At 41.0% G+C, this 144,179-nt stretch overlaps 4 protein-coding genes, 1 long non-coding RNA gene and 1 pseudogene across 11 annotated transcripts; 4 read left to right on the forward strand and 2 right to left on the reverse strand.

The window, feature by feature from the left end:
- Positions 1-9,830: 9,830 nt before the first annotated feature.
- On the reverse strand, positions 9,831-14,366 carry LOC114699565 (kelch repeat and BTB domain-containing protein 7-like). The gene is given in 2 exon segments (XM_028878659.2): positions 9,831-12,980; positions 12,983-14,366. Coding segments are annotated over 2 exon segments (2,097 nt in total). The 5' UTR covers positions 14,067-14,366; the 3' UTR covers positions 9,831-11,967.
- Positions 14,367-19,867: 5,501 nt separating this feature from the next.
- Mtrf1 (mitochondrial translation release factor 1) lies at positions 19,868-47,908 on the reverse strand. 4 transcript variants are annotated; one of them, XM_037208368.1, is made up of 11 exons: positions 47,632-47,908; positions 46,334-46,445; positions 43,407-43,835; positions 41,804-41,895; positions 40,089-40,170; positions 39,799-39,906; positions 36,372-36,544; positions 35,134-35,251; positions 31,828-31,964; positions 28,940-29,038; positions 19,906-20,019 (listed from the first exon to the last, which is right to left on the reverse strand). In XM_037208368.1, the coding sequence occupies exons 3-11, from the start codon at positions 43,825-43,827 to the stop codon at positions 19,906-19,908; spliced, it is 1,344 nt and encodes a 447-aa protein (XP_037064263.1). In that variant the 5' UTR covers positions 43,828-43,835; positions 46,334-46,445; positions 47,632-47,908. The 4 variants fall into 4 exon arrangements, with proteins under 4 accessions (XP_028734505.1, XP_037064263.1, XP_028734514.1 ...); XM_028878681.2 differs by having other exon boundaries at positions 47,594-47,908; XM_028878672.2 differs by lacking the exon at positions 46,334-46,445 and having other exon boundaries at positions 19,868-20,019; positions 47,594-47,907.
- LOC114699586 (40S ribosomal protein S27-like) lies at positions 24,156-24,489 on the forward strand. The gene has a single exon (XM_028878705.2). It carries the CDS (start codon positions 24,263-24,265, stop codon positions 24,422-24,424), a length of 162 nt encoding a protein of 53 aa, XP_028734538.1. The 5' UTR covers positions 24,156-24,262; the 3' UTR covers positions 24,425-24,489.
- A 1,545-nt stretch (positions 47,909-49,453) lies between the features above and the next one.
- On the forward strand, positions 49,454-49,764 carry LOC114699862 (annotated as a pseudogene).
- Positions 49,765-59,107: 9,343 nt separating this feature from the next.
- On the forward strand, positions 59,108-117,165 carry Naa16 (N-alpha-acetyltransferase 16, NatA auxiliary subunit). Of its 4 annotated transcripts, XM_028878631.2 has the most exons (20): positions 59,108-59,321; positions 62,965-63,049; positions 65,676-65,780; positions 67,127-67,284; positions 70,611-70,745; positions 75,166-75,319; positions 77,825-77,944; positions 81,562-81,657; positions 84,820-84,926; positions 94,031-94,103; positions 96,774-96,943; positions 97,259-97,411; positions 99,276-99,404; positions 105,758-105,971; positions 108,106-108,299; positions 109,943-110,051; positions 111,128-111,226; positions 111,563-111,706; positions 114,751-114,848; positions 115,740-117,165. In XM_028878631.2, the coding sequence occupies exons 1-20, from the start codon at positions 59,268-59,270 to the stop codon at positions 115,920-115,922; spliced, it is 2,580 nt and encodes an 859-aa protein (XP_028734464.1). In that variant the 5' UTR covers positions 59,108-59,267; the 3' UTR covers positions 115,923-117,165. The 4 variants fall into 4 exon arrangements, 3 of the variants coding, with proteins under 3 accessions (XP_028734464.1, XP_028734473.1, XP_028734476.1); XM_028878640.2 differs by lacking the exons at positions 108,106-108,299; positions 109,943-110,051; positions 111,128-111,226; ... (1 more) ...; positions 114,751-114,848; positions 115,740-117,165 and adding an exon at positions 99,961-100,078 and having other exon boundaries at positions 105,758-105,844; XM_028878643.2 differs by lacking the exons at positions 105,758-105,971; positions 108,106-108,299; positions 109,943-110,051; ... (2 more) ...; positions 114,751-114,848; positions 115,740-117,165 and adding an exon at positions 99,936-100,072.
- Positions 101,798-103,739, forward strand: LOC114699557. The gene is made up of 2 exons (XR_003735550.2): positions 101,798-102,504; positions 102,547-103,739. It is a non-coding gene; the product is annotated as an uncharacterized LOC114699557 (long non-coding RNA).
- Positions 117,166-144,179: the final 27,014 nt, after the last annotated feature.

The raw sequence follows: 144,179 nt of genomic DNA on the forward strand, positions 1-144,179 counted from the left end.
TAGAGTCCCCCAGGTAGGCACACAGTTACTCATCTAATGACAAAAGTTCCCAGTTACTAGCTTGCCTCCAAAAGACAATTCCTGATTAAGGTATGGAAGTTCCAAAGAGCTAAAACTCCATTGGAGAGACGTTACCTTGGAGTCAGAGGAAGTGTGTCTCAGATGTGGAGGTGTGAAGCATACAACATGCCCTGTAACAAACATGGTGATATGATTAAGTTTTCCACTGGGATGCATCCCAAGCTGGTCTTGAACTCACTATGTAGCTAAGGACGACCTTACACTTCTGATCCTCTTACCTCTACCTCCTGAGTGCTGGGATTCCAGGCATGCACTACCATGCTTTGTTTAAGGTAGTGGATCAAACCCAGGGTTTCCTGTATAACTGCAAATGGGTTATATCTTCAGCATCACAACAGTCCTTTTAAACGGGTAAAAAATTTGCACTTCCTCCTCTCTCTTTTCTCTAGACTGAAACAGAGATACGATTCCAGAGAAGGTGCTTTGCCAATGAAAATGCAAAACCTGGGCTCACGAACAATCTCGTGGGGATGAACAATCTGGCAGGGACAACCATTCTGCTAATCCCTTACGGTTCGTTCTGGCCTGAATGCAGAGAGAAGGGTTTCTTTCCTATTTTAAGGGTTCTTTGGTACAGGATGTTGCCTATGTCTTAATAACAACATTCATGCAAAGAAATTTGGTCCTTCCTTTCTCATAATACCTCATTTCAAAATACACAATTAGAGTTCCAGGTTAATTTCAGCTCACAGATCTGCTCCTGTCTCATTAAACCCACAACTGCTGCCACTACTGAGGGGGACATCATGTCACTGTCTGGGCAATAACAGAATTTTAGTTACTCTTCTGGTGCTGTGATACAATATCATGACCAGAAGCAACTTATAGGAGGAAGAGTTTATTTTTGGGCTGATGGCTCCAGAGGGATAAGGGTCCATCATGGCTGGGAAGTATGGCAGCAGGCAGGCATGGTGGCTAGAGCATCAGGCTGACTTCACGTCTTCAGTGGCAAGTATGAAGCAGAGAGAGAAAACTGTGAGCAGGATGAGGTTATGAACTCTCAAAGCCCACCCCTCCAACCCGCAATGACATACTTCCTCCAGCAAGGCCACACCTTCTAAACCTACCCAAACAGCACCACCAACTAGGGACCAAGTATTCAAATACCTGAGATTATCTCAAATAGATATTTATCAAATTCAAAGTCTGCTGTGGGATGCTCTGAATGCTGCGAATCTGTTGCTCTGATTGGTTAATAAATAAAACGCTGATTGGACAGTAGCCAGGCATGAAGTATAGGCAGAATAAGCAGACAAGGAGAATTCTGGGAAGGAAAAACAGAACTTAGGAGGAGATGACAGCCTGTCGTCCAGGGAGCAGTATGTAATGGCACACAGGTAAAGCCACAGGAAACATGGTGACATATAGATTAACCAAAATGGGCTGAGTTTAAGTGTAAGAGCTAGTCAGTAGTTAGCCTGAGCTAATGGCTGAGCAGTTTTAACTAATATTTAGCCTCTGTGTGTTCATTTGGGTCTGAACGGCTGTGGGACTGAGGGACCATGGGAGCTGGGTGGGACCAGGAAAAACTTCAGCTACAACAGTCAACATCCCTTTAACCCAAACTATTAATTTATACACTGTCAATACATTCAGGAGAGGGATGGCTAATAAAATCAAACAGTGTCAAATCCATACTTAAAATTTTCAAGGAGGGGCTGGAGAGATGGCTCAATGATTAAGAGTCTTTGCTGCTCTTGCAGAGGACCTGGGTTTGGTTCCCAGCACCCACATGGCAGCTCACAAACACCTGTAGCTCTAGTTCCAGAAGACCCAACACCCCCTTCTGGCCTGCAAGGGCATCAAACGCAAACATGGTGCACATGTATGTATACATACAGGCACAATATTCACATACAAAATAAAAGTTTAATACATTTTTAATTAAAATTTAATTATATCCCTTTTCCTCCCTCCAATTCCTTCCATACTGCCTACTCTCAAACTGAAGAAACTTCTTCTTCCTTAATTATTATTTATTGTAACACACACACACATGCACAATTATATAAATAAAACCTGCTAAATCTTTCTGTTGGTGTGTATGTGGTTTCAGGACTGACCACTTCCTATTGGACAACAAATTGGGGGGTTAATTCCTGGGAAAGGCTAACTCTCCCTCTCAGCAGTCATCAGCTGCCTGTAGTTCCTTATCCAAGAGTGTGACCCCATGAGATTTCACCTCTTTCTATGTTGCATATCCACTGATACTGCCATTGTTCAGATCTTGTTTGTGCAGCCACTTCTAGGAGAGACTGTTTCCCAGCTGAACCTCTCATTATTCTGGCTCTTAAATCTTTCTGCTTCCAATCCCAGCACTCAGGAGGCAGAGGCAGGCAGATCTCTGTGAGTTCGAGGCCAACCTGGGCTACAGAGTGAGTTCCAGGGCACTACACAGGCTATCTACAACGACGCTGGTGCCACGCAAATCACACTGAGAAAGACTTGCGAGGCCTACTCTGTGGCTCTCAGTGGTTCCAGGAAAGGCACAAGCTACACAGAGAAACCTTGTCTCGAAAACAAAACAAAACAAAGAAAAATCTTTCTGCTTCCTCTTCTGTGATATTCTCTGAGCCATAGATGCAGGAGCTGTGTGATGTAGGTGTACTTATCCACTGGGGCTGGCTTCCCCATGATCTATTAATCTCTGCAGTGTTCAGTTGTGGTTTTTTATGACAGTCTCCATTTACTTTATATTTACCTAAAATCATACACAATAGATATAGTGTGTGTGCACAGATGTACATATGCCATGAAGGCTGACAATGCTCCCCACAAGAACTAGAGACTAACAAAAAGCCCAGTGCCAGGCACCATGGCTGTTGTCCTTGGCTGCCTCTTGGAGGTTGATGGTAAGTCCCTATTGCTGAAGATACCACACAGGGGATACAGGGCTAGGATTGTTGGAGCTAGGTCTACCCTGAAAGCCTCATTCTTGTGGTCTAGCTTCCATGATGCCAGAGGTACTGTGCAAGCTGCCCAGGGAAGGGGGTCATTAACAGTCCTACCCACCCGTGAAGCACCGACACAAGCATGGCAAGCTACCCACAAAGGTGGAGTCAGTGCCACTCACATGTCGGCAGTAGTAACCAACAGCTTGCCTAATTGAACTGAAAGCCCTCCCAATGGGAGGGAAACCTAGCCAACCTCCCAGCGCTTGTGAGGTAATGCATCTGAGAAGAGAATCTATAAGCACCATGTTGCTAGACCAGCAAATTACTAACCTCATTCTAAATCTTATCCTTACCCCCACAGATAAGTGTGCCTACCACCCTTTATCAGAATCAATTTTTAAAAAATTTTCTAATGAGTGGGGGAATATAGCTCAGAGGTAGAACACTTGTTTGGCATGTGCAAGACCCTGGGTTCAAGTCCCAGTGCACTCCCCATATACACAAAGTCTCGATGAGAATTAAGCGTGGTGACACACACATCTGCAATCTTAGCATTTGGGGACAAAGGCAGGAAGGTCAGAGTTCAAAGCCAGACTGGGCCACAGGACAAGACCCTGTCTCAAAAATCCAAATAAACAAACAAAAACAAACAAGAAACCCTCAATGAATTCGCATTGTATGAAAAAAAATTTCAGACTCCTTAGCAGTATATAAGCTTTCAAGATCTGATGCCAGTCAACTTTTCTTGCTTAGTCTCAAGCAAGATATCCCAAGATATCCATCTCTTCCTTTCCAAGATCAAGCTACATCAAAATATATGCTATCTGAGCTGGCTTTTTGGAGCCCATTACCTGTGATGGGACACCTCTCACAGCATGTGGGACAGGGGGAGGGGCTTGGACCTGCCTCTACTGAATGTACCAGGATCTGCTGACTCCCCATGGGAGGCCTTATCTTCTTGTAGGAGGGAATTGGGGGGAAGACTTGAGGGGGAATCTGTGATTGGTATGTAAAGTAAGTAAAAAATTTCTTAAAAAAACTTAAAAGACTAATATATACATATATATATATAAAATCTCCTTGTTGTATGACACTTCTCCTGGGGAGACATGTACCAACATCTACTCAACCCAGAAAGGAAACTGGTGACAGACCAAAGCAATGACCAACCTCCAACGTAATGAACTTGAGTTTATTGGGGTGACTTACAGAATCATGGATGACTCAAAGGCAGCTGCGACCCCTGTACGGTTGACAACTCCCAAAAGCTGAAGTCCTGGAGTCTGGCATTCTTTGCACAGTTTGCAGGCAGCCCGGCAGGTCAGTCTCCTCAACGGTCTTTACGGCTCATATAGTCTTGGGAAGTGAGGGGCCCTGTGAATCTGGTTAAGTTTCTGTGTCTTGAGACTTGTATATTATTTTCCAAGTCTCAAGGAGCCTCCCTTTAGACCCCTCGTTCTCAGCCTTCCTAAGGCTGACCCCCTAATACACTTCCTCGTGTTGTGGTGTCCCCCCCCACCTTAAAATTATTTGCTACTTCATAACTGTCGTTTTGCTAAGCATCGTAATGCAAATATCTGGGTTTTCTGATGGTTTTAGTCGAATGGGCTGTTGGACTCCACAAGGAGTCATGACCCATAGGTTGAGAACCACTGGTTTAGAACTTCCCAGTCTTAAAAGTTATCTATGCGTATGGGTGTTTGGCCTCCAAGTATGTTTGTGCACTTTTTTGCCTGCATGTATATCTCTGTGTAGTGTACATGGCCTCAGAGGTCAGCAGGGGCCAGTGGATCTCCTGGAACTGGTGTTAGGGACAGTTGCGAGCCGCTATGTGGGTGCTGGGAACTGAATCGAAGTCCTCCGCAAGAGCAGCCAACATTCTTAACCACTGAGCCATCTGGGAACTTTCTGAGTTTTTCATTTTTTATGGATGAGTTATGTGTATCTGTGCACCGCGTGCACACCTGGTGACTGAGGAAGGACATCAGATAACCTGGAACTGGAGTTACAAATGGCTGTGCACTGGGAACTGAACCCACGTCCTTTGCAAGAGCAGCAAGGGTTTAGGCACTGAGTTATCTTTCAAGCCTCCAGATTCCCAAATCCTTTTTTGTTTGTTTTGTTTGGGTTTGGGTTTGGGTTTTTTTGAGACAGGGTTTCTCTGTGTAGCTTTGGAGCCTTTCCTGGCACTTGCTCTGTAGACCAGACTGGCCTCGAACTCACAGAAATCTGCCAGCCTCTACCTCGCCAGTGCGGGGATTAAAGGCATGTGCCACCACCACCCAGCCAAATTCAGCTTCTCTGACGTGTAGCACAAATATTAAGAGGTCCTAATAAAAACAAACCCGGAGCCAGGTATTGGGGTGAACACTGAAAGATCAGAGAAACAGAACAAGCCACAGCCAACCTCACCTCACCAAATTCCTCAGCTGATCTTGTTTCCTCAATCTGGAAGCCTCTGTGTCCTCATCTGAATGGATCTCAGCTGAACTTCTGCTAAAAGCTAAAAGCTTAAAAAGGCTCTAGTTCCTGGTCCTCACACCTTATATACCTGTTTCCTGCCATCACTTCCTGGGATTAAAGGCATGTGTCACCATGTCTGGCTGTTTCCAGTGTGGCTTTGAACTCACAGAGATCTAGACAGATCCCTGCCTCCTGAATGCTAGGATTAAAGGTGTGTGCTATCACCACCTAAACCTATGTTTAATATAGTGGCTGTTCTGTTCTCTGACCCCTAGATAAATTTATTGGGGTGCACAATATATCAACCACACTGATGGAATATTTCAATTAGTAGGAAGTTGCTACACAGAACTTCTGAACCTACCTCTGGAACTTTCTGCACAACCTTCTAGGGCAAGGAATGATGGAACTTCATTGTTATCTCTCATCTATCATCTCCCTTATCATTTCTTATTTTCATCCATTATGAGTGATCAGAATTAGCTATTAAAAATACTAGGCAGCGGCTGGGCGGTGGTGGCACACACCTTTAATCCCAGCACTCAGGAGGCAGAGGCAGGTGGATCTCTGAGTTTGAGGCCATCCTGGTCTACAAAGTGAGTTCCAGGAAAGGAGCAAAGCTACAACAGAGAAACCGTCTGGAAAAAACCAAAAAAAAAAAAAAAAAAAAAAAAAAAAAAAAAAAAAAAAGAAAGAAAGAAAGAAAGAAAAAGAAAAAAAGAAAAGTACTAGGCAGCCAGGATGCTTCTTATTGCTAGAGAGAGAACAATCTGCCTCTCTCCTCTGAAGTCTGAGAGATGGTGGAATGTGGGTCTTAGGAGTCTTAGAATTGTCTGAAATGCTCTTCTGATAAGTCTATTCTGACTGATGATTTGCTACACTGTTACTTATATTTCTTTCTTTCCTTCCTTCCTTCCTTTCTTTTCTTTCTTTCACTTTCTTCTTTCTTTCTTTCTTTCCTCCCTCCCTCCCTCCCTTCCTCTCTTTTTTTCAAGACAGGATTTCTCTGTGTAACAGCTCTGGCTACCCAAGAACTCACTTTGTAGACCAGGCTGGCCTTGAACTCACAGAAGTCCACCTGCCTCTGCCTTCCAAGTGCTAGGATTAAAGGCATGCACCACCACTGCACAGCTTGTTACTTAACTGTAGCCAAAAGTTTTCCTGGTCCCACCTGGCTCGCAGTCTCTCAGACCCAAATAAACATACAGATGCTTATGTGAATTAAAACTGTTTGGCCTAATGGCTCAGGCTTCTTGCTAGCTAGATCTGACACTTAAATTAACTCATAATTCTTATTTATGTTTAGCCACATGACGTGGTACCTTTTCCCAGTTCTGCCTTCACATCTTCCTTCTCATGGTGGCAGCATCTGGCAGAGTCTCCTGACTCAGCCTTCCACTTCCCAGAATTCTCCTCTCTGCTTATCCCACCTACACTATACTTCCTGCCTGGCTACTGACCAATCAGTGTTTTATTTATCAATCAATCAGAGCAACACATTCACAGCATACCGAAAGGCATTCCCAGTACTTATCTTTCAATACTAGTCCTCAGAATTTTACCTCTGAGTTTGAACTAAGTACAAATTGACTCAGAGAATAAAGACTACCTCTCCCAGGCTTCCTTACAGCTATGGATAACCATGCTGTAAGGCCATTTAGATATAGCCAATGTTATTTGACCAAAAGTAATATGTGCATGTCTTATAGGAACAATATATGCATTCCTATTCCATTCCTTTACTTTCTGATGGCCAGGATATGAACATTCTTGAGCCACGTAGAACCACTTACCAACCTAAGGATTGAGGAGGAAAACTGAAAATCTTTTGGGTGACTTTGTAGATTAGTATCCAAATAACAATCGACTTTTATATGAGAAGTCTCTTTCCTTTTTTTAGAGACAGGTTATCTCTATGTAGCCTCAGCTGCCCTGGAACTTGTTATATGGACCAGTTTGGCTTCAAATTCACAGACATCTGACTGAATCTGCCTTCTGAGTGCTGAGATTCAATGCCACTATACCTGGTAAGAAATTTCTTAAACAACTACAGAATTCCTGCATATACAAGCACACCTGGACCCTAATTCTTTTCCAATAGGAGAGACAGATTGGCTCTGCCTTGTTTTTCAAAGCAACTGAAACCCTAAATCAGGCTGTGATAGCCATCCTATTTGTTGTTTTCTCCAGAATTAACACACAGTTGTGTCCAAAAGAACATCCTTGATTAAGGTATGGTGTTTCCATCTAAAATTACCTTGGAGAGTGGTTACTGCAGAGTAGGAGAAAATACATCCCAGACATGGAGAGAATGAGCACAATAGTGCCTTTCCTACCTGACACAATAGGTGTGCAGCGTGTCCTAACAGTCATTTAAAATCAGTTGCAGTGGGCTGGACACATGGCTTAAGGTTAAAGCATTTGCTACCAAGCCTGATGGCTGTTTGATCCTCCAGACCCCCATGGTAGAAGGAGAAAACCAACTCCCCAAAGCTGCATTCTGACCCCCATGTGCTTACCACAAAACACGCACGCACCCTATACACAACACAAATAAGTGCAATAAAAAATTTTTAAGTTGCAAAGGTAAAGAGAGACTGAATTTTTTAACAGACATAGGAAGTAGATTTTTAAATTTTTCTTTGTTCTTTCTTTTCTTGGTGGTGTTGAGGATCCAACCCTGAGCCTTGAGTATGCAAGTTCACGTTATCACCGGAAAAGAAATGTGATTCGAGGACAAAGATAAAATACCATCACTTTGCAAGAAATCCTAGGAATTCAAATTCAAATCAGAGGTCTGTTTGTTATCAGACTTCAGAATTTGAAAAAATTAGTCAATTTTCTTTAACCTTTTTAGGGATGAGAAAAACTAGACATTAAAAATTTAAAAACTAATTTAAACAATTTTAGTTTTACAAATCATTGTTTTCTTCATTCATCTCAACACAAACTAGTAGTAGAGCTGGGTGTGGTGGTACACGCCTTTATATATCCCAGTACTCTGGAGAGGAGGGCAGAGCTCTGGGGTTCCAGAGCAGCTGGTTGTTACACAGTGAGTTTCAGACAGCCAGGGCTACATGGAGAGAACCAGTCTCAAATAAGAATGACAGTATGCAAACAGCTGGCCCCTGGTTTAGTGAGCAATAAATAGCAAATTATAGTTTTTTACTGTTATCTTAAACAGATAAATTTTGGTTAAGTGTCCCTTTCCAAACAACTTGTTTTCCTGATTATTATGGAAACTTTTACTATTTAAGTAACACAAAGTGACAATATACAGTCACAGCCTCAGCAATATGAAACACCTGAATCATGTATTCTGCTTTAAGATCTAATACATACATGGCCTTCTTGGACAATAATCCTATCTCTTACATTTATAAAGTACTTACATGTCAAAGCCTTCATATATATATATATATATATATATATATATATATATATATATATGCTCATTTGAGTTCTTCAAGTCATTTATATTTGATAACTAAATCAGAATTTCAGATGGCAAGTTTGTCTTTGTTCTGAGGTTGCGTATCATTTTTTCATTTGTCAGAAATTAAAGGTTTTATTCCTTTATGTTTTATAACATCATGATGGATTTTACTCAAATATTTGAGCTGTGTGTCCTGTAAAAAATGCTAACTCTTTTTTGTAGAGGTGTGCTAGCATTGTTACAACTACTCTTACCCAGAAGTAGGTGTCATTACACTCTTGAAATTGTGAAAAGATAAACATATGCAATTCCCCAGTGAATGACCCAAAAGCTCTTATCATACAGTCTCAAACACAACTTAAGTCCAAAATAGAAAAAAAAGCTGTCCAACCAGTTGAGATAGAGGGTAACTAAATAGAGCAGAGCAGCCAGACACCAGAAACTTCTTACCTTTATGAATCCTCAGACCAAATGAGTGCTAAGATCCTGTCCCCACCTGCCTTATACTCCTGTCTCTACCTCCCTAGTGCTGGGATTAAAAGCATGAGCCTCCCAAATGCTGGGATCAAAGGTGTGAGCCACCAGCTGTTTCTCCTTTAGACTGGTTCAACCTTGTGTAGCCCAGGATGGCCTTGAACTCCTGATTTTCCTGCTTCCTCCGCCCAAGCGCTGGGATTAAAGGAGTTTTATTTGTCAGAACACAAAATATCACACAACATTCAGCCTTCTATTATTTTGAAAACACCAATAACTTTTTATTTTGTCCCATTTTTGGTTGAAACAGGGTCTTACCGTGATGGGAAACTTGCAATCCTCCTGCCTTAGCCTTCCTGGTGCTGGGGTAAGACCTGCTCTACCACCATCCCTGGCTTCCACTTAAGCCAGCTGTGCCATTGAACAAGCAATGACTTTATACACTTAACAGACAACTAAATAAAGCATAAAGCCAGGAAGCCTGCGGTTTAAAACCAGCTTTATTTGTAACCAGCAACATACAAATCATTATCTATAAAATAAGAGCATCTATTCCCTAATTCACAAATGTTTCACAAAATCAAAATCCTCCCAAGAAAATGTGACTGTAAGCCAAGATATTACTAATGTTTAGCCTAAGCTTTAACTCAAGAGTTGAGAATGACGAATTTGAGAATGTGCCTCTTATACATCAATTGCAGAACTTAACTGTGCAGATGAATTATCTGGTTGAGATAAGTATTACCAAGTTTCCACCTTACAAATCAAAAGCTATCAACAGAAGTTCCCGGGGAAGAAAAAGTTGGCCCCACACAGGGAAACACAGCTTTCTAAGTAAAGAGTAGTTCTTAGAACATTCCCGATACAGATGGAGCAGAATGTAGACTTAGGCCACTTACACCTAACTACACTTTGAAGAGTCAGGATGCTCACTTGCACAGAAATACTGTTGAGCTGAGTGGTTTACACTCTTCACACAATCAAAATGATGAATAGAACATTATCTGTGGCCTTTTGTTTTGTTTTGCTTTTGTCATTTTATTTTTCATTCAAAAAAAAAAAAAAAATCACTTCCCCATCCTGGACCAGATTCTTCTTATCCTCTACCCAGAGTGTAAGAACCATTTGCATTTTGTCACTAGTGAACAAAGCAAAATTTGTATGTTACTGAATATTCAGGAATATAATTCTAAAAGAGTATAGAAAACTTTATATAGCATAAAACATTTGTACACGTACACCATTTGTCATGTATATGTATTATGACAACCATATGTATTAATAAGCCTTCAAAAGGTAAGCACCTATAATGTAACAATGCCAGTTTCATGTGGTTTACTATTTCTGGACTTTCCTTTACATATGGTGACTGAAACAGAAACTGCAGTACAGCTCACAGAGAAATACAAACTAGATACAGACACCATAATAAAATGGCCATGTATACCACTGTTAGGGAAAAAATTGAAGAAACACACTTTAACTACTGGCCCCAAATGCCACCCACCATTCACTTAAGTTCTTAAACTCTCAACTTTTAATACAAAAATATCTTCAAGCTGAAAATCAAGAACATTTACAGTAACTTAAAAAATGGACAATATTTTAATACTACACAAAACAGTTCTATACACAGCTTGAAGTTTTAAAGTTCTTTGCTGGCACTTAACTTGAGTTGATAAAGTTATAGTGTTTAACTACTGATCTCAATAAAATACTGCCTTTTAGCTTATACATATTTTCAAAACCAATATTACTTCACAAACATTAAAGAATAAATCACTTTCTGCTGATATAACCTCTAAGATGAATACTAAAACTATATAGCCAAAATATTTTAGGGAAGCAAACAAACTTTTTAAGACAGTGCATGACCAATGAAGAAAAATTTACATTATTTAATCATGTCCAGTGAAGAAAAGGGTTGTTCCTCTGAGTCAACAAAGCATTTAACATGTACAGATCAAAACTGTGACTTTATAAAGCAAGTTACCATTTTCATTTTTTGGTTTAGAAGGGTGCTTAAATTGGTGACACTACTAGGTAAGAAATATTTTAAAGTAAAAACTGAAATTCTATGAAAACAGTGGAATCCTGATTTTTAAAATTTTCTGTGACTGTGTAAGCCCACTGAACACATTATCAACATGAAATCACTATTTAGTAACCTTAATATTTCTTTCTTTGCAGAAAGGAGAGCATACTAAATTTTAACAACTATAGCTGAGGATACTAAAAATTTACTTAAACACCTTCAAAATTCAAAAATTCTCAGTCTAGTTTTCCTAGTAATAAATTACAAGTTAAGATCTTGTACCACCAGGCAAAATTTAACTAAATTAGGAAAATCAAAATATGAACATACTAATTAACAGCAACAAAATCCATTAAACAGCTCACTATGCATATTTTAATCATGGACTTTCAGCACAGTAAATTATCGAAATAAGTAGATTTCAGCTCAAAATGTAGAAATGTTGTATATTGTATTCATATTTCAAATTGCTACCCTTTCTAAACCAAATCTCCAGTCCTAATCAACTTTGTCTTTTTCAGGAAAAGGGACGTCACATGAAGATACATTCCATACAGTAGAAACACCTTACTGTCTCAAAATATTTACAAAGAACCCTGCTGATCTGGTGCATTGCGCTGAGGTGCAACCTGAACCCAGACTTCATCGTCAGAAAACGAACTTGAACTTCCTGACTCCGAGTCCAGTTCACTGAATCCATCTAAGTCCCACTCGGTGCTAGACTCACTCCTTGCATCATCTTCCTCAGTGATGAAGCTCTGACCAGGTTCAAGACAGGAAGGATAAACTCGAGCACACAAGCAAATAAAGCCAGAGTCAAACTGCAAAAGGCCTAACATGGTACCAATATTAATCCATTGGTCTTCCCTAGTGTCATATTCATATACTGTCACACGGTTCTTTTTCCACTGTGGGGTGGTAGAAGTGATGAGCAGCAACTTTTGGTCATGATTGACGATCTGGTAGTTGTGGGTTTCGGAGTCCAATGGAATATTACTAATCCGCCTCCATTCTCCTCTAGCTGGGTTGTAGACCTTCATGACAGGGATGTCACAAATACAATAGATTTCATCTTTGAAGACACAGGCTTCCTGAAAGTCACTTCGTTTAAGAGACGCACAATTCAGCCACATATTATGGCTAGGGTCATAGCAGAGCATGCGCTTACTGTTGACAGCGTAAAGATAGTTCTGAACCACTATCAGTTCAAAGGAATAAAAGGAATGGGGTACTGGCGCCACCAACGCCCACTGGTTCCTCTGAACACTGTAGCATTCCACTTCCTTCAGTTTAACTCCAGTAATCGGGTCTCGCCCACCCAAAATGTAAATGTAGCCATTCAGGTATGCCACATCCATGCCCTCCCGGCACAGCAAGCGGTCTGCCAGCTGATGCCAACTATTTTGGGCTGGTTTATACACCCATAGGTCTTTCCTGGGCTGGGCAGCGAGATAGATGTCATGGTCTGGAGAGACACAAACAGCTGAGGAGGTAATGGTCTTAGTGTGCGCCAAGCTGGTCAACGGAGACGGCATTGTGTAAATATCCCCTGAGTATGGGTCATAGCAGAGAAAAGGATCTCTGGGGTGTCCAAAAAGATGACCATCTCTTTGGCACACATGCCCAACCTTTGGGGTGGATTTTCTGCTACAGATACAACAGAGTTACTGCTATTATTGCAGCTGCTGCTGCTGCTGTCGCTGCTGCTGCCGCTGCCGCCGCCGTGGCTGTTATTTGGCTTGGATGCCACTGACTTGTACAACCGATCACCAAAACGCAGCTGCAGGAGGGCCCCTTCAATAACGTCCAGGCAGTACTTCTTCACAATAGGCTTGGTCAGTAGCCCTCCCAGGTAGTCCTGATCTTCGGCGGGGAAGTGGGCCCAACGGACACACTTGAAGACTTCCGCAGCGCTGGGGCCCCGCTCTTTGGGGGCGGCCTCGAGCCACTGTACGGCCACGTGGCACACGGTCTTCTCACTCTCCACGTCCAGGCTATCCAGGCGCAGGACGGCCAGCAGCTGCGCCAGGGTCAGATCGGCCAGCGTCTCCTCCCGAATGGACCCCATCCGGCTGAGCTGCTTGAAGTTGTGGGCGATGAAGGCCTGGGCCTGGGCGCGCAGCTTGTGATGGTCAAAGGCGTCGGCGAACTTGAGGATGGCGGTGCAGTTGGCCAGGTCCAGGCGCCGCGCCAGGAAGGACGCGCACGCTTCGCGCACGTACTCCAGCTGGAGCATGTCCGAGGCCGCGTACAGGCGCTGCACGTTGGCCTCGCTGAGGGCCACGCGGCCGGTGTAGCAGTAGTCGACCAAGACCTCGAAGGACTCGGCGTCCACGTCGTGGATGGTCACGCTGGCCTGCTGGCTCTCGTACATGCCGCCCGTGAACATGCTCTTGAAGTAGGGGCACGCCGCCGCCAGCACGTTGCGGTTGCAGGAGAAGAGGCGCCCCGTGCCGGGCCCGCTGCCCGGCGTCACCACCTCGATGGTCACATCGCACAGCAGCCGCGCGTCGTAGAAAGACTTGAGCTGGGCCAGGAGGGCGGCCGAATGGGCCGCGTCCTTTAACTCCTCCGGCCCCGTGAAGAAGGCCGACACCGAGGGCTTGGAGACCCTCTTGGGCCGCCTCCCGCCGCGGGGGCTGGCCAGGCGGCGAGAGCGCGGGGCGTCTTCCCGGGACTGCATGGTGGGTGGGTGGAGAGATGGCGGCCGGGGCGCCAGAGGGCGAGAACGGCTGCAAGACGCCCGGCTCCTTCCTCTTCACGCCGGCCTCGCCGACGCCGGCGCAGAGGCGTCCCAGAACAGACTTAACGCTCGCGGCCCGCAAGGACTCCACCCGGCCCTCGCCGCGGTGCCGCCTCCCTTTATCGCGTAGCCCGCGCCTGACTCACCGTTTCCCCTCCGCGCCCTTCCTCCTCTCCGCTCACCCTGACGCGACCCCGGGCTCCAGCCGCGAGAACCGCTGCTGCCGCGCTGGCGATACCGGTAGGTGCCCGGACGAACTACTCTTCCCAGCTTGCCTTTCGCGCGCCTCGATGCATGACGGGATCATCGAGGCTGGCGGGCCAAAGCGGACCGGGCCGAAGCGGCTTTGCATGTTGGGAGTTGTAGTTTGGGTGGTTTCTGTTGTTGGATCCCTGTCGCAGGTGGAAAGCAGTTAGTATCCTGAATTTGCTGCTAAGGGTGTTTTAGCCTTGCCTAGGGGTCCACGCTTTTAATCCCTCACTCGGGAGGCTGAGGCAGGCGGATCTCTGTAAATTTGAGGTCAGCATGGTCTACGTTGTCAGTTTCAGGATAGCTAGGGCTGTTACACAGAGAAATCCTGTCTGGGGTGGGGAGACACAACAACCACCAAAAACCTAAATAAGCAAAATAAAAAGGCGTTCAAAATTGCAAAATTGCCCATGCCATCTATCATCTGGTGAATGCAAATCAATTCACACTAAGGGTTCACCACACACTCACTGGAATATCTAAAATGAAAAGATGAACTGCTAAATATTGGTGAGGATATATGCCACTGGAATCTACAATACTTAATAATAAAATGGAAACCGCTATGACTTGAAGCGCGATCTTAATTAGTCTTAATAAAAACCTGGAGTCAGATAGCAGGTGAAAGCTGAAAATTCCAGGAGGCAAAGGAGCAGCCGCAGTCAGTTCTATCCGAATTCTCAGATCAAATGGGTGAGATCCTGTCTCTACGAATCCTCAGACTGAATGGGCAGTGAGAGCCTGTCTCCACCCGCCTTATATTCCTGTCATCATCTCCCTAGAGCTGGGATTAAAGGCATTGATCTTCCCATGTACTGGAATCAAATGCATGAGATCCCAAGTGCTGGGATCAAAGATGTGAGCCACCACCACTGGCTCTGTTTCTCTGTTAGAGTGGTTCATTCTTAGTACTGTAACCCAGGGTGGCCTTAAACTCCTGATCTTCCTGATTCTTCCCCGCAAGTGCTGAAATTAAAGGTGTGTGCCACCACTGCCTGGCCTCCAAGGTTAACTAGTGGCTAGCTCTGCCCTCTGATAGCCAAGCAAGCTTTATTTGTCAGAACACAAACAAAATATCACACAACAGTGATTACACTAGAAAACTCTTTGGTAGTTTCTCTTGAACATCAGGTAATTTCACTGCTAAGCTCCAGGGAAATGGGAACATCTACAAAAAGAGTTGTGTTAGAATTTTTCATAATAAACAGTATATGCAGTCTGCAAACAACCCAACAATCATCAACAGAATAAATAGTATATTTATACAGTGTAACGTGACTCAGAAATAAAAAAAGAAATGTCTTTAATGTTTACAATAATGTAGATAAGCCTCAATTTTTTTAAATTTATTAATTAATTATGTATTTATTTTTGAGACATGGTTTCACTGTGTAGCCCTGGCTGTCCTGGAGCTCACTCTGTAGACCATGCTGGCCTGGAACTCAGAGATCTCCTGCCTCTGACTCCCACATGCTAGGATTAAAGATGTGTATCACCACTGCCTGGCAAATCTCAAAATTTTTACACTGAGTAAAAGAAGGCAGGTAAAGAATTGTCCATCCAGATGGTGGACTCCCAGCCCAGTGAAAATAAACTTCCATGAACAACAATCATGACAGCTGCCAGTCTTGGATGAAGGGTGGAGTGCTGATGGATTGCTAGATTGGAAAGAAATATGAGGAAACTTTGGGAGATGGGGCAAATGTTTTCTTCTGTTTGAGCAGGTGTTTGCACAGGTGTCTGCAACTGGCAAACTCAATGAACTATATCCATACCTGAGCTTTCCATGCACAATAAATTATATCAAATGTAAGGAGTTTCCTCGTAATTGTTGGCACTAAACAAGGTTGTGTGTAACAAGTCTTTTTCTGTTCCACCAGCCAGCTCCCAAATAATGACATGGAGACTTATTAATTATGAAAGCTTGGCCTTAACTGAGGCTTGTTTCTAACTAGTTCTTTCTTTTTCTTTTCTTTTCTATTTTTTTTTTTTCTTCCAAGTCAGGGTTTTTCTGTGTAGTCCTGGCTGTCCTGGAACTCACTCTGTAGGTCAGGCCTGCCTCTGCCTCCCAAGTGCTGGGATTAAAGGCATGCGCCACCACCGCCCAGTTCTGACTAGTTCTTATAACCTAAATTGACCCATAATTTTTTTTTTATTTTATTTTACAATACCATTCAGTTCTACATATCAGCCACGGGTTCCCCTATTCTCCCCCCTCCCACTCCCTCTCCTTACACCCAGCCCACCCCCCAGTCCCCCCTCATCCAGGGCAAATCCTCCCCCAGGACTGCGATCAACCTGGTAGACTCAGTCCAGGCAGGTCCAGTCCCTTCCTCCCAGACTGAGCCAAGTGTCCCTGCATAAGCTCCAGGTTTCAAACAGCCAAATCATGCAATGAGCACAGGACTTGGTCCCACTGCCTAGTTGCCTCCCAAACTGATCAAGCCAATCATCTGTCTCACCTATTCAGAGGGCCTGATCCAGCTGGGGCCCCTCAGCCTTTGGTTCATAGTTCATGTGTTTCCGTTAATTTGGCTATTTTTTTTCAATAATTGAGTAAAACCGAAATTTATTATAAGCCACAGTCGTCCTAGGGACCTCCATGCATATATATATTTTTTTTTATATTATTTTATATTATATAGCCTCCATGGTTCTATGGGTTGTGGTCTGATTGTTCTTTATTTTATATCTAGAATCCACTTATGAGTGAGTACATACCATGACTGTCTTTCTGGGTTTGGGTTACCTCACTCAGGATGATTTTCTCTAGTTCCATCCATTTGCCTGCAAATTTCATGCTTTCATTGTTTTTCTCTGCTGAGTAGTACTCCATTGTGTATATGTACCACATTTTTTCTGTTGACGGGCATCTAGGTTGTTTCCAGGTTCTGGCTATTACAAATAGTGCTGCTATGAACATAGCTGAGCATGTATCTTTATGGTATGAATCAGCATTCCTTGGGTATATGCCCAAGAGTGGGATGGCTGGGTCTTGAGGTAGTTCGATTCCTAATTTTCTGAGAAACCGCCATACTGATTTCCACAGTGGTTGTACAAGTTTACATTCCCACCAACAGTGAAGGAGTGTTCCCTTTGCTCCACATCCTCTCCAACATTGACTGTCATTGGTGTTTTTGATCGTAGCCATTCTAACAGGTGTTAAGGTGGTATCTCAGAGTCCTTTTGACTTGCATTTCTATGATGATTAAGGATGTTGAGCATTTCTTTAAATGTCTTTCAGCCATTTATGATTCTTGTTTTGTGTCTAAATTGACCCATAATTTTTAATCCACGTTTTTCCACATGCTTGTTACCTCATCTCCATACTGTCCATCCTGTTTCTTCTGCCTTTGGTTGGAGACTCTGCCTTTCTTCTTCCCAGAGCTCTCTGTCCCCAGAAGTCACGCATATACCTCCTGCCTAGCTATAGGCCGTTTAGCTTTTTAAATCAATCACAGTGACACATCTTTACACAGTGTAAAAGAATCTTCCACAACAGTTGTGAAACTCTTTTCTAGGAAATCATCAGGAGCATAGTTCAGTCATAAAGCAAGGCTCTCTTCAACTAGAAGTTTACAGGTCAGCATTGTTGTAACTCATACAGATGATCGCTGCAGATGTGGTCCTCTGCATCCCTAGGTGATTCTCAATGATCGGCATACTAGGCTTTTGCAAGACAAAGTAGCAGAATGCCAACACAGCACTTAAGCATCCTTTCATTCCTGCCCCAACTTTATCACTAGCATGTTCCTTACCACCTGTTTCCTCAGAGTTCTGATGATTCTTCAAATTTTCTTGTAATTGACATAATCACCTACAACAGAATCCTTATTCATCTCTGTTCATGAATGTTTTCAACAGCGGGATCAACCCAAGGCCTTCCTGAGAAGGTCCAGTGTCTCTTATTTGTACTCCACCATTTCCATGCTGGTTGACTTCGTTCCTTCTCCCTTTCCTGATGTCTTTCCTGGGATGGACCCTTTTGTCTTCCACTATGATTTTGTTCCTGATTAGCTTCCCTGGGCTCTTTTCCTTCTACACAATGGACTCAGCTTTCTGCAATTCCTTTTCCTAGTTTTTATTCTAAGCACTCTAATGTATAGCATGTCCTACTTGTTTGGCCTTTAAGGCAAGGGACAGGATAGATAAAATATATACTTCATTAAAAGGCTGCATAAAAAGCACAGTACCTGCTCATCTCAGAACTCAGGCTTCTGTGCCGTGTACACATGAGTCACCACACCTCCCTCTCCAACTCCATCTGACACCCACTCCACCCCCGTTCCCGACAACTCAGTGTCAGCGGTACCACTAGGCACTGCGTGTCTACAGCCTGGCTCATCTCGACTGTTTTTAAACTCTGATTTTCAGATCGCCTCCATAGCCTGTTCACTCCATTTTCATATTCAACATGATTCTCCATTGCCTTTTAGTCATGAACTGCCATGAGAGTTTAAATAAGGCCACTCTCCCCTAGTTGAAGAGTGCCTTGTACGTGAACTGCCTGCAAGCATCCCTTCTGTTTCAAGTATGTAGCAGATACTAATTTATCTTGAACCTGTTGTGTAATTTTTAAAAACTGTAATTCTATATAAGCTAGGCCTGGTGACTCACCTATAATCTCCTTACTTGGAAGAAAAATGCTTATGGTTTTTAAAAGGCTTGCGTCACGTGCCGGGCGGCGGTGGTGAGAGGACCAAGCAGACGAGTAAGAGGCTGCTCAGTCTTCTCTCAGAGATCAGGCCTCAATTTCACTCTCCTGAGACGTGAGCAAGCAGTTTCTGGGAGGGCCTTGAACAAAAGACAAAGTCCTCGCAGTAGCTCCCTTTTTGCACGTACTCTGACCGCTCAAGGTTCAGCCAGTTGTTTACTGTCTGGGACCCCTCACCAACTTAGAGCTACGTGCATGGGTCAATGTGAATGTGTGAGGCCAGCCAGCCTCCATGGCAGCTTCAAGGACAAAGCCTGGGACCTGTCCAGGCCTGCCCAAAAATGATAACTGTTAACCCCCAACTAGTAAATTCAAAGGTTACACACCCTCACCCAAATCATCTCATGCAAAGGCTTGTATCGCCCTGCTTGCAGTTTTTCCCTTTAAAAACCCCTCACCCTGAGAGCTCAGGGCCGTCCTCCTCCACCTGCTGTGTCGGAGTGTTGGACACGAACCAACCCCTGTGTGTTTAGCATCAGATATCGGCTCTGAGGTGGTCTTGCTCGGGGGTCTCCTGATGCAGGCACAGCAGTGGCACAGGCCTTTAGTCCCAGCACTTGGAAGGCAGAGGCAAGCAGATCTCTCTGAGTTCAAAGCCAGCCTAGTATACAGAGTGAGTTCCAGGACAGGCTCCAAAGCTACACAGAGAAACCCTGTCTTGAAAAGATAAAAATCAGAAAACAAAACCCAAAAAAGTGACTTTCATTCATTAAAACAACTTCTATAAAAACTCTGTATGTATATCTGTACTTTATGAATATTCATTAAGATTCCCACACCTGTTTGTTTCATTTATTTAATAATAAGAAGCTGCATTTATTTCACTGATTTAAGGCTCTCATCCAAAAATTCAGCTATGGCCTCTTCATCTGCTGATTGAAGCAGTCTCTGAATTAGCTGATCCAGACATTTCTCACCACGTAAAAATTCCTGATTAAAAAAAAAAAAAAAGATGGAGTTATTATGAAATCTGATGATACAGTGTGAATCTCGGTGTGTTTCCCAAAGGCCCAGGTGGTAAATGCTAGGCTCTTAGCCTGTTGCTATTGGAAAGTGGTAAAAAGTTAAAAGAGGCAGGCCTAATGGAAGGTGTGTCCTGAATGGAAATGAAGGATGCCAATCTGTTCTCTCCGTTTTACTTCCGGGACATGAGGCAAATGGCTTCCTCTGCCTCCTGCTCCTGCCTCGATGTACTGTCTGTGCTGTCACAGGCCCAAACAAGGGGCCAGGGAGTCCTGGTGTGGTACTCTTGAGTGAGAACAGCCCCTACAGGCTTGTACATTTGAATGTTTGGTTCCCAGTTGGGGGCTGTTTAAGACTAGGAGGTGTGGCCTTGGTGGGGGGCGTGGCCTTGGTGGAGGAGGCGTGTCACTGGGGGGGGGGCTTTTGCCAGGCCCAGTCTCTCACTCTTTGCTTCCATCTCTCAGGTAAGATGTAAGCTCTTAGCTAATGCCTGCCTGCTGCCATGCTCCCCACCACTGTGGTCATGGGCTTCTCCTTGGGAACTGTAAGGAAGCCCACAACTAAATGCTTTTCTAAAGTTGCCTTCATTATGGTGTCTTCACAGCGATAGAACAGTAACTAAGACACATGAACTGAAACCTCTAAAACTGTGAGCTAAAATCATCTCTTCTATTTTTAAGTTGGTTTTCTCAGGTAACTGTTACATTGGTGGAAAGCTGGCAGACACACCTGATAATCAAAAATAAAGGTATTGTCTATTTCTTTATAGTCTTTACATAGCAACAATGCTGAACACATGCTAAGAGATGGAGAATCCCAGGTTTCAGTGCTTTTTTTGTCTTAAGTAAAAAGTGAATCTAAAAGAACAAATAGAATTCTACTTCCTTTAATTGCTTAAGTTAGCATTTTACTTTGAAATCAATATTCTGTGACTTCAATCTTTCCAATGACTTTAGAGATAAGACAAAGAGAGCTGAATGAGCTTTTGAAATTGACCAACTGCCTCTTTAAAGACCCTTTGCTGAATTTTTATGACACCAGTCTCCGTTAGCACACTATCTTCGAGAGGAAATATTCCCTGTGATCCTTCTATTAGTTAAAAAAGAGCGTGCTCATCTTTAAAAAAAAAAAAAAAAGTCACATTCTTGTCCTGAAAACTAACCCTTTTCGTTCATATTATAGTATTTCCACAATGGCAGGCCTTCCAGACTCTGTGGCCACATCAGTGTGCACTGCTCCCTGCCAAATACTCCCTATGTGGCTCTGAGAAAGCATCTCCCTGTTGTGGAATATTCGTTTACATTGTGAAGCTATGTCTTTGTTAAGGTACCTTCTGACTGGTTTAATAAAGACCTAAATGGCCAATATCCAGGCAGGAAGAAAACAGGTGGGACTTCTGGGCAGAGAGAGAGGAAGTCAGAGGGATCAATCTAGGCTGAGGAAGACACCAGGGGATACGGAACAAGTCGGACATATGGGACAGAGGAAAGGTAACCAAGCCATTTGACAGAACATAGATTAATAGAAACATGTTAACTTAGTTATAAGAACTAGTTAGAAACAAGCCTAAGTTGCTGGGCAGTGGTGGCTTTAATCTCAGCACTCAGGAGGCAGAGACAGGTGGATCTCTGTGAGTTCGAGGCCACCCTGGTCTACACAGCGAGTTCCAGGACAGGCTCCAAAGCTACCCTGTCTCAGAAAAAAAAAAAGAAAAGAAAAAAAAGAAAAGAAAGAAAAAGAAAAGAAAGAAAAAGAAAAAAACCTAAGCTAAGGCTAACCTTTCATAATTAATAATAAGTCTCCATGTTGTGAGTTGGCGACCCAAAGAAAAGTCCGACTGTAAATGGTACCCAATGTCTGGCCACGTATATCCACATAAGGCCTGAGAAAGCTTAAAAAAAATTTTTTTGAACACAGAGGATGCAGCTTCCTGGCAACCACAGGTAGGCTTGGCATACAGAGAAACAGCTCTTTTATGAGGCTCTGCTGTGCAGCTGAGTACCTGAGCAGCCTACTGGGTACAAACACCTGCCACAGGCAGACACAACAAATTCCCAGAGCTAGGGCGGGTAAATGCGGCTCCAGGATTGTAGCCACCGGCATGAGGCGAGGCTCTCAGGGAACAGAAGGGGGTGGAACCAGCCTTCAGAGCCACTGGGCAGTAGCCTTTTTAAAGTTTGGCTCACAAGGAATACTACAGATGAGCAAAAAGCCAAGTGCAGACACAAAAAAAACCTCTAAAAATATACAAATGCTTTAAAATGTGCTTAGATGCTAAGAAAGAAAAGGGTATAGACATTCTTAAAATATAATTTAAAAATAAAGTCTTTAAAGAGAGATTAAAGTAATATTTTAAAAAACACATAAGGATGGGAAATACACATGGCATCTGGATCCTGTATGGTGCCTTTATTGATTCTGAATTTTTTAAATGCTAATAAACAAAAACAATAGCTGCTGAGAGACACTGGATTATGGAAAATGCTAAGTTAAACCAACCTATGTATTTTAAGAATGCCTTAACTTCATAAAGGAAGTCAGAAAATATGTTGCATTGAGGGAAAGATTTTTGGGAAACAAAAAGCTATGGATTATTTTAAAATTAATAGAGACCAGATTTGATAGGAGGAGACCTTCTGAGGATCTTGGCTGCAGACATGAAAGAAAAACCAAAAAAGACTCGAAGACAAGTGCATATGCTGATCTCTCAACATAGGAACATCCCTGAGACTGGATGAGACATGATAAATCTTGTTGGCTACACAGTCCTCATGACTTATTATTAGATGCCATTCTTTCATATGGCCCATGCCATATGAAGTATTGTTATACAGTCCAAACAGACTTATAAAGTTGAAAGATGCCTTTTACCTGCTTAACCATAGAACAGAAAATCATCTTTAGCTTACTTGTGTACACCCCACATTCCCTATTTGTGTTAATGCAGATGTATATGTTATCTCTAAAATTTTGTGTGTTTTCAGAAAATAGGACCCAAAACCAATGAAAACAAGTAGCCCAGGTGATCCAGCCTCTCAAAATGCCTCTGTTGCAGTTTCCTCAAAATTCTGCATCCAGAACAACTTCAAAGCTGCTAGCTGAGATGGTCCAGCCTCAAGCACTATTCTAGCCTGGACTTCAGACAAGTTTTGCATTTTCCCATCACACAGACACTAAATAAAAAATAATATAGCTAGCTCTCCCAGAACTTGACCATTGTCCCAGTTTTCTCAGGGTCCCCTAGAGATGTCATCATTCACAGACAACAGGAAGCAGTCTAGAGAACATGATGCCCACATTCCCAAAAGGTGGTGTTTTCGGTCATTCAATGGATTATGGATGTTTATCATCATTTGGGAAGGGGGTTGATTGCAAGTTGTTGTTGGTCATGGTCAGGGAGAAAACTAAATGAAGGAGATTAGAATCAGAGATCTCTTTCTGAGAAAGGGGAAAAAGCAGGGGATATAGAAAAGAAATGATATGAAAAAGGGTAGAATATTGAATCTACTTTTAAATTTAAAAAGTAATTATTAGTCTCAAATATTTTACATTGGTATATATTTTTATATATTGATACAAATTTAAGGTTATTATCGTTAGAACATACTCTCTATATGTTTCTACTCTTAAGGTATTTTTATATATTGATACAAATTTAAGTTTCTTTTTGTTATACTGCATATATGTTTCTACTCTTTTTTAAGGTATTGCAGCTCATTTAAAAAAGTAATGAATAAGTAAGAAATACAGGTTAGCCTTTCTGGTGGTGACAACCTCCCTATGAGAATATGCCTCTTGCAAAGGATCTCCTTCATCTCTCTTCTGTTGGAGCCCACTAGGTTTCCCAGTGGCTGTACCCAGCAGGACTGCATGGGGGGTTGGGTTGATTGGACCACGAGCCTGGGTACCAGGTATTTGTAAAGGTCTAACTAGCAAAGGGGGAGGTCTTTTGCTCCACCCCTGGCATTGTTATAAATAGCCCTTTGGAATAAAGCTCTGGGTGGGTGGATGAGGATCCAGGCCCACTCGAGTCTATCCTGTGTTTTCTCTGTTTCTCTTCACTCTCTATTTCTAACTAAGTCTCTTATCCCTCAATCCTCAAGAGTTCCTGAGGTAAATAAGTGTGGGGGCTGGTCTCCCATACTCTCCAGAAGACGAAAAGAGGAAACACAAGAAAAAGTATCTGGTACAGAGCCCCAGTTCCTACTTCATGCATGTGAAATGCCCAGGATGCTATAAAATCACCACAGTCTTTAGCCATGCACAATCGGTAGTCTTGTGTGTTGGCTGCTCCACTGTCCTCTGTCAGCCTACGGGTTTTGAAAAAGCACGGCTGACAGAAGGATGCTCCTTCAGGAGGAGGCATCATTGAAAACACCTGATTCAAGATGAGTGGGAACCATCCCAATAAACACATTTTGCATATATTAAAAAATACAGGTTAGTAGTCATCTATAATCAAACTTAAATCTCGTCAGTGAGTATGAGCTTTTTAGAGTCATGTTAGGTATGTTTTTTGTTTTTTTCGAGACAGGGTTTCTCTGTGCAGCTTTGCGACTTTCCTAGATCTCGCTCTGTAGACCAGGCTGGCCTCAAAGTCACAGAGATCCGCCTGCCTCTGCCTCCCGAGTGCTGGGATTAAAGGTGTGCACCACCAACGCACCACCACCACCACACCACCGGCAGGTATGTTTTTAAGGCCAAACAAATATATTTTAAATAGATGGTCTTTAAACACGTCAGAGGCCAACAGAATATGGCATTTAAAATGTTATAATAACATTTATTAATTTATATTTTTATTTTTTAGTATATATTAAATTTAAAATGTTATAATAACATAAGGCTTTTCATGACAGTAAGATACATCTGCTCCTGGCAGCACCAATTTACTTCAAAAAAGGATGATGCGCATCAAAGAACCTCCATTTGGAGTTTGCTCTCAATGTGGCAAAGCTAGCCATTTGGGCAAGAAACTGCCCTTGCCTTGACTGCGGACAGTGTGCTGTCTAAATTGGACAAGAGGACGCAGAAGAAATTGACTGCTGAACTTTGCCAAGACAAGGTAGGACAGTCCTTCAACATTCCTTCTTGACTGTGAAGTCTCTCAGATATTCTAGGCCTGTAGGCTTCCGAAGATGGATGCCCCAACACTGCAGAAGAACCTTGGGTGACTGTCCTGACAGCCAGATGTTTCTGTCATTTCTATAGTTTTGGAAGTTGCTTGCTCTGTACTTCCTGCTTACTCAGGCAATAATATATCCTTCTCTGGTCTTTGATAGGGTTGAAGACTAGATAGTTATAGTTTTCCATATTACCAAATTCAGAAAAGAAAAAAAAAGAGGTGTAAAGTGTATAGAGTTAAAAGACATAAAAATGTAAGTTGTTTATCTAAGAAAATGTTTTGAAGTCTAAAAAGATATTTTTTTAGGATGCTAATACAAGTTATTAGGTTTAGGTATAAAACTTTAGATTCATCAAGATAGAATAGATAATAGAGTATTTTCTCCCAATATGTGAAATACAAATGGACTGGACATTGTAAATGTAATTCTTACCTGATAATTGTTCTTATTGTATATAGTTTTACTATGTTTGAGTTAAAACCTTTCCTTCTAATTTAGACAAAAAGGGGGAAATGTTGTGGAATATTTGAATACTCTGGGAAGATATGTCTTTGCCAAGGTACCTTCTGATTGGTTTAATAAAGAGCTAAATGGCCAATAGCTAGGCAGGAAGAGACTCAAAGGACCTGTTAATTGAATGAACAGGAAGGCATCTGGAAAGGACTGATTAGGAAGGAGATGTTTCAATTATTCTTTAAAAGAAATAGGTCTTCCCCAAGCAGCGGGCATTTCAAATGAGAAATGAAGTACAGCTAGAGCTCAGGGCAAGGGCAATATTCAGACTGACTGGAATACAGAGTAGGAGATAAGATTGGTATTAAAAATCTGCAGAAGTTAAGAAACTAAATATTCCATGTTAGACTGTTACATAAATAAATCAGTTTCCATAAAATTGAGTTGAGTGTGGTGACAAACATAATTCCAACTACTCAGGAGGCAGAGGCAGATCAGGAACCCCAAGCCGAGCCTGGCCTGTAGAGTGGCCTGCAGAAGAGCCACCTACAAAGGAACACTAAGATTACCAGGTGTTCTTACAGAACCCAGGAACTGGAGCACCTGGGCTTGCTGCTGCTTCCCTGGACTGAGACTGGGCCTACAATAAATGAATGTGGGCATTTACGTCACTAGGATACATTCTCATTTGTAGTCTTGCCTCCATCTTTTACTTGCCAAGCTGGGAAATGTGCCTTTTGACCTCTTCTAAGCTTTTCATATTTCAGGTTTAGCCACCAAGAAGAGAGCACAGCTCTCTTTATCCCTAGTTTAGAATTCTTGGGAGGCACTCACTGGTGGCTGGGGCTTGTTTACATGCCTGAGCCAAACAAATCAATTGTTGTCGGGGTCATGATCATGCCCAGGCACAGCTACTCCATCACAAGTTCTGTGGATGGAGTCAGAAGAAGCCTGAGTTCTTGAAAGGGGTGGAAAGCTGGGCAGAAGAGTCCCTAGATGCTCTGTCTCTTCCTTTCTACCCTTTCTACTCGGTCCACCAGCTGCTGCCCTGCAGCCAAGGTCCTTCCGCCTTTTCCAGCCTCTTCTATATCATTTCTAAGTTCCTCATCCCTGTTAGTCTACTTGCTATCTTTCCTTCTGACCTGGCAGCAGTGTGGTTTTCACTTTTTGGTTTTGAGAAAGGCCTTGCTAACAAGCTGGCCTCAAAATTAACTGTGATTCTCTTCTCACAGCCTCCTAAGTACTAAAAAACAACTGAAAAAGTCTGGCATAATCGGAACAATATTGCCAAATATGTTCGCTTTTTATATTATGTCTTTCATCTAAGGAAAGAGAAGTTAGCATTCTCTCCCTCTACCAGGTATGGTGTCTCACTCTTGTAATTCAAGGAATCAGAAGTCTAAGGCAAAAGTTCCAGGCCAGCCTGGGCTACAGAGTGAGACCCTATCTAAAACAAGCAAACAACAGTAAAACCTTTTTCTCATTCTATGGTCATATGCAAGACAGTTGTATGCTACAAGATAACAGAGGAAGAGGCATAAGATACACAAACTCTAAAACTTCAAAAACAGATGTCTCTCTTGTAAAATCAAGACTTTAGTTTTGGGGACTGTGGTAGTTTGAATGTAATTGGCTCCCACAAGACCGTAGGGAATGACACTGTTAGGAGGTACAGCTTTGTTGCAATAGGTATGGCCTTGTTGGAGGAAGTGTGTCACTGTGGGAGTGGGCTTTGAGATCTCATATATGCTCAAGCCACGCCCAGTGTCTCAGACCACTTTCTGTTGCTTGTAAGATGGAGGACTCTCAGCTACCTCTCCAGCACCATGTCCATTTCAGCCTGCATGCCACTATGCCCCACCATGATGAAAATGGACAGAATCTCTGACACTGTAAGCTGCCACCTCAGTTAAATGTTTTCCTTATAACAGTGGCCATGGTCTTGGTGTCTCTTCACAGCAACAGAAACCCTAACTTAGACAGGTACAAAGTGGACAGATCAGGATTAATAAGCCAGGTATCCCATGAACTAGGGAAGAGGGTCTTGGCTTTTTCACATAGTCCTTTATGGAAACTGGTTCATTTTTGCTTCAGTGGCAGCACAGGAAAAGTTTTACTGTACTTCTTTATTAATGTATTAATGTTAGTAGTCCTAGCTAGAAGGAATTTAGCTAATGGCGCTTAAGAAATGTTGACAGGATGTTTTCTCCAACATCTTGGCTATACCTCCTACATCAAAAGAATATGTATTAGTTGGGTGTGACAGTGCATGCCTTTATTCGCAGAGGCAGGTGGATCTTTGTTTGAGGCTTAGCTTGGTCTACATAGTGAGTTCTAGGCCAGCCAGGGCTAGTGAGACTGCTGTCAAAATAAGAGCAAACCAACACAACACACACACACACACACACACACACACACACACGCACGCACGCACGCACGCACGCACGCACGCACGCACGCACATACGCACGCATTGTAGTAGGTCTAACTCTATGAAGCTCCTAGTGTATTCACCATACATAATTCTCTCTTAGAGGTGGAACCTGTGACAATAAAGGAATAGTACCTCTGTGACCAGGTAATTAATAAGTAACCTTGAGATAATAAAAGACAATGTCACCCTAGTGGGTTTCACCTAATCAGATGTACCCATAAAAAGGCCTGCCCATTCCTGTAAGAAAGGATTACAAATGAGCAGAGGGTGTTTGGAGGGAGCCACTTGGGAAGCAACTTACAGCAACATTTAAAGGCTAAGAGCAGCTTGCGCGTGGCTGTGAGCAAGAGCATGCCAGTCCTGCAGCTTGGACAATGGAAGAGGAAGGAGTTCAGAAACGTGAGTAGGTAGCCACACTGCCTTTGTGCCAGCCTTGTGAGACCCAAGCGGAGAACAGCTCAGCTGTGCCTGGACTTCTGACCTACAGAAATCTAAGACAGGGTGGGGGTCTCACCAAGTGGTAGAGCATGTGTGGGACCCTGGGTTCGACTTGTAGCATCACAAAAACTTCATAGCAAAAGGTTTTGTTTTAAGCTGCTAACTTTGTGGCAATTACTAATAATTACATGTAAATGTGTATGTCTGTTATATAATAACACAATGTGATGGCATAACAAAGGATTTAGAATTTATCACGGTTCTTTTTTGTGTATGTGTGTCACGGTGCATGAGTGACCAAAGGATAACTTGCATGAGTTGGCTCTCACCTTCCACGTGAATCCTGCAAACGTGCTCTTAGCCAGTGAGCCTTGCCTCCAGCCTGATTATACTTTCTAACAAAGCAAAGTACATAAAGCACAGTCAGCAATATTACCTTAATGTCCCGAACTTCAAACGCTATCCTGTGGTCAGTGACTCTATCCTGGGTGAAATTGTATGTCCGGATTCTCTCTGACTGTGCTCTTGTTCCCACCTGTCCCATGACAAGAAGAAATTCATAGTTTTAATTTTAGAATTAAAAATTACAGTATTTATTAAATCTTAATAAATTCCTTATACATGACTTTCCTGCTTGAAGGACCTAAGTATCTACTAAAAACCCCTATATTCATAGACCAAGAAAAGAACAGACAGAAGAAAATCTTAAGACTGTGGGTTTGGGCTGGGGAAGCAGCTGAGTGTACGTGTGTGTGGTGTGTGTGTGTGTGTGTGTGTGTGTATGCATATATATTATCTGTATATATGTATCTCTCTCTTTATATCTATGTATGTATGTATGTATGTATGTATGTATATCTGTATGAGGGTATGGGGTACCCTAGAACTGGAGTTACAGACAGTTGTAAGCTGCCATGTGGTTACTGTGAATTGAACCTGGGTCCTCTGGAAGAATAGCCAGTGCTCTTAACCGCTGAGCCATCTCTCCAGCCCCCTGTGGATCCTTCTTGTCTGCTAAGAGCACACACTTGAACTCAGCATTCAAGATACCTCTTAACATGGACAGGCTTCCCAACATTATTTCTGAGAATCACGTGAACCTTTCCAATGCCACTTGTTATATCATGTCGTATTCAGTGTTGTCTAGCTCATCATGTTAAGGGATGCCCTTCCCTACCCGTCCTGTCCTGCCCCACCCAGAACCTGGAATATGTTCCCTGACTCCTTAAACCTACAGCTTGGCATCTCCACAGATCACCCCGGCAATGGTCCCTGGGTGCTCGGTCTGCTCCTGTGCTGCAGCACAGCGCTACCGATTGCTTTCCCTTCTTAAGATGAAAGAAGCACATTTCTGTATCTTTCCTCCATTCTCTCCCACTGCCCCAGCTCTCTTGTCCTTTCTTCAGATGGACTCTCTCTCACTGTACAGCACAGGCTGATCTGGAACTGGCAATCTTCTTGCCTCAGCCTCCCAAATACTGACTCATTTTCTTCAAGCCTGAGGCAAACTATATGAAATGAAACTTCTCATCGGGAGATTTTGAAAAGTTACAGATTTCTACCACTCACTCACAAACATACAGAACCAGGGACTGTGTGTTCTGAAAGAGTCCCTCAGCTGTTCCTTCTGCCAAGCTGGGTTTGGGAAACAAACACTAGGACTCCACTCTAGATCAGTTAGATCAGAATCCTGGGGAGTGGGGGTGGGAGGCTGGGGGTGACGCATCTGCATAACTTCCTGGGTGACAAGGGACCCAGGGTTGAGCACTGGGCACTGCATATGACCACTGTGTGGTTGAAGAAAAAGTTCAAAACAGTAGAAATTGCTACTAAAACAGCTCATGAGTACACAAGGTTGTGGAGAGTTCTTTCTGGCCACTCAAATGAGACCTAATACACTGTCTCTCCTTTCACTTCTGCTACAAGCTAGAACATGGGCAAGAAAGCCAGACAGACAAACAGGGAAAGGGTCATATCATGATATATCACGATGAGCAGAGTGATTATTCATGCAATTCATTTTCCTAAAAGGCCACAGAAGTCTTCCAAGTTTGATTTATTGTAGCATGTCTATATGTAAATAACACATAAAAGCACATTTCTTTCTGCCTGCCTTCTCTCCTTCCTCTCTCTCTCTCTTTTAAATTTCTTCCTGCAGCACTGAGGTCAAAGCTAGGCCCCTGCACATTAGGTGAGTGCTCTTCCACTGATCTACATAACCAATCCTATGCATACTTCTTTCTGAGTTCTACTTTTTCTTCTAGCCTCTCTCAAAGAGGAACTTTACTGTTTTTAATTTATACTTTGTTTACTTAAAACAGTGGAATTTATTGCTTAGAAAATACTGAGTTACATATTTGTAATATATAACTTACATTTATATGTAACACATTTTGTGTGTAACATATTTTTTTGAAATAGGGTGTCACTAAGTAGACTACAGCAATCCTCCTGCCTTGGCCTCCTGAGTGCTGGGATTAAGGCATAAGTCACCATGCCCAGCTTTGCATAGTATATTTAATACTTTAAATATATATTAAACAAAATTCAAGAAGTATCAAAGGGCATGAAAAGTCAGTCTTCCTTTTATTTATCCCCAGACTCCAGCAGTAATCTCCTTCCTTGTTTCTTGAAGTGCCAATATTGTTTGATTCATACAGAATTCTAATAAAAAAAAAAACAAACCCACAGGCCTTTAAGTATCTTAAAATCTTATAATCTTTCCAGAGAATTATTTTGTCTTAAAAATCAATTTCTGCAGGGCAATGGTGGTGCACACCTTTAATTTCAGCACTTGGGAGGCAGAGGCAGGTGGATCTCTTTGATTTTGAGGACAGCCTGGTCTAGAGAGCTAGTTCTAGGACAGCCAAGGCTACATAGAAAAACCCTGTCTCACAAAACAAAACAAACACCAATTTTCTTTTTTTGATTTGTTTGTTTTTATTTCTGTTTTTCAAGACAGAGTTTCTTTGTGTAACAGCCCTGGCTGTCCTGGAACTCAAAGATCCACCTGTCTCTGCCTCCCAAGCACTGAGATTAAAGACCTGTGCCACTACCGCCCAGCACCAATTTCCTTTTAAGACAGTTACAACATAAACACCATAGGAAATACTTCATTCATTTACTCCTTTGGAAAGAAAACTGGCCATGACTAAATGCAATCCCAACTCCTCAGGCCTCATTTAGAGGATTTAAGCTCTTCCTCATTTACAAGCAAGCACACTTCCCCAGTTCTAAGACACGTCCATTCATGTTGGGGCACACTCTGCAATTTTCCCGTGAGATGACTTTGCTACAGTGTTGCAGCTGTCACGCGTGTCTTACCTGCAGTTTTCTAGCACTCTGTTGCTGACACTTGTCTCTCTCGGCTATCCGTTGGTAGAGTCTAGCTCTCAACACACGCAAAGCTATTTCTTTGTTTTTTAGCTGTGATCGTTCTTGCTGGCACTCTACTACCAGTCCTGAAAAACAACAGGAATCAGGTAAAGTATCACTTGTCTTTCCCACAGGTCAAATAAAGCGGAAACGAGGAACATTTTATTGATTGTTATTTGTGACAGGGTCTCATTGAGCAGCCCCGGCTCTGCCTCAGGAGTTCTGGATTAAAGGTGTGCACCACCACACCTGGCTGAGGAACACTGCAAGGGGAAAGGTCAATCAGGAAATACGACGAAAGGTAAACAACAGTTTAGATTTAGCACTCTTTGGAAATTGTTGGTAATAACCGTTTGGGCCTGCTTAGATTCTGATATCTAAATGACATGTTTCACCTTTTTCTTATTTCTTTTCTGTTTTCAAGACAGGTACTCACTATGTATTTGTTTTTTTTTTTTTTTTTTTTTTTTTTTTTTTTTTTTTTTTTTTTTTTTTTTTTGATTTTTTTTTTTTTTTTTTTTTTTTTTTTTTTTTTTTTTTTTTTTTCAAGGATTATTTAATTACTTAGATATACTCACTGTTGCGCAGATGATGTAAATGAAACAAATTGTATTTGAACACATGTTTCAAGTACAGCTGTGTGTTAGCTCAGCTTGCAGATACAGATAGTGCTTATTGTCTTTGTCTTTTTTCTGTAGATCAGTCTTCAGGTTTTGTGGAGTTGCTTTTCATTTCTTTTGGTTGGATTTAGTTACGATTTTTTCAAGATGATGCTAGGCTTTTCATTTCTGTGATTGTTAGAATCGTAGATTGTTTGTGTATTTGTAATTTTTTTTTTTTTTTTTTTAGTGTTTGTTTGTTTTTTAAAGACAGTTTCTCTGTGTATAGCCCTGTCTCTGTAGACCAGGCTGGCCTTGAACTCACAGAGATCCACCTGCCTCTGCCTCCCAACTAAGTGCTGGGAGCAAAGATGAGTCACGGTACCTTTCCTTTTTTTTTTTTTTTTTTTGTTTGTTTGTTGTTTGTTTGTTTTAACAAGGTCTCCCTGCGGTCCAGGCAGCCCTTAAGCTGGTGAGCAGACATCAGCCCCTCAGTGCTGTGTTTACAGAGTACAGGGATCACAGGGTGTGCTAAGAGGTGTAACTGAGATCTGCAGAGAGAGCGCTGAGGCAGCAGGCACCATGTTTACTTTTCTTCTCCGAGCATTTCCTCTCCTTGTTTGCTCTTCCACAAGTAAACTTCTGCCATCCTCCAGGGACCGCTGTCCACCCTGTTCTACTCAGGAAACACTTGACCTTTCCTCGTTCAGTCACAGACACACAGAAAGAGGGCTGATGTGGAAAACACACCTTTATGCAATCTGGGGACGTAGCTCAATGACAGGGCATTTGCCAGGCGCAGGTGAAGCCTGGGGTTCGCTCCTGAGTGTGGCTACCATCACTGCACTCTCTGCCCCCAACAAAAACAGATGTGGCAGATGTGAGACCCCTGATGGAGGTGCTGAGAACTGCACTCCAGGCCTCTGCAAGAACAGTGTGTGCTCTTAACTTCATCGCAGCTCTCTCCAATCCTGGCTGGCATCTAAGAGTGCTTTGTTGATATTTTGTTTGTGTTCTGACAAATAAAGCTTGCCTGGAGATCAGAGGGCAGAGCTAGCCACTAGTTAACCATAGAGGCCAGGCAGTGGCGGCACACACCTTTAATCTCAGCACTTGGGAGGAGGAAGCAGGAAGATCAGGAGTTCAAAGCCACCCTGGGCTATAGGAGATTGAACCAGTCTAAAAGCTAAACAGAGCTGGTGGCTCACGCCTCTGATCCCGGCACTTGGGATCTCATCCCTTTGATCCCAGCACTTGGGATCTCCTGCCTCTGATCCCAGCACTAGGGAGGTGGAGACAGGAATATAAGGAGGATGGAGACAGGATTTGGCGCCCATGCTGTTTGAGGATTCATAGAGACGAGACAGGTTTGCCTGCCCATTCCGTCTGAGATTTCTTAGAGTTAAGGGCTCAGAGCAGGGCTGCTCTGCTTCTCTAATCTTTCAGCTTTCACCCTCACTATCCGACTCCGGGTTTCTTGTCAAGACTAATTAGAATCCTGCTTCAGTGCTTGCTCATCAAGCGTTAGGACCAGAGTTTGGATCCTAGCACCCATATAACGAGCCAGGTGTCCCGCAAACACCTGTAACTCCATCTCTTTAGGATCAGACAGACCACTTCTGGCCTTCATGCGTGCAGAGACATGCATACCTACATACACTCACACAGACACACAGACACAGACACAGACAGACAGACAGACACACACACACACACAAATTATTATTTTTGTTAGTAACTTAAAAAAGAATGAAAATTTAAAAAGAAAAATTGTTTTAGTCTAAAAAAATGATGCTTATATACTACATAACAACTTGGCCAATGACAGTCTGCACATACAATAGTTGTCCTATAAAATCTTATTACCTGCTGAGTTATCTTAGTTTGTGATCATTGATAATTTCACCCAGTGGTAAAACTGTATAATGATGCATTTCTCAGAATGTGTCCCTATTGTGAACCAATGTATTTAAAAATCACCTTAACAAATTAAAAAGAAAGCGTACAATTTATCAAGGTGACCAAGTGGCCAATGCTGAGGGCAGCAGAGCCTCATGGCACTAGCAGTTCATCTACAAGATGAGACAGGGTCCACAGCAATGGCATGTCCATGCTGTATCTGTTCCCTTCAGAACTGAACACGGCTCATGGAGCACTGCTGTCCAGCATATCCAAGCACCTTTCCTGGACAGATATGCTTACACCTGCATCCTGCAAAGGAGGAACTGTTTCCAAACAGAAGGAGAAAACAGAGCCACAATGCCATTGCTATCTTTAAAAGTTTTGTGCAAAGAACTGTAAATCTATTCAAAGATATAATACTTGGTTCTCAGTTGGTGGAACTGTTTGGGAAGGATCAGGAGGTGTGACCTGACTGGGCAGGTGTGTCACTGGGGTGGGTTTTAAGGTTTCAAAGCCCACACCATTCAGTTAGCTCTCTCTGCCTTGTGCTTGTGGATCAAGACATAAACTCCAGCTACTGCTCCAGCACCATGCCTGCTACCTACTGCCATGCTCCCGGCCATGACGGACATGGACTCTGACCCTCTGATGTCATGAGCCTAAATCAAACACTTTCTTTTATCAGGTGCCTTGGTCATGGTGTCCTATCACAGCAATAGGCAGTAACTAAGACAAAAGCAAAGGACTTGCTCACCTGTGGGGATGTGGACAAGCCTCACAGCACTGTCTGTTGTGTTAACATGCTGCCCTCCTGCTCCTTTGGATCGAAATGTGTCTATTCGTAGGTCCCTGGGATCCACTTTCACATCTACCTAGGACAAAATATATAGCATCATTAAATTCCACAGATACTTTACTCTGAGATTTTTCAAGCAAACTAAATATTTATGAAACCATTAATTCAAAACATAAAGAAAAAGAAATGATACCAAAGAAAGAACCATAAATGACCTATTTCTCTCTGTGTCCCCTCCCCTTTGTTTGAGTGTGTTTACTGGTGGGTCACATTTAATCCCTTGAACTTTATTTGAAAAGCAGATCTGAGAAGACATAACTGAGTTCAGAAGAAGAGTACAGGGCTGGTGAGATGCCTCAGCAGATAAAGGCATTTGCTGCTGAGGCCGAAGACTTGAACTCCACTCCTGGGACCCACTTAGTAGGAGAGAATCGACTTCATGAGTTGTCCTCTGACCTCCATATGCAAGCTAATGGACACATGTGCTCACTCACATACAGACACACAAATATGTAAATAAAAACTTTTTTTTTTAAAGGCCATACTAGATTATCCGGATAGACTCTAAATACAATCCTAAGTGTCCTGACAAGACCCAGAGTTCCCTGTGTAGAGAAGACCACATGAATTCAAAATAGAGGCTAGAGCTGTCCATCTTCAAGCCAAAAGAACACCTGGAGCTTCTTGAAGCTGGAAGCACAAAGGATACTATCCCTTCAGCGCAATTAGGACCATGCTGTCACCTTGATACTGGACCATATGCTTCTATGATTGTGAGAGTAAATTGTTGCTGTTTTTATTATAGTTATTTGTGTGTGTGTGTGCACAACAGCATGTGTGTGCCATGGCATACTTGTGGAAGTCAGAGGACAACTTGTGGGAGTTTATTTTCTCCTTCCACCATGTGGATTCCAGGGATTAAACTCGGGTCATCAGGTTTGGCAACAAGTACTTTTAGCTAGTGAGTTATCTCACCAGTCCCTGTGACTTCTTTTTTAAATGAAAGAAAATAAACAAAACATTATAGGGATAATAAGGCTGATTTACCTGGGGAAGAGTTAAAGATTCTCAATAAAGACTATTAAGTTCAATTGTCAACCAAGAAAACAGACTTTCCTAGAAGGAAAATCTTCTAGGGTTTGTCAGCACAATATATATCCCATGGGGCCAGTTTCCCTGGGCCCTGGTGAAGTTACCTCATCGGGCTGAGGAAGGACAATAACTGACATCGTTCCTGTGTGAATACGCTGCATCCTTGACGACAGGCCCACCTCTGGGATTCGCTGAACTCGGTGGATTCCACCTTCATACTTCAAATGCTTATAGACACTGTCGCCAGAAATGCGGGCAGCTGCATGATGCAGTCCACCTAGAGAAAAGATTCATAAATACTAGTGCAGTCTACTTGGAAAGAGACTGGGATTGTAGCTATCCTTAAACTAAGGCCTGACTGTGCATATAGCACCTGAAATAGGAACCTGAAATAGATATCAGCTATACTGTCCAATGTAGAATATATTAATTTGTAAAACAAAACATAAAGATACTACTTATGGTTATCTCTGGGGAGGTGAATAATAAATAGTGCATTTTATATTTTACTGTGTACCTTTTTTTTTTTTTTGAGATAGGGTCTTGTTATGTAGCCCAGGCTGGCCTTAAACTCATAATACTGCTTCAGTCTCTGGAATGCTGGGATTACATCTGGCTTGTACTTTTTGGATTCAAACTTTTCTATAAAGAGCAACTTTTACTTTTATAATAATAAGAAAAATACCATTAAGAAAAATGGACTACTGGGACATTTTCTGCATTGAGTTACCTGGAAATTTTTAGGCAGATATGTGTCATACATTAGAAAACGCTCCATAACATAATTTCATACTCTTGAATATCTTTAGCCCTTCTAAATTTCAAGAGTTAAAAGTTAACACTTACTGTGATGTGGAAATATTCTCACACATACAAAACATATTAGTGCTTTGGCTTTGGCTTCTTATCTAGCAGTTTTTTTTTTTTTTTTTTTTTTTTTTGGTTTTTCGAGACAGGGTTTCTCTGTGTAGCTTTGGAGCCTGTCCTGGAGCTCACTTGGTAGCCCAGGCTGGCCTCGAACTCACAGAGATCCACCTGCCTCTGCCTCCCGAGTGCTGGGATTAAAGGCATGCGCCACCAACGCCCGGCTTATCTAGCAGTTTTTAAAAATATTTTTTATGATATAAGAGGACCTTTTTTTTTTTTCTTTTTTCTTTTTCTTTTTATCTTTTTTTTTTTTCCATTTAGGTCTCGCTACATAGCCATGGTTATCCTGGAACTTGCTATGTAGACCAGGCTGGCCTCAAACTCATAGAAATTCACCTGCTTGTGCCTGCTGAGTGCTGGGATTAAAGGCATGTGCCACCATGCCTAGCAAAGAGAATAATTTTAAGAGAGTGAATTTGAGATAAGAAATTTAAATTTGTCATGGCTTTATTCTGTTTCAGTTCCTGGGTATCTTTTACAGTACAACCTTAACACACTGAATGGGAATGTTCATGTTTTTATATGATATCATCTGTCCACTAGTGAGTATCATCAGCTCCTTTACCTGGTAAATGCAGTTATAGTGAAGAAAGTAGAAAGTGACCATGGGTAACTCACTGTGATGATTAAAGTGTCAACTTAATACAACCTAGAATCACTAGGTAGAGAGTCTCAATGAAGGACCATCCAGATCAGACTGGTCTGTAGGCATATGTGTAGGTGATTATCTTGATTACCTTAACTGATATAGGGAGACATGGCCTGAAGATGGGTAGCACCATTCCCTAGCTACCCTGTACTTTATCCTAAATCAAACACCTGCATTTATGTAAACTGGAGACTCCTACAACTTTCCTGTATAAATGTATAGGGCCAGTATCAGGCTGACTGAGTTTCAATTCAGTTCCTTTCTTCCTAGCCATATGCAGTCAGCTATTACATAACTAGTCCATGCTTTGGTTCCCTTATTTGTAAATCATCACCATCATCATCATCACCACCACCACCATTATCTACATCTATGGTGTTATACAGACAGAGGAACTATTCATACTGATTACCTGACCATTGATGGGTCTTAAGGAATGTGTAGGCATATGACATATTTTTAGTTCAATCTACTTATCAAGAGATTTTTGCAGGGGAAAACAGAAGCATATTTGGAGCATTAAATACAATGCTGACATTTAGCTGTGAAACAGATCATCCTCTGGCTCTCCTGGACTAATATGCCATATTCTGGAAGAAAAGGCTAAAAAGATTCTTGTTACATGAATTTCTTTTTTTTTTTTTTTTTTTTTTTTTGGTTTTCCGAGACAGGGTTTCTCTGTGTAGCTTTGTGCCTTTCCTGGATCTCGCTTTGGAGACCAGGCTGGCCTCGAACTCACAGAGATCCACCTGGTTCTGCCTCCCAAGTGCTGGGATTAAAGGCGTGTGCCACCACCGCCCGGCTCTGTTACATAAATTTCAAAAGGTGGTTGAAAAGTTGATACAGTGGTAGTTCTCAACCTGTGGGTCACAACCCATTTGGGGGTCGAACAACCATTTCACAGGTGTCGCCTAAGACCATCGGAAAACACAGATTTTACAGTTCATAACAGTAGAAAATTACAGTTATGAAGTAGCAATGAAACTAATTTTATGGTTGGGGTCACCACAACATGAGGAACTGTATTAAAGGGTCACAGCATTAGGAAGGTTGAGAACCACTAGTCTAGAGTAAGGTAATGAAGGTACATTGCAGGACTTCCCAATCTGTACCAATCACAGTTTACTAATGCAGCATATTAATTTCCATTTCCCTTTGCTGTTTACCTTAATTAATCCTTTTCTAAAGGTCATCTTCCAATTGTATTTTATTAGTACTGTTATTTTTTAAATGTAAAAATCTTATGTACATGTGTATTTTGTCTTTATGTCTATTATGTGCATTATGTGCATGCCTGGTGCCCTCACAAGCCAGAAGAAGGTGTCGATCCTCTGGTACTGGAGTTATAGATGGTTGTAAGTTGTGAATCTCCATGTGGGTTCTGAGAATTGAACCCCGTCCTCTGAAAGACAGCTAGTGCTCTTAACTACTGAACTATCTCTCCAGCATCACCCACATGTATTTTATAAAGAGTAGTAAGCGCTCTTAACAGCTAAGCCATCTCTCTAGCCCCTCAATTGTATTTTATAAAGGCTTTTTTTTTATAGTTTTAAAGTTTTTATTTATTTATTTATTTATTTTTATCTTTTACTTATTGAGACATGGTCTTACTATGTAGCTCTGCCTCACCTAGAATTTGATATGTAGACCAGGCTAGCCTCAAACTCACAGAGATTTGCCTTTCTCTGTCTCCTGGGTACTGGAATTAAAGATGTGGGCCAGCACGCCTGGTTCTTTGCTTTAGTTTGGGAGAGGTAGATATCTAGTTTCCACAGGAATTTTTTTCTTTAATTCACATATTCCTTCTGAGGAGCATAGCTCCCTTCCTGGTCTCTTCGATTTAGTTAAGAACTTTACTGTAGGCCAGATGTGGTAGTGCACACCTTTAGTCCCAGCATTACAAGTAAAATAAGTTTTAGCACTTCTAATAGACAAAGTCTTCAATTTATGCTTACCATAATCTGCTGGTGTGTAATTCAGCAGCTCAAATTCCCAGTGTTTATAGTATGAATAATTCTGGTACATATCAAATATTTCTCTAGTAAACTGTTGACAGATATCACCTAAAAGAAAATACACAAAATATTCAGTAAGCACAAATATTAAAGGGCGCATCCTTAGATAAAAGCACTCAGGAAACATTTCCAAAACTAAACACATGCAATGGGCTTTTCAAGTACAGTGATGTCAAACCAAGTAAAATTCTGTTTTTAAAACGCATCTACAATAAGCTGATGTTTCTGACCTCCAGTAGTTCTTCCAGACGTCACCTCTAAAATAACGTCACTTCTGTCATGTTTCTCCTTTGGCACTAGATGCTCCAAAAGCTGGAAAAGACGGGAAATGCAATCACTGATGTGTTTATTTTCTTTGGTATATTATCACTTCAAGTTAAATCAAAGCCCTCAAAGTATATTTTAGAAGTCAATAATTAACAAAACCATGTAATATCCCAAGAAGGTAAGTCATAAAACCAGATCTTAAATAACCTAATTAGATAATCAATTCACATAACAATGAAGTTACCTGTCTGAGTATTTTCTGCAATGTTATCAGATTATCCTAATTTTCTAAAATGAAGTTAATTAAGATCAAAGTTCAGAGTGTTCCATTCAACTTTGTTCAGATTTTGCCTCTTAAATTAGTTCTAAACAGTGGCATCTTTCATCTGATGAATGAAGCAAGGCTTTGAAATCTTCATTTACTCCAAATGAAGACTTTTAACAAATAATTACATAGTCTCCCCTGTCATAAATGCTGGTCAGCACCATGCCACACCTTGCATTCTTGGTGGGGTCATTCTGTTTAAAGACTGTTAAGAGGACTCAAGATAAGTTTCTCACATGTAACAAGAAAAAAAGGGTAGGGGTGGGGTGGGGTACTGGGTTCCTAATAAAGAGTTTTCCTCTTAGGAAGAATAGGAAAACAACCTCCTGGTTATTAAAAGGTCTTTCAAATTAAACTAAAAAAGTACCTACACGTTATGACTCTCCTCCCTACTGCCAACTTCTGAGACACTCCATCTCTGCTAGAAATGACAGTCTGTGGGAGAGAATGTTAGACATGTTTTGCCTGTGGTTCACTAGGTGATCTCTCTAGACACCCCTCTAAGTCCCCAGAAACTGGATCCACAGTAAGAAAGTTGGAGGGACAATGATGATGGCTACCACCGAGGGAAACATGGTACATGGCACTATGTCTTCACTGTCTTTAAAAACAAGCCACCTGCTGAACTAGAAGAAAAGAGGCCACTATTGCAGAATTTTCCCTTTTATGAAATCTAGAGTATCAGCTACAGCAGACACAATATCATGAACCCTGAGAGTCCCCAGCATGCCACAGTCCCCACTAAATACCTGTGCTAACCAGCTGGCACTACACTTAGATTCACTCCATCATATTCAACGTGCAAGTTTCCAATCTGACCGTCACCATGAACCTGCCTATTTACTTCTAACACTTAAAACCATCTGACTTCTCCCCGTGGTGACTACATTCCTTTTTAAGATTTTACCCATTTATATGTTTAGCTGTGTGTGTGTCCCCACTGCATACACATTCCATGTGGATGTCAGAAGACAACTCAAGGGAGTTAGTTCCCTCCTGTCGTCTTGTCTGATACATTAGGACTCAGGTGGTCAGGTCAGGTGTATACAGACCATCTGCTGAGCCATCTCATTGCTCTCCTAAATGTCCTTACTACAGTATTACGTTTTCCTGTCTAACAAGTCAATAGATTCTGCTATGAATTTTCTCTCCCTACGGAAGTCCCCATTCACTAACACCTCAATTTCTCTTCCAATTATCCTTCAGCAAACTGTACTAAGTATAGCTTAATTACCCATTGTGTTAAAAGAACACTGTTAGGGGAAGTTATTTTGAGCATCAAAGCATAATCTAGAAAAAATACTACTCCTTCATATTAGCACTATTGAGATTAGTATGCTGCCTGAAACATACCTCACTATACAGTGTGTTGATCTTCTGGTCAATGATTTGCCTTTCTTCTGATACAAGTTCTTGCAACTGCTTTTCTTCTTGTTTATTTAAACCTAAAACCAGCAACAAGGAGAATGGTAAATTCTTTAAAAATTCTTACAGAGAAAGTATTAAATAACTACCTCATCAATGTCTACAAAGTTTTTTGTTTGTCTTGAGATAGAGTCTCACTATGTAGTCCAGGCTGACTTTGACCTCCTTCTCTTCCGGTCTCAGCCTCCTAAAACCCTATGGAGGGTGGGGGGATGATGGGGTATCTCTGCAAATACTACAGCTGATGGAGAAACAAACTGAGAGAAGCAAGAAGGAACCTGGTTCAGCATGACTGAGTTAGCCAGGCTGGTTCAACTTCGGGAGTCTGGTACCAGGCCAGTTTATTTTAGTCATATTTAAGTATAGTACAATGCTGTGGATGGTTGATTGATAAATAAAACCCTGATTGGCCAGTAGCCAGGCAGGACGTATAGGCGGGACTAGCAGAGAGGAGAATTGAAAGAACAGGAAGGCGGAGAAGAGGAGACACCAGCCTGCCTTCCAGGAAGCATCATGTAAAGACAGCAGGTAAAGCCACGGAACACTTGGCAACATATAGATTGACAGAAATGGGCTGAGTATAAGAGTAAGAACTAGACAGTGGTAGGCCTGAGCTAATGGCCAAGCAGTTTAAATAATATAAGCGTCTGTGTGTTTATTTTATAAGTGGGCTACGGGACTGCCAGGGCTTGGCGGAACCCGGAGAGGAAAACGCTAGCTACAGTACAATTCTGGGAAAAAAAATTTCCTGGTAACAATTATCCCAATCCCATGTGCACAATAAAGCTTAAGGCATGACTACATCGATACTATTTTTGCAAAACATGCGTAAATACATCTTACAAAATAAGATGGGTTCTATAGCTTAAGGGTCTTGATCACGCGATCATGCAGATAACCTAGGAGTCAGCAGGCTATAAAGTACATGTGATATCTCCTCTAATCATGGGTTCTATTGACTGAGAAACAAAGTTAAAGGTCTAGGGAGGGAGACTGTGGCATAAACATTCTGGGAGATTTGGGTGAGGCCTAGCCCTAAGTATAGCAAAGGTCACCATGTTATTAACAATATCCAAACAAAACAGAAAGTAGATATCACAACTAAATACAAAGCTTTCTTTGAGGTTCTTACAATGTGTAGTGTCAACAGGCAGCTTCCATCTATCCCTGTGTATTTCTTTAGTAGACTAGGGATCACATCATCAATAACATGTATTCTCTCATATCACACCATACAAGCCCTGGATGAGAGAGGAACTATCATTATGTATTCCTGTATGAAGAACAGTGCTCAGTAAATTAACTTATGATGAGGATACCAAGTCTCGCAGACTCTAAACCTCTTGCTAAGTACCATAGAGAACCTGGACTCTTACCAGATCCTGAGCAACTGAAATATGTCAAACATCGAGTGAGGATACAGTCCTTCTCTTGCCAAGTCTTGAGCTTATTCTCTGTAGGCTTTTTAAAAGACAGAGTTCAAAGTCCAATCAGTTACACCCTTCTACACGCATAGACATCATTTACCTACTTTTACACATCGACTCTAACTCTTCAATGGCTTGTTTGGCCTCCTGAATTTCTTGATAAACAGCTGCCAGTGGTGCCAACTCCGCATGCCTTCTGTGCAAGGCCCTTCGGTCTCCTTCACTCTCAGAGAGCTCCTGCAGACGCTGGTCAAGGGTTTGGTACTCTTTATTCAGGTCTTCCATATACTTCTGCAGGGCTTTGTGTTTCCAAAGCATCTTTGTATCTTGATGACAGAAGCCCCTGGGCCAACTCTTATTTAATAAGAGCTGATGGAGAACGTGACTCTTGTTTTGTCTGAAATTCCACAGCCTTGTATCAAGACTGACCTGTCTAAATGGCTGACAACAGAGGAAGACGTGTCTCGGGGGGCAAACATTGAGAGATGGATGCCGGAAAAGCCACATACACAGGTGACGACTCATCTCAGCAGCTGTAATGTAAGATGTACAATTTGAAAAGAGCAACTCTAAAGATATATGGTATAATAAAACTTGGAGTTTCAGAGAAACCTTTAGTTCATGGCCTCATTTAGCTCCAAAGATAGTCAATAACTCAGAAAGATACACACACACACACACACATGTATAAATGTACATGTGTGTATATATATGTATATAAATATATATAGTTTTAATTTTTTTACTTTTTATTTATTCATTCTGAGAATGAGTCTCACTATGTAGCTCTGGCTGCCCTAGAACTCACTCTGAAGACCAAACTGGCCTTGAACTCAGAGATCTGCCTGCCTCCGCCTCTCAAATGTTGGGATTAAAGGGAAATGCCACCAGGCTGAGCCTACAAAGAAAACTCTTGAAACCTCTAAATAACAGTACGTTAAAACAAAAGAGGGGATGGTAAGATAGCCCAGAGAAGTACCGAGAGCCAATTCTGACAGCCTCCGAGTTCAATCCCTGGGACACACACGACAGAGAGAGGGACCTGACTGCTGCGGGCCGCAGGAAGATATCATAAGAACTCAGCTGGTATGCAAAGTCACCACCTGGAGGGATCAGGGAATTCCTCCAGAGGAAGCCAAATCCCAAGGAGTTTTTGGTGTTACTTGGCTTGTTATATATCAGCTGTCTTCTGTTATGAAAATCATGTGTGCCTTCATAGTTTTCCCAATTGACTTTTCCCTAAGAAGGGCTAACAGTGTGGACTGATCACTCTCTGGACATACACATTCCAGGTATTTGGAGAACAGCCTCAGGAAAGGCTTTCTCTGGAATCAGATTATCTCCCTTAGCCACTTTCAAGGACTACAGGAAACCACCACCCAGGTGGGCGCCCATTGTTAGTCCCAGGTGGACTAACAATGATAACAGCCACATGCAAGTCTCCTGACTTATGGTAAATTCCACAAGGGGACACCGCCTAGGAGAGGTGGACGTTAAGTAATAGCTTTACACAATTTAGCTCGGACCCTCCCTTTATATACTGAGACTTCCAGGGCACGGGGAGAGAAGAGAGAAGAGAATGGAAGAATTATATGGGTAAGAACTTGAGAGGAACAAACTGAGATGGGGAAGAAGTAGATTGAAGGGCTACAGGAGAGTACTAGAGGAACGAGATGGAAGATGAGAAGAGCAGATGGGAAGAACAAGATGAAGTAGAATGAGAAGAGGAGAGAGGAGACGGGAGAGGAGATGATATGGGAAGGAACAAAGTGGATGAGAACCTAGAAGGGGCAGAACTAGATGAAGGAATTAAGACAGAACCTAGAGGGGATCACAGACAAGTGTAGAGAGAAATCAGGCTAAAGATGACCTAAATATGAGAGCAGAATATAAGCTTATAGCTGTCACAGAATAATAAAGTATATGGACTAAGGAGTTTTGTGTACATAGGTTCATTTCATTTCATCAAAGATTAATTATCAGCTGGTTGTAGATTCTTCCCGGACCCTGGGAGGGGACTATCAAGGGGCTGGACTCCCATAGTCCCCGATACCTGACTACTGGAAGTTGCTGACCTGCATACCTGTGCTGTGGCATGCACACCCCATACACGCGCACATGCACACAAAAGGAGTAACCTTACATATGTAATCCACTAGGACAAGCGAGTAGGGGTATAACTAACAAACATATCACCACAATGGGTGAGGGCAGTTTTAACTTTAAATGAGTATATAAGCAAACATTTAAAAGCTATAAAATAGCTGGGCAGTGGCGGCACATGTCTTTAATCCTGGCACTTAGGGGCTGGAGAGATGGCTCAGAGGTTAAGAACATTGATTGTTCTTCCAGAGGTCAATTCCCAGCAACCACATGGTGGCTCTCAACCATCTATAATGAGATCTGGTGCCCTCTTCTGACATGCAGACAGAACACTGTATCCATGATAAATAAAATAAATCTTAAAAAAAAAAAAATCCCAGCACTTGGGAGGCAAGTTCAAGGCCAGCCTGGTCTACAGAGTGAGTTCCAGGACAGCCAAGGTTACACAGAGAAACCCTGTCTCAAAAAACAAAAGCTATAAAATAATGATTCAGTCTTTAGGTGGTTCATAGTCATAGATGTCTCAGGTTTAAGGAATATATTAACATGTCAACTATTATCTAGTTTAATTGTTTATAAAAAGGGTTTTGCTATATAGCTCAGGCTGGCTTCAAACTGGGAGCCTCCTGCTTCAGCTTCCCAAATGCTGGATCACAAAGTCTGGATAAACTTAAATGAGCAATTTTATTGTATCTATTAATTTATTTTTAAATATTATTATTATTATTATTATTATTATTATTATTATTATTATTATATAGAAAGTATGTATGTATGAATGAGGGGGGAGAAGGGAGGAAGAGAGATATTAGTGATTGACCCCAGGGCCTTCCACTTTGCTAGGCAAGCACTTTGTTTTAACTGTTTAATTTTGGGGCATTCAGATGGGAAAGAAAGTCAGGTAACTTAATCACAACTCTTCACTCACTGGATAGAAGCAGAGCCTGTATTATAACATAGGCTGTTTATTCCAAGATCAGGGTTTTTCATTCTCAACCCTGCGATTGCTTCTTGAGGATGCTTCTCTTTTAGCTGAGAACCTAAAGGAAGAGATCCTTAAATATTAAAAGGCCAGGTTGTGGTTTACAGGTACCTTTTAAGTTTTCCTACTTTCCCAAGTCTTTTACACAGTACACAGTATTTTCATAATTTTAAGCGTTACATAAGACTACCAAGCTGGAGAGATTTTTGACAATTAAAAATATTGTCCTCATGCACAGGACCAAGGCCAGCGCCTGCACTGTGGCTCACAACTGCCTCTAACTCCTGTTCCAGGAGACTGATCTGACACCCTCTTCTTGCTTCTGCCTGGGCACCAAGCATGCATGTGGTGCACATACATACATGCTGGTACTCAAACAGAGAAAAATATTTTTTTAAAGAATGACAGGTTAGGTGAGATTGGCTATGTACAATAAATATGTGCTCTTCCCTCAGATAATCAAGAGCTAACAGAAGAATACTAAGACTTTATTGAGCAAGAGAGGGAACACAAAGTTTTCTAAGAAAAATGTTTTGCCTCCTGAAATTAAAACTGGAAATAAGGGCCGAAATTTATCAGAATGGCCTGGGGCTGTAGTTCAGTGGTAGACCACTTGCCTAACATGCACAAAAAAAATTACCATAAGCAGCCTTTACTACAAGTGTTGTTGCTGTGCTGGGCTACCCATTTATTTATAAGCCCCCTTGATCTCACTAAATCCCACATCATTATCATTTAAAAAATTAAATATTCAGAATATTCAGCGTTTGCAGGGTTTTACTAATAAATTTAACGAATTATTAGTTAATCACAGCGGGAACTGGTGAATACATCAGAAGGAGTGTCCATTGGACGGTAGGAAGAATAAAGGGATGGCAGATTTTTGTAATAACAGTTCTGGTTAAAATTTCCACTTTAGGAGCAGCCGTGGAATGAGTAACTCTCAAGGTCAGAAGCCTTAATGTGACTTTCTAAGGTTACCTAAACCTAGAAAGAGCAAGGCTTCGACATCGTCCCCACAACCCAACACAATAATACTCATAGTTTCCGGCATGTTAAAAGTGACACTAGACGGGAGCCAGGAGCAGAATGGGCAAATCATGTTATATGAGTCAGTATTATGGAGCGATTCTATACGGAAGTAGCCCACGTGGACAGTGGGAAAAGAATAAAGTCCTCTTAAGGCTAAGGAAGAGTTGTGAATACCTAAGTAGAAGAAGAAAAACGACGTTCTCGTTTCTTACTGATAACTGAACCTTCTGTGTCCGCAACATTTCAGCTCAAGGTACTGCAAACACGCTCATTGCCATGCTACTGCTTCCGGGTAACGTTTGTACTCGGCTCCTCCTCCATTTTGACGCTTCTTGCAGAACTGTCGTCCTTAGGTGTCCGTATCAGTAAACAAGAATGAAATGATGAAGCGAGAAGGAGATGCTTGTGGAAAGCCCACGCGCCGAACTTCCTTGGAGCTGAAGCCCAGGAGGTGTGACGGCCAGGAGGAGCGAAGGGAGCGGATCACCCTCTCCTGTTCCCTAACCAAGGAATCCTGGGAGTTGTAGTTTATCCTTCCCCAGGGCCCCTTGCTCCCACCCAAGCCCCTTGCTCCATCCTCCACTATAAGCTTAGGTTTTTCAGTTACTTGCAAACCTAGAAGCGAGACTTTTTCCTAATGTAAACATTAAATTCTACAATATATCATAGATGAGATCACAGGAATTTATTTACGTGTTACTATTTTTTAAGAGTGCAGGAGGTTGAAGCTAGCGACTCTTGCATGCTAGACAAGAGCGCTGTCATTGAGCTATATCCACAGACTTGAGGGTTTGTTTTTTAAACGGGACTAAAAATTTTAGGCAAGGAGCTGGAGAGATGCCTCAGAGGTTAAGAATACTGACGGCTCTTCCAGAGGTCCTGAGTTCAATTCTTAGCAACCACATGGTGGCTCACAACCATCAATAATGAAATCTGGACTGGTGGCGGTGGCACAGGCCTTTAATCCCAGCACTAGGGAGGCAAAGCCAGTTGGAACTCTGTGAGTTCGAGGCCAGCCTGGTCTACAGAGCGAGCTCCAGGAAAGGAACCAAAACTACACAGAGAAACTCTGCCTTGAACACCCTCCATCCCCCCCCCCAAAAAAAAAAAAAACAACAAAACCTGGTGCCTTCTGGCATACAGGCACACATGCAAGCAGAACACTGTATATATACACAATAAATAAATAAATCTTAAAAAATTTTAGGCGATTCTGCATTTCAATTGTCACACTTTCAGTCAGTATTGTTTAAAACACTGAGTAAAGAAAACTATAAATTTGTATTTTTAAAATTCTTAATAGGACCCAAAAGATATCTACAAGTTACAGATTTTTTTAGATGAGGTTGCATCCACATGTGTTTTGGGACTCAAGGCTAGCTTGAGCTACATGAGGCCCTGTCTCAAAAGAAAGGAAGGGAGGGAGGGAGGGGAAGAAAGAAGGGAAGAAAGAAAGAAGAAAGAAAGAAAGAAAGAAAGAAGAAGGAAGGAAGGAAGGAGAAAGAAAGAAAAAAAGAAAGAAAGAAAGAGAAAGAAAGAAAGAAAGAAAGAAAGAAAGAAAGAAAGAAAGAAAGAAAGAAAGAAAGAAAGAAAGAAAGAGACAGGAAACCCAAACATATAAAAACAGTAGGATATAGTCCTTAGCTGTCACATTTACAAGTAATAAGATGATCTCTATGATTCCACAGCTATACTAAAATGTGAAGGTAAATATATACCATATCTCTGGCTTTAGTAGATTTTGGGGTGGGGTGTCTAGATAGAATTTCCCTATGTAGCCCTGACTGTCCTGGAATTCACACTGTAGACCAGATTGGCCTCGAACTCCGAGATCTAAAGGCATTTGCCACCCTTGCCTAGCATAGTAGATATTTTCTTAAATTGTGACCACTTACACAAAAAAAGGGAATTAGAAGTAGGTATGATTACACTCATAATCCCAGCACTTAGGAGGCTGAGGGAGGGAAGTCTTTAATTAGCTTGTGGTGGGCTGGGCTAAATACTAGGTTATAAAGGTAGCCAGGGTCCAGGTTCATGATGGGCAGCAAGATGGCTTCCACCAGTAGGGTCTTGTAGGTAATAAAGCCACATGCTCTATTAATAAGATTTTCTGATAGAAGAGACAATCCTAAACTCTGTTGCAGAAGCTTTGGTATCTGGGGGGGTCACTCTCTCACTTATCTATAATTCCACAGAATTCTAAAGGAAGTATATACCCAGATTTGATGATGCATCAGGGGCCACCAGACATGTAGAAATAACAAAAAACAGTACCTCAGAAATACTAAAGGAAACCTATGTCTCAAGAAAAAATGAAATTTATCCAGCATGGAGGTCCAGAATAATCATTGGATTATCTTTACAATAAAGGACTTCCAAAATGGCAAATGAAAAAATTGTATCTCCAAAAAAAAAAAAAAAAAAAAAACCCTTTTAAATATTCTGCAAAAAGAATGATGTATAGACCCTCTGGATGGCCACTTGTATCTCCTCCTTTAAGTATTTTGGTCAGCTTCTCCACAAGCTGACCTGTAGACTTATTAAAGTCTACATCATTTTTAAATGTTTAAAAAAAAAAGGAAAAGAAAAGCTAGCTGGAATTACATAGCAAGACCTTGCACTAAATAAATAGATAAATAAATAAATGAAAGAAAGAAAGGTGGAGGGAAAGGAAAAAATAGAAAACTAACAAGAAAACACTATTTAACATTTACTAGTTTGTACTTCAAAGTAGTTACTTCCACCTGTTCTATACTATTCACTATTTTAAATGGTTTAAACCTATTAATGTATGTATTTCTACAACAACCTTAAAAACCCATTTGCCTGCTGGGCAGTGGTGCCTCATGCCTTTAATCCCAGCACTCGGGAGGCAGAGGCAGGGGGATCTCTGTGAGTTCGAGGCCAGCCTGGTCTACAAAGTGAGTTCCAGGAAAGGCACAAATCTACACAGAGAAACCCTGTCTCGAAAAACAAAAAAAAAAAAAAAAATTTGCTTATTTGCATGAGAGTAAACTAAAGCACAGTGAGTTTAAACAGGCCAGCATGATGACTCACACTTGAAAACCTACCACTCAGGAGTTGAGGGAGGTAGGAAGCTAGAGGCCTTCCTGGGCTACATGGTGTCAGTCCAACCTGGGCAACAGAGAGTCCTTGTCTTAAAAAAAACACAAGCTCAGGAACACACACATAGAATTTAAGAATTTGATATCCACTGGTGGATGGTGGTTTCCAAAGTTTCAGTTCATAGCCACTTTATTTTGGGGCCTGTGGCAAGGCAGAACATTATAGCAGGGAGTATGTTGTTAAGTCTGTTCTCATAATAACTGAGAAGCAAAGGGAAGAGAAGAAGGACCAGCACTCTACAATTTCCTTCTAAAATATACCCCTAGATCTAAATTTCTCCAGAAGTTTCCACCATTACCAAGAATCTCAGGTAGAACGCAATATGCAACCTAGTAAATTGTTGTTTTAATTACTTTTCTATTGCTGTGAAGAGACACCATGGCCGAGGCAAGCTTTAAAAGAAATGTTTAACTGGGGACTTGCTTATACTTTCAGAGGGTGAGTTCATGACCATCATGGTGGGGAGCACGGCAGGAGACAGGCAGGCACGGCGCTGGAGCAGTAGATGAGCGTCTACACGTTGAGACAACCATGAGGCAGAGTGAGAGCTAGCCAGGAATGACATGGGCTTTTGAAACCTCAAACCCCACCCCACCAGCGACAGTGACTCACCTCCTCCAACAAGACCACACCTCCTAATCTTCCCAAACAGTTCCACTGACTGGGGACCAATTATTCAAATACATGAGCCTATAGGAGTAGGAGCATTCTCATTCAAACCCCACCCCAGTTGTCTCCTTTAATAGTGTGGTTAAGCTGGTTGTGGGAAAAGTATCAAACTGCTAGATGTTACCGTGCCAGCTAGTCACATAAAACATGTACATGGCGTAGAGAAAAACATCCTTTTTCAATTATCTTGTCTTCCTTGACTCTGCTAGGCATACCAAAGAGAATCATGGTCCATATGATGTATGTAAAAATAAACTGGGAGCTTTGGAGGCCCTCATCATTGCTATAGCTATTATTTTACTTAATGCAAGATTCTAAAGGAGGTACAGTGTGTCTGAAGCGCCAGGAAAGAACCTTAACTAGAAATCCCAGATGCTCCCAAACAGGATTGGGTTTTCTTTCTGAGAAACACTGAGTTCTGATTTATAGCATTTTTCTTTTAATTTTGGCTTTGAAATGACCAAGCATTAAATCCAAATAAACCTGCTGTAAAACAGATCACAATAATGTTATAACTCCATTTCCTGTTGAAAGGTAGAATTAAGATTCATTCCAGACAAAATGGGAAGCCAGTAATAAAATTACAGCTACTGCTCTGTTTAGGCTTTCTGGTTGTGCCAATGTTGTATCTTTTACGTGTTCTAGGATCTGGGCTTAGAACAGCCAGCAATACAACCAGTGGAGGATTCGTTTTGTTTCTAATTCCTGCCCTTCTGTCTTACCCCACCGTAGCCTAAACAACTAAGGGACACACGGAAGAGGGATGAAGATGACGGTAAACTGGAGTGTTTATAATCACCCTACTTATAGTGTTTGGGATGGTAGTTTCCTTGGTAGGCTGACCTGGGAGAGGCTGAGGTGGGGAAGCCGGAAGTGCTGATTGGTGGCTAAATGCGAATGATGAGCCAGCATGAGTGCCTGGTTGAAAGGTGGGAGAAAGCCATGGTGAATCAAAGAGAAGGTCTGGCAACTACCACAGAAAGCTGAAATAGTTAAAGATCTACAGCGAGTAGGTGGGATGGGGCCAGAGGACACTTTCCATAACAAGAAAATTCTCCAAAAATATTTTGTAGGACTATCTTTTTCATGTAATTTAACTTTTTTCTGTTCATGTGCGTACCTGTGTGTATGCACATGTGGGTGTACCAGTGTGTGCATGTGTGTGGAGGCCAGAGGGCAACATTAGTGTTGCTACTCAGGAGCTGTCCACCTTGGTTTTTGAGTCGAGGTCTTTCACTGGACCAGAGCTCACCAGGTAAGGTAGGCTAGCCTGAAGGGATTTGTTTCCTACTTCCTAGCACTGGGATTACAAATGTGTGCCACCATGCATTTTTTTTTCCTTTTTAAAAGATTTATTTATGTGTGTGTGTGTGTGTGTGTGTGTGTGTGTGTGTGTGTGTGTGTGTGTGTACATGTTCAGGTGCCCGAGGAGGCTAGAAGTGAGTATTGGGTCCTTTGGAGCTGGAGTTAGAGGTGGTTGCTGAGTGCTGGGAATCAAATTCTGGTCCTCTTGAAGAGCTAGTGTTTGACTGCTGAACCATCTCTTCAGTTCTGTCTGGGTTGTTTTTTTTTTTTAACTTGGGTTCTGGAGAGCGAACTTGGATCTCATGTTTACAAGCTGAGCCAGTTCCCATTTCCTGTAGCCTCCTCCCTGTGCCTTTTCTTTTTTTTTTTTTTTAAAAAAAAAAAAAAAAAAAGACAGGGTCTCAAGCCAGGCGGTGGTGGCGCACGCCTTTAATCCCAGCACTCGGGAGACAGAGCCAGGCGGATCTCTGTGAGTTCGAGGCCAGCCTGGGCTACCAAGTGAGCTCCAGAAAAGGCGCAAAGCTACACAGAGAAACCCTGTCTCGAAAAACCAAAAAAAATAAAAAAATAAAAAAAAAAAGACAGGGTCTCACTATAGCCTAGGCTGGCCTTGAACCTGTAATCCTCTTGCCCTTGATTTTCCAGGGCTGTTATTACAGTCATGTGCTGCCAGCCCAGGCTTCTCTTAAAAATGCCATTGTAGTGGGTAGCCATTCCAGTTTTGACCTGGAAGTTCCAGCCCCCATTGAGGCTTAGGTAACTGTCACGCCTACAAGGCGGGGCCAAGAGAGGACCCTGAAGATGCGCGGGCTCTCTTGGTTCCTGGACCCTAGATGCTGAATGTAGACCGAGCAGAGTTCTCCAGAGAACACCGCTGGACTGTGCTACACCTTTCCCAGACCCTATAAACTGTTCCTTCACTTGTAAGTTACCCCACAAAATAAACCTCCCTTTTAACTACATGGAGTGGCCTTAATAATTTCACCAATATGCCATGGCACTTAAAAACCAGGCCTTGAAGAGAGGCCGAATGTCTTGACTCATTCAGCTCTGGTACATTCCAGAAGATTATCCTAGGAGAGTCAAGGGATGGCCCAACTTTTTCACTGCAACTTTGGTCTTCCCAAGATGAACCCTTTACTCTTGAGGGTGCTGGTGAATTGGGAGTTGAGTAATTTTCAGGCATTAGTGATACCTAGTGAACAAACATCGCAGAGACTGTGGAAAGATGTCGGCTGAGAGGGCACTGGGGCGGGCCCTGCACTCAGCCAAAGCATCCGATGTGGTCCTTCTCATCTACCTCCTCTCTAACTGCTGGTTATGCCTATTTTCTGTAGAGAAGACATAAGCCCATCTCTAGCCCCATCCCTCTTCTTTCCAGCTAGACTTGCAACTATTTTCTCCTTCCCCTTTTCCCAGCTGGTCTTGCAATTATTGTAATTAACTTTCTCTAGTAAGAATTAAAAACAATAGCTTTCTTTATGATATTTGCATACATTACTATTATTGTATTTTACTTGTACTAAATCTCCCCATTATCCGCCTTTGCCTACCTCCCTTTCCCCGCTGGCCCTTTTCTCCTCTAAATAGTCACCATTCTGCTTTCATGTATATATATGTATATGAGCATACATATATGTGTATATACACACATACATATATATGTCTGTTTTTAAATCTAGGTTCTGATTATGGGAAAACATATATGATGTGTGTTTTCCTTCTCCATTGCCTTCTCTAGTTCCCTTATTGCTTTCTCTTTTTACCTCTTCCTCTCCTCAAATAACCCTCCTACTTTCATGTCATATATATGTATGTGTGTGAAAGTGTACATATTTAAACCTAGACTCACATGCAAGAATAGTCATATTTGTCTTTTTTGAGTCTAGTTTATTTCACATAACATGATCTCCATTTCTATCCATTTCCTGTAAATGGCATCATTTCATTTTTCCATACAGCTGGGTCAAATTCCATAATGTGTACAATGCTACCCTTTCTTTACCTGTTTACTTGTTGGCTGGTGCTGCTTCTACGTCTTGGCTATTGTAAATAGTGTGACAATGGATAGGCAAGTTATCCCTGTAGTGTGCTTAGACTCCTTCCGGTGCATAGGCAGGAGTTATATAAAGATTAGAGACTTTTTTTTTTATGTTTTTGAGGCACCTCCATATTGATTTCCATAGTGGCTATCCTAGTATTGTAGGTTTTTTTGTGTGTTTGTTTATGTTTTTTGTTTTGTCATTACTGTGATAAAAATATTCTGGCAAAAGCAAGTTAAGGGGGAAAAGGCTTATTTTGGTTTACAGTTCCAGATGACAGTCCATCATATTGGGGAACTCACTGGGGCAGGAGTGAGGGAGTTAGTTCTATCACAGTCTCAATCAAGGACAGAACAGTTCGTACAAGCATGCTTGCTAGTGCTCAGCTTGATCTCTTCATTTTATACATCCAGGGTAGCAGCCCTGGGAATGGTGTCACCCACAGTGACTGGAGCTTCCTGCTTAAGTAACCTTGTCAAGACAATCTCCCACAGACAGGGCCAGAGGTTCATCTTCAATCTCTAGATTCGGTCACGTTGACAGTTAACACTAATAATCATGATCAGGCTACATTCCTACCAGCAGTGTGTGAGCGTTCTCTCCATCAGTGTATGAGGGTTCTAGAGCAGTTTTTGAGGGTTCTCTCCAGCAGTGGTGAGGGTTCTCTCCAGCAGTGTGTGAGGGTTCTCTCCAGCAGTGGTGAGGGTTCTCTCCAGCAGTGTGTGAGGGTTCTCTCCAGCATTTGTTGTCATTTGTTTCCTTCGTGACAGCCATTCTGACTTGGGTAAAATGGAACCTCAGTGTGTTATGGAGTTGTGTATGGGAGGGTCTAAGTCTGGACTTTGCAGGATCTTGACATTTTGTTCAGAGAATTGAAGAAGCCTCTGCACAAGCAAAAACCTTTATTTAGAGCAAAGCAGCAATACACACCAGATTCCCTGCAAGTGAGCAGGTTCGTGGGGTTAGAGTTCTCGAGGACATAAGTTATTATTTGAGGCTACCTTTATGGGGTCTAGGAAGAGGAGCTGATTGCTAAAGGTTGGGTATGAGTTATTCTCTTTTGATTGATAAGCTTGGATTTCATAAGCTTTCCTTTACTATGTATGTCCACTCCCATGATGTCTCTGATTTTACTTATATGCACTCCCAATTACGCACAGGTATAAGATGGTAAATAGAATTTTGCCCCTAGAAATCCACTCAGAGTACACTTTTGTCCCTGAGTACACATTACTATGCATGTACCCCAAACCAGCTGAAGCTGGATCAGCCCCCTTCCGCCTGTTCTGAGACATATTTGAAAAACGGGGCGTTGCCATAGAGTTGTCAAGGAAAAGCACTTCACTTTATTGTTTGATGTGGGGGTGTACTTGCAGTTCAATAGGGTTGCCAAATGCATTCTGGGAAGGGGGTGTATATGTGGAGCTCAAGCCAAGTGGTGTCACAGGTTGTTAAGCTCTCCCTATGCCTGTGTCCCTCAAGTGCAGTTTTAATGACATTTTCCTGAAGGCTATGGAGGTGGGATACTTTTTCATATACTTATTTTCTTCCTTTGAGAACTATCAATTGACTATGCATAATTAACAAAGATTTCTCTCCCATTTTGTAGGTTTTTGCCACCCTATTGATTGTTTTATTTGCTCTGAGGAAGGTTTTTAATTTCATGCAATGCCACGATTACAATTATTTCCTGAACTACTTGTGGACTTCATCTTTAGTAACAGTTCCCCTCCTATTTTATTCATATTATTTATTAATTATTATTATTTTGAGAGAGTGTCTTACTATGTAGTCCTGGCTAGCCTGGAACTAGCTGTATAGGAAACAGTGGCCTCAAATTCAGAGATCAGCCTGCTAAGTTCTGGGATTAAATGTGTGTACTGCCATGTTGGGCTTTATTTTTGAATAGTGTATGTGTATACATGTAAATGCAGGTAACCACAGAGGCCAGAAGAGGCCATGACTCCCTGGCGCTGTAGTTACAGGAGGTTGTGAACTGCCAGACATGGGTCTTAGGAATGCAACTCAAGCCTTTGCAAGAGCAGTTCATGTTCCTAACCACTGAGCCATTTTCCTGACCCTGTATTTCTTTTAAAATATACCTTTATCTATTGAGAATTTCATATATGTATACAATGTATTTTGACCATATCTACTTCTCACTTCCCCCTCCAACATGTTTCCATCCCAGCTTCATGTCATTTTCATCCTTAATATATGTGTATGTATATACAAATAAATGTGTGTGTGTGTATATATATAGAGAGATATAGATATATAGATATAGATATACACACACACACAGAGATATTCCACTGAGTCAAATTAATGCCACCTATATATACCTTCCTTCATATTTTAATTTTTATTTACATTTTTTTCATGCAATATATTCTGACCACACTTTCCCCTCCCAGCTCCTCCCAAATCTAACCACCTCCTTACCCACCCAACTCCATAGCTTTTCTTTATCCCTTTTTAGAAAACAGACATACAAAAAACAAATCAGGGGGCTGGACAGATGGCTCAGAGGTTAAGAGCACTGCTTGCTCTTCCAAAGGTCCTGAGTTCAATTCCCAGCAACCACATGGTGGCTCACAACCATCTGTAATGAGATCCGGTGCCCTCTTCTGGCCTGTGGGGATATGTACAGACAGAACAATGTATACATAATAAATAAATAAATCTTTAAAAAAAAAACAAATCAGAATTAGACAAACAAAAGAAACCCCTCCACACACAAACAAAACCCATAAAAACACAAACCAGAAACCATAGCAAAAGAACAGTAAGACCAAAACAAACAAAAACAAAAAATCCAAATAAAGAAATATGAGCTATCCATATGCTTGTGTGCCTCAAGTGCAGTTTTAATATTTTCCTATATTATATTCCTAAATTATATTGTATATATTATAAATTTATGAATATATTACTATATTCCTAAATATAAAAATCCTTTTATATTTCCTATAAAAGACTATAAAAATATGAGTTAGTTTTGTGTTGGTCATCCAAAGCTGGGTATGGGGCCTGCCCCTGAATGTGGTTAATATACCCAGTGAGACTTCATTGGAGAAAACTAATGTTTCCTTTGCAAATGGATGTCAATTGCAGAGAGTATCTCTTCCTATTTTTACAGTCTTCTATGGTATTTTCTTCCCTCTAACTCAGGGAAGAAAAACACCACCATCCCTGTTCTCCTTATAGCCTGTTAAATGAAATTATCAAGTACCTCATCATCTCATAAATATGCAGAAATTAGGATACAGAATATATATAAGTGTTTATGCAATGTTTACGTACATCTTAATACTGTCAACATTTTGTGTATGGTCCTTCTTGTCACACATGTCTATCACATGTTGTCCTTTAATTTTCCTAGAAATCTCCCCTGGAACATTCTAGGGTTGTATCCTGCTTCTCCAATTATTGGGTGGCTTATATGGAGAAAGAAGCAGCCCACCGGAGGTCAGTGGAACCATACAAACAAACAAAAAATCCCGTGGCAGTAATTCTTACTGAAAATGTTGGGTGCCCTACATGGCTGAGATTATTTTCTTTCTCCTTCCTACCCTTTCCTTGACCTAGAATTCACTGAGTACACCTTTAATTTAGGCCATCCTCCTGCCTCTGTCTCCCAAGTGCTGTGAGTATAGGTTTAGCGCTATTGCGCAACACATTTTTTGTTGTGTTTTGTTTTGGTTTTGGTTTTTCAAGAAAGGGTTTCTCTGTTTAGTCCTTCTTGTTCTTGACCTTTGTTTTTTAAAGGGGCTTTCACATCAGTTCCATCATTTCAAGGTCTGCCCATACCCCCACGTAAGTCATGATCACCATGTTGATATGCATTGAAAAGATAAGGCTTTTTTTTTATTTTTATTTTTTATTTTATTTTTTATCCTTTTATTTTATTTTACAATACCATTCAGTTCTACATATCAGCCACGGGTTCCCCTGTTCTCCCCCTCCCACTCCCTCCCCTTCCCCCCAGCCCACCCCTCCATTCCCACCTCCTCCAGGGCAAATCTCCCCCGGCCCCCCCAGGACTGAGATCAACCTGGTAGACTCAGTCCAGGCAGGTCCAGTCCCTTCCTCCCAGACTGAGCCAAGTGTCCCTGCATAAGCTCCAGGTTTCAAACAGCCAACTCATGCAACGAGCCCAGGACCTGGTCCCACTGCCTGGATGCCTCCCAAACGGATCAAGCCAATCAACTGTCTTAAGAGTCATTTTAAATAAAGCGAGAAAAGGAATGAAAATTGCTTCTACATCAAGAGTCTACATTGGGTCGTGCAGGGTTTCAACTGCGCAAAAAGAATAAAAGTTACCTCGGAAAAAAATTCACACTGTCTAGGACAGAAGCCTCACTAACAACCAGCGTGCGACGACGGAACAGTGCCCGGAGGTTAGGGCATGTGAGCGGCTTGGCGCTGAGGTGGGGACAGGAACCACTGCCCGGGACACTGAGGGCAAGCAAGCTCCCCGGGGAGTCGACGCTCGCCTTTCCCTGGGCGGTGAGTCTGCGCGTGCGCGGCGCGGGGGCGGGGCCCGGCCGCCATCTTGGCGCGCGCGCGGGATTCCCTCCCGGGCCGCCCGCCCGCTGGAGTGCGCTGTGTCCCGTTTCCCCGTGGCATCCCCCGACTGACCGAGGTAACCCGCGGCCCCGGGGTAGCGGCTGCTCCAGCCAGTAGGCCTCCCCGCCGCCGTGATGCCCAGCGTGCAGCTGCCGCCCAAGGAGAGCGCCCTCTTCAAGCGCGTGCTGGTGAGCGGCAGGGCGGCGACCCACCCGACGACCTCAGCGCGCTTTGTTTACCTCCGCGCCGGGCTCGCCTCCGGCTCCCCGTCCCCCACGCGCTCCCTCCCGGCCTCTGGGGCGGCCTGGGCTGGGCTGTCGTCACCCCCACCCCGGCCCCCCTAAGGCGGGCGCTTTCCAGAAACTTCTGGCAAAGCCGCTGGGGTCCCAGGGTTTGGGTGCCCTCGGCGGCACTGGGCTCGCTGCAGCCCTCCAGTCTCCGCCCCTCCGGGTCGTCAGAGCTGCTTGGAGTCCAGGCGGGGACACGGCGCACCCCCAGACCCGGTCTGGAGGGAGCGACCGCCGTTGTTTAGGGTGCGGGGGAAATTGTTAAGCCAGTGCCTCTGCGGGAGAGTTTGCATGTGTGTGGTAGCCCGGCTTTGGAACTGACTTGCCAGAAACTCTTGTTCCAAACTCGCCCGAGGGATGGAAGCTGCAGAGACTGGCTTTGCACTGGAGACCGTTGCTGTGGCTTTGAAGCAAGCCCTAAGTCATGCCATGGTCATGTCAGACCCGTGCCGAGCCAAGAGAGGTTCGGGTTTGTTTTTAAAGTTTACTCAAGACAGGCTTGCTATGTAGCCCTGGCTGGCTTGTATGTATGTCGACAAAGCTAGCCGAGAAATTGGGGCGATCCGCCTGTTTCTGCCTCCTCGAGTTTTGGGATAAAAAGGCATTTGCCACTGCCTGGACAAGTTTTCTCTGGATGTGTGCCAGCCTGTCTGCCACCTTGGCACCTTCACCATTTTCCAGGGAGGAGAGATGTGGCGTGCCTTTTGTATTTTCCAGTCTGCCCTGGGGGATCGAAGATATTAATAGCTGACTTTTCTAATCTGCCTTTTTAATTTGAAAACGCAGTACTTGCAGAACAAGCTTCAGGTTTAAGGGTGGATTGATATTGAGAGCACATGCATAGCAGTTAGCTGTTGGTCAGCTTTACTCTCCAATGTTTATTGCCATCACCTGACAAAAAATTTACAGCGGTAGTTCAGATTGAAGCCAATAGGACCTTCACGTTTAGCGTTTGTCTAGAGAGTGCTGGGATTGCAGTTTTGGATACCACATCAAGCCTTGGGGTGAAAATTTCAAATCTGTTCATTCTGGAACTTAAAGGTTAATAGTGAAGCATGCTTGGCAGATAAACAACAAATAAAAATGTTCACTTCTTTTGTTGCTGTAGCTGAGTCATTATTACTTAAGGAACACCTGATACTCTTCCTCAGTAGTTTCTTCTGCTTATATGTCTTCCCGCTGTTTTTCTTTTGTCCTTTGTCAGCTGCACCTCTAGAGTCAAAGTTGGACCTTAGACTTCTATTGCATGTATTGTGTGCATGCCATGGTGTTGGTGTGGAGGTCAGAGGACAACCTGCAGGAGTCAGTTGTCTCCTTTCATAGGGTTTCCAGGGTCAGACTTGGGTTGTCAGCCTTGGTGCCAAGCATCTTTGCTAAGCCCTCTTTTCTCTTACTGACTTTGAGACTGGGTTTCAGAGTTTCACTCTAGCCCATAGTGGAGCTCACTGTGTAATCTAGGCCAGCATCCTTTTGTCTCAGTTTCCTAAGGGATGGGATTGATTGACTGTAGGAAATGAGCCACCAGGCCTGGCCACATGGCTATTAAAATGTATGTATGTATGTATGTGTATTCTTTGAGGATAGGTAATGCATTCGTATGGTTCATTTTTTCCTCCTCTGTTAGTTTTGTCTTCCAACCACTCAGTTCTCTTCCCACAGTCAATCAGGAAAACTCAGTTTAAGTATATTTCAATGAAGATATATCATATCCAGTCTCTGCTGCAAGAATTAGCCATGTGTTTGGTGCCATTTTGCTTTGAATTTAGGAGGATGGTCTTATTGAGCAGCTCTTAGTTGTCCAGCATAAGGAAACCTAGACAAGATTTTCATTCTCTTAGAGCTCACAAGATGGTGTGGCTAACACGGATAGTAAATGAATAAATAAGAATGCCAGACAGAAAATTATAGCACTATGTAGCAGATGAAACAGAGTAGTAGATAGTATGGATAGGCAGAGGGTAGGGGACTGGCAGAGTTAGCGTGGTCAAGTAGGTGATGTGTGATTTAGATCATAAGAAACAGTCGGTTGGGGATTTAGCTCAGTGATAGAGCGCTTGCCTAGCTAAGCGCAAGGCCCTGGGTTCGGACCTCAGCTCTGAAAAAAAAAAAAAAGAAACGAAACGGCCAAGGGAAGATCGGAGGAAGAACATTTGAGTTGAAAGGAACCCGGGATAGTGGTCCTAAAGTGGGGGAAAGCTTGACTATTGAGGGTTAGGATGCCTCGTCTGAACAGTATATTGATGGGAAAGTGGAAAGACAATATGCTCCTGGTCAATGACAGCTGAGGAGAGACATTGATCCCTTAGCCTGACCTGTGTGATTTGGATAAAGATGCTTCTTGTTAGTGTTAGATGAGTGATAGTCTTCGTAGCTGGACCACAGTTTGCAATAAAGGTAAGTTTGTTGTGTGTTTGGAGGTTTACTTTTCCACATTGGTAAAGTGAGATAATAACACTACTTCAAGGGAATTCTTACAAGAACCAAATAAGATTAAAAAGACGAAAGAGAAGTGTTGGCAAGGTTGTAGAGAAAATGGAACCCTTGCTCATTGTTTTTTGTAATGATAGTACTGCCAGTACAGAAAACAGTATGTATGGTGGGGCAGTGAAATGGCTCAGCAGGGAAAGTGCTTACCATACAAGCCTAAAGAACAGAGTTCAATCCCTGGAGCCTATGGAAAAGTAGAAGGAGAGGACCAACTCCCTAAGTTGTCTACACACACACACACACACACACAGTGCCAAACAGTATGGAGAGTTTTTTAAAAACAAACAAAAAAACAAACAAACAATAAAACCAAAACACTCAGAACTACCATACAATCCTGCTATACCACTGCTGAATGTACATCCAAAGGAATTGAAATCAGTATGTTGAAGAGACGTTTGTAGGATGTTTATTACAGCACTATTCAGCACCATTCATGGTAGCTAATAAATAGAAGCCATGGAAATAATATAAATGTCCTTCAACTGATAAATGGATAAAACAGTGTGGCACATTCAGTGGAATAGTAACCAGCCATAAAAAGAATGAAAATACAACATTTTCAGCAACATGGATGAAGTTAGGCATCTTATTAAGTGAAACAAGCCAGGCATAGAAAGATAGATACTTTAAGGACTTGAGGGCTCATGTATAACAACAACAACAACAAAAAAAAATCATTACCAGAAGAGTTGAATAGAAGTTACCAGAGGTAGATGAGACTGATTGGCGGGAGAGGATCGGGAAAAGTTAATCAGTGGGTACTGAGTCACAGTTAGATGGTTTTAAAATTCTTCATTAAATTCTGTGTCAGTGTCGGCTGATGATTCTGCATTTATTGAGTTTATGCATTTATGTCTTTATATTCTATAATAGTGGAAATAATGTTTGTCAAGGTGTATATAACCACACTTAAATGCTGTAAGCATTAAGTAAACAGAAGAGCATGTCATCACATTTTTAGACTTTGCATTTTGAATTTAGAATTTATATGACACAATGAAAATTGCTTCATTATCCATTTTATAAAATAACTTTTGCTCCTGTTTCTTTTTAGAAATGTTATGAACAGAAGCAGTACAAAAATGGCCTCAAGTTTTGCAAGATGATTCTTTCAAACCCAAAATTTGCTGAACATGGAGGTACTGTCTTATTTGTGACAATGTTGCTTTGGGGGAATATAATTCTAAAATCAGGCAGGACTTGGCAGTGAAGGAACAATTCTCAGATTCTAAGGCTGTGACTATTGAAAGTATAAATGTTAGCATTTTTTAATTATGTTTCAAGTGAATCATGCTGAGCTAGGTTTATGCTGTAGTGTATGCAGTGTCTTTTAGATGAGAAAGTTGACCTGATGAGGGACAATTGGATGAGGTAATGTGCATGTTAATATCTTTTTCTTAAGTGCTTCAGATATCAAAGGTTTTCAGATTTTGGATTAATGCTTAGATTACCAGTTGAACATCCCAATTCAAAAAACCCTGAAATCTTAGTTTCAGATCTTGGAGCACTTAGGACTAGGGATGCTCAGTTTTGTAGATTACATTTGTCTGTCACTTTGACTAGGCTACAGTTTTTTACTTTAGTTACTTGTATATAAAATTAGACGGTTATTTGCAGTATAGAATTGTGTGAAGATAAAGTCACATGCATTTTATTCTTTGATGCCATTTTTTATGTATTTCTTTATTTTTTAATGTTTATCATGTGTGATTATGTGTGTTGGTTGCATGCATTCCACAGTGCGTGTGTGGAGGTCAAAGGACAACTTCTGAGAATTGGTTCTCTTCTACCATGTGGGTCCTGTGGCTTGAACTTGGGTTGTCAGGCTTGAGCGAGTATTTACCCACTGAGTCCTCTGACTGGCTGACTGCCTCATCTTTATATAAATATATTACCATTGATCCATCATTATGTTGTTGACATGTTTTTTGCTTGCTGGTTTGTTTTGGTCATTGTTCCTAATAAAGTTTACATTTATTTTTTTCATCCTTTTTACTGGTAGGCATTGTTTGTTGAAAGGATCAGGTTAAACTTGCAGAACATGATCCATAATATAATATAGCTAATTAAGATCTTTCAGAATACTAGTTGTGGACAACTTTTAAAACCATTTAATTAGGAAAATGGGCTGATAATACTCACTGTTTTAAAAATGTTAGAAGACCTTTTGAAAGAAATATAAGTAAGTTTTCATTTTTTGAAGTTTGAGAAAATGACAGATGTTTGGCTATGGTAATGTGCAGTTGGACCACTGTGTTCTGAAAACTATAGAGTCCACAGAGATCATTTTGAAAATCACTGTTATTATCTGATTCCTTTGTGGGTTTTTCAGAAAAATATTTTATTGTAAAATAAAATATTTATTCTATCATCTTTCATTAACTTCTAACATTTTCTTGGGTTGCTTGTCTGCAGTCCAATGTTACACTCTCCAAATACAAACTAACGTTAATTAGACTAAGTAGAATTATTGAAATAAATTTACTGGCAAAAAGAGAATCTGTTCAATATTCTCTTATAATGATCACAACATATATTTTTAATTAAGTAGAGTCTTGCTGTTTGTGAGTATAACTAGATTGGTTAGAATTGGTCTCAGTGGGATGGAGCAATACTTAGTGGACACAGTGCTCACAGTGGGCGCAGTGCTTGCCGGGCAATTGTGGGGCCCTGCATTTGCATATCCAGAACCCTTGTAAAAGCCAGCTGTGGAAATGGGGGTCTGTGATCCCATTGCTTCTACATTGAGATGGGGGGTGGAGATACTTGAGTCCCTGGAAGCTCATGGACCAGCTAGACTGGTAAAAAAGTCTAGAGACCCTGTCTTAAAGAAGGTGAACATTGAGGAACGACATCTGAGGTTGTCCTCTGACTTCCACATGCCTGACTTGTGCTCACCTGCACTCGCACACAGACACATGCAAAAATGAATTGGCCTTGAGAAAATGTGGAACTGCTGTAGTAAATTTAAATCAAGAGGACTCAGATGCCTGCTTTGTTAATTTCCCTTTATATACAGTATTTTTTTTTTAAGATTTATTTATTATGTAGAGTGTTCTGTCTTCATGTATCCCTACATGCCAGAAGAGGGCACCAGATCTCATTATAGATGGTTGTGAGCCACCATGTGATTGCTGGGAACTGAACTTAGGTCCTCTGGAAGAGCAGCCAGTGCTCCCAACCTCTGAGCCATCTCTCCAGCCCCCTATATACAGTCTTACAAAAGTAGAAAACATTTTAGTAACTCCACTCCAGTTTTAAGGCATTCTAGAATAGGACTTAGGCTATTGAATATGGTGGTAATGATTACAATGTATATCTTTATTTAGGTAGTCACCCTTTTTGTGAGGTATGAGTTAGATTATGGTGGGTTAAAATTGGTTCCAGTGGAATGGAAAGATGCTTCAAGCAAATATGTAAGTATGATTTTACTCTTTGTACCTTTGTGATGAAGATAAACCGCTGAGGCAACAGTGGTTCTTCATTTTTGTTGTTTGTTTGGTTTGGGTTTTTTTGTTTGTTTGTTTGTTTGGTTTTTTTCCTCCCTCAGACAGGGTCTCTATGTAGCCCTGGCTGTTCTGGAACTCGTTCTATGGACGAGGCTGACTTCGAACTCAGAGATCCACCTCCTCTGCTTCCTGAGTGCTGGGATTAAAGGCGTGCGCCACCACTGCAATAGTAGTGCTTTAATCTCAAGTGCCAGCTAGTGCCAGGAGAGTAACTCGAACCTTTCCTTCCTAAACAGAGGTTAAAATTGTTTTTCAGAGACTTTGGCTATGAAAGGATTAACGTTGAACTGTTTAGGAAAAAGAGAAGAAGCGTATGAGTTTGTTCGTAAAGGACTCCGAAGTGATGTCAGGAGTCATGTCTGTATCCTTTGCCATAGTTTTGCATTATCATTTGTGTTTTCATTTACTTGTCTTTTCTAATTCAAATTTTACAACGTTTCTGTGAAACCTTTAAATCTTAGAAATTTTAATGAAGGTCTATACCCATTACTCAATTGCCCATAATTAGCAACATTTTGTTCCCTAATCCTTTTTTGGAGTATTTTAAAGAAAATTTTCATGGAGAGGGAGAGACAGAGACAGAGAGACAGACAGAGACCGGTTCTTTCCTTAAACATCCATGAATTTTTTGATGCTTCCCTATTCAAATAATTATTTTTAATTATTTAACCTACATAAATATTTACATTTCTTTAATTTCCTTTTAGAAGTTTTAGAGGAAATTTTAAATTGAAAAGAAACCTACTTTAAAAGAACTTTGACTGGATCTGTAGCTAGGTAGCAGAGTGCCTGCCCAATATGTGTAGGGCACCCTGGGTATGGCCCCTGGCACTGGAAAGCTGACGGATGGAAACCAGGTTCTAGTCTGTGTCAGGAAAAACTGGTTCTTTAGTTTGATCTCTGTTAACAGAGACTTAGCTATTGCTTCACTGAGTCTTTAAAATTATATTTTTCATTGGCTAGTGTTTTAATATGTAAACAAATGTAAAAAATACTTTTAAAAGATTGTTAATTTTCATTTTTTTTCCCATGTTCATGTTCAGTTTTTTCATAGTGCCATTGTGTATCTGACTTTTAATTCATTTAGCAGCTGACTATTCAACAGGCATAGTCTCCCTATTTTCACATAATTAACTTAGGGCTCTCACAAAATACTAAATGCTTATGTTCTTACCCCAGTGCTTACCCCGAAGTGAAGAGAGAGGCTGTGTAAGTTATGGTAGTTTTTAGTTTGGGGCATTTTCCCTGTAAGATAAGCTAAGAGAATAAAACTTAGTTTTGTGTATTTTAATATTACTAGTGAATTAAATGGTGGGTATATTACTTAGAGTTGGATAAATATAAACTTATTTTAGAAGAAAACCACAATTTTTATATCAGTGAATTTTGAGTTGTTTGGTTAAAAAAGCAAGAGGATAGAGTATAGAGAAATGCTATGAACTTTTGCCGGGAGCTTTTTAAAAGTTACTTACAAATATGGAAATTTTGAAGCATGTACAAAATGGAAGAAATGGAATGTTGAACCACTGTGCCCTGATCACTCAGTTTGAACAGTCAAGGGTTGGCTGGTTTCAAGTTGCCTGTTTCCCACTGACTTTTCCCTCTGTCTACAGACCATTCTGAACAAATTACACACAAAACACTGTTGATGTTGTTGCATAGGATATTGTAGTGTCTGTGAATGTCTGTATTTCCTTGACTTAATAGGTTGGCATGTATACGGCCTCCTGCAGCGTTCGGATAAGAAGTATGATGAAGCCATTAAGTGTTACAGAAATGCCCTCAAATTAGATAAAGATAATTTGCAAATCTTGAGGGATCTCTCTCTATTACAGATTCAGATGAGAGACCTTGAAGGTTATCGAGTAAGTAGTCTTAAATGTACTTTTTAAATACAAAGTCTAATTTTTTTAAGTGATGGGATTAAAGGTGTGTGCCACCACACTTGTAAAGATTAAATGTTTAAAAAAGTATGTGAATTCAGAATGGAGTAAGCCTAAGGCAAGATGGTGTGCATTTGATTCATTATAGTCTGTAGTAGACGAGGAAAGCCTTGGACCTTCCTACGATAGTAGTTACAGAATTTCATGTTTTTGAGCATTAAATAAGGCTAAATTGGGATGACTCAATGGATAAAGACACTTGCTGCCGAGCCTGATGACCTGAGTTCCATCCCTGGGACCTACACAGTGAAAGGAGAGAGCAGACTTGTGAAAGTTGTCTTCTGGCTTCCATGTGTGCTGTGGTGCATGCACACTCACTCATACACATACACAGTTTTAAAGAATTGATTGTCTTAGTATGCAAGTATTATACTGTTACCTTTTTGGTTGGAACATTGTTGCCAAACTGAATATAGATTTGACAATCAGCTTGATTGAAATCTAAATTAGTTAGCTTTTTTTTAATAGGTTAGCAAGTATAAAATAATGTGGAAAGGATTGCCATGAAAAGATTTTGTGCTTTTTTAAGATTCTTTTTTCTTTTTAGTTATGTGTAGGTATTGTGTTTCTGTGTGTGTTTTTGGCATATGTGTGTTTAGGTTCTGGTGGAGGCTAGAAGAAGGCATTGGATTTCCTGCAGCTAGTGTTACAGCAGTTGTGAGTCCTGGGAACTGAACTTGGGTCTTCTGCAAAAGCAGTGTGTGCCCTTAGCCATTGAGCTATTGCCCCAGCTCACTAAGGAAATCTCCGTACAGTTCAGATCTCCTCAGATTGCACCTGCAGGTCTCTGCTGGGCCTCTGGCTCCACATGCCAGTGCCTCAGTCTGTCTGTCTAGAAGAGAATTCTCTTGGCTTCCTTTTTGTTTTGTTTGTCTCACTGTGACACCCTGGCTGTCCTGGAACTTGTGGAGACATGGCTAACCTCAAACTCACAGACAGCTGTCTGCTTCTGTCTTCTGAGTACTGGATTTAAAATATTAGAGGGTGTACCACCATGTCTGGCTCCCTCAGTTTCTTATGTGAAGGAACTGTGAACTGTGAGCAGTTCTCTTGAAATCATTTCCTTCTTTTGTCCTCTTCCTGCCATTTACATGCTCACAGCTAAGTCCATGTTTCACCCGATTCACAGGCTTCATCCCATCATTTTCAAAGTGTGTGTTTGTTGTCTCTAGCAGCGCTTGGCTGTGATGGGAATAATTTTCTTGGGACTGGAGGGATGGCTCAGTGGTTAAGAGCATTTGTTGTTTTTGCAAAAGACCCTTGGGTTTGGTTCCCAGCACACACACGGTGGTTTACAGTTGGCTGAAACTGCACATCTGGGGCATCTTGTGCCCTCTTCTGACCTCCACAGGCATACATGTAGTATGTATATACACACACACAGGCAAAGACCTATAACATTATAAAAATAAAAAAAGCTGAAAAATCAGTTATCTTTAGGAGTGAGGCATAGAAATTATGAACATTGGCAGGACAATGGCTATTGAACTGGATTATGAAATAGAGTAAGTTAAGAGAGAGCAGGTCATGAAAGCAAAGCAGTTGTGGAACCAGAGATACTGGGTGTCTTAGTTAGGTTTACTATTGCTGTGATGAAACACCATGACCAAAGCAACTTGGAGGAAAGGGTTTATTTGGCTTACACTTCCACAGCACTGTTCATCATTGAAGGAAGTCAGGACAGGAACTCAAACAGGGCAGGAACCTGGAGGCAGGAGCTGATGCAGAGGCCATGGAGTGGTGCTCCTTACTGGCTTGCTCCTCATGACTTGCACATCCTGCTTCCTAATAGAACCCAGGACTACCAGTCCAGGATGGCACCACCCACAATGAGCTGGTCCCTCCCTCATTAATCACTAATTAAGAAAATGGCCTACAGGCTTACAGCCTCATCTTATGGAGGCATTTTCTTAATATCGGTTCCCTCCTCTCAGATGACTTTAGCTTGTGTCAAGGTGACATAAAACTGTTGAGCACACTGGTGAGGTCAGAGAACAAAAGTGGAGATGAAGTGTTACCAGGCTGAAATGTTGGCAGCCGAGGAGCAGTGGCTAGAGGATGAGATACTTGAATTTGATTTCTGGGTTGGTTAAAGGTTTAGAGAAATGTGGGTGTGCAAGTGGGTTCCTGAAATGGGTAGAGATCATTGAAGACAGAAAATTCTGCAGCTAAGAAGATAGGCTATTACATTAGTAACTATTAGTATTTTGTCCATATCAGTATTGAATTTGCCAGAGGAAAAAACATGACTCATATGTTAGTGGAGTGAGTGACAGAGGAACGAGAGTGAAAGTAAGGTAAAGGGATGGAACTTGGTGCTCTGTGCAAAGGGACCAGACACGTGGAGAGGACCTGAGTAAGGTAAAGGGATGGAACTTGGTGGTCTGTGCAAAGGGACCAGACACAGCGGAGAGGACCTGAGTAAGGTGAAGGGATGGAACTTGGTGCTCTGTGCAAAGGGACCAGACACGTGGAGAGGACCTGAGTAAGGTAAAGGGATGGAACTTGGTGGTCTGTGCAAAGGGACCAGACATGTGGAGAGGACCTGAGTAAGGTGAAGGGATGGAACTTGGTGCTCTGTGCAAAGGGACCAGACACAGCGGAGAGGACCTGAGTAAGGTAAAGGGATGGAACTTGGTGCTCTGTGCAAAGGGACCAGACACAGCGGAGAGGACCTGAGTAAGGTAAGGGATGGAACTTGGTGCTCTGTGCAAAGGGATCAGACACAGCGGAGAGGACCTGAAAAGGATGCCCTTTCCTGGCACCTCTTGAAACATGGAACAGACTCAACAAGTTAAATAGATATTTTCTACACTTCCTTATAGTTCACAATCTGCATGAGACTGTGTCTGCAAGTAGTAGCACTTGCGAAAACATGTAAAACAATCTAAATAAGCTGATTTCATTTATTTTTAAAAATCTGGTATAATAAAAAAAAATCTTAATTCTGTAAGATATTTTATCAGAAGACCTTTTTATTGTATATAGTTTTTACAAGGTGCCAAAGACAGGAGCCTCATAATCTAGTTCATAGTGACAGCCTCACAGTGAGCAATACAAGACATTAGTGTTACTAATACAGAGACAGTTTAGATGAGAAATGCAAAATGTATTTTATGGTATTTTGGAACTCATATTTGTTGAATCAATTAATTATAGTGTTATTAAAGATTATTAAAATTCAGTGAAATGTAAACATTTAGATGAAGAATTTTAAGAGAAAAACATTTTTTTTTTTAACCCCAAAGGAGACAAGATACCAGCTTCTCCAGTTGCGCCCAACACAGCGTGCTTCCTGGATTGGATATGCCATTGCGTACCATTTGCTGAAAGATTATGATATGGCGCTAAAACTACTAGAGGAATTTAGACAGACACAGCAAGTAAGAACTTCAACATTTTCTTCTTTTGCAGACTAAATAGTTGGCTTTTAGCTTTCAGTTTTTCTTAGAAAACTTTGAAAAATATTTTAATAATTAGAAAAAGTTAAAATGCAGGAGTCACAGTGTCAAATAAACTAATATTTAAATCTAATGGATAATAATTTCAACAATATTCAGATGGATAAAGGAAGAAAATATGATGACTAGTGATGCAGCTCAGGTCGAGTGCTTGTCTCGTATGTTGTGTTTTAGGTGCACAGCCCTGGATCTATCTTCAGAACTAGAAAAAAGTTAAAATGAAAAGAATTTGGAAGTTGGGGAATCGTTTCTATGATATAACTTTATATAGTTGGGGATATGGAAATGATGTATATATTTTTTGTTTTATATAAATGTATTGTAGTAAACTTATGTAAAAATAAATATATAAATCATGTTAGAGCATTTAAATATGTTAACATTTTCTATAATTGTTAACAGTTTTACTTAAAAAACATGTATATGTATATATGTGTGTATACACACACATGTAGCTTAAGTTCTCCTCTGTACCTTTGCAGAGGTAACCACTATTGAAATTGGTGCAGAGAATTCCTTTTCATATTTATGTCACATATAAACCTACAAAAGATACTTGTTTATATATTTAAATTTTTACGTGAAAGGTTTTGTGTGCTTGTTTTTTGTTTTTTTTAAAGATTTATTTATTTATTATGTGTACAGTGTTCTGCCTACGTGCATGCTTGCAGGCCAGAAGAGGTGCCTTCTTTACAGATGGTTGTGAGCCACCATGTGGTTGCTGGGAATTGAACTCAGGACCTCTGGAAGAGCAGCCAGTGCTCTTAACTGCTGAGCCATCTATCCAGCCCGCTTGTTTGTTTTTATTTTTATTTTTTTATTTTTTTATTTTTTTTTTTGGTTTTTCGAGACAGGGTTTCTCTGTGTAGCTTTGCGCCTTTCCTGGGACTCACTTGGTAGTCCAGGCTGGCCTCGAACTCACAGAGATCCGCCTGCCTCTGCCTCCCGAGTGCTGGGATTAAAGGTGTGCGCCACCACCGCCCGGCCCGCTTGTTTGTTTTTAAGGCAGGATCTCCTCATATAGACCAGACTGGCCTTGAACTCAAGATCCTTTAGGCTTAGCTTTCTGGGGGCTTGGGTCATAGGCATGCATCACTGTTCGTAGCCTTGTAGTTTTTATTTTTTATTTGTGTTTATAAATGTGGTGTGTGTGTGTGTGTGTGTGTGTGTGTGTGTGTGTGTGTGTGTGTGTTCAGCAGAAAACCCTCAGAAGTCAATTTTTGCCTTCCACCTTGCTGTGAGGCTGGGTCTGTTTGTTTCTGCGGTGCTGTGTCTTTTAGACTAGGTGGCTTGCACACTACTGAGCAGTTCTGTCTGCACCACACCTCTCCTTATCTTTGTGCTGGGACTGCAGCTGCATTCAGTGATGCAGTCACTTTTTAATGCGGTTCCCGTGCTCTAAACTGTTGGTCAGCTTATATATCGGGTCCTTTTACCCACTAAGCCGTCTCCCCAGCCCATAAGTTTTTTTCTTCAACGTTTTTGGAGACTTAGCCATGTTAATTCTTTAGGGCTGATTTGTCCTTTTTAAATTACTGTGTCTTGTTCTGTTATATGAATAAGCTGTAGTTTGTGTACTCTACTTTGTCTCTATTAAAAACACGGCTTATCATAAACATCCTTGTTTGCTGTTTCATTGGCTGCATTTGTGTTTGTCTTCAGTGTAAATCTAAAACTGGAGTTACAGAAGTGTAACTGGTCTGGGGTTGTAAGTATTGCCAGATCTGGTATTATCCCTTTGTGGAGTAGCTTTACTAATTTAAACAGCACTGGCACTGTTACATGAATTTTGTGACTTGTGCCAGTTATTTATTGGTTTTTACATCTGGGAATGAAAAGTTTTGCTAACCTCTCTTGTAATTTTTTCTTCTTCTTCTTATTTTTTTTTATTTTTTTATTTTTTTTTTTTTGGTTTTTCGAGACAGGGTTTCTCAGTGTAGCTTTGCGCCTTTCTTGGGACTCACTTGGTAGACCAGGCTGGCCTCGAACTCACAGAGATCCGTCTGGCATATGCCTCCCGAGTGCTGGGATTAAAGGCGTACGCCGCCACCACCGCCTGGCCATTCTTCTTTATAATAATTATGTATTTATTTCTTTGTGTTTGTGCACATGTGGAGGTAGAGGACAGCGTGGAGGAGTTGGTTCTCTCCTTATACCCTGTGGTTCCTGGAACTAAGCTCAGGCTGTTAACGTACTCCCTCCCCACTTATCTGTCTCCCTGACCCATTTGTGTCTCCCTGACCCATTAATGAGGCTAAGGGATAGTAGATGACTTCTTTCCTGTTGCCATGATGAGGCACCTGACAAAACTAATTTAGGGGAATTGGGCGTGGTGGTGCACACCTTTACTCCCAGCACTTGGGAGGCAGAGGCAAGCAAATCTCTGTGAGTTTGAGGCCAGCCTGGTCTACAAAGCAAATTCTAGGACAACTAGGGCTGCCACACAGAAAAACCCTGTCTTGAAAAACAAAAGTTGGGGAGAAAGGGGTTAATTTTAGCTCACAGTTCCAGGTTACAGTCTTAGAGCTGGGAAGTCAAGCAGCAAGGAGCCTGAGCAGCTGGTCACTTCAGTAGTCAAGAGCAGAGAGAGAATGAATGCATGCATTTATGCCTTAGCTTGCCTTTTTCACTCTTCTATAGAGTAGGACCCCAAGTCCAGGGAAGGGGGATCCTCTCACATCAAATGAGGTAATCTCCCACAGGCATGGCCACAAGCTGATCTGATAAACAGTCTTCATTGTGACTCTCTTCCCAGGTGGTTCTAGATTATGTCATGATGACAAAAACATCTCAGAGTATGGTGGCATATGTCTTTAATTCCAGCAAGGCAGAGGCCGGCAGATCTCTGTGAGTTCCATACTAACCTGGTCTACATAATGAGACCTTGTCTCAAAACAAACCAAACCAAACAAAACCACCACCACCAGAAGACATATACTCCCACCACCCCCAAAGCATGAACCCTGGGCAAAATGATATTGGTCTGTAGTTTTCTTTGGATGCTTATGCCTACTTTTGGTATCAGGGTAATACTGGCCCATGGCATAAGTTTCAGAGTGTTTGCTCCTGTTCTGTTTTGAAAGACTCATGAAGAATTAGAACTAATTCTGTAACTATTTTGTAGAATGCCATCTAGTCCTAGTCTTTGTGGGAAATTTATTGTCAATTTATTCCCTATTGCTGTTTAGATTTTTTTTTTTTTGTATCTTCAGTCAGTTTTTATAAAAGCTTTTGTTTTTGCAGGAATTAGTGCATTTTATCTTCATTTTTTTCCCATTTAATTTTTATGGTATTTTAATCTCTCTCTCTCTCTCTTTTAATATCTCAGGCCTGTAGTTATGTTTCTTTAATTTCTGATTTTAATAACTGGTCTATTTTTCCCTTTGGTGATTATAGGTTAAGTTAGTGATTGTGTTGATCTGGTCAAAACCAACTTGTAGTTTTGTTGATTTTTTTTTTTTCTATGAATATGTTGGACCGTGCCTATCACACTCTACAAGAGGTTTTACAAACACTGCCTTAGGTCTTCCTGGGTTTTTTTGTACAGTCTAAAGGCCAACAAGAGAGTGATCACTTAGGTTCTCCTTAGACCTTGCCACATGATTTAGGAATAGATGTCCAAGAGAGCTTTTTCCTCCCTCCCTCCCCCACATGCCTCTCTCTCTGAGGCTGGCCTTAAACTCTCAATTCTCTTGTTCTGAGTCTTTGAGTGTTGGGATTAGAGTGTGTGTGTCACCACATCTGTTTTGTTTTTTGAGACTGTGATTTGCTGTATAACCCTGACTGACACGCTGCTTTCTGTAGCCCAGCGTGACTTTGAATTCATGGTAGTTCAGTTGTCTTAGGCTTCTGAGTACTGGGGTAACAGACACACTCTTGGCAATATTGTCTTCTCTGTTTCTTTTGAGACAGGCTCTTATGTCGCCCAGGCTCGTCTTAGACTTGCTTTGTAGCTGAGGCTGAGCTTCCTGCTTCCACTTCCCAAGTGCTGGCATCACAGGTGTACTCCACTCTGCCCTGCTTCGCAGTATTTTCATGAAGAAACTTTGTATAAAACTTTGCTGAACTCCTCCTTTATTGGTTCTGTTTTCCCTTTAAATTTTTTTTGGCAGATTTCTTAGGATGTCACCCACTTTCGTATCTGGATATAAGATCTGTTCACCTCTTCTCTTGGCCATATACACCTATTTTACTTTAAAGACAGAATTAATCATGTGTCAACCTATTTTTAACTGCTTCTGGATTAAGTCTGTGCAAATGGGGCCTAAGTAAAAAAATGTAAAGATCTGTAACTAATTTGTATAGTTAACACAAATAAGATGATTTGGTTGTTTTCTTCCAGGTTCCTCCCAACAAAATAGATTATGAATATAGTGAACTGTTACTATATCAGAATCAAGTGATGAGAGAGGCAGATTTATTTCAAGAATCTTTGGGACATATAGAAACATATGAGAAGCAGATATGCGATAAACTTTTGGTGGAAGAAATTAAGGGTAAGTTGATTTTTTTTTTTTTTTAATGGCGCTTTAAATTTTGTCCTGACACTTAAGTAACACCATGTATTTAGTGACTGTCTAAGCACTTGCTACTAATCCATTATTAATTTAATCCCTATGACATCCTTTTGATGACATAGAGTGAACTGGGGAGCTGTTGTCCTCTTGCTAATATATAGCACTTTCTGATTTGGGTTTTCTTTTTATTTTATGTGATGAGTGTTTTGCTTGCATGTATGCTATGTGTACTGTGTGCATGCCTGGTGCCTTCAGAAGCAGAAGGAGGTATTTGATCCTGTGGAATTGTAGTTATAGTGGTTGTAAGCTGCCATGTGGGTACTGAAAATTGAACCCAGGTCCTCTCCAAGAGTAACCTGTGCTTTTAACCACTGAGCCTCCCTCTCCAGCCTTTAGTTGTTTTTTGTTTGTGTAAGATTTGTTTTTATTATTTTTAACTGTATGTCTGTCTGTATGTGGGTATGTTTATAGGTGAATGTAGCTGTCAAGAGTGCAAGAGGCTTGGAACCACTGGAGCTGGAGTTATAGGTGGTTGTAAGCTGCTGAGTGTGGGTGCTGGGCACTAAATTTGGGTTTTCTGCAAGAGCAATGCATTTTCTTAAGCACTAATCCAGCTTTCTAGTACCTGACTTAGTATTTTATTGTAGTTAACATTAATATCAGTATTAACGGCAACACTGTTTTTAAAATTATCAATAAAATAATTATTCAGTTTCTTTCTTGTTCCACTGCCTGTAAATAATGAAAGCAAAAGAAAATGGCAATTATTTTTCCTTCTTGGTGTGTTATTGCTATTTTTGTGATTAAATCTCAATACTCTCAGGCAGCTGTTACTCTGGCTTTCTTTGTCTTACAGCATTAACAGAATGCAGTCATTACAAAGTAAGTGGGATGCAGGGACATGGGTTTCATTTTAAAAAAAAAAAATCTTAGTCAGGAGGTAGTGGTGCACGACTTTAATCCCAGTCCTTGGGAGGCAGAGGCAGGTAGATCTCTTCTGTGAGTTCTAGCGCAGCCTGGTTTACAGAGCTAATTCCAGGACTGCCAGGGCTACACAGAGAAACCTGTCTAGAAAACACACACACACACACACACACACACACACACACACACACACACACACACACTCTCTCTCACACTCTTGTAAATAGCTGCATTACCACATTCATTTATGTTGGTAGCAAGAATTTGGGGAGCACTAATCTTGAATAAATAGCCAGTTCTCAATATGGCTCATAGAAGTGGGCTATAGTATTATTTTTCCAGTGAACTTGTAGGCCCATTTGATACTTAGACATTTATGTCATTTGCAATCATTAGCTAAGATCCTTTCAAAAATTGTAAAAGTTAATAGATTTTCACTTAATTGATATGCTTATACACTTATTTGCTCTATGTGTTCTTACAGTATTTGCTTCATGGTGGCAACAGATAACATGTTTATGGGAATGAAAATATGTTGTTTCCAGTTATATCTAGGAAAGGCAAGGAAGTTACTAGATTGGTTAATATGTAGTTGTGTAGGAGTTAGGGCATGTTTATTGTTTCTCTGTTACCCAGCAGTTATATCTGGGCATTTTGTATCAGGTCTAATTGCTTGCTCAAGTTCACAAAGTTGGTATGTGTGATGTAATTATACCCAGTTTAATTTTGTTTTGGAATTTGGTTATATAAAACAAAAAATATGAATAAATTTATTATATGCCACCTACCCCAGTATGGTGAATGTTAAATAATATTATAAAGATATTCCAAAGCTTTGTTTGAAATTGATTCCTTGGGGGATGGGAAATATTGGCAATAGGAATGAATGTATGGTATATTCATTTAAGAAAAGCCTCTTTTCCCTTAGTTTAAGTGTGCTTCCCATTGTGTCTGAGGGCTTCAGTGCCTTACCTCCCAGACTCATTTGCAGTTTTTCTGACTTAGTAAAAAGATTTGAACCTTAAAGGTGACTCACACGTGAACATGGCTTATGTTTATTGCTGTGAAATAATAATTAGTTATATAATTGTACTGAGTTAACTTACACAATTTTAATCTAGAAAAGAAACAGAGAACAGACAGTTAATATAGGAACTGTTAAAGGAAGACATTTAAATCTTACAGTAAGAAGGTTGGCATATTCCATTTGGATGACTTGCTAGTTGGATTTTACTGTGTAGGTTTTAATTATCTCCAGGAGGCTATAAAAATACGTATAATGAAAAGATACTTTTTTTTTTAACTAAGAAGTTAGTATCTATCTGTATATTTAGGGAATTGGATGGAGCCGAAAATGAATATGGTTCATTTCTGAAGACAAACTATAAATTTATGTTTAGTTATATAAATTTTATATAATAAGGCCAAAGGAAGACATGTAGAATTGGGGTTTTCATAAAATACTAGTTTACCAGTCATGATTAGAGAATTATCTTGGGTCAAAAAAAAAAAAAACCTAATGTTTAAGCAAAATGAATGTGACTTGAAACTTAATTTTAGGGGAAATGCTGTTGAAATTGGGAAGATTGAAAGAAGCCAGTGAAGTATTCAAAAACTTGATTGACCGGAATGCAGAAAACTGGCGTTACTATGAAGGCTTGGAAAAAGCATTGCAACTCCGTATGTAATGGCTTGTCTCTTCTTCCTTAAGGAGCTTTGGAAGTATGATAAAACGAAAGCTGTAGTAATCCTTGAGAGTAAATCATTTTAGCATTAACAGTTATTTTTTTATGTAGTAAAGTTACAAATTAAATGTGGGTGTGAAAGTTCACTAAATATACGTAATAATAATACTAATAGATGATTTTAGGTTCCTGCACCCATTTAAAATCTTTTGTATTAGGGTTTGTATTAGTCAGGGTCCTGTAGAGGAACAGAACTGAGAGTATGAATATGTGTGTATGTATAAAGGGATTTATTAGAGTGGCTCACAGGCTGTGGTCCAGCATCCAACAATGGCTGTCTTCCAAAAGAAAGTCCCGGAATCCAGTAGTAGTAGTTCAGTCCACAAGGCTGGATATTCTAGCTGGTCTTCAGTAGACATCGGAATCCTGAAGGAACAGGCTCTAAAGTCAGTGAAGGAATGAAAGTAAGGGTCACTTAAAATCTTAACAGACAAGGCTTTGTGGCCGGGCGGTGGTGGCTCACACTTTTAATCCTAGCACTCAGGAGGCAGAGGCAAGTGGATCTCTGTGAGTTCGAGGCCAGTCTGGTCTACAGAGCGAGCTCCAAAGCTACACAGAGAAACCCTGTCTCAAAAAAAAAAAAAAAAAAAAAAAAAAAATATATTTATTTATGTCTGAAATAAGTTATAACATTTTTTTGTTTTCTTAAATACTTTTTAGGAAAATGATTAAAATATTGACTAAATACTGTTTAGTCAACAAGGCAAAAAATGCAAAAGTTGTATGTATTCAGGTTGGAAATGTAAAATAACTATGACTTTTGTCTTTAAACTACTAGTTATTAGCTATGTTAGTTACTTGACAAAAACAAGAGGAAGATTTATTTTGGCTCACCGTAGGCATGGGGTGGGACAGTGAAGTGTAACAGGAAGCAGAGGTGACTTATGCGGGTGCTCAACTTGCTTTCTCCTGTTCCTTTATTCTACCTTTGAATTTCAACCCATAGGATGGGCTACCCATATTCTATATGGATCTTTTCCCTCCGTTTAACCTCTTTGGACACTCCCTCAAAGTCAGACCCAGAGGTTCTGTTTAGGTGATTCCAAATCCATTCCGGTTGACAGTGAAGGTTGACCTCCACACTGACATAGCAATTAATAATGAAGTCCTTAAGTAGTTTAGTAAAGTAAGTACCATAGTTTACATTTTAAGGTGCTTGATAGTATAAATTGTTGATTTTAAAACTACTTACACTACCCATCTTTTTAGATTCCTTGATATGTTTTCCCCCATGATATTCTGGAGCTCCAACTTATGACTTCAAGTAGGGCATTAAAAAAGGACCACCTTGACTTAATACTAATTAAACTACATACATAAGACTTGATGTTTTCTGGAATGCAGCACAAAGTTATCTTTTGTTTTATTTTTTTTTAAATATAGTTTATTATTCTAAAACTAGTAACATGGAAATTTTGTTTTGTTTTGGTTTTGGTTTTTTCGAGACAGGGTTTCTCTATGTAGTTTTAGAGCCTGTCCTGGAACTCACTCTGTAGACCAGGCTGGCCTCAAACTCACAGAGATTCGCTTGCCTCTTCAAACTCGAGGGATTGAAGGCATGAACCACCACCACCTAGCTGAGAACTTTAAAAAAAAAAAAAAATCAATGCCAGGCGGTGGTGGCGCACGCCTTAATCCCAACACTCGAGAGGCAGAGGTAGGCGGATCTCTGTGAGTTCAAGGCCAGCCTGGGCTACAGAGTGAGTTCCAGGACAGGCTCCAAAGATACACAGAGAAACCCTGTCTCGAAAAAACAAAAAACAAAACAAAACAAAAATCAGTAGCTTTCATTATATATTTTAGGTAAAGGTTCTTAATATTCTATGAAGTCTCCAAATTGTTAACAATGTGAACAAAAATATTTTTCAGATATCCCCATTTTAAAAATTCAACCACATTGGCACTCCAAAGCTAGGGGAATGTATGAGTCTACACAAAAGCCCAACATTACCTCTTGAACTACAGTCTTTTTTTGTTTGGTTTCTCTGTGTAACAGCCCTTGCTATTCTGGATCTTGCTCTGTAGACCAGGGTAGCTGCAAACTCACAGAGATTCTGCCTGTTTTTGCCTCCCAAATCCTGGGATTAAAGGTGTGTGCCACCACCACATAGTTTACAATCTTTTTATAATTTTGATACAAATAGCCCTTTTGCTGTGGCAATACCTTCTTTGCATTAACTAAGGGTTAGTTATTGATTTAGAAGCAGTATCTCTGTGTAGCCCTGGTGTACTGGAACTCTGTAGACTAAAGCTAACCATGAAATCAAAGATACACATCTGCCTCTGCCTCCTGAGTACTGGGATTAAAGACATGTGCCACCATGTCTGTTTTTTTTTTTTTTTTTTTTTTTTTTTTTTTTTTTTTTTTTTTTTTTGATTGTACATGTGCTCCATGTCTGTTGTGATGAGTTATTCTTAAAATTACATTTTTGTGATCTGAATTAGAACCCTACAATTTAAAAAAGTTTTGTTTACTTTTTCTTTAAAATACTGCTATAAATAATCTGATTGCTTATGCACAGTAGTATCTTTATAAATTATGCAGGAATTACACTGCTTCTATTCTGGATATAGTATGTTATTCTCATATGGATTTTCTTTATGGTACTAAAAAGTTAAATGATTCTCTGATTGGAGTTACTACTGTTATTTTATTTGAGAAAAATAATTGCCACTTTAAAGAATCTATTTTTTTAGATTGATCTATATTTTATGTATATGGATGTTTATCTGCATATATTTCTGTGTTGTGTGTGCCTGGTGCTCACAGAGGCCAGAATAGGATGTTAGATCTTTGGGACTAGAATTACAGACAGTTGTAAGTCATCGTGTGGGCTCTGGGGAATTAAACCCAGGTCCTTTGCAAGAGTATCAAGTACCCTTAATAGCTGGGCCATCTTTCCATCCCCTAAAGAATTTCTAGTGATTTTTGTGGAATTTCATTGAAAATTTCAAGTGTCAAAGCAATCAAGAAGTATAGTTCATTTTTAAACTAAAACATTTATAACCACAATCCTAAAACAGTTATTTAAGCGTATAGGTATTGTAGACTTGTAGGGGGAGGCTTTGTTAGTTTATAGTGTTTATATAACATGTATAAGCAATATGTTACAAAATGATTTTCTTTTTCATGGTTTGAGAACTAAGGGATAGAAGAGAAATGCATCTTTGTCTGACTTGATGTAAGTGATTTGAGTTGGATATAGAATCTAGTGAAGAAAGGACTGTTGAGTTTCTCCTGGAGATTTGGTTTAAAAGGAGGATTTTAAGATGTAGCACATGCCTTTAATCCTAGCACTTGGAAGGCAGAGGCAGGTGGCTCTCTGTCAGTTCAAGAGCTGAACACACGTTACACACACACACACACACACACACACACACACACGATGATTTCCTGATTATAGTATTTTTATCACCCCAGTTTTAAATGTAATTTTTGGCAAAATTGAAAGCAGTTTTGACAGTGATAATACAATTTTTTGTCTTAAAGTTTGTTACTGTTATAGATAAAAGTTATGATGCTATAATCTCATGCATTTTTACTGACACTAGGCTCTTCAGATGAGAGGCTTCAGATTTATGAAGAAATCAGTAAGCAGCACCCCAGAGCAGTTTCACCGAGAAGATTGCCCTTGAATTTTGTTCCAGGTAATATTAGGGTATCTTCTGTAATGCTAATGCTTTTGAAATTAATAGGTACCATTCATGTTTTAAATTTCTTTTTGTGTTCTAGATATATATAAAATCTTAGGAGTAAGAGTGGTCATTTATATTACAAGCCAATTTGTCATCAAGCCCCCTGAAATACCATTGGCCACTACCAATCAAATGGCTATTCCCAGTGTAAAGAGGCTTAGAAATACCAGCTTTCCTAACATGAAACTGTTGAGGCTGTAAAATGATGTTATGATGTATGAAGTATTGTTGCTAGAATAGAGAAAGAATAGGGAGCACAATGTACAGTCTGCCAACAGTGCTGAGGGGGATTTCATTGTGGCTTAATCCAGTGTGTATTTGGACTCCTTGGTTTCTGCTGGTGGGCATTTCTCTAGTCTTCCTGTTGTTTGGCAAATCATTTGGTATCCTCCAATAAACTGACATGTCAAATAATATGAAAACAGATGTGTACATGGAAGAGAGAATTGGGCACAAGGGGAAGTTGTCAAATAGCATCAGAGGACAGTTATTTCCTTTAAACCTGAATATATCCAAATTCATAAATCTCTGTAAAATTCCTATTCTCTCATCAAAGACATTGTAGGGAACATTGATCACTAATATAATATGATTTCAGTAATCAATTTAAAAAAATAAATATTTTTAGAATATAAAAGAGTGATCAGTTATGAATTTTATTATATAAATAATGTCATCCTTTGATATATAGATTAATATTGGTTTTAAGTATTGTAAGCTATATGTACAGAAAGATTTTCTTAACATGACTTTAAAAAAGCAGCTATATTTAGAAGATAAAATTTCTTAGAATCGATGACAAATTACAGATGAACCGTTGTGATTTATGTGGTAATATTTTCAAGTTTTCCATCTTTTTAGGGTATATAGTCAAGGAAAGAGTTGTGAGCTCTTTGTGCCCTTCACAGTATTTGAGAAAGCACCATTCCTTTGAAGTCCTCAGTATCAGTCCCTTTTTTTTGTTGTTTCCTGTGACAGAGATACCGGAGATGAACAGCTACAAAGGGGGAAAGATCTGTTTTTCTTATAGTTTCATAGATTTAGTTTAGTCCATGTTGCCATTGTTTCTGGATTCATACTGGAGCGAATATTAGTTGCAGAAGTATATAGCTATCAGATGTCAGGAATGAAATAGACAGTATTTATAGAGTAACTGATAGACCCCAGATACTGCTTATTCTACACTTATTTCAGCCATACCATAATGCTCTTGATACTGATAGGTGTAGTCTCAGTTTACATGACGAAACTGGGTTTAGTGGGCAGGTCATTTGTTCAGGGGCTCACACGAAGTAGAAGCATGCACATTCTTCTAAGCAACAGCCTCTTACTGTTTATCTTAATATTATTAATTCCTCTGTATACCTGAGGAAGTACTGGGAAGATAGGATCTTTGAAACTACTTTTGGTTTTAAGGGAACTGCTGATCTAGTAAATGTAAACATTACTTTGTGGCTTTCAAAAGATGGGTGTGTATGATTTCATAAGAGATTAGAAATCTGAAATCATTTTTATGATGTTCAGTGATATTTCTTATTCATGTTTTACTTAGTGCAGTCTGCTCGACCAGATAACCATTCTGCTTTGTTGGGTTGGTTTGGAATTGCTGGGTTTTATTGTGCAATGTTGTTACTCATAAAGAAACCCAGGAAAACATTTAAATAATATGCTGGTGTATGATGCCTTGTAAAAAAGTTTTTAAAATTCACTTGTGTGTATGTGTTAGATCGGGGTGGTGGTGGGGTTGTCTGTGCGCATATGCCACAGTGTGTGTGTGTAGGTCAGAGGACAACTTTCTGGAGTTGGTTCTCTCCTTCCGTGTGTGTTCCAGGGACTGAACTTGGGTCATCAGGAGTGGCCCATGCATCTTTACCCATTGAGTAATCTTGCTGACCCTCATGTTTCTGTTTTTTTAATGAATGAATAAATCCAAGCCTTACTGTCATTATGTTCCTATATCTTCATTTAAAAGTAGATTTCTTTCAGTATTTGCTCCCTCTCTCCTCTCTTTCCTCTTGTCTTCCTCTTTTGCTGTACCCTCATTTCCTTCTCCTTCTCTTCTTGATGAGTCTCACATATCCTATTCTGGTCTCCAACTGCTTATGTAGCTAAGGATGACTTTAAATACCCGATTCTTCTTGCTCCACCTCCCTAGTCCTGGATTAGAAGCATTTGCTGCCATACCCTTTTTACTGTGGTGCTAGGGATAGAATTAAGGGCTGTTGTGCATACCAGGGAAGCTCTTAGTAATTGAACTGCAACTCTATCCCTTTTTAATGTTTCTGTTTACAAAAAAAGTGACACCAACTGCTTCTGATTGGTGGGTACACTTATGATCACAATACTCGGGATCCTAAGTTAGGAGGATATCAAGGTTGGTTGGAGCCAACCTGAAACATACAGCAAAGGTTTGTCTCAACAACAACAAAAGCGAAAATACTAGAATTTTTTGTTACAGGTAGCAATAATAGGAAAATTACTTGCTTGATGTTGCAAGTAGATTATTTATTACTTCATAGCTAAATGCCTCAGCTCAATCTAATGTGTAACCTTTTAATGTCTTATTCTGCGATGTTTTTCTGTTGGTAAATATTTTTAAATTTTTGTTACAATCACTGTTATATCCCTAGTACTTGAAATAATGTTGGGGTATAGTAGGGTACTTGATACATGATTGTGGAATGAACAAATGTTGAAATTGGCCATACTACTTTAGTGTTTAAAAGAAGATAATTTGCCTACTTCTTGAAGGTAGGGCCAGTCATAGTATATGTGGAAATCCCATCTTCAGGGGTTTGGACCAAGTCTGTGTTAGGGAGAGCTTAGGAAGAATACCTGTTCTTATGATTGTAACCAGGGTGGTTAGTAAATTATGTTATCTAAAACTGCATAATCTTTTCATTTATTTGCCTCTGAAGTGTTCCTTGAAGATACTTTGAACGGAAATTATAGGAAATGTCACCTGCAACATTGCTGTTATGCTGCTTGTTATATGACAAGACAGTGCTGACTTGGGGGTGTAAAATCTGGTTGCAGAATAGTTGTTCTGAAGGAGCTCTATCTCTTCAGTTTTAACAGTTGATTCCCTCAACCAAAGTTTGCTTTTGTCTCTAGGTAAAAAATTTAGAGAACTCATGGATAAGTTCCTGAGACCAAACTTCAGCAAAGGGTGTCCACCCCTGTTCACTACTTTGAAATCTTTGTATTGTAATAGAGAAAAGGTAAGTTTGGTTTTTAATCAGTTTGCTATTATAACAGGAAAATTTTTTTTATGTATTTTTTTTCTTTATCTTTATTTTATATATATTTTATTTTACAGTACCATTCAGTTCTACATATCAGCCATGGGTTCCCCTATTCTCCCCCTCCCTTCCCCTCCCCTTACTCCCAGCCTACCCCCCATTCCCACTGGAAAATTTTTATGGACTATGCTATGATTTAATTATTTTCTCTATTACACCAATGCTTGTCTTTTTATCTAATATGCCAATACTATATACCAAATGCATATGCATATAGTATAAATGTTAACAAAGGAACTACCATGCTATGAAGTTAATAGCAAGGAAAGGCATTTTAAAAACACTGTGATATGCCAGGTGGTGATGGTGGTGGTGGCACACACCTTTAATTGTTTATGAGATTGTGCAGGCTATTGATCTTTTTTATTTGTTATCATTATGTGATCATTTTTTTTTTTTTTTTTTTTTTAGTTTTTTTTTTTTTTTTTTTTTTTCTTTTGTTTCTTTTTTAGGTACGTGATGTAATGTATTAGTGGGCTGAGAGGTGTCAGAGTTAAAAGCACTGCTGTTTTCAGAGGTCTTAAGTTCATTCCAGCAACACATGTGGCTCACCATCTATATGAGATCTGGTGTCTTCTGCATACAGGATAACATTCAGACAGAACACGTATGTATAATAAATAAATAAATCTTTAAAGATTCTATTACAGTGTGGTATGATGCCTTCACTGGGGGTGGGGGGGTGGGATACCATTAGGTCAGTGGAGTATGAGAGACCAGTTTTAATTATAGGTTGAGTCTATTGGTATAGTTTTAGGAGTTGGGGAGATAGCTCAGTCAGTATAGACCTTACTGCACAAGCATCTATGTAAAAAGTGGGTGTGTTCTTGTAGTCCAGTGCTGGGACATGGAGGTCCTGGGGCTTTCTGGTCACCCAGCCTTGCTTAAGTGACCAGGCAGGTTTCAGTGAAAGAGCCTGTCTCAAACAGCAGGGCACATGATAACATACACATGACAAGGTATCTGCATACCTGTGTAAGTAAGTGTGGTGAAGAATCTACCTCTGTTCTTAAGTCTTGGTTGTCAGTTTGAAAAATAAGTAGAGAATAAGAACTTAGGAGGAAAGCCAGGTGTTGGAGCACACACTTGGCAGTTCTTGCTGCTCGGGAGAGAAGGCAGGGGATCACTTCAGCTCAGGACCTGAGACTTAACTAGTGCATCATAGTGAATCCTCTCCAGATGAAAAAGGGGGGAGGGTTAATTGAAATGAAGTTATGCTTTTATTCCCAAGTATTGTTTCTTATTAAGGTCTAAAATATTATGTTCAGTCATTTTTGGTTTTTTGAGACAGGGTTTCTCTGTGTAGCTTTGTGCCTTTTCCTGGATGGTCAGTCATTTTTATAGTTAGTTTTTGAAAGACACTGTTGGGTATTAAGATTTTCATCAAACATCTATCAATTTATTTATGTTTGACCCTTATTTTAAAAAGTAATAATCGTGAATAATAAAATGTTGGAAATAAGATCAGTGGTTAGAACATATTATTGGTTCAGGAAGCCATGAGGGACCCACACAAACCATGTTCACATCATAGCAGTTGATGAGTTCCTGACAGTCGCCTCCTGTTCCACTCGTGAGTATGTTCTGGTTTTGTGAACCACAGCTTATTGGGAATTCTGACTGTCACTTACTTGCTTGAGCTTGAATCACAAAGATCATAGGTCAAAGGCCTTGGTTTAGGAAGTTATCTCTGCAACAGGCACAGTATTTTCCCAGGCTGAATTTCAATGAAGCTTTAATAGAGCTTTTAATAATTAAAATATAATATAACCCCTTTAGTCCTAATCTAATGTAACTACTTGGAAAAAAATATTTAAAACAAGAGAAGATAGTTGAACTTGGAAGATTTAAAGATTGTGAAAATTTTAAGACATTGTGTTAGCGTCCGTCACTGTGAGAAAATATCAGCAAAAAATAACTTCAGCTCAGGAAAGGCTTATTTTGGTTCACAGTTTGGGGGCTTGGTCTGTGGTTTCTTGGCTCTTGTTTTGGTCCTGTGGCAGAGATGAACATCTTGGTGAGGGGAATGTGTAGAGGAACAGACTTGATCACATCGTGGCAGGCAGAAATTGAAAAGGAAAAGAAAGGACTGGAACATCAATATACTCTGAAAGACATGCCTTGCCATGACCTAACTTTGCTCCCACATAAGGTCCCTCCTAAAATTACTGCTGTCTCCCATTAGTGGCATCAGTTAGGAATTTAACTAGAGGATCTGAGTTTGAATCTTAGTACCTACTTAAAAAGCCAGGCATGGCTGTACTTACCAAAATCCTCTCAGCCCACAGTCTAGCTCAATTGGTAAGCTTCTGGTTCACAGGGAGAGACCCTGTCTGAGGGTAATAAGACAGAGTTATAGAGAAAAATGGCAGATGTCTTGTCCCAGGCCTGTACATGTGCACCAGCACACTCAGGTACATATACCACACGAATACAATACACACCTCACACACACAATTAGCTCTCAATATATAACAGAAATGAACGATGGACATTACATTACTGATTTTCCATATTAGATATTACCTACTTGATAACAGAAATAGTAAGAAATGAAATAGGTTCCTATAACTGAGAAAAACTGCTAAATTAAAAAAAAAATTGTGTGTATAAAGTGTGAGTACAGGTGTGCACATCCAGGACACCCTTGTGATGGTCAAAGGACAGCTTTGGGGAGTTGGATCTCTTTTCACCATGAGTTCTAGGGATTGAACTCAGGTCATTAAGCTTGTGAGGCAAGTTCTATCCCACTGAGCTATCTTGAGTAACTTCAGTGGATGTTTTGTTGTACTTATTTTTTAGTTATTTATTTTGTTTTGATGAACTCTCAGTATGTAGTCCTGGCTGTCCTGGGACTTACTATGTAGATCAAATTGACCTTGAATTTACAGAGATCCCTCTGCTTCCTGAGTGCCGAGATTAAAGGCCTGCTCCACCACACACAGCTAGTTTGTTGTGCTCTTGATTATTTAAACTTGGTACGGAAAGTATGCTTACTCCAGAACTGTAAAACTTATTTCAAACCTGTGTCTTGAGGGCTGGCAAGATGGCTCAGTAGGTAATGGTGATTGCTACCAAGCCTGAGTTAGATTTCTGGGATTCACATGATAGAAGAAATGGAGACTTTTGCAGGCTTCCCTGTTTCTCTATGTGTGTTGTGATGTTCCTGACTGGGGAAGGGTGTACCTGTGCACGCGCACGCGTACACACACACAAAATAAATAAATATGAAAAAAAAAAACTCTGTTAGCTAAAGTGTTTGCACACCGTCAGTAGATGGCAGTGTAGGTTAATGAAAACAAAAATAATTACCACATACTTAAAACAGTTTGAATACTAAATTTCTAAACCTGAAAGAAGTTTTCAGTTGCAAATATTCTAAGAAAGATTGATAGGATGGTTATGCTACATTAAAAGATGTCTGCTACCTTTAATTTTGTTTTATCCATGTTCTTAGACTCTTGTATATGTGTTAACTAGAGGGCTTGTAAGCAGAGATTGTAGACAACCAGTTTCTGATTCTGTCTGGATTGTCTAAAACTAGGGGTCTTGGATCCCACCTTCAGAACTGTACCTTTGAAAAACAATTACATTAATCTCCAGATCATGAGTTTGTTTGCTTACTTGCTTGTCTGTCTGTCTATCTATCTATCTATCTATCTATCTATCTATCTATCTATCTATCTATCTATCTAGATATATATATCATCTCTCATCTATCTAATTTATCTGAGATAGGGTCTCCCTAAATAGCCCTGGCTAGTCTAGAACTCACTATATTAACAAGGCTGGCCTGAAACATAGAATTCTACCTGCTTCTGCTTTTTCAGTGCTGAGATTAAAGGCATGTGCTGCTTCATCCAGCTCATGAGTTTACTTAATCTTCACTGTTTTCTCTGATAAATTAATGGTGAAAATTGAGGACTGGCCTTTATTTATTTTGTTGATAGAAAATACACATAATTATGGAGTGCAGTGTGCCTATTCTGTACATGTATACAGTATCTAGTGACCAGATAGGGTAACTAACATCTCTGGCTTCCTAAATAAATCATCTGTGTTAGCGAATTTGGAACTCCTATCTTGTAATTTTAGAAAAATATAAATTGTTAGGAACTGTTATTACCCCATTTTGCTGTAGAGCAGAGCCTCTTAAACTTTTCCACTTGTGATGCTTTTTGCCTGAGAAGTTTATTTTTGTTTTTTTTCCTTTGAGACAGGATTTCTCTGTGTAGTTTTGGTTCCTGTCCTGGATCTTGCTCTGTAGACCAGGCTGGCCTTGAATTCACCTGAGAAGTTTTTATTAACCCCTTGGTCTATAAGTATATGAAATAAGTATGTAGATCAAACATTTACTGATAGTAAACCATGATGAAATTTATTTTAAAACACTTTTTTGGTCCACTTATATCACTTATTAAAGATAAGGGTGTATTTGCATACTAATGGTGGATGTGCTTATCAGTTTTTATCCAAAGGATTAAATCATGGCTATATATTTGGTTCTGCAGGACATAGAGCACATTTAGGTCCTTTAAACTAAACTTGATTTTTATGCTTATGATGTGTATGAGTCTGCACAAGCATGTGGAGGTCGGAGGATAGCTTCAGTGTTTGTCCTTGCCAGAATTCTACCTTGTTTGAGTGTCTTGTCTTTGCTGTTGACTGCATATACCATGCTAGCTGGCCAATGAGATTCTGGGGTGCTTCTGTCTGTCTCCCATCTCCTTATAGGACCACTGAGATCACAGGCACATGCAACTCTGCCCAGCTTTTATGTGAGTTCTAGAGGTCAAAACTTGGGTTCTTGGCCTGAAGAGATGACTTAGAGGTTAAAAGCACTGGTTGCTCTTTGAGAGGTCCTGAGTTCAATTCCCAGCAAACAGATGGTGGCTCACAACCATGGATAATGAGATCTGATGCCCTCTTCTGGAGTGTGGGCATACACGAAGGCAGAATACTGTATGCATAATAAAAGAAATCTTTAAAAAAAAAAAAAAACTTGGGTTCTCATGCTTGAGTGGCAAGGGATTTACCCACTGAGCAATCAGTGGTGGAGCTAAATCCTCAACCCAACACAAGAGTTTTTGTTTTTTGTTTTGTTTTGTTTTGTTTTTTTCAAGACAGGGTTTCTCTGTGTAGCTTTGGTGCCTGTCCTGAATCTCACTCTGTAGACCAGGCTGACCTCGAACTCACAGAGATCCGCCTGGCTCTGCCTCCCAAGTGCTGGGATTAAAGGTGTACGCCACCACCATCCAGCTGATACTTTGGTTTTATATTTGCCAATGCTTAGAATATTGCTTCATATAAATAAATATATGGGGCAAAACGACAGAAGCATATTTATGACTTTTCAGAAATTGTTAGAAATTCTATCCTAATCCCAAGCCAGAATACATTGAATTAACACCCCCCCCCCAGCTGAGAACTGAACCCAGGCCTTGTGCTTGCTAGGCAAGTGCTCTACCACTGAGCTAAATCCCCAACCCCTGAATTATTTCTTAAAGATTATTTATTTACTGATTTTTTTTTTTCTGCTTTCAAGACAGGGTCCCTCTAGGTAGCCCTGGTTGTCCTGGAACTTACTTTGTAGACTAGGCTGGCCTCAAACTCACAGAGAACTGCCTACCTCTGCTTCCTAGGTGCTGGGATTAAAGGTGTATGCCACCACCGCCTGGATAAGATTATTTACTTATTTTTATGTATGTGGATATTTTGCCTGAATGTATTACCTTTGAACCATGAGCTGCTGACACTGATGCTAGGAACTCAGCTCAGGTCCTCTGGAAGAGCAGCCAGTGCTCTGAACTCCTGAGCCATCTCTCCCACCTCCACTGAACGATTATTTTAACGAAACCCATGTCAGTAACTTACACAGAAGTTTTTAAAATTCTAATAGAATCCAAAGACATAGTAATTTGATACTTAGAGTCTGAAGAATGATGGTAGGAAAAATATTAAATGGCTTTTTGCAACTAAACCATAGTGCTGCTTAAGAGCAGAAAACTGTGTGCGTAGGAATACTATAATTCATTGTGTGCTTGTCTTGAATCTAAGCCACGGTGTGTTAGGTAGCGTTTGTTGCCGTGAATAGTGTAGTGACAAGTGCAGTACAAAGTGTGCTTGTTACATGCCACCAGAGACACGTGGTAGTCACTGTGTGTCTTATTTTGAACTATTTCTTGGTCACCGCACATTCAGCAACCTTTCTATATTACCAAACATTTGGAGTCTTCCGTATTTGTGACCTCTGAGCCTGCAGCACACAGCTTAAGAAGCGCTAGAGCAGTAGACTATACCCTTCTTGTCTGTTTTGGTAACTGCTACTACACTTTCCTGTTAGTTTATGTACCTGTTACATCAACCTTCTATCCTCCTCACCCTTCTGGGCCTCCAGTGACAATAATTGTAGGCTCATGAAGTCAGCTTTTTAGATTGCACATCAGAGAAACCCATCTTTTATTTTCTAAAACATGGACTCACTATGTAGCCCATGCTGGTCTCAAACTTACCACCCTCCTGAGTGCCTACATTAGGTTTGTACACCCCATCCTAGCATCAAAGTCTCTTTTTAAAATAGCCGTTCAGTAGGACGTGTGCCACTTGCTTGTAATCCCAGCAGTTGGAAGGTTGGCTTGACTTTGAGGCAGCATGACCAGCTCCAGGCCAGCCAGCCCTCTGTACCTAGACTCTGTTTTAAAAACAAACCAATCAGAGTTATTTAAACTACTGTTTTAAACTAAATTAAACATTGTTTGTCTTTAGAGAAACATTTTAGCCACTTTCTACTAATAGCACGTTTTCATTGAGTATGTTTGACTGTTTTTTGTTTGTTTTATTTCATTTTATTTTATGTATGTGTCTGGGTGTATTACTTGCATGCATGTATTTGTACTATGTATGTGCAGTACTCTCAGAGGCCAGAAAAAGGGAACCAGATTCCCTGGAATTAGAGTCACAGACAGTTGTGAACCACCAGGTGGGTGCTGGGAATTGAACTGCTGAAAGAGTAGCCAGTGCTCTTAACCACTGAGCCATCTTTCCAACTCTAACTATGTTTTAGTGACATCATTGTGTGTCAATCTTGTTCACATCCCCCTTTTTGTTACACATTTTCTACTCTTAGATAGTTCCTCCTAGTCTCCCCATTGCCCTTCCCCATCTCTTCTGTTAAAGATGTATTGTGTATCTGGGCATGGGTATGTGCATGTGAGTGCAGATGCCCTGGCTGCCAGAAGCATCAGATCCCTTGGTGCTAGAGTTAAAGACAGTTGTGGCATGGGTGCTGGGAACCAAACTTGGGTCCTCAGGAAGAGTAGCAAGTGCTCTTAATCACTGCGCCATCTGTCTAGCCCCTGCCTGTCATTGTTTAAGTCGCTAATGAATCGTGCTGTGGTATGCAGCAACATACCAAAAGTGTGTAAATTGTGTAAGCCTGAGAAGTGTTCTACTTTGGTACTGGGCAGCATATGGTTCATGACTTCATGGATGCTAACTCTGACATTGTATGGTACAGATTAATTTGCATTCAAAATGAAGACAATTAAATTATACTGTCTTTTTTCTATTAAGTGGAATGCATGTAGAGGTTTCTTTCACAGCCATGTCTACCAAATTCTGCACTGGCAGGAAATGTGTAAATAGTACATTTTGATTAGTTCATAAAAGAGGGTTGGGGAAAGAAAATAAATTAATTGTTCTGAAAATCAGAATCTTTTAAAAAGTTCCAGTTTTCATAAAATAGTAACAGTCAACGATGTTTAAGAACTTGTTTTTGGCAGTATTTAGATGAGGGAATTAGGAAGGAAGACCTCCAATTGTATTAAGCACAGATTCTCCTTTCTGTCCTTTACCAGGGTTGTTGACAGTAGTAAGCAAGATATAGTCATTGAACATTTTGTTTTGTGTATGTAGTGTTTGTACGTGTTCCTGTGGGTTTGTACACCTATGCATGCAGGGGTATATGCATGTGTGTACGTGAGTAGGTGGAGGTCAGAGGTTAATATCAGGTGTTTTCCTCAGTTATTCTCCGTTTTATGTTTTGAGATAAGGACTCTAGCTGAACCTGGAGCTACTTGATCTGGCTAGGCTGCTAGCCAGTGTGTGAGTTCAGGGATCCTCCTGTCTCCACCCCATCAGCCCATGGTTACAGATACAAGCTGTGCTGCTAGTGCCAGCTTTCATGTGAGTGCTGGGTTTGAACTCGGGTCTTCATGTTTGTGTGACAAGCACTTGACTGACTGAACTGTCATTTTTAATATGTATCTTTAAAACTTTGAGTCATTTCACTTAACTTTTTTGTAAGGAGTGATATTTTTAAAAATCTAAATATTTATATTGTAGTTTATAGTTTTACAGAACAAAACAGGGAAGCAAAAGAAAATTTAACTGTTGATAAATTATATAAATATGGTAATTTGTCCTTCAGAATTGTCAGGATTCTGGGATTGGGGATCTATCTCCCTTGTAGTGTGTTTGAAGACCCTGGGCTCACTATGAAGACCCAAGATGGGTTTGAGCCTCATCTTTGGTGCTGGGGGAGGAGAATACCAAAACAGACTGAAAATCAGAGTCTTCTGGAGAGGGAAGTCATTGAGTCCTAAAACCATTAATAACTACAGCAGTACATTTGTTTTTCCTCAGTCCTCTAAAATGCTCAGTGGGAGTGGGAGAAATAGTATTTTGATACCTACAGTTTAGCTAGTCTGTGATTTTGAAATGTATCGTTGTAGGGCTAGAGAGATGGTTTAGTGGTTGAGAGCACTTGCTGTTCTTTCTCAGGATCTGAGTTTGGTTCCCCGCATACATGTCAGAGAGCTAAAAAACCACATCTCATTCCAGTTTCGGGTATCGGGCACCCTCTTTTGGCCTTCACAAGCACCTGCACACAGATTGCATATAAACAGACTGACACATACATCAATAAAAATAAAAGATAAATTGTTGTTCCAATCAAATTAGTCCACAAATAAAAATACCTTCAGTGAAGCATTTTTAAATTAAAAAATATGTTTCTTTAACAGGTTTCAATAATCCAGGAACTTGTTACTAATTATGAAGCTTCTCTTAAAATGAATGGCTTTTTTAGCCCTTATGGTAAGTTTAAACTAGACTAAATTGGAATTTTATTGCTAATTTAAATCTAATTTTAATCACAGAAACTAGTTTACATTTATTATATGTGTGCTATATAAATGGCTGCTTATTGGTTTTTGAATTAGTGAATGAAATGAGAGTATTTTCAGTATTATTTAATTTAAAATTTCCATAATCTTTTTGACTTAAGAGTTAGCTTTATTTAATAAGGAAAACAGATTTGAAAAGTTGAATGGCTTGCCCAAGATTGAATATTTAAATTATAACCTTTTTTCGTGAATCCCTAAATTTCTATTTTTTCCTTCTTGAATGAATTTTTAATTATGTCTGCTTGGCCCTTTAATTCTCTGTGGGGACATGTGTAAAGGAAGACAATTTAGAAAATCCTGTAGGATGTTTCAGGTATGGAGACAATCTCTCTAGGTTCTTTATGTGTCTTTCCTGTGTCACTGCTCTTGGAGGTTGGAGGTTTTTGTTTTTTATGTTTTGGGGAAAATTATGTGTATGAACGTTTGCCTGCATGTGTATCCATGCACTACTTGCATGTGTGGTTCCCCATGGACCAGAAGAGGGCATTAGACTCCTGGGAACTGGAGTTACAGACAATTGTTAGCTGCCATGTGATGTTAGGATTTGAACCCAGGTCCTCTGAAAGAGCAGTAAGTGCTCTAAATTTCTGAGCTCTCTCTCCAGACTCCAGTCCACCCTCTTAGAGTATTTTAAAGCAAATTCCAAATATTTTACGTGTAAAAACCTTAGTATGCTTCTTTAAGATGCACAAAATCAACTTCATATCTAATACCTGTCCATATTTCTTAACCACTGTCCAAAATGTTTGTTTAATTGGTTTATTTTAATCTAAATCTAGTTAAGGCCCATGCTTTACATTTGAAGGGTTTTGTGGTCTTTTAATATACAGTGATCTCTCTTCCTTTAAGAAACGCCTTTTGTTGAAAGCTCACTTGTTTGGTGGACTTTCCCTACTTTAGACCTGACTGACTGCGTTCTCTTGGGATCACTTGTGTTTGTCACCATCATTCCTATTTCACGTGACATCGGTAGTGAGATTAATAGATTTGAGAGTTGTTTGAATACCTCCCAGGTGGTGCTTTGTGCTTGAGGTGCTCTGGTTATCTCTCTGATGCTGTCATTGACCAGGGTTTCTTAGCAGGCTGATGTGCCTGTTAAAAAGTTCCTCCTGTAGTATTTCCTAGATTCCTTATTTCATTCTTGCTCCCCATCTATTAGCTGGGCAGAGTAGGTTATAGGTTGAACCCAGGGCCTCATGTGTGCTAGACAAGTGTTATGCCACTGACTTATAACTCTAGTTCTGAAATTATTTTAAAGAACCTTCCCTCATATGCTTTGGCCTCCTGAATTAGATAGCGTATATAAAAGATAAATGTTTGATTCTTTGCCCTTACTTGGATTATCCTAGTTACTTTTCTATTGCCATGACAAAAACACTATGACCAAGGAATGTATACAACATAACAAAAATCAGCATTTAATATGGGTTCATGTTCCAGAGGGTTAGAATCCATGATCCTCATGACAGAGGCATGGCAGCAGGCAGACAGGCATGGTACTGGAGCAGTAGCATGAAAGTTTATGCCTAGGTCCACAAGCCCTAAGCAGAGAGAGCTAACTGGGAATGGCATGGGCTCTGAAGCCTTAAAGCCAGATTCCAGTGGCACATCGCCTCTAACAAGGCCACACCTAATTCTTTCCCAGTAGTTTCATCAGCTGGGAACCAAGCATTTAAATATATGAGTCTGTAAGGGGCCGTTCTTATTCAGACCACCCCAGCTTTCTAATTTATGCTTTAGTGTGTTTACATTATTGTCTTGTTTATTTAGTTGGCTACATATACTAGGAGATCTTCTGTTGATGTAATACAGGTAATTCACTCTGCCTCACTGTAGACATGTCTGACATTCTGTAGTCCATTTTGATAGCTTCTTTAGTACAGGATTGGAAGCAGAATAGAATTCAGATAATGTGTGTATATGGCTGCTTTTGTTAGCTGACTTTAGGCTGTGTACCCTAATCTTAGATTTGTGGTATATCAGGGATATTGTTGTCTCATCAAGGTATAATCTTTGAGTCATATCCTTCTTTGCTTTGATGATGCTCTGTCTGTATTAAAGTGTATAATATGCTAATTGAGACAGTTACACACTCCTGCAGTAACCCTTGTGAACTTGGAACTCAATTTCTCTGCTTCTGTTGTCATATTTGATAGAAGCATATATTTTGTACCTGTGGGCAATGCATAATGTGGCAGTTTTTGCTTCTGCTGAAGTTTTGCAGTGTTAGGTAATCTCTTCTCCAAGTTACTGTCTTTGATTATTTTTCTGGTTCACTGCACATTGCTTTCATCTTGAGAACTCATAGAGGGAGACAAATTGTTCTTCTCTAGCACTGTCTGTTGGGAGGTAGTTTGGGATTAGAAGCCTGTTGAACTAAGATTTTATTTCTCGGCATGACTGTTAGCATTTGAACTTGATGTCATAGAGTCATGCCTCTTTCTGTTAGATTGGTCATTTTTGCTGAGCTTTTGCTCTTAATAATAATCGTTGATTTCATTCTGACTTAAGGAGATAAAGCATGTAGGGTTGCTTTACTTAGCATTCTTCTTATAACAATGTAGTATTTGTTTGATTGCAGAGAACGGGGAAAAGGAACCTCCAACAACTCTACTCTGGGTCCAGTATTTCCTGGCACAGCACTTTGATAAACTCGGACAGTATTTGCTGGCTTTGGAGTATATTAATGCTGTGATTGCTAATACTCCAACTCTAATAGAATTATTCTACATAAAAGCAAAAATATACAAGGTAAAATCTTAATCTTGATTTTTGAGTGGTTTGAATTGAATCATTTTTTAAAAGGCTTGAAGTAGAGTAACTCCTAAGATTCTCTGATAATTTTTTCTATATTCTAATAATCCTAAGGAATTCTTTATTGTGTAACAATGTTAGTTATTTGGTTCAGTTCTCAGTAAGTGGAATCATAGTTGTCTAGTTTCTAGGTAAACTGACAAGATCATGTTAAATTTCTAACCTGTTTTTATTTATATTTCTTTTCCATTTCTATGGCACTCATTTTCTCTTGCTCATAAACGGATTTCCCTAATAACTCTTCTCCTACAGCATATAGGTAATCTCAAAGAAGCTGCAAAGTGGATGGATGAAGCACAGTCTTTGGACACAGCTGATAGATTCATCAATTCCAAATGTGCAAAATACATGCTTCGAGCAAATATGATAAAAGAAGCAGAGGAAATGTGCTCCAAGTTCACAAGGGTAGGCAATAGCATGTATAAGTATGTAATTGTCTGAATTTAGTAAAATTGAAGTTCTATGATGGTTTTTAAGTTTGCCATTGAAATTCATAAGAATTCCTTTAAAAAAAAAATCCCATTTAGTCCCCATTCCAAATATGGTTTCTTACTGTGGTGGTGCACTGCGTGGTTGTGTGCGTACCTGCCATGTGAATGCAAGCACCCAGGTAGTCCAGAAGAGGGTGTTAGATCTCCTGGAGCTAGAGTTAAAGGTGGGTGTGAGCTGCTCAGTGTGTTTGCTGGCCTCTGAACTCTGATCCTTTGGAGAGCTAGCTACAAGTGCCTTTATCCAAACTTCAGTTTGTGCTGAGTGTGGTAATGTACACCTCTAATCTCAGCATGGAGGAGGCAGAAGCAAGCCGATCTCTGTGAGTTCAAGGCCAGACTGGTCTACATAGCGAGATCCAGCTAGTCAAGGTTGCAGAATGAGACCTTGTCTTAAAATAAACAAACTTAAAAAATTTACTTTGGATCCCAAATTTGTTCCCTTTATAATTTATGATTTCTCTTTAATTCTCTATTAAATCCTCTTACTTCAGAATTGCTCAGAGTTCTTTCTGTGTATTTTCTCTGACATTTCAGAATTTAAGTTATCTAAAATTGTTTGGCTAAATACTTGTCCTATATTTTCTTCCTTTTTCATCTTTTCTGTAATAGTGTCCTAATAGACATGATACTTAGTTTTGATTAAAATTACAGGTTCATAGAACAGAACAGAAGGCCTACAAATTGATTCAAATATATTTGGAAACCTGGTATATGACCAGAAGTACTTTTAAAATTAAAGATAAAATTGCTGAGGCAGGCACTTACGTTGCAAAATTCAATAGCATCCCTACCTTACATTGCACACACACCAGTTCAGAGGACCAAAGAACTAAATATAGACAGCAAATCAGATATTTGAAGGGATGCAGCAGAAGTCTGTAGGTTCCAGAAATGCTTCATGCTTGGAGGGGAGCATTTCTTCAATTCTAAAGGAGCAAAGAGGTATATTTAAAAAGTTTGTGTGTGTGTGTGTGTGTGTGTGTGTGTGTGTGTGTGTGTGTGTAAGTGTAATTTTTAGGTGGTTTTGTTTTGTTTATTTTTTATTGAGGCAGAGTTTCTCTGTGCAGCCCTGGCTGTCCTGGAACTCACTCTGTAAACCAGACTGGCCTCGAACTCACAGAGATCTACCTGCCTCTGCCTCCCAAGTATTGGGATTAAAGGTGTGCACTACCACTGCCTGGCCTTTTTATGTTTTCTACCTCTTGATATTTCTGTGTTATTGATACACTGTTTTCCTAACTTTCTCTACATCTATCTTTAGTACTTTGAACATCTTTTTTTGTTTGTTTTAATTATTTATTTTTATTTCATGTGCATTAGTGTTTTGCTTGCATGTATATCTGTGTGAGGGTTTTAGAATCACTGGAACTGGAGTTACAAACAGTTGTGAGCTGCCATGTGGGTGCTGGGAATTGAACCCAGGTCCTCTGAAAGAGCAGCCAGTGCTCTTAACCGCTGAGCCATCTCTCCAGCCCCCTTTTTTGATTATATATTTAGTTCTTTAAGACAGTAGCCAAGGCTGGCCCTAAACTTATTTTGTAGGGAGAATGCTCCTGAACTTCCGATCCTCCTGTCTACTTTCTGAGTGTCAGAACTATAGGTTTGTCCCACCATGCCCGGTTTTCTGTGGTACTGTGATGGAACCCAGGGCTTCATTCATAGTAGGCAAACACTGCCAATGAGCTACAGCATACTCAGCTCTATTAATTAAAACAGTGTGAACTGGGGGATCTGTTTTATTGCTTGCTGCCTTATATTTATGCAAGTTTCCATTTCAGGAAGGAACATCTGCTGTGGAAAATCTAAATGAAATGCAGTGTATGTGGTTTGAGACAGAATGCATTTTGGCCTATCAGCGCCTTGGGAGATACGGGGATGCCTTGAAAAAATGCCATGAAGTGGAAAGGGTGAGTGTTAGGATGTGGATTCTAGTTTCTTCTGTAAGTGACAAGAAAAGCAGGTACATATCTACACTGAATCATCTGCCTCTTCTAACTTTGACAGCTTCATTTGAAAACAATTCTTTGTATTTAGTATTGTGAGCAGTGTGCAGTGATACTTGACATGTTTGTATTTTTTCTGAAGAGAAAAGGAAAACAATGTAGTAAAAACAGTGTGTGCTATAATTGACATACATTCACAATTTCTCTCCCTTCATCTGGCCATTATTTAATTTTCATTAGCAGCCTAGGAGGACACACAGCTGGTGGCAACATCTTCCCCCTTTAACATCAGGATCTGGTCCACAGTCAGCCTCTCTCCAGTTCGTCTTCCCAGGATGTTTGTTCTCACATTGATACCCTGTGCATCAGCTGGCCAACTTGCAGGCTTATTTTATTACTTGCATTTAGAATTATGTGTGTGATATGCCTTAGTGAGGGCACTTTTCTTTTCCTTTGTGTGAATTTTTGTTTTCCTGTTCTTTGTCATCTCTGAAGCACTCTTCTTCTACATGGACCACAGGAGGAAAGGAGCCGCAAATGCACCCCTGAGGCAGTCCTCAGCAGCCCTCAGTTGTGGGGGCACTCGGCACCACTCTTCCCCTGCTGACGCAGTATAAAACCACAGGCGTCGTAGTCAGGTGAGCCTGATGTCTGCACCATGGCAGTCACTTTGGCCTTCTTTCCATGCGAAACTTGTGAGGTTACCTGGAGGAGAGCTCTGTCTTAGGGGGTAGCTTTTGATGGGACCTGGAACTAGGATTATACCAGAACCTCTATAGAAATCACCAAAGTTTGCTTTGTTTGGTTTTTGTTTCTTCAGTCCTTTGAACTTGTATTTCTAGGGGAAAGACTTTGAATTTTCTCTTTGAGAATTCTAACCCTCTTGGATTATATGTTAAATATCCAAACATTGTAGTTTAAATGAGGCTTCTATTTCTGTGGTGAAATTGTAGAACAGAGTTGGGACTGGAGGTACAGGCCTGAAATCCCAGAACTCAGGAGGATCACAAGTTTGAGGCTAGCCTGAATTGCAAGTGATATTGAAGGTCAACCTAGGTGACATAGTGAGACCCTGTCACAACAAAAAAGGGACAGGAGATAGGTTGGTGAATAAATGTGCTTTTGTACGAGCCTAGTGACTTAGCTTCAGATCCCTGGAATCCAAAACAGCCTAGACATGGTGGTGTGTGTCTGTAATCCCGGGACTCCTCTGGTGAGTTGGGAGGTGGAGATGAGGCAGAGGCAGGAAAATCCCCTGGAACTTGGGGGCTAGCTAGATTGGAGTACACATACTGCAAGGGAGACCCTTGTAAAACAAGGTGATAGGCTGGAGAGATGGCTCAGCAGTTAAGAGCACTTGCTCTTGCAGAGGATGGGAGGTTTGATTCCTAGCACCCACATGGTGCTTTATAACCACCCTTAACTCCAATTCCAGGATATCTGATAGCATCTTCTAATCTTCATGGACAACACATAGGCACATGGTGTACAAACATACATGCAGGCAAAACACTTCTACATATTAAATAAATAAATGAAGAAGAACCAGCAAAACAAAATGAAGTGAAAGGTGAGAACTAATAGCCAAGTTTGCCCTCTGATCTCCACGTATTTGTCATAGTACACACATGCCATCACGTACACATGTGAACACAAACCTTACACAGAAAGAAAGAACAAAAGGTAGCAGCAAAAAGTACTGAATGTCAGTAGCTTATGTTGGTGCTCACTAGTGTCTACCACTTGAAGGCCTCCTGCTGGTTAAGGAAAGACATTCCATGTACTCTGTTGTTATGAGAGGTAAACTCTTTACAGCATTTGCAAATTAGTACTTTCAGCAAGGATGCGGGTAGAAACCTACTCATTTTCTTGTTGAAGTTTAATTCGAATGTTCTTAGGATTGTTATGGTTGGAACTTCTCAAACTTAAGTCCCATTCTTCTTAATGTTGATGCCTGAATTGCTTTATGATTTGCAGTATTTCCTAAATTGTCAGACTGTGATAAGTAAATCTTCTGTTAGTGTGTATCATTTATAGTGACTTTGGCTGAGTAGTGTGAATGAAATTCTTAGTAGCAGGTAAACTACTTCTAGTTCAGAAATGATTTAATTGGAAAAAAAATCTTTGAAGGAAAGGGTTACATTGACTACCAGAGATCAAAATGTAGAAATCATCACTCTCACCAGGCAGCTGTGGCACACGCCTTTAATCCCAGCACTCGGGAGGCAGAGCCAGGCGAATCTCTGTGAGTTCGAGGCCAGCCTGGTCTACAGAGCGAGATTCAGGACAGCTCCAAAGCTACACACAGAAACCCTGTCTCGGAAAACCTGGAAAAAAGAAAAAAAAAAAAAAAAAAAAAAAAAAAAAAGAAATCACCACTCTCTGGTCATATGGCCTAATTATATTTATTAAAAAGTCTTTGATCGGAGTTTGCTATTGGCATTTAACTCTATGAAAAATCTGAAACATAAATAAGAAAAGAGCTACTTCTCATGCCACTTACAATGACGTATTTATACTAAAAATAAATGTGAATAATATGCATATTTTACATATATGTAGAAATGTATTTAGTATAAATACATTAAATAATGACTGATTTTTAACAAAATTAATAAATTGAAAGAAAATGCTTAATGTTATTGGAAAGATTTGAGTATAAACTTCAGACTTAGGAACTGAGGAGACGGCTTAGTGGTTAAAGAACTTGTGCACACATGAGATTCTGAGCTCAAATCTCCAGCACTGATTTAAAAACAAAACAACAACAACAAAAAACAAACAAGCATAGAAGCATACACCTGAGGGGATGAGACAGACAGACCCCTGGAGTCTAGCTAAGCAGTCTAGCTGAAAGAGTTCCAGGTTCAGTAAGAGACCTTGTCTCAAAGAGAAAAAAAAGCAGTTGATGAAGCTATCCTGCTTCAACCACTGGTCTCTGCATGAACCCACCAGTATGTACACACAGAGTTTGTCCTGAGGAGGTGGCCCGGTCAGTAAAAGCACTTGCCTGGCAAGCATGAGGACCTGAGTTTGGATCCTCAGAACCCATGTAAAAAGCAAGGTAGAGTGCTCGCTTCGGCAGCACATATACTAAAAAAGCAAGGTAGAATGGTGTACTTCCGTAATCCCAGCAGTGACATGGGATGCAGAGACAGGTGGATCCTTGGAAGCTACTGGGCCAGCTAGCCTGGCCAACATGGCAAATTTCTGGCCAGTGGGAAACCCTGTGTCAAAACAAAGTCAAAGGCACCTGAGAACGGACATCTGAGGTGGTTCTCTCTCACACACACACACACACACACACACACACACACACACACACACACAATATTCTGCACCTACAAGAATGCCCACATACACAGATGTGCACACAAAAAGTACAAAATTCAAAGATTTTTTTTGAGACAGTCTTACTATGCACGTATCCTGACTTTCCTGGATCTCTTTGTAGATCAGGTTTGCCTCAAACTCGTAGAAATCCGACTACTTCTGCCACTTGAGTGCTGAGATTAAAGGCGTGCACCACCACATCCAGCTTTCAGAGATGATTTATTAACTACTTAACACAAGTTACTTTATGCCTGGCTTCTTATATTTTAATAAGGAAATAAATACCTATCACAAACAAATTTGCATTTTATTTTTTAAATAGAAATAAAGCTAAGAAACAAATTTAAGGAGCAAGTCTTTCTGCTTTCAAGATTTCAGTGAAGAACTTTCATTGAAAGCAGTTTCAGCTTTCACATGCTCCTAAAAGATTTGAAATCTTAGCATTCTGGAATGTCCACAGTACCTTTTCTGTCTTCATTTTGGCCCTCTAAGTGGATTTTAAGATTATCATTAAAGGTCGTGGGGCCTAGTCCAATCTGATGCTTAAGTTTTACTAAACAAAGCAGCTGTCTTCAAAGTACTAACTATAAGCTTATATTCATAACAATATTCTAAATTATCTTTTTTAAAATATTGACCTGGATTTCTTTTTAGTGTGCTGGTTTATATTTGGGTCAGGGCAGTATATATTGCATATACATATTATATGCATGCAGTATATATTGCATACATATATTATATGTATTTCTAACTCTATATAATCTAGGATTTCTAAAACTTGTTGCATCCTTTCTAAGTTGTCACATGGTTTATAAAAACAGATCCTTTAGAGATGAAAAGTTGATCTAGTCACCATTTTCAAGAATAGGCATTTTTTTCCTCCTCTGTGTATTAAGTTCTTAGAATTCAGAGACATGACAAACAGGAGAGTGACCAGAAGAGAGGGCCTCACACAGAATTCCAGAAGAAAGTCATACGCTAAAGCTCTGATGGATTTTCTTAATTCTTTGCCAACTAGTCTTAATTCAAGCCCAAGTTTGGTTTGTTTTTGTTTTGTTGAGAGAGTTCATGGTCAAGCTTAATTTTGTTGACCACCTGCTAGCCGTGTCTGCTTGGCAGGGAGAAAGGGTTTAAGCTTATTTAGCTGCTTGAGTAGTATTCCGCAGTGCCCTGCCTTTTCTGATTTCACCCAGCCTTGTTTTTTGTTTTGTTTTGTTTTGTTAACTACCAAGAGCTATGTGGAGTAAGTAAATACCAGGTTTGACTTTGGTTGAGTGGTTCCAAGATGCAGTGTATTCACTGGAAAAACAGACGACTTCTGGTAAACTGGGCTACGCTGGTCACCCAGTTTATAGAAGACATCAACTGGAGAGAGGCAGCCTGTGGGCTGTTACTGATAGAGGTGGATTAAGTGTGGTTCCAGATGACTTGTGAAATGTGACTTAAAATCCGTGTCTACTGATATTTCTAGGAATATCTTTGGAAGCTTGTCGTCTCCTTCTCATGTGTTTCTCAACCGAGATCATGTCTCACCGTCCCTTAGATGTTTTCATCTTATTGTGTGCTCTATGACTTAGCTTTCTGTTTCCCTTCGCCAGCTGTGTTGAATTTTAATGTATTACTCTTATGTAAGCTTGGTTTACATTAAGGAAAAGCACTGGCAACTTTATGAAATATGTTAGCCTTTGATTTTTAAAAAATAAATCAAATTAATGTCGTTACTAATTTATCTCATTGGAAAAAATTAATTTTCAAATGTCATTAAAACATGATTTTCTAATAACTATGAACTAATATGAAATGTTTATTTTTTCTGTTTCTTGTCTCCATGTTTTACTTTTATTCTTGAAATTCTTCTCTTAAACTCTTAGGTTTTTAGTGTGATTCTGTATATATAATGTTTCTAATTACTAAGATGACTAAAAATATCAAGTGGTTAGAGACAATTGCTGATATATCCTCTGCACAGTGAGTTGCTAGACCACCCTCAGCACCCTTTTCCCTTGAGGGAATATGAAGTACTTAATTTTTGTATATGAGTTTGGAAAAACCAAAGTGGAGTGGAGAATCAGAGGTATAAATATATGTCAGGGAGAAAACTAAATTATAAAATTGTTTTATGTAGATCAGAGGTGAATTGTATTGTTTTCATGAAAGGAATTAGTGCATAACCTTTTGGGGGTGGGGATATAAGTCCTTTGGAAATTAGATGAAAGCATTGAGCTTGCTTATTAGGAAGACCTTATGACTTAAGATTTTAAAATGTATGGAATATGATGAGTATGTTAATGGGAGCCTCTTCACTAGGGAAAAGTCATGTTATCTTTGTGTAGTACTTTGCTAAGAAGAATAAACTTTAAAAATGTGTTGCTTGAACAATCGCATTAAGAATCTGGCTATGTAGAAGTATTCCTAGTTTAGATGAAATCACTAAGGCACTAAGAAATAAAAGACTTACTCACAGGCCCTGTTATTAAGCTCTTTACCTCACGTGGGTGGGTTCTGTGCTATGTTAGATCCACTGGAGAGGAGGCTTGTGGGCGGCGCGAGGCTAGTCAGATTTGTAAACGTTTGGTGTGAGCCTGCGTGAAGTCAGTTTCAAAGTTGCTTAGCGCTGCCTTGCTCGTTGTTATGGGAGTACAGAGGAAAACTACATTGACATGCATCAATTTCCAGGTTTAAAAGATGACCTGATACTTGCCTTATCAGCGTAGAGTAGCATCACAAAATATGATATGAGGAAATAGGGTGGATTCTAGAAGACCCCTGTAAGTTGAGATCAGGTGTGTTCAGAATATCACAGCTGTAAAAAAGACACTTAAAGTTGAATGCAGAGAACTTGATGGCTTTTGTGTTGTTGACATTGGAAAGGGCAACCAAGTACAGCTGTGACTGTATTGTTTTGGGGCTTTTGTAATTTTCTTTTAAAATAAAATTATTATTGATATAAATGTAAGGGATAATCTTGTGGTTTTGTTTTTAAGCATTTTTTTGAGATAACCGATGATCAATTTGACTTCCATACATACTGCATGAGAAAGATGACCCTCCGCGCTTATGTTGACCTCTTGAGATTAGAAGATACTCTCAGAAGACACACCTTTTATTTCAAGGCTGCTAGATCAGCAATTGAAATATATTTGAAATTACATGATAACCCTTTAACCAGTGAAAGCAAGCAACAAGACGTAAATTCAGGTAATGAAAAGATTTAAAAAGAAGGCTAAATTTCAAAATATTACCACATACTGCATAGGAAAATGTGTCAAATAATTAAGGAGATAAAAATGTTAGCTGGTTGGTGGTGGTGCACACCTTTAATCCTAGCTTTCAGGAGGCAGAGGCAGGCAGATCTTTAAGTTTGAAGCTAGCCTGGTCTATAGAACAAATTTTAGGACAGCTAGGGCTACACAGAGAAACCGTGTCTTGGGGGAAAAAAAGGGTTAACTCAGTTACACACTACATACTGTATTGAGTTGTCTTGCCTCACCCCATGTTTGTACAACTAAAACAACAGTAAAAGAGAATGTGATCGAATGGATGTGAAGACAGTATTGGTTCATTGACACATTAGGAAAAAGTCCGGGAGACCAGATAAAGTCAGGGGCTGATGTTCTGTAACAGATACATCTTGGTCAGCCCAGTGAGATGACTTACATGCCTCCTGCTATCCCCCAGTCTCACTGCTCAGCTGTCCTCAAATTCTTGATGTTTCTGCCTCAGCCTCCTAAGTGGAGTTACAGGTATATACCACAGCATCAAGCACAGTCTTTCTTGGTTTTGTTTTCTTAACATCAGTTAAGAAAGAATATAAATAAATGTCTATGGGCTATTTTCTTTCTTCAAATGGTAATTGAAGAAAAGCTTTTGATACACAGAGAAACCTTGTCTCGAAAAACCAAAAAGAAAGAAAAGAAAAGCTTTTGAGGCTAGTGCAATGGCTCAGGAGATAAAATTTTCACCACACAAACCTTATGATCTGAGTTTGATTCCTGGAACCCACGTAAAGGTGGAAGGAGAGAACCGATTCTATAAGGCTAACCTCTGACCTTCATACATGCACTAGGACACGCCCCCCCCCCCCAATCTTAACCTCTCTACCTCCCCTGCCACAATCGTAGTAATAAATGGTTTTGTTTTGTTTTGTTTCTCTGTGTTGCCCTGACTGTCCTGGAACTTACTCTGTAGACCAGGCTGGTCTCAAATTCACAGAGATCCACCTGCCTCTGCCTCTTGAGTGCTGGGAGTAAAGCGTGTACCACCCCACCCCCCAGCTTAATAAATGTTTTTTAATTAAAAGTTAAAAAGCTTTGAGTGGCCAGGTGGTGGTGATGCGCACCTTTAATCTCAGCACTTGGGAGGCAGAGGCAGGCGGATCTCTGTGAGTTCGAGGCCAGTCTGGTCTACAGAGCAAGATCCAAGACAGGCAGAGAAACCTTGTCTGGAAAAAAAAAAAAAAAAAAAAAAAAAAAAAAAAAAAAGAGGAAAAAAAAGCTTTGAGTACCTCAGGAAAAATATTTTCACAACTTGTGGTATTTGCTTTACTGAAAGTGAGACTACCTCTTACATTTCAGTCACTGGACTGCCATTGTCAGAATAGAGGCCCAGTATGTAGTAGCTAGGAAGTACAGGTTTTGTTACATATATTCTCTCACTCTTGAAACAGTTGGTACGTGTTTTGCAACTTGAAACTAAGGAGGATAAAGTGATTTTCTTGTTACTTATTGTATGGGAGACTGTGTATCCTGTTGTGATAAACTGCCCTGGGAAAGCAGCTTATGGAGAAAGGGTTCATTTTAACTGACAACTCCAGGTCAGGGTCCATCATAGCAGGAAAGTCAAGGCTGCAGGAACTTGGAGCAGCTGGTCAGAGCCACTTTTAGGAGCAGAGAGAATGTATGCATGCACATTGTTCAACTCTCTCCTTTTAATGTGGTGCGGGACTCAGACCAGGAAGTGGCACTGCTCTTCCCACATCAGTTAACATAGCCAAGACAGTTTCCCGCAGACATGCCCACAAGCCAACCTCATCTAGACAGCCCCTCGTTGAGACTCTTCACGGGTGACTCGAGATTGTGTCAAGTTAACAGAGGCAGAATTATCACAGAGGCAGGGCTGAGTTGGAATTCATTTTAGTTGTTAATGTAACCAGCATTTAATGGCTGCCTTTTGTGTGCCATGTTTGGCTAGTCACAGGGAATATACTTTCTAAAACCTTTTACATAGTTACCCCATCCCCTCCCCAAAAGAAAAATATATTAATAGTATATATTTTAGAAAAGACAAAACATGGAAAATGACAGTGGCATGCTTTACACATGTGAATCTATAGAAATCCTGTCAGCCAAAGAACTGAAGAAAATGCTTAGCAAGCAAAGAAGAGCCCAGAAAAAGGCTAAGTTAGAAGAAGAGAGAAAGCACACAGAAAGGGAACGTCAGCAGAAGAGCCAGAAGAAAAAAAGAGAAGAAGAAGAAGAAGCTGCCAGTGGTCATAAGGAAGAACTTAGACCTGAAAAACTAGAAAGGGTGAGTTGAGTTTGCAGTTACTGTTTTATGGTAATTCATGCTATTTGATTCTGTTCTGGCCTTAATTTATTTAAATGTTTAAATAAGGAGCCACTGGTAATATTTCAAGTCATTATGAGAACCACTGGTTACTGTTTGAATGGCAATATGCAAATTTTAGCTAATGGCAAATTATATATAGAAATATTATAGACCAGAATAGCATCCTGTAAAGGTGTGTTCTAACTCTCAGAACCTGTGATGTGCATAATGGCAAAGGGAAATTAAGGATGTAAGTAGCTGAAGTTGAGAGAGTAGCTGGAGACTCTAGCCGTCGCAGCAGGTCCTTTGAATATATATTATGGCTTGCTGAGTGTGTGAATGAATGGGTCAGTGTTTTGTGCCTTCTCTTGGGCTCTTTCCTTCTGGTTTTCTTTTGTTTGGCCAATTCCAATGTGTTAAATTTTTTTTTTTTTTTTTTTTTTTTTTTGGTTTTTTGAGACAGGGTTTCTCTGTGTAGCTTTGCGCTTTCTGGAGCTCACTTGGTAGCCAGGCTGGCTCGAACTCACAGAGATCCTCTGCTCTGCTCCGAGTGCTGGATTAAAGGCGTGCGCCACCACCGCCCGGCTCAATGTGTTAATTTTTGTTTTATCTTACTATATTTCATATTTTTATTATCTCTTAGAAGCTTGTTTGTTTTCTGATGAGAGACAGAAAGGGGATGGATCTAGATTGGAGGGGTGGTGGGGAGGAACTGAAAGGGGAATCTATACTCAGCATATATTCTGTGAGAGGGAAAAAAAATCTATTTTCAATAGAAAGAGAGAGATTGACATTAGCCTGAAATGTCCACGTGGCCTAGTATGGTCAGACAAGACCTGTCACAAATGGAGAAAAGCAGAAAGGGTAGGGTGATGTGTTGCTGGCATTCAAGGTGGAAGAGGGCCATAGCCACGGAATGAGGACTGCCCACCGTAGGAAGTAGAAAAAGCTTGGAAACCCATGGAAGGGGATGCGGTCCTTCTGACTTCTTGATTTTAAGCCTGGTGAGCAGACAGTGTAGGACTTATAATTTACAGACTGAAAGGAGTTTTTAAAAAGACACCCAGTTTTTGGAATTTGTTGTAGCAGCAGTGTATTTTCATTTTATTTATGTGTGTATGTATGTATGGTAGGGGTGGCTTGCAGAGGCCAGTAGAGGGCAGCGGATCTCCTGGAGCTGGAGGTGCAGGTGGTTGTGAGCTTCCTGACATGGTGTTGGGAATGAGCTCCCCTTGAAGAACAGTGAATGAATAACAGCTGAGCTATCTCTCCATCCCCTGATGGTGTACTTTGAATTTATTTACAGGTGACAAGTGTTTAAATGTTTTCATGCTCATTTGGCTATACAAGAAAGTGTACAAATTATATATCTGTGTGTGTTTATATAAAACTTGAGAGGAATTTGGCATGTGTACCTGCCTTTTATTTATTTAATTTTTTTGTTTATTTCTCTGTGTAGCCCTGACTGTCCTGGAACTTGCTCTGTGGACCAGGCTAGCCTTGAACTCAGAGATCTGTCTGCTTCTGCCTCCCAAGTGCTGGGATTAAAGGCGTGTGCCACTACCACCTGGCTGTGTGCCTGCTTTTTAAATACAGAAGTTTTCCTTTCTGCTTCAAAACAGGTTGACAATCCATTAGAAGAGGCCATCAAGTTCCTCACTCCTCTAAAGACCCTCGCTGCTGATAACATTTATACCCACCTGCTAGCATTTGAAATTTACTTTAGAAAAGGTAACACATTGTTTGGAATTGAGGTTTGTATGTCTGTTGTTGTTTTGTTTTCCATGGTGCAGGGGGTTGAAGGCTGGGCCTCACACAGGCTAGGCATGTACTTCTTCACTAAATTACACCTTCTTAACCTTGAGGTCAGCTTCGAACCTTTATAATGTTGACTGTTTGAAGTATAATTTTGTCACTTAGATCCATTTTTGCTTTTTAGAGCTTTATGTCAACCTTCCACAAAAGGTTTAATTTCCTTTTATTTTCCTACTCAAAAATTTGCTGGGCAACATACTAAAATATTATAATAAAATCCAGTAAGAAAATAGTTGGAGCAATATATAGATTTTTTACATGTGCTAGCTAGTTTTATGTCAGTGCATACTAAAGTTTACATTTAGGAAGAAGGAACCTTACTTGAGAAAATACTCTACCAGATTGGCCTGTGGGGCATTTCTTGGTTACTGTGGGAGAATCCAGCTCACTAGGCAGCAGCACCCGTGGGCTGGTGGTTCTTTGAAGTATAAGAAAGCACACTGAGCAAGCCATAAGGAGCAAGCCAGTAAGTAGGGTTCCTCGATGGTCTCTGCATCAGCTCCTGCCTCAGGATTCCTGTCTTGAATTCCTGCCTTGACTTTCCTCTAAGATGAAATAAACCATTTCCTTCCCAAGTTGCTTTTGGTCATGTGTTTTATCACAGCAGTTGAAACCTAACTAAGATATTTATGTTAAGCAGTTTTATTCCTTTTTGGGTTTTAGAGACAGTTTGATCTCTCTGTGTGGCTTGGCTGTCTAGGAACTCTCTTTATAGACCAGGCTGGCCTCAAACTCACAGAGATCTACCTGTCTCTGCCTCCCAAGTGCTGGGATTAAAGGCATGGGACACCACTGCTTGGCCTGTGTGACACAATTTTTAAAATTTTCTTAGGAAAGCAAAAATTGTCTTGGATAATGCAAATTAACTTTGAATTTTTCTAGCAAGTGTTTTTTAAAAATTAAGTTCTTGAATTTAAGTGAAGCTAAAATAAAGTGAAGAAGATACCACATAACTACTGATGCTGGGTTTTTGTTTTGTTTTTCTGGCACAGGGAAGTTTCTACTAATGTTGCAGTCTGTTAAACGAGCCTTTGCCATTGACAGTAATAATGCGTGGTTACATGAATGCTTGATTAAATTTTCTAAATCTGGTAAGTATGAGGAGGAAGTGTTCGTGTGCATGTAACCATGAAAAGCAAATATAAGCCATCCTCCATTTAGCTGGACAGGAAGGAAACCACAAAGATGTAATCAAACCAAAGGTTTGCCTGATATCAAATGGTTGTACACCTGTAATTAAATGATAAGATTTAAATTAGTGCATTTTAGACAAATACCATTTGTTTCAAAGGAGTGATAGAGTAATTTTACTGTGTGTGTATATATATATATTTGGCTTAACATTAAATACAAAAATCTTTCAGTTGATTTTTTTTCCCCCTGAAAGGACAGATGAAAAACAAATCCAAATGTTTTTGTTTTTGTAGTATCTAATCATAGTAATCTTCCAGACATTGTGAGCCAAGTTCTAGCTCAAGAAATGAAGAAAATATTTGTCAACAAAGACTTGCACAGCTTTAATGAAGATTTTCTCAAGCACAATGCTACCTCTCTTCAGCATCTACTTTCAGGTTTGTATTTGGAAAAGTATTCAGCCTAATTAATTACCAGGGGAAAAAACAAAAACAAAACAAAAAACACAGGACTAGTTTTGTTTTTGAACTGGCCAAACTGTTCTTGTTAAGAAAGAGAATACTCGAGTCTATAATAAGCAGCACTCTTGGATTTGATTCACACAGCCACTTAGGAACACAATTTGTCTGTCTTAGGAAGGGTTGTACATTAGGTGCTGGATTGAGGCTCAGTAGTTAAGAGTTCTGCTGCTCTTGCAGAGGACTCAGGTTCAGTTTCCAGCACACCACATGGTGGCTCCCAACCATCCTTAGCTCCCGTTCCAGGGGATCCAGTGCTCTTCTGACTTCTGGGTGTACAGGCAGGCATGCATGTAGTACACAGATATACACACAGGCAAAGCAGTACACATAAGATAGAAGTAAAAATATGTTGATTCTATAGTCATACTTTTGTAAATAACTTAATACAACTACCACTGGGTGGGGGTAGTAGTTCTCACCTGTAATCCCAAGACTCCAGACGCTGATGCAGGAGAATTACAAGTTTAAGGCCGGCCTTAGTTGGCTACATACACAAACCCCGGCTCAAACAAAAATGACCCAAACACAGAGCGAGCTTTCAATACAAAGATTGTCTGCTGAAATGTATGTAAAATTTAGGAAAAGAGAATGAACAAATAGATGTATGTTCAGTGATATGGGAAACAGTGGTAAATGGTAGACTGGAATACCAGGTAGTCATTTAAACATTAAAGCAGTGTTAATTCTATTCACATGATTTATAATAACAGTGATTAACAGCCTTTTTTTTTTTTTTTTTTTTTTTTAAGATGAGGTCACATGTAACCCAGGCTGGCTTTGAACCAGCTTTGACCTAAATGCCGGGATTATACCCACCTGGTTATCTGGTTATAAATAACTTTATATACATAAGCAGAGCAAACAAACAATAAATGTCAGTTGTGTAAAAATATGCCTGGGAAAAGCTCTGAAAGGAAGTTTATACCAAAACTTTAATGTTGTCTTTGGATACTAAGATTATGAGTAATTTTTTTTCTCTTTTTATTGCTGTTATGCTTTTTTATTGATTTATTTATTTTTTGGTGGAGAGTTTAATGTTGTTTTGATTGGCCTCTTATAGCCAAGAATAACCTGGAACTTCCTAATACTTCCACATCCTGAATACTAAGATTAGAGCCATGGTCCACCACATGTGGTTTTATGCAGTGCTGGAGATTGAGCCCAGGCCTTCATGCATGTTAGGCGAGCTGTCTACCAATTGGGCGACGTCCCCAGACTTGGGTTACGTATTTTCTGTCTTGAAATGTATTTGTGTCCTGTGGGGCACTGCTTTGGTGGATTGGAGAGGGGGTAAGGGCAGCGGAGTCATGATGAGTTATGGGGGACACAGACTGGAAACCAGCATCGGGGTACAGATCTAGTTTGGTGTGAAAGTTCACCGTCATGTATCCATATATTATCCAGTCAGCTAAGGCACATGGAGCTATTGTCCAGTGAGTCTGAGTGGCACAGAGTGTGGCATGTGAGGGTATACACGAGGGACAGCATATCCTGGCACTGTGTCCGTGGACAGAGAACGGTCAGGGAGCACCCTGGGCGGCACTGTCTCTAGGTCCCGGTGTGTTGGGGACCCCATTATTACATCATCTGTTGTGACAGAGACTCGGGGCTGCTCCAGCAGCTGCGGGAGCCATGTGCGCTTCTCCAGTTCCCTGTCTTGTAGAGACACTGTCTGGACAGACACTGCTCTCTGAAGACAGGACACTGTATACATAATAAATAAATAAATTTTTTTAAAAAGGAATGAAGCATTTATCTAATCATTCTTTATTAATAAAAACTCGGGAGTCAGATATCTGGGTAAGAATCTGAGTGGTCAAAGAAGTGACTGAGAAGTGACCAATGACCTCCTCTCTCCTTCCTCAATCCAAAAGGGCAGGGAATCTTTCTAAGTCCCACCCTACTACTTCTCCTGTCTCTGTCTGTGTCCCATGTCCTCCAAAACTTCTATGGCTAATTTTGGTCAGCTAGTAGCTAGCTCCACCCTCTGATTCAAAGTAAACTTTATTGGCAGTCTTGGGAGTGTCAATTACAATCAAAATATCCCATAACAAAAGAAAAAGAAAAGCTCCTTAAAAAAATAAAAAAAAAAAGTCAGAAGACCACTTTGTAACTGTAAGTTAATATGTATAGGGTTCTCAAATTACTAACAAATAATGTACACTAATAAGAATACAGTAGGAACGTGAACACAGACCATACCATTTTCAGGACACATGAACTGGGTTTTGTTTTGTTTTAAAAAGCTTTTTAAAAATTTCTTTGTAAGTATGGAAATATCTTTCTTTGAATATATTTCTTTGTGACAGTAATTTATTCTTTAGATGCTTTAGTTTAAGGCACTGTGCTTTTTAAAAGTGGTTTTGGCTGAAATATTGATTGTGTAAATAGCCCTGTACATTTATATTTTGAATTACATTGTTTCTAAGCGCAGAAGTGTCAAATTAGCCTTCTTTCAGTAAATGTTTGATAATTGTCTGTGAAGGAAAAGCTTTGATAATGTGTTTTGTTTTAAAATTTATTTTTAAAATTTTATGTGTATGGGGGTTTACCTGCTTGTATGTTGGTGCACAACATGTGTGCAGTACCTATGGAGGCCAGAAGAGGGTGTCAGATTGCCTGGAACTGGAGTTACAGATGGTTATGAGCTGCCATGTGGGTACTGGAAACTAAATCTGGGTCCTCTGTAAGAGCCGCAAGTGTTCTTAATTGCTCCTCTGATAGTTTTGCCGTGGTAACTCATACACTCAATCTAGTCCAATGCTTCAGTAGGATGTTACTGAATAGGAGGAAATTAGGAACAAATGTCACAGTTGGCTGCCCAGAGCTGGTGGATGCCAGCTCTAGCTCACCACTAGTTGACTAAGCACTTTAAGCCACATCTGATTGGTCAGTATAAACTAGATGAGACGTAAGCCTTAGAACCCAGTTACTCACACTGAAATGTGTTGGAATTTCAGGTGCTAAAATGATGTATTTTCTGGACAAGTCAAGGCAAGAGAAAGCAATTGCTATAGCCACTAGGTTGGATGAAACTATACAAGATAAAAATGTGAAGGTAAGACTCTTCCCAGGCTGATTTCTAGGTTTTGCAATATCTAACAAAACATGCATCTCTACAACATAGTTCTGAGTTTACAGAACTCAGCCTAGATGCAAATCTCAGCTCCACCCATTATGAGCTGTGTGAATTCAGGCAAGTTCCATTTCTTTTCTTGTTGCAAAGATGTGCAAGTTTCGTAGTTGAGTTGGAGTTAACTGAAATAACAAAACATGAAGTCCTTTGTCCTGGCTCATATAGAGGCACTTAGTAATGTGAACTACTGTTACCAATAAAAGACACTCTTCCTGGATATGAGGTGTGTGCCTGTAATTCCATGACTCAAAGGGTGGAAACAGGAGGATCAGAAGTTCAAAGCTAGCCCTGGCTACATACTCAGTTTAATGCTAAGCTGCCGTAATGAAACAAAAACTAGAATTATCTTTTTGAAGCTTTTAGAGTGTTTTCCCCTATTAGTTTTTTTGTTTGTCTATTGGGAAGGACAGTGCCATGCCAGGAATGTGGAGGTCAGAGGACAACTTTTGGGATTTGGTTCTTTACTTTCCCATCTGGGTCCTAAGGATTGAACTTACATTGTCAGGCTTGGTAGCCAGCACGGTTATCGGCTGAGGCATCTCGCCTTTCTTTTCCCTTTTTTGAGACAGGTCTTGCTATGCAGTTCTCATAAGACTTGGAGTTGGAATGCGACTTCGGCCTCCTGAGTGCCACAACAACCAGCTCAACGCTGGCACTGAACGTTCTTTATTTGAAATGATTGCTCACTATAGATAGGAAGAAGGGACTGAAGTCTTTCTCGGGGATAAGGAATAAGTTGTATCTGTTGATGAAGATCACTACTGGACGCTGCTGTTTATCTTTGTATAACGGTCTTCCTCCTCGTGTCATTAGACGCTGATGCGGGTTGCTGAGGCGCTGCTGGATGGCAGCTTTGGGAACTGTAGTGTCCAGTATGAAGACTACAGGAAGGCCTGCCATAGCCTGCTTCCACTCACACCTGCCTTCCTGCCTGCGGGGACTGAAGCTGCCCTGAACCAAATGGCTGGCCACGAGCTCTTGCAGCGTGAACTTTGAAATCCTGTGCAGAGTGCTCCTACAGATTCAAAGCTGAGCTCACATCAGGGTTTCTTTTCCAGTGTGCATTTTAATATTGGCATGAAGTGAAATAATAGAAGTGTTAAATGGAGTATAGTGTAAGCTTGTTTTATACTGTGTCTGGCCTCCAATTTACAAAGACACCTGTTACAATTGCTTGTTTATACTTATACAGTCTTACACTCCTGAATTAGGAGTGTTGTTGCTTCTGTGTTATACTTGAGTTGCTGATAAGGTGTAGACAGCCGTCTTACGCTGTTTTCTTTTGATCCTAGTTTCAGAATCTGTTTTGATCTCATTATTGGCTTTTTTTTTTTTTTTGTATGTGTTAGCTGTATGTTAAGAAATAGCCATATCTGGGGGGTGGGAGGAGGGAAGAGAGGGGGACCTGGGGTTTGTATGTAAAATGAAAAAGATGAAATAAAATCTTATCCATTTTACACACACACACACACACACACACACACACACACACACACACAGAAACACAAACGAAATAGCTATATTTTCCATTTTGGTATTTAATGTGATCGCTTCCTTTTTACCTTAACTTGAATGATTTATATTTTCTCCTCATGTCATTAGATTCTAATATTCTTTTATAATAGCCATAAAAGTGATACTTTATGGTTGAATAAAGGAACTCCAGTTTTTATGTTGACAGTTCAGAATGTGAAGAAGACTGGTTTGCCTCTTAATCATGTAAATTGACCATCAAATTTGTTGTGTGCCTGTGCTGGTCTTATAGACCATGGTGGAGGAATTGCGCTTGCTTGATTGCCTGATTAGAGAGTCAGCAAGTCGCTTGTCCTGAGAGGTTTTCTTCAAGGGAGCATGATTGGGCAGAGTACAAACTAAAACAGCAAAGCACTATCACCCTCAAAGCCATTCTTTAACTATTAGGTGAATTCTTAGAATCCTCAGAATAACTAATTCTTGTAATTAGTTAAGCTGTTAAATCACAGTGTTGTTAAACAGTATTTGGTGGGGGGGGCACCTTTTTGTCGTATCATATAATGGAATCACTCTTTCTCAGCTATGTCAATATGTCTGTAAATCTACTATCTGATACAAACTCAGAATGGAGATTTAATTTAGACAGTCCTAATTAAAGTGATTTTCCTTTATTTCTAGATTCATAGTTGCTGAGAGGAGAAAAATTAACTGTAAAATAATGCCTAGACAATTCTGCAATAAATTATTTTGTACAAAGTTGCTTGTTTATAACTGTTACTATTATTATTTGTCCATACTAGAAAAATATTTTTGGGGGAAAACAGAAATGTCATTATCTCAATCTTTCCAAGTTTATAGAAAATGTGGTTATTGGTAACCATCTCCTCTGGGAGCCCGTTTTCATGTTCCTTATGGCTTTACTCAGCAGATCTACATAGAGAAGATGATTAGGACCACAGGCCTGAGTGCAGGTGTCTGAGATGGTCTGCATTTGCTGTGCTGGGAGGAGGTCTTTTGCTCCACCCCTTGGCATCTCTATAAATGCCCTGGGACAGAGACAGTCAGGGCCCATTAGAATAGGTTCCAGGCCCTCTCGAGGCTATCCTTTCTTTTCTATCTGTTCATTTCCACAATCTAAATCCTTCTATCTAATTTTTCCTGCTGCTTGCACTCAAGAAACCTCTGGGGAGCTGTGGGGATGGTGGGTAAACGCCCCACAACCTCCCAGATACGCTTTGATGCCACAGCAACTGGGATTCCTTTTAGTGTTTTAAACATTTAGAAATAGGGTTGGGCGTGGTGGAACACACCTTTAATCCCAGCAGTTGTAAGACAGGCAGGCGGATCTCTGTGTTGGAGACCAGTCTGCTCTGGGCTTCCTAATGAGACTGACTTAAAAACAAACAAAACCAAAAACCTAATGAATATTTGTTAGGAACTATTCTAGCAGTATGTAATTTTTTTATCTTACTGTCAGCAGGATGCCATTTTCAGAAGGATGCTACACTGGAAATACTCTGGAAGATGGTGCAGAAGGGGTAGATCAGTGGTCGGGAGTACCCAGAGGCCCAAGTTCAGGTCCTTGCACCCACACTGGGTGGTTTGCAACAGTCAGATGTCTCGCAGCTGCCGTCCCCGAGGATTCCACATCCTCTTCTGGCCTCTGTAGGGCAGTTGTACAGTGACTATCAGTATGCACAAACTGTACACACACACATAATAAAAAAAAATTAAGATTTTAAAAGTATTTCCTTGGGATGATTCCGTGTTTCTGAGAGTTCTGGGTGCATGCAGGTGAGATGTGGTCAATTACAGGCCTGAGGTACTTCCTGAACTACCTGTACCTCAGCCAGAGCTGACGTGTAGGTAGGGTAAGGGGTGCTTGACATTGGGGTCTCCAGGGCTATGCCAAGATTATGATTAACCACATATGTCACAGAAACTCCAGTCAAGTAACCAGTTTGAAAGAGAGACTATTTGCTGAACTGTGTGTGTGTGTGTGTGTGTTCGTTCCCTGGCTTGCCTCTTCTAGTTCTGCCAGTCTTCCTGAACACACTGATTTTCAACAGTTCTGGTAGATTTAAATCACAGATTTCCAGTCATACTGACTTCTGGAACTTCAGTTATAGATTCAAACTACATAACTCATACATAGACATCATCAAATGTTAGGTTGTGGTTTGAATCTTTAAATTGTTTCTGTTGAGTATTTGTATTGTATTATATTTGTATTATATTGTTTTCAGCAGTACAAAGGTTACATAGAAAACTGGTACCAGAGAAGTAGCTATGCTGTGATTAAATCTGACCATGTGGCTTATAGGCCGGTGGGTTGGGAAATGCTGTAACATTGTAAGCAGAGCTTCGTGGACCGTTCTGGTGACAGTTTGAAAGCCCAGAATACCGAGACAGATTGTGGATGCTCAGTTCGTGAGAGCTCAGAGGGGAACGGTGACGATCAGGAGCAGGGCTGGAGGCCTGTGTTGTATTCTGGCAGTCTGGCTGCATTTTGCCCATGGCTTGGAAATTTGAGTGAGACTGGATTAAAAGTAATAACAAGCTGGACAGTGGTGGCCCACACCTTTAATCCCAGCACTTGGGAGGCAGAGGCAGATGGCTCTCTGTGAGTTCGAGGCCATCCTGGTCTACAGAGCAAGATCATCCAGGACAGGCACCAAAGCTACAGAGAAATCCGGTCTTGAAAAACCAAAAAAAAAAAAAAAAAAAAAAAAAAAAAAAAAAAAAAAAAAAAAAAGTAATAACACTAAATAATTTATCAGAGGAAAACTCCAAGACAGCATAATACTTAGGCTGTGGCATGGTTATTTCTTGTTGCTTTTAGATAGAGATATTAAGAGAATTGAGAGTTTAAAAGCAAAACAAAAAATAAGAATAACGTGCAGTTTGGTTGTGCAAGTACAAAATGGTTGCAGTCATTAGAACTTAGCACCATTGGAGAGCCACTGCCCATTTTGCATTGGGAAAGAAGTTTGCTCAGCCGAGGCTCCCATCATGTGGCAATGCAAGTGTATTTGGAAGACGGGGGTGCCGAAATGGGGCCCTCCTGAAAGACAGGCTCGTTGTAGTAGTTTGGATGTAATTGGCCTTCATAATCTCAAAGGGAGTGGCATTATTAGAAGAGGTGGCCTTGTTGGAGGAAGTGTGTCACTGTGGGATAGGGCTTTGTGGTCTCCTATGCTCAAGATAATGCCCCCAAAGCTGTAGACTCTCAGTGAAGCTACCCCAAGGGAGTGGCCATGTGTACTGTGTGTGAATGGCAGGTCAGGATAGGTAGGGCTGCTCAACTTCAGAGCTCAAGTCATGTTACCATGTGCCCCTGCTGTCACACGTGGAGCTACAGGGTTTCGTGTTGCCCTGCTAATGTTGAGCCTTGCTTTGGTTCAGTACTCCCTGGCTACGTCTCCTTCTTCCTTTTTGGGCCAGGAATTCTTTATTAGAAGACGTCACTTTTTTGTTGTTGTTGTTTGTTTTTTTGATCTTATAGAAGTTCCAACTAAGACCATTTCAAATGTCAGAAGATATTTTAGACTTTTGAACCATGTTGAGACCATTAAGACTGTGGGAACTTGAAGTTGGACTGAATATCTCTTACATTCCAGAATTTGCATATGAAATGAGAGCTATGGATAGAATGCTATGGTTTGAATCTGAAACGTCTCCCACAGGCTTATGTGTATGAATTCTGGTCCCCAGCTTGTGCTGTTTTCAAAGCTGAGGAGCCCTTAGGAGTTGGGGCCTGGCTGGCAGCAGTTAAATCATTAGACCCTTTGGAGACTCTACCCACACCTGGTGTTGGCTGGGGTCTCTGCCGCTTATATGCCGTCAGGAACTGCTCCACACATGTTCTCTGCTGTGGAAGACAGGTCTCTCTGACACTGTGACACACAATAAAGTCGGGTCACTATGATTAAAAAAAGTAGCTAACATCCTATTAGTGAATCTGTGATTTCCCCAAGCCTGCTAATGGCAAAGCTGAACCAAAAACCTGGACGCCGTGGCATTCTTGCTTTCTCTTGGAGTCCACCACCACCGGTCATCCTGCTCCATTCCTCCTGTCCTGACCCAGACCCTCACAGGCAGCCAGGGCAATTGCAGGGGTGGTGTCAACTGCTTTATGATGCTGAAGGTTCCCGTTCTCCCTGCCTGTTCCCTGCAGGACCTCTTCTGACGGTACAACTTGGTGTTAAGTGTTTAAGACTTTAATGTCTCAAGTTTGTTCTTTAAATAAAAGAGCAGATGGTTGGCCTGTCCTATAAGAGCCGTCTGTCTTCTTGTCAGTCATTTTCCTTTTCTGGTCTTGTCTTTCTCCCAGGCAGCGCCCAGGGGATCACTGAGGAATTTGCTAGCCTTGCGACGTGTTGGTTTTCCTGTCGGTTGAATGGGGATTATGATATCTACCTTAGATTTTTTTTTTTTTGTAGAAGTGAATGTAGTTCTTGACACATAATTGATGAATGAATACTAATACTTTTAAAATTTTGTGAGTGTGGGGGGGGGCACACACGTACCACAGCACATGTATGGAGGTCAGAAGACTGTCAGATGTTGATTCTCTCCTCCCACCATGGATTCCTGGGATCAAACTCATATTGTCAGGCTTATGAAGCAAATGCCTTTACCCACTGAGCCACCTCGCCAGCTCTAAGTATCGCTATTTCTGATTCTCCTGACTCAGACGCTCAACCTGCCATGCTCTCCTTCCGCTATGCTTTGTTAGCTTCCACTTCCGTCTAGGATGCATTTTCCCTGCATTCCTTTCCCCGGGAAACCCCTAGGGTAGAGATCACTTGAGAAATCCTCATTTCCATATTTGTATCCCTCTTCAGAAGCACTTTCTATTGTAGTCTGTAGTAACTAACAGCTTACGTATCTATTACTGTTTCAATATCCATCACAAAAATAATATCCACCATTTATCAGGTGTCTTTCATGTGGCTGGTTCAGTGCTCAGCCCTTGGTGCACATTTTCACAACAGTCCTATATCACCAGTTATGAATTGGTTTGTATGTTAGTTGTAAGTAAGTGATCAAGTCAGTGAGACCTTAGTGGCTATGAACCCTAGCATTCACCCTTACATTCCTGGCACTTACACAGGCTTCTCTTTCCCTATGTATATTCCAAAAATGCTTGCTGAGTGAATAAACAGTGTGTTTCTTCCTCTACTTCCATCATAACTAAAGTAGGTTGAAATTATTTTCATTGATAGGAAAATATATGATGAAGAATTTTGTTTCAAATAATAGAAATAAAGCTAAATAAAAGCAATAGTATCTGCATCATCCACTGCCAGATCTTTTCTTTTTTATTGGGCCATTACTTTTCTTCCATCTTGTAGGTTTTACTTATTTTATTTTTATTTTTTGAGGTTATTATTACATCATTCCCTGTAGTTGGAGTTTTCTCCATTCCTGCCAGGGCCCGCAGCCATTCAGACCCAAGTAAACACACAGAAACTTATATTATTTATAAACTGTATGGCCCTGGCAGGCTTCTTGTTATCTAGTTCTTATATCTTAAATTAACCCATTCTATTAACCTAGAAGTTGCCATTTGTCTGTGGCTTACTGGTATTTTACATTATTTCTCATAGTGGCGGTGGCTGGCAGTGTCTGCTAACTCAGCCTTCCACTTCCCAGAATTCTCCTCTCTTCCTGCCTGGCTACTGGCCAATCAGCGTTTTATTTATCAATCAATCAGAGCAACACATTCACAGCATACAGAGCCGTATCCACAGCACTTCCCCTTTTCTTTCTTTTTTTTTTTCCAAAAGGAAGGTTTTAACTTTAACATAGTAAAATTACATATAACAAAACAATTATCAAGCAATAATTACAGTTAAAATATCTAGTCTATTTATAATATTTAGTCTATTTGTATTTGGCAAAATTAAAAAAATATCTTTACCTATCCTATATTTGTGAGTCCAAGGTTTTATATCTAACTTATCTTTTATCATAACTAAGGAAATTATAACTATCTAGTCTTCAACTACCTTAAAGACCTCAGAAGGATATAATATTATCTGAGAAATGGGAGAAAGATGCAAGCAACTTTCGGGAGTCTTGCAAGAGTAGACAGAGACAGCTGGTATCCTGGACAGTCATCCAAAGTTCCTCTGTAAATTTGGGGCATCTGTCTTCAGCCCACAGACCTAGAGTCTCTCAGTCACTTCTCTCTGTGTCCTGTAGAATGTCTGGCAGTTTCCTCTGTGAAGCAGGAGCCTGAAGGACCACTTTGCCTTGAAAAGTTCAGTGGTCACCTTCCTGAGTCCTGCATGTCCAGTTGATACATTTTTTCAAGCAGTCCAGGCAAGAACAGTTTCTTGCTCAAATGGCTATTTTTGCCAAAAAGAAGATAAACTCCATACAGAGTGTCTTCAATGCCCATCTTTCTCTTTGAAGTAAATCAGTGCTGCCAGGAGCAGATGTATCTCACTGTCCCGAAAGTCTGAATTTTTAAAACATTTTAGATGCCATATTCTGTAGGTCTTTGAAGTATTTGCAGATTATCTACCTATCAAATAATATAATTGAATTATATCTATGTATACCTAGAAAACTTTACATGACTATAAGTTTGACTATCATAGAAGACTAGTAATTTGTATTTTTTAATTATCCATTACAATCTAAATGAGTTACATAAACATAATACCTCAAACGAGAGTAGAGCTATATATACAATATAACAAAATTAAGTTTAAACTTGTATCAATAAACTAAAATCTATACTATAAACTAAAATTTATACATATAAATTTACTATGTAAAACATTTTAAACAAGTTGTTGCTCTTTAAAAGTAGGTTCATTAATCTACCCTTTCATCCTATCATATCTATATTCTACATTTCAATACCAATTCCCCCTTCCCTTTCCTCCTTCCAAACCCTCCCATCTAACCTTCCTTGCTGTCTTTCCAATTCATTGCCAATTTTACTAATTGTTGTTACATGAATATATGTTTATGTATATACATATATTATTAAATGTAACCTGCTCAGTCTGTATAATGTTGCTGTATTGTTTTCAGGGCTGACCATTTGGCATTGGACAACCCATCGGTGTGTTCTTCCTTGGGGAAGACTGTTTCTCCAACTCTTAGCCTTCCTTCATTGTCTATAGTTCTTTATATTGACTGTAGGTTTTTTCTTTAAAGGAAATTAATAATTATGAAGATTGAAAAAAGTTATAAAAATAAGTAGAGAGAGACAAGTATGATTGTACAAGCTGTGGCAACCCAAGAAAAAAAGCTCAGGAGTCAACTCAGGCAAAGAATAAAGAGGTTCTAATGTAACGCTAATTACAGTTGTTGGTAGTTTACCGGTTAAGACTCATGTTTAACCACTTAGAAGACTCAAGGTTCTTAGGATGTGTTAAATGCTTATAAGAAGCACAGCTGAAGCTAAAATTTGAACTAAAAAACAGAATAGATAAATAAAACAGGCTAAGATAAATGAACTAACCAGAATGAAGTAGTCCAAACCAAACTTATGCCAAACATGACAAGAGGATGTGGCCATGTTGACTTCCATGTGCTCACTTGCTGCAAAGTCTATCAAGTTGTTCCAACCACAGAGAGTCAAAGACAGAGAAAATCTGAACAGATTACATGAACAGAACCCACATTTCTCAAAGAGGAAAAAGGTAATAATTAGCACCAAATTTCTTTCCAGAAACCAAACAGAAAAGAGAGTGGGTAAAATATAATACTTAAAAGAATTGAGAGAAAAACCAGCCTAAAATTTCGTATCCAGAAAAACTGTCCTTCAGATGGGCAGAAATACGGTTTAACCTCAGATTGAGTTGGTCTTTAGCAGATCCATCTTGCTACAGCTGTTAAGCATTCTTAAGAGGGAAAGAAGACTGGATTGGTTACAAACAAATGTACAGAGTACTAGAGCCAGAAGAAATTAAGGCAAAACTGTTCTTTTTCTTTCTTATTTAATCCGTGGAGCTTATCAGAATACAACGGTATGTTGGGTGATTGTAATTTAGGGATTCATGGAATGAGCACGGCATAGGAGGAGCTGGGAGCTTGTTTTAAGGCACCTACATGACCTAGGAAGTAGTAAAGTGATACTTTAAAGTGGCCCACGATCAGTGGTAAGGCTATGCTGCAAACTCCAAGGCAACTGCTAAGAAAATAGAAGTGTAGCTGAAAGGCTGACAAAAGATGCATAGTGAAATATGAAATGCTGAGCTAAAGTCAGAGAGCATGAAAAAGGGCTGGAGGAAAGAAAGGGAAGAGAAGCAGGATGGAAGGAAGGGAAGAAGGAAGGAAGGATGGAAGGATGGATGGATGGAAGGAAAGAAGGAAGGAAAGAAAAGAGAACAATAAATGTAAGTGTACATCAGTCTTACTTTACTGTGTACTTCGGCCACATGTGACATGTGGCTGGCCACTGACCACTGAAATATGACTAGTGAGGATGAGGAACTGATTTTCAAATTTTAACTTTAAATGTAAAGGTGTTTTGTTTGGTTTGTTTCTTTTTGAGACAGTTCGAGTGTGTAGTCCTAGCTGCCCTGGAATTCTCTATGTAGACCAGGCTACCTTTGCACTCATAGAGACCCACCTGCCTCTTCTGCCTCCAAGTACTGACATGAAAGAGCTGTGCCACCAGGGCATAAAGATCTTTTAACATTTATTTACGTGCGTACGTGCATGCGTGTGCGTGCATGCGTGCGTGCACACACATGCGTGCGTACGTGTGTGTGTGTGTGTGTGTGTGTGTGTGTGTGTGTGTGTGTATGCCACAGTACTCATGTGGAGTCACAGCCTGCAGGAGTCAGTTCTCTCTTTCCACTATATGGATCCTGGAGATGGAGCTCAGGTCATCAAGCTTCTTTCCCACCTGAGCCATCTTGCTGGCCCTTTCATCCAAGCAGCCGTAGGTGACTACTGCTGACGTGAGACAGTGGTGCCTGTCGACTAGTTCTCAGAAGGGACATCGTTGCAGTTCCCCCACCAAAAGGAACACCTTTTCCAGACCTTGCAAGACAGCTGTGTGTTCGAGAAGTTGCCTCCTCTCTTGAACCCTTGCTGCTGCGTTTTTATCTAGCTTGATGCTAAGCTCCCTAACCTGGTCTGTGAAACGTGAAGCACAGAGGGAGCACTCATTCAGAATTGTTGCTGAGGGGGGTGGGGCACGCTTATCCAGCATCGGAGCAGCAGCGATCCTGTGAGTGAGCAGCTGCTACAATAGCTCAGAAAGGAAATACAAGAAAATGTTCGAAAAAAAAAAAAAAAAAAAAAAAAAAGAATTGTTGCTGAATGCTGGCCCTCACCTGGGTACTTTGACTCATCTCATGCGCCCTTCACCGTGGGAGAGGCGTGTGTACCGTCCTCATTAGACGTGACTCGAAGCTAATAGAAAGTCTCAACTCAGAGTCGGACCCAGACACGTTCCTTTCAGCTTCGAACTGCGTTCTTGTCTGTCATGCTCAGTAATCATAGTATCTGTCTGGCCTTGTGCGAGGTCAAGGTCTTGTCTGTCCGACAAGAAAGCCTCTGAGGACAGGTCCAAGCTAAGCCTATAGAAGGTGCTCATATCTGTTCTCTGACGTATCTATGTTTATATGTGTCAATCGCTGTTAATACTTTTGCTAGCATGCGATTCTGGGCCACGGTGTCTGAAACATTGCAGTTGTGTGGTTAGTTCAATATTTCCCCACTAGAGGGCAAGCTTCCCAACTCAAAATTACCTACTTCTTTTGATTTCTTAAGAGTGAACATCTGTAAGGCAGGCTGAGTTGGTTTCTCTTTTAGTTCTTTGGGGTAAGTGTTGAACTTGTATAATTTTCCTCTTTGAGTATGAAGGTTTCTGATCTAGTAGGTGCTGGTGGCTGTCTTCTGTAGAGATGAACAATTCCACTAAACTTTTACGAAGTGTGAGTCTGGTTACATGGCGTTACATTTTAATGTGAGAACTTTGCATGGGAAGAGAGTCTCTGTGTCAGGGAAGAATGGGGACTGGTCTCGGGCAAATTCTACCCTTTCTGGGATCCTATTTCTTGTTGGCAGAGGGAGGAGGCTTTTCTAGGAAACAATATTCTGTAATATTCAGACTGGAAGGCTCATTTTGGTTATTTCACTGGGGCCTTCCCAGACAGAGTAAGTCCTAGAGAGTGGGAAGGATGGTTGTTTCTCAACAGACAGCACATCTGTAACCAGGTGTTTGGATATTTTTTCCACAAGGATCGGTTCCCTGACATTAGCTGGGTGTCCTATATTCATTTCAATTCTGACCGTGTCTGCCTGAACTTAGTAGCATCAGACCCCATGGGTTAAGGGCTTCAGTCCCACGAGGCTGCCAGCTGAAGTCTAGATGTCCAGTGCTTCTGACTGACTGGCTGGAGACCACAGGCCGCGTTCTCCTCTCCTTCAGGTGCATTGTTTGCTAGAATGGCTCGTAGTCCTCAGAGAAGCATACAATAACTTGTTCGTTATAAAGAATATTATAAAGGATACAGATGTTCGGTCAAATGGAAGAGGGCATAGTAAAATGATGAGGGTGGAGACATAGCTCTTAATGCCTTGGGGTGCCCTATTCTCCCAGCACTTCCAGATGTTTGTGGGAACCTAGAATACCCTCAACCTGACTTTTATGAAGACCACATTAGGTATGGCTGACTTAAGATTGAACATTAGAGCTGGGCAGTGGTGGTGCAAGCCTTTAATCCCAGCACTCGGGAGGCAGAGGCAGGTGGATCTCTGTGAGTTCGAGGCCAGCCTGGGCTACAGAGTGAGTTCCAGGAAAAGCACAAAGCTACACAGAGAAACCCTGTCTCGAAAAACAAAACAAACAAACAAACAAAAAAAGATTGGCTATTAGTAATAAACTCTATATTTAGCCTGTTTCTCTCCTCGTGGCTGGAGATGGTTATGGGGTCAAAACTCCAGCCCTCTAACCCTGTGGTTGGCTTTCTCTAGCATTAGCCCCAGTTTGAGGCTCTCAGGATCCCGAGCCTCCAGTCACCTCATTAGCACATGGACCAGAATGTGGTCTGAGGGGTTTCAAGGGTTTTAGGTGCTATGGGCCAGAAAACAGCACCAGGATCCAAAAAAAAGTCAACGTTTTCAACATTTTGCAGTTTATTTAATTAGGAGTAATTTTGTGTTATGCATTCATTCCATGTACAGAACACGACCTGGTGTGTAAATATTTGTTGAGTAAGAATTCTTGTAATTGAAACATTAATTTGGCTATCTAAAGGCTATTTCACAGAATTGCATTTATTTGTTGGCTTTTAATTTTTTTTTCAGTTGTCATACAAAGGCATGGGTTGGTTTCATTGTGACATTTTTCTACATACATGTTTTATTTTTATTGTTAGTCATCTCTCTTGCCTACCCTAGGCCATGTTCAATCTCCTTCATATTATACTAGGAAAAGGAGCAGTTCATCAAGAAGATGCAACACATGTAAATATGTGTGGGCCAAATACTGGGACTCTTAGGCTTATAAAACAAATGCTAGCTGGGCATAGTGGTGCATGCCTTTAATCCCAGCACAGATGGAGCAAGAGGGAGAGACAGAAAGATCTCTGTGAGTTCAAGGCCAGCCTCGTCTACATGGTAGCCTCATAACAGCCAGGACTACACAGAAGACCCTGCTCAAAACAAAAACAAAAACAAAAACAAAAAAAAACAAGCTAACAAAAACTGGATGCATCTTGGAAAATATAAGCCAGGGCTTTGTACTTTGCATCTTAGTTTTTGAGACAGGGTTTCTCTTAGTGGCCCTAGCTGTCCTGGAACTCTTCTCTGTAGACCAGGCTAGCCTCGAACTCAGAAATCTGCCTGGGTGTTGGGATTAAAGGTGTGCAACAGCACTGCCCAGCAACATCTTAGTGTTTTTTATAGTACCTACATCTTCATAAACAGAGAGAGGGAGTAGAACTCAGACTCCTCCATAGAAACAAGCAAAGGTCCAGAAACCCCGGCTTTGTATTCCGCAGTTTTCTCCTCTGTGCACTGTCTGAAGTGTTTGAAATACAACTGCTCTACTGTCGGTAGTTATTTCTTCATTTAGAATTTCCTACTTTCTCACCAGCATTGTTGGTACAAACTCTGTCCTTTCAATACATACTGCAAAGTCCAGCGGGAGGGTTCTGATTGTTAATGAGCTCGTTACAAACACTGCTCTGTGGAGCATTGAGAGGACTTCCGAGTTGTCGTGAGTTGGGCTACAAATGTTGGAGTACGGAGGGGAGGAGAGATGATGGGAACAGAGGACCACTGCCTGTTCTTGAGATGTGAATGGTCAAAGCTAAATTCCTGTCCCATCAGCACTCCAGTCAGCTTCGCTCCAAGCTCGCCGCCGGCTTCCTACCCGCCTGCCCTGTCCAAGGGAATGTAGGTCAGTGCAACAACTGGAGCCTTCCCTCTCCGACTGCCCGTTAAAGCGAACGCTTGGTTCTGGCTCGGTGGACATTGCCCAGCACTCCTGAGCCCTACTGCTGCTTCTGCTGCAAGCTGGGGGAAAGGTTCCAGAGAGCAGTATTTTTCTTGCTTCTGTCTATAATGGGTCCTCATTAAACCCTACATGTGCGCACATGCACACATACACACACACACACACACACACACACACACACACACACACACACACTCCAGCTCCATCCCACTGCATCAGTCTCATAATTTCTTTCTCTCTCTCTCTTTCTTTCTTTCTCTCTTTCTCTCTGTCTCTCTCTCTTTCTTTCTCTCTTCCTTCCTTCCTTCCTTCCTTCCTTCCTTCCTTTCTTTCTTTCTTTCTTCCTTTCTCTCTTTCTTTCTCTCTTTTTCTCTCTTCCTTCCTTCCTTCCTTCCTTCCTTTCTTTTTTCTTTCTTTCTTCTTCTTCTTCTTTTTTTTTTTTTTTGTTTTGTTTTTCGAGACAGGGTTTCTCTGTGTAACAATCCTGGCTGTCCTGGAACTCGCTTTGTAGACCAGGCTGGCCTTGAACTCACAGAGATCTCTCTGCCTCTGCCTCTGCCTCTGCCTCTGCCTCTGCCTCTGCCTCTGCCTCTGCCTCTGCCTCTGCCTCTGCCTCTGCCTCTGCCTCTGCCTCTGCCTCTGCCTCTGCCTCCCAAGTGCTGGGATTAAAGGTGTGTGCCACCATCGCCCAGCTGTCTTATAATTTCTTGCCCTTAAAAATATAATTAGAAGAGGCAGGTGGATCTCTGTGAATTTGAGGCCAGCCTAGTCTACAGAGCGGGTTCTAGGACAGGCTCCAAAGCTACACGGAGAAACCCTGTCTCAAATAAATGAACACACTATATACATTTGTAATTAGAAATGGTGAAGGAAAAGAAGAGACAAGAGGAGAGTTGATTTTCCCTGGCTGGGTTGGGAGGGGTAGGAAGGAGGAGGTTAGAGCTGCAAGGATGAAGAAGGCCCAAGGCAGGCTGCTGGACTTCCCCTCCTCTCCTGCTGTCACTGTTGGCCTTGCCTGCCGTTTCTCAACAAGTGCATGTTTATGTTAAGGGACAGAGGAAATGGGGTGAGATTCGCTGAAAGTCAACTGTGTAAATTTTTAATAAGGGGTGATGGGGGTCTGGCAGGGAGAATCGGTTGGCTTTCTGGTATAAGCACCCCACATGAAGTTGGGCTGCCTGGAACCTGTAGGAGCCGCTCTGGCGCACTGGAAAATATGCCCAGAAGAGAGCGGAAACTTCCACCACCGTCATAACATTTTCTTAATATCAACACAATGGCATCTTGCAAGCCAGTTTCAGGAAATCGGGGCTAATTGTTGCACCAGGAGACCTCAAAGAATTTCCAAAGGGAAAAAAGGTCAGAAAAGAGGGGGCACCATGGGAGACGATAATGATGGCGAACACCTGTGTGGGATGTAACTGAAGAGCCTGGTTTAAAATTAGGGAGCTGGGGATCTGGCATGGGTGTTAATTCACTCAGAAGAGCTGGAGTGACAGGGTGGGCAGGGCATAGCAAGCCGCCCCTGACTGGGTGCGGAGGGCTAGCTTTCACTGGAAAGAACTGAGAGAACAGGGGTTCTATCTTGAGAAGACAGCAGGTGAATGCTGCTTCTCAGCAAAGCTCTAGAGACCGCCTCTTTGTCTTAGTAGCATGGCTGGCTGTTAGGCCATCCATCCATCCACGCATGCAAGCATCCATCCATCCACCGTATTTTCATCTGCCCAACTGACCGGCGTATCATGTCTTTTTCCCACTGGCATGAACCTAGGAGCTAGCCCGAAGACAAGATACTTTCCTTCCTGCCAGCATCACTTGTGTGGACACATACCTGTCTGTCTCAGTGCTGGGACACTTTCTGCCTTCACACCTGTGGTGGTTTGAATGAAAATGACCCCCATAGGCCCATAGGGAGTGGAACTATTAGGAGGTGTGGCATTATTGGAGTAGGTGTGGCTTTGTTGGAAGAAGTGTCTTACTGGGGTCTGGGGAGATGGCTCAGCAGTTAAGAGCACTGGTTGTTCTTCTAGAGGTTCTGAGTTCAATTCCCAGCAACCACGTGGTGGCTCACAACCATCTGTAATGGGATCTGATGCCCTCTTCTGGTAGAAATGAAAATAAAGCATTCGTATACATAAAATAAATAAATGTTTTTTTTAAAAAAAAGAAAAATAAGTGTGTTACTGGGGGGTGGGCTTTGAGGTCTCAGAAGCTCAAGCCAGGCCCAGTGGCTCATTCTCTCATCCAGTTCCCTGTGGATCCAGATGTAGTACTCTCAGCTCCTTCTCCAGCACCATGTCTGCCTGCAGGCTGCCATGACAACAATGGACTAAACCTCTGAACTGTAAGCCAACCCCAATTAAATATTTTCCTTTATAAGAGTTGCCATGGTTATGGCATCTATTCACAGCAATAAAACTAAGACAGGCTCCCATAGGCTCGTGCACGTTAATGCCTGTTCCCCAGTTGGTGGAACCGTTTGGGAAGAATTAGGAGGTGTGGCCTTGTTGGAGGAGGTGTGTCACTGGGAGTGGTCCTTGAGATTTCAAAAGCCCAGTCCATTCTCAATTAGCCTTCTCTGCCTCCAACTTGTGGATAAGGGTGTAAGCTCTTAGCTATTGCTCCAGCACCATGCCTGTCTGCTGCCACGATGGTCACGGACCCTAACTTTCTCCAACCGTGAGCTCCAGATTAAATATTTTCTCTTATAAGTTGCCTTGATTGTGGTGTTTTGTCGTAGGAATAGATAGCTTGAGGGCAACATGTTTTTCTTCTTGCCAACATTGCTTGTGTGCATGTCTGTCTGCCTCAGTGCTGGAACATTTTCTGCCTTGTCACCTCCAGGATGGACACACCATGAGATACAGGGTGGATACACATTGTGAGATACTCTTTTTTTTTTTTAGTACCTGTGTCTTCTCACCAGTTATTTTCATTCTCAAAACTCTAAAATGATGCTGTGGGGAACAGACCTATCAATCCTAGTCCTGGGGGATTATCTTGAATAACTGATCAGAAACAAGGAAGCTGGCTTATTTCAGTTAGCATGATGTTTTTAAAATTCATTCATCTTGTATCTTCATTGCAAAATTTGTTATTTTTTTACTTTTTTGAGACAAGTCCTTGCTGTGCAGCCTAGGTCAACTTTGAATGTAAGATCTTCCAGTTTTCCTTAGTACTAGAATTACAGGTGTCTATCACCATACTTGATTTTCTGTTTTAAAGACTGAATAATATTCTATTGTGTGTATTCCACATTTTCTTTATCTATTTGCCCATAGATACTGGGTTTGTTTCCCTGGCTTGACTTTTGTGAATATGTTGAACATGAGAATGCAGATACCTCTTTATGATCTTGATTTTCATTCGTGTGTGTGTGTGTGTGTGTGTGTGTGTGTGTGTGTGTGTGTGTATGCAAGTGTGTGTGAAGGCCAGAGGTCAACCTTAGGGTCATCTTGCTATCCATCTTGTTTTATGATACAGAGTCTCTCTGTTTCTGGGACCTCACCGATTCCATCAGGTTGGTTTCCAGAGAGCCCTAGGGACCTACACATCTCCACTTTCCCAGTGCTAGGATTACGAACACGTGCCCCTGTGCCTGGCTTTCATGTGGGTTCTGGGGCTCAAACTCACTGTGGGGCAAGCACTTCACTGGCTGAGCTGTCTCCACAGCCCTGATTGCAGTTCTTGTATATAAACACCCAGACGTGTATTTGCTGGTCTTTGTCTTTTTAGATTTTGAAGAACTGTTCTGCTGTTTTCTGGATGTACAACCACACATTTTGTGTTCCCACCAACAGTGCATGAGGGCTCAGACTACTCTCCAGCTCAGCAACACTTGTCATTTGGATTTTGGCAATAGCTTTCATGACAGTTGTGGAGTACTAATAAGCCAATGATTGAAAAAAAAAAAAAAAAGGTGATTCCACTTGCATGAGGTATGGAAAATAGTCAGTTTCATAAGATAAAAAAAAAAAAAGTTGCCAGGGATTGAAGTAAGGGGTAAACAATCAATGAATATGCAGTTTCGCTTAAGCAAGGTTAGTACGTTCTAGAAACCTACCTACTACATTATACCTACAGTCAACCATAGTATATTGTACCCTTGAAGTCTTTTTAAGAGGAGAGATTTGAGATGAATTGTTCTTACCACAATAGAATATGGCTAATAAAGTTTTTAAAAAGTAACAGCAAAAAGAACTATATGTTTAATTTTATAAAATTGAAAAAATATGTATGTGAATGAGAAATTAGTGTAGTTAATTGTGTACAAAATGGAACACTATGTAGCCATTAAAACAGATAATGGTGGGCATGGTGGGCAGTTTGGAGGCAGAGGCAGATGGATTTCTGAGAGTTTGAAGCCACCTTGGTCTACATAGTAAGTTCCAGGCCATCCAAGTCTACAAAATGAGAAAATGCTTCAAAAACAAAATAGATAATGAAAAATATTCTGACAAAGAAAGAGTTCCGTGGTATATTATTAAAGGAAATACATACTATGTGTAACATATGCGACATTTATACTTATTTATATGTTTATACATTTCTGCCATCTTTTTGTATATATTCACTTATGTGTGGGAGCATGGGGAAATACTTACTTTTATGTACTTTTCTATATTAATTTATTAACTTTTTTAAATTAACAGTGTTAATTATTATTATGTAACCACTAAGGTGATATATAAAACTCCATAATGATACTTACGATCTCCTCTACATTAATAGTTTAGAGCACTGTTGTAGGTCAAACACTGTACTAAACATTTTTATACATTATCTGGATAATAGCCAGGACAACAATAATAAACACCAAAAACCAAACCTGAATACAATCTGCAACACTGGATGGTAGAATTGTCTAAAAGTGATGTAAAATGGAGATGGGCCTAATGCCAGGACTTAGCAGGGTTGATGTGAGTTTGATGATGGCCTAGGCTACAAAGTAGACCCTGTCTCAAAACCAGGCAAGGCTCTTAGAGGTGAACGGTTCAGGTGGGCTTTATTGCTTACTTTTCTGTTGCTGTGATAAAGCACCATGCCGGAGAGTAACCTACAGAGGAAAAGGTTTATTTTGGCTTATGGTTCCAGAGGGTAAGTCCATATGGTGAGGAAAACATGATAATAGACAGCCAGAGAAGGAACCTGAGAGATCACTTCCTCAACCACAAACATGAAGGAGAGAGAGAGAGAGAGAGAGAGAGAGAGAGAGAGAGAGAGAGAGAGAGAGAGAGAGAGAGCCAGAAGTGGGACAGGGCTATAAACTCTCCAAGTCCACCCCTAGTGATGTACTTCCTCCATATCTTAAATGTTCCAAAATCTCTCCAAACAGCGCCACCCACTGGGGACCAAGTGTTCAAACACATGAGCCCATGGGGGACATTTCTAATTCAAGCCACTACATGGGCATCCTTCTTCCAAAGCCTGAGGGCCTGACAAAAGGTGTTGACTTTTTGTTGGCCCTTCATCAGGTTCCAGACTGGATTTTGGAAGGGAGAAAATGTAACCAGGTTGTATTTTAAGTGAAATCTTAAGGGAATAGCCTGTGGGTTAAAAAAAAAAATTACTGAGTTCGTTCTTTGATAATTCCATAAAGCGGACTATGCCTTCTGATTGTTGTAGCCTCCCCCAATGCCCTCCCATCTCCACTATCCCCCTGCTCTCTGCGACTCCTCTCCACATTTGTGACTCTTGGACATTTTGTTTTCCCTTTTGAGACTTTGTTTTGTCTTTGTTAAGGTGTCTATTGCTGTGATGAAACACCATGACCAAAAGGTAAGTTAGGAAACAAAGCGTTTATCCCATATCACTGCTCATCACCAAAGAAAGTCAGCACAGGAACTCAAGCAGGGCAGGATCCAGGAGGCAGGCGCTGCTGCAGAGGCCGTGGAGGGTGCTGCTTACTGACTTGCTCCTTGTCCTAGGGTTTCTGTTGCTGCGGAGAGACACCATGACCACAGCAACTCTTATTAAGGAATCATTTAATTGGGGTGGCTCATCTACAGTTCAGAGGTTCGGTCCATTGTCATCATGGCAGGACATGGCAACATGCAGGCAGACTTGGTGCTGGAGAAGCAGCTGAGAGTCCTACATCTTGCAGGCAACAGGAAATGGTCTGAGATACTGGGCGTCATCTTGAGCATATATAAGACCTCAAAGCCCTCCTCCACAATGACACACTTCCTACAACGAGACCATGCCTTCTCCAACAAGGCCGCACCTCCTAATAGTGCCACTCCACTTGAGGGCCATTTTCTTTCAAACTACCACACTTCTCATGGCTTGATCTGCCTGCTCTCTTATAGAACCCAGGACCACCATCCCAGGGGTGACACCACCCACCACGGTCTGGGCCCTCCCCTATTGATCACTAATTGAGAAAATGCCTTATAGTTGGATCTCATGGAGGCCTTTTCTCAAGTGAAGGTCTTTCCTCTCTGATGATTCTAGCCTGTGTCAAGTTGACACAAAAAACCAGCCTGGACAGTTTAACCACTGAGTTTAAACAGAATCATCTCTGTGACTGTTGGTTTGGAACTATTGGCTGGAGCCTGGCGGGCATCTCAGCATGATCTCAGTAGGTATACATGAAGACGATGAATGCCGCTTCTGGAATTGCTTGTTTTGAAAGGCAGATTCATAACCAGGTATGATAGTGTACCCCTGTAATCCTACTAGGCAGAGGCGGGAGGGTTATTGTAAGTTTCAGGCTGGCCTGGGTGTCTGTGATAGTTTGAGAGAAAATGGCCCCCAAAGGGAGTGGCACTCTTAGGAGGTGTGGCCTTGTTGGAGTAGATGTGGTCTTGTTGGAGGAAGTATGTCACTGTGGAAGCAGGCTTTGAGTCTCATGTATGCTCAAGCCAGGCCCAATGAGACAATCTCCTTCCTGTAGCCTGCATATCAACATGTAGCAGCTACCTCTCCAGTACCATATCTGCCTGCATGCTGCCATGTCCTGCCATGATGAAAATGGACTAAACCTCTGAACTGTAAGCCACCCCAATTAAATATTTTCTTTGTAAGAGTTGCTGTGGTCATGGTGTCTCTTCACAGAAATAGAAACCCTGACTAAGACAGTGTTTTTATTTACACACTGTCATAGTTAGGGTTTCTATTGCTGTGATGAAATACCATGACCAAAGAAACTTAGAGAGGAAAAAGTTCATTTGGTTTACACGTCCACAGCACTGTTCATCACTGAAGGAAGTCAAGTCAGGAACAGGGCATGAACCTGGAGGCAGGAGCTGATGCAGAGACCATGGAGTGGTGCTGTTTACTGGCTTGCTCTTCATGGCTTGCTCAGCCTGCTTTCTTATAGAACCCAGGAATGGCACCACCCACAATGAGCTGGATTCTACCCCATCAATCACTAAGAAAATACCTCACAGCCAGACCTTATGGAGGCATTTTCTAATTGATGTTCCCTCCTCTCAGAAGACGTTAGCTTGTATCAAGCTGGTATAAAATTACCCAGCATACTGGGGTACATAATGTACCAAGACTCTGTCCCAAGAAATAAAAAAAAAAAAAAGGCATTCCAAAGCAAATACCAACAAAATAAACTTTAAGCTAAAATTAGTCAAAAAAGAAGATCATTTCATGTGATTAAGTCTACAGAGGAACATGGGTGCACCTAGCTTCATGACACAAACACTACTGTGTGTAAAGACCCAGATTAACCCCGGCAAAATAACAGCAGAAGGCTTCAGCACCTCACTTTCACCAATGGCAGGCCAGCCCAGCAAAAACTAAACAGAGAAACATCAAGTGGACCTGACAGACATCTACAGAACTTGCCATCCAAACACTGCAGAATATACGTGCTCTCGGCTGGGGATGTAATGTGCTGGAAATGTCACCTGCCTGCCCTGACTTCCCTAAAGGATGGACGGTAACCTGGAGGTGTAAGCCGAGCAAGCCCTTTCTCCTTTAAGCTGCTGTTTGAGTGTTTTCTCGGAGCGAGGGAAGGGAACGAGGACAGGGCTCCTAGTCCGTTTTGTGCGGCTAGAATAGAATACTAGAAACTGGATAATTTATAAAGAATAGAATGTGTTTCTTACTGCTGAAGGCTGAGAAGTCCAAGACCAAGGGGCGGCCAGTTTCTGTGAGGGCCTTGCATTCCATCACCTCACATTAGGAGGCAGAATAGGATGAGAGAAGGCCGGGGAGGGGGGAGTAGAGTTGGTTTTACTTATAATTTACTTAGTTTGCGTTTGAAGCAATCTGGCTGTGTTGTTCACTGGTCTTGAATTCTCAGCTCCAGGTTGGTCCTTCCTGCTGGAAGTACGCCCAATCAATCTTGCTTTTGCAAGATACCCACTCCCACAATGCATCAGTGTATTAATTAAGCAGAGTTCTCACACCCCCCTCCCTTTCTCAGGTTGGATCCACAGCCTTGTGCATGTCAGGCAAGTGCTCTGATACTAATTTCTATCTCTGGGCCTCTCAGAATTGTTTTTTTTTTTTTTTTAGTGGTTTTTTGTTTGTTTGTTTGTTTTGTTTTTTGAGACAGGGTTTCTCTGTGTAGTTTTGGAGTCTGTCCTGTATCTCTCTCTGTAGACTAGGCTGGCCTCGAACTCACAGAGATCTGCCTGACTCTGCCTCACAAGTGCTGGGACTAAAGGCATGCGCCACCACCGCTTGGCTCAGAGTTTTTTTTTAACTGGGTGTCTTAGTTACGTTTCTATTGCTGTAAATGGACACCACAATCAAGGCAACATATAAACTTATAAAAAAAAAAAAGGTATTTAATTGGGGACTTGCTTACAGTGTCAGAGGGTTAGTCCATGACCATTATGATGGGGAGCATGGCAGGCAGGCATTGTGCTGGAGCTCACATCTGATCCACAAGCGTAAGGCAGAGAGAAAGCTAATAGTTTGAAACCTCAAAGCCCACCCCCAGTGACACACCTCCTCCAATACGGCCACACCTTCTAATCCTTCCCAAAGAGTTCTACCAACTGGGGATGGGGAGGAGGAGAGCACTCAAACATATGAGCCTATGGGACCGACCTCATTCAAACATCACACTAAGTAATTCCGTTCCTAGAGAGATGAGATTCCGTCTCCACACAGTTGTTCACAGCAGCACTATTTGTAGCAACTAAAGAGAAAAAAAAAAAAGAAAAAGAAAGAAAAGAAAACAGAATTTCCAGCAGTGGATGAGTAGGTCATTAAGTCAGGGCATGTCTCTGTAATGGGATGTTATCTGCAGTGAACAGGACGAAGTGCTGGTACAGGCTCCATAATGGACGAACCTTGAAGACTCAAAGGAAAGAAGCCAATACCAAACTGTCTGATTCTGGACTAGGAAATGTCTGAGGGGGGGCGGGCAAATCCATGGAGACAGGGTGGATTGACAGCTCCTATGAGCTGGGTCTGTGTGCATGGGGAAGGAAGGGATGGGGAGGGAATGTCGCTGGGGCAGACTTGAAAGCTTTCCTAAAGATGGAGTAACAAGAGGACTCAGCAGGTTAAAGGCACTTGTCATCCAGTGTGGTGGCCTGAGCTGGATCCTTGGAACCTGCATAGTGGAAATGGAGAACTGACTCCTGAATATTGTTCTCTGAGGGCCACATGCATGCTTTGGCACACACACACACACACACACACACACACACACACACACACACACACACAGAGAGAGAGACAGAGACAGAGAGACAGAGACAGAGACAGAGAATAAATGTTGAGATAAAGGGAAATGTAAAGTTAGATAAAGGGAGTGGAATTGTTATGAGTTATATCTAATACAGTGGTTAAGAGGGTCCAAGCAGTAAGGAGATGCATGTGCTCGTGAAGACAGTACAGAAATACCTCACATGCCTAAAGGGACCTGGAGCCTGGCCCCTCAGGGAGCCCCCAGCACCTTGGCGACAAACTGTCTGCACCCATGTCCATTACATTCTCCGCTGTGTTACTCATGGCCACAAATACTCCGGTCCAGTTTTGGCCTAGGCAGTAGCTGTGTTACTCAGCTGGTTTAAAATTATAAGCGCAGAATATAGCCTGTGAAGTAAGAGGCAGAGGTGCGGATGGTGCAAACGAAATCCAAAATGCACGTCGGACCACTGCCTGGAAGGAAAGATGAACTGATGTCCCGGGGGAGTGTGTGCAGTTCTTTTCTCTCAGAGCCGATCCTGCCACATGGAGACACAGTGCAGGCCGGCCACACACCCTCCATGACCAGTCAGCTCAGAGTCCTTTGAAGGGTTGAGACCAGCATCTTTCTGGATGGTCACAGTTCGTGCTCTCAAAAACATACCATTTCCAAGGAATGAATTCAGTGTAAGAGTTAGTGTATTGGGGTTCTACATAAAAGAAATATGTGTAAGGCCAGGGATGAGTGCACACACACACACACACACACACACACACACACACACACACACACACTCACATGCCAGCGCACTGAGAATACAGCTTAGGGGTAGAGCCCTGGCCTCCCATGTGATCCCTCCATTCCAACCCTAGAACTGAAATAAATGAACAACATAAACAAAACAAAAAACCAAAAACCACACAAACACAAAAAATTTTAAACAATAAGAATCTAGGTCAAGTAATCCAGCCTTTCAGGGGTGTCTAAAGTGGGGACTCTCTCCTTTGAAAATTATTGACTGTGCACTCCTCAGCTCCCTAAAATAATTTTAGGGCGCCTTTTACAATGTTTCATTGTAATCCTGCAGAATCCATTGCACGGAAGAGTTCCTGGGCCTGGTGGTGTCCGGAGTAGAATCTACCTGTAGGCAGAGACGGTCCCCTGTCTCCCTCCAGCCTTAAGGGTTAATCCAGCATCAGATCAGGGCCTTTCCACCTTAGACAACGTGCTTTTTCTTTTCAGAATCCCCCCACCTCGCACAGCCGTCCCTACCAGTGAGCCAAACTGTCAGAAGGCTCAGGGCAGACACAGAACGCAGAACTATTTGTTTTCTTTGCGATGCTGGCCAGGGCCTAACCATGCTTTTAAACTCCCTAACCACAGCTTTGGGCTTCCTTAACTTTTTCTAATGACCCCCTCCTGGTGTGTGGCTGTCTGCCTCCAGGTGGCTGACCTGGCTGCTTCATCTCAAGCAGCTTGGATTTTTTTTTCTCTCTCTCCCCTCCACTCTCCTCCCTTCCAGGCAGCCAGGAGACTCACAGCTTGCCTGCCCTGAGGTTTTCCTTTTAGAGTCTAAGAATTGTCCTCAGGCTTCTGAATGTGCTAGAACTTGTTAGTGTCCCTTCTTCTATTGATGACTAAGAAACCCGAGATGAGAGCTTGATTTCCCAGGTATCATATGATGGCTGTGTGGGGACACCCTACCCCCCTCCCCCCAGACTCTGGCCACACTTCTTCCTACTTTTAAATTCTTTAATTGGCAAAACACCCACGTACAGAAAATAAAAATAAATCTCAAAAAATTAACTTAAAAAAAAAAAAAAAACCAAGTTCGAGGCCAAGCTGGGCTATATAATGAAACCCTGTCAATCAAGAGCGAATGAGAGAGAGAGACAGAGAGATAGAGACAGAGACACAGAGACAGACAGAGAGAGACAGAGAGCATCCTTATTCCCTTATGTAGCAGAATCTAAATTCATGTACTAAACCGACCTATCACACATTTAAAAACAAAGCAAGTGTTTTGTTGACTACAGGACATAATTTTTCCTTTACACATATACTTCCATACCTAATTCTCCACTTTGTTATTGATCAAGGAGATTCCATAATTCTCCAGAACTCATATCCCTAGGTAAATTAAAATTAGACCACCAGGCTCTAAGCAAGTTAAAGTAAGTTACATGTATTAAATGTTTTCATAAATGGTCAACATAAAAGGAAACTTGTGTTAGGCTTTTGAACTCTTAGCCCATGAATCTGATGATAAATGCTACATATTAGTGGAAATCATTTATTTCTCTTTACTCCATTTGTGTGTGTGTGTGTGTGTGTGTGTGTGTGTGTGTGTGTGTGTACAGATATCTATATGAAACTAATATATAGCTATTAACTTTGTTTAATTATACAAAAAGGCACATGAGTGGCAGGTTCTGTTCATTTCTTAGAGTTAGTAACCACTTCACTACTCAAAACGCTGTTATCCTCCTTAAGCACTAATAAAATCCTGTGACGTCTGTACTATACCGTAAAGACACAGGCAGAAGAATTGGTGCCATCAGCTCTTTGAAGTTCTCAATTGTTCTTTGTTTCTTTGTTTTGCTAAACATCTTGTTGATCTTTCATGGAACATGCTAGAAGCTCCTTCACATTTGAGGTAAGCAGTGAAGGGGAAACAATATGAGTTGCCCTGGCTGACAGTTCAGGGTCATGTCCCCCTTTCCCTGTGTCCCACTCTGGCTCCTGTCCCCTGAACAGGATGTAATGTGGAGGAGACTAGGCTGGGTCCCCATCCAAACAGCCCTGTGATGGCAGAAGAGCATCGGAGGATAAATAGCCCTGTTCCTGGCCTCCCACACCCAGGGGTGTGGGCTACACCAGCTCCCAGAATTTCCTATTTTATGCCGTCAGTTACTGTTTACATATTACTAAAAATCATCCACATTGCAGTGAGTGGTCAGACATTATTTAACAGCGTGACTATATCATCATTGATTACCCTAGTCTCCTGCAGAACAGAGTTTCGTGTTTCCCATTTCACAGAGTGGATCTTTTCTTTTGTGGAGCTTTTCCGGCACACCCTTGGGGTCTTAGTCCATTTGTGCTTTGGTTGAACTCTCCTTTAAGCCCAAAACTCAGGAGGTAGAGACAGGTGGAGCTCTGTGAGTTCAAGACCAGCTTGATTTACATACTGGGATCCTTTCCCCAAACAAACAAACAACAAAATAAGTACATGTTAGGGAAAAACAAGATACTTTAATGACATAATTTCTAAGCCTTGCCTCTCTGGTCCTCTCCCTTCTTCCTGTCTCCCTCTCTCTTCCTCTCCTCCCTCCTTTCTCCTATCTCCTTTTTTAGACTTTAAGATGAAGGGAGCATCTAGAGAAACAAACTACAAACTAGACATCCACCCAACTCAGAACAAGGACTAGCTCTAAAGGGAAGTACAGTCTCCGTCGGTTATTTGTTCTTGGTTTTGTGGCTCCTGGGGTCTAACCAGGGTTTCACAAGTGCTAGACAAAGTGCTCCGCCCTGGAGCTGGCCCCCAGCTTATCAGCGAATTCAAATGTTTACCCTACCACCGTGCACACCACTGGCACAACACTAACTAGTGAGGGCACTAGTTAACAAGCTGATTAACCCACTGTACTGGATTTCTTTCTTTCTTTCTTTCTTTCTTTCTTTCTTTCTTTCTTTCTTTCTTTCTTTCTTTCTTTCTTTCTTTCTTCTTTCTTTCTTTCTTCTCTCTCTCTCTCTCTCTCTCTCTCTCTCTCTCTCTCTCTCTCTCTCTCCTTCTCTGTCTTTCTCTTTTTCTTTCTTTCTTTTTTTTGTATGCCCAGCTCTGCTTTCTTTCCGGTTGAGAACAGATGGGCACAGGCACACTTTTAAGACATTAATAAACATTATAGAAGAGAATTCTCTGCCTCTGGGTTTTGTGTCCCATTGGCTATGAGAATAAAGCAGCCACTTGCGGGAAGAGATGGGGTTAATCTGAAAGTAATAGCATAGCTATGCTGAGTCCAGAGGCTTGTGGCAGACAACAGAGTCTTAGTGGGCATCCACAAGACAAAGTGTGGAAGGAGAAAGGAGAGTTGATAGGCCACCGCAGGGCTGACCTGGCAGCAGCGCCATGTGACTTTAGATTGTTTTAATGTATACATTCTATTTATTGATTTTTGATTTTCTTTTGTTTTTGTTATTGTTTTGAGACAAGGTAGCCCAGGCTGACCCATGACTCCTAGCATGCTCCAACCTCAGTCCCCTCCCCAGTGCAGAGGTTACATGCTTTGTACCATCAAATCCCACCATAGTGGAGGCTTTCTTTTTATCCAGTGCGTGGGATCGAACCCAGGGCCTTGCACACTCAGGGCAAGCACTTTTGGGCTGAGCCACATCCCATCCCGGGAGGTACTTTGATAAAATAGGAACCACGTGGCAAAGTAGCACCGTACTTCGAGAAACACTGCTTAACGGCATGGAAACAGAGCCTATGACTGTGCATTATAAACGGCACTCAGGGTGACCAAGGGATACCTGAAGATAACAAAGACCTGGACCCCCACAAGAGAGGAGGGGTGGCAGGACACAGAGGGCTGGGAAGTCCAGCAGGGACGGCAGGTGTGTGGCAGAGACAGTGAGCACTGCCCTGGAAAACAAAAGGCAAAAGAGTGAGGAAAAGGTAAGCACATTACAGAGAGCAAGGCATGACAGCTGTCAGAAGCAGATTGGGAAAAACATCCAGCCCAAAGCAGGAAACCTGCACTATTACAACCTACCCCGGAAGCACTGGTGCCCTAAAGAGCATGTCTGGAGAGTCCGTGTTCATCTAAGCACCTGCTGTGATCTAAGCACCTAGTATGTGCTAGGCACTGTAGACATTATAGTTGATGTATTTTTTTTTTTCCTATAAAACATTTGGAAAGGTCAGGAGGCCAAGGTCACATGTCTTTGTCACATGGAACTGGGCTTCTAAGCTGGGTTGGGGCTGAACTGGATTCCAGACACTGTGGGAAAAGTCCAGTGAAGTATGGTATACTGTGCATGCCTTGTCAATGTTGAGAGAGGAGAGAGAGAGAGAGAGAGAGAGAGAGAGAGAGAGAGAGAGAGAGAGAAGAAAGAGAGAGAGAGAGAGAGAGAGAGAGAGAGAGAGAGAAAGAAAGAAAGAAAGAAAGAAAGAAAGAAAGAAAGAGAGACAGAGAGACAGAGAGAAACTTAGAGGGGGCAATGTTGTGGGCCATCTAGAAAGGCCAAATTGTAAAATTGAATATAATTCAGTGTAAATGACAGAATCCAAGGCGGGCTGTGCCATCATCACGTAGCAGCTCTGTCCCTGTGCCCTCACGTGGGAAGACAGAAGGTGACTACTGTTTAACACCTGCCGACTCACAAGCCACCTATACTAAGCTTTTGCACAAAGAGGAGCCCTTCCCTCTGTCACGACTTAATTAACAATACAATATTTTCTTCTTATAAGAAGTTATTTTGAGCAGTTAGCAGTCCCTTAACCATTAAAATTTAAAATCACTGAGCTGGAGTGTGACTCACTGGTAAAGCATGAAACGCTTGGTTGGTTCCCAGAACTGCTCACAATTTATACCCTCCTCACATAGTTATATATGACTTTCTTAACTAATACATTTGTATTTTTGAATTCTATTAAAATATTTTTCATTTGTTTGTGTGTGTGTGTGTGTGTGTGTGTGTGTGTGTATGCATACACACACATGTATATGCT

Source organism: Peromyscus leucopus, chromosome 9 (genome assembly GCF_004664715.2).
Source record: "Peromyscus leucopus breed LL Stock chromosome 9, UCI_PerLeu_2.1, whole genome shotgun sequence".
NCBI classification, from domain to species: Eukaryota; Metazoa; Chordata; class Mammalia; order Rodentia; family Cricetidae; genus Peromyscus; species Peromyscus leucopus.

Coding starts and splice junctions, on each gene's coding strand:
- LOC114699586 (XM_028878705.2), top strand. CDS start 24,263: ATGCATGTGAAATGCCCAGGATGCTATAAAATCACCACAGTCTTTAGC.
- Mtrf1 (XM_028878672.2), bottom strand. CDS start 43,827: ATGAGTCGTCACCTGTGTATGTGGCTTTTCCGGCATCCATCTCTCAAT. Junction 39,907..40,088: donor GTCTGGAAGAACTACTGGAG/GTCAGAAACATC, acceptor ATTTTCTTTTAG/GTGATATCTGTCAACAGTTT. Junction 29,039..31,827: donor AGAGTGCTAGAAAACTGCAG/GTAAGACACGCG, acceptor GTCATGGGACAG/GTGGGAACAAGAGCACAGTC.
- Naa16 (XM_028878631.2), top strand. CDS start 59,268: ATGCCCAGCGTGCAGCTGCCGCCCAAGGAGAGCGCCCTCTTCAAGCGC. Junction 84,927..94,030: donor TGTATTGTAATAGAGAAAAG/GTAAGTTTGGTT, acceptor TTTCTTTAACAG/GTTTCAATAATCCAGGAACT. Junction 111,707..114,750: donor TCTTCAGCATCTACTTTCAG/GTTTGTATTTGG, acceptor TTGGAATTTCAG/GTGCTAAAATGATGTATTTT.